Source organism: Condylostylus longicornis, unplaced genomic scaffold (assembly GCF_029603195.1).
Source record: "Condylostylus longicornis isolate FDR11 unplaced genomic scaffold, ASM2960319v2 ptg000020l, whole genome shotgun sequence".
Taxonomy (NCBI): Eukaryota; Metazoa; Arthropoda; class Insecta; order Diptera; family Dolichopodidae; genus Condylostylus; species Condylostylus longicornis.
The window spans coordinates 2,545,299-2,673,825 of NW_026577989.1; the positions used below are offsets into that span (position 1 = coordinate 2,545,299).

The following is a 128,527-nucleotide window of genomic DNA, read 5'->3' on the forward strand; positions in this document are numbered from 1 at the left end:
ACAAAATTTTTCTTTGTGTTTATTTAGTAAAAACTAAAAAAAAAATATGCCTAGAGAATATTTTCTATATAAAAAAGACAACTTATTTCCGGCGATAATAGTCATAATTTTAGTAAAAGAGAAGTGAAATGTCAGAATAAGAGTTTATAAATGGTACATAAAGAAAAATGAGATAGGGATTAATTGCTTATGGTTGAATGTATTCTTATTCTCTTTTTTTTGCACATAATATTATTAACAGTTATAATTTGCCATTGGCGTGGGTTAACAAAGTATAATTTTTCATATACATTTTTTCTTTTTCTTTTGCATTCTCATTTTACTATTCTTCTTTTTTTTTATTTTTTTTTTTTTACTATATTTATGTATGAAACTATAAACTATATTTTCTAGAGTCCTTGTAAACGCGAGATGATGTAAAATGAGGAATCTAGCTGAAGGCTTACAAAATAAATTTCTTGAAAAAAAAAAAGTATAAATTACGATATAATATGCAATTTCTGTATAGGCATTTGACACAAAATAATATTACAGTGCAGCACAAAATTTTTAGTACATGAAAAATATAAAGATAAATGAAACCGAAAATTCTGATTTAAGCAAAAATTTATGATGGATACAAAGTTGAAATAGGAACACATTTGCAATTTTCACACTAATAAGTTCACATATATTTTTTTAGAAATTGAGTGGAATCTCTAAAACGTACGTACATAAGATAAGTACCTATATATGTATGTAAGTGTATCAAAATAATTATTAAGGTATAACATAAATCAAGCAGCGTTAAAGTATGTCACCTTCAGCACATAGTTGACAATTAATGTGACAATAAGAAAGCATTTTAAGTGAGAGTTTTGAACAATTCTCGAGTATAAATTTTAATTTTTCAATTTTCAGCTTTTAAATTATAAATATTTGTACACATTTACAAAAAAACTGTTCACTATCATTAAATAAAATGTCGTCTGAGTTTTCTTTAGTATATTTTTCTTGAATTACTAAATAAATAGGAAAAAATTAATGTACTTTCTACATAAATTGATGTAATTTGCTTTGAAAAGAAAATTTTAAAAAACTCTACAATCAAAGAGAGCAAAAAGTAATTCATTTTTGTTTTTCATTATCTTTCCCTCCTTTTTAGCATATACGTTGTATATAGAGCAATATTCTAATGACAAAATATTATTTTATCGCGCACACTTCCTTCTTAACATTTAATAACCATCATTTTTAGTAGTTTTTAATCGCGAATCATGTTTACTTTTCAATTTAATTCTTCGTTTTTTCTTCTCTTTTAATGTAGTTTTTGTTTTTTTTTTGTCTTTATATCGAATTGCGAAAATCTTCAATTACTTTGCATAAACATTTTCGTTCTTTTATGATTTCAAATGATATTTTTACTACTTTTTAAGTAAATGCAAAAATGAAAAAAAAAAGCCGAACAGAACAGAATTTATTCGGCATATCACATAATAAAATCATTATTACCACTACCATTTTTCAGACACTCACTATTTTTTTTTTTTAATTTTTTGCAATTTTTCTGGTTTTTTTTGTCTCTTAACTTTCAACAACGGGCATAGTAAGCGAGCCTTTTCGATTCACAAAAAAAAAAAAACAGCCGCACATTAAAAATGATTTTTATATGAATAGCCTTTAGTGTAGAATTAAAACATGATATGAAAATGTACAGATAGTGTTATTCATTTTTTCTTTGGTAGTAGTAGTAGTAGTAGTAGTAGTAGTTAGTATTTTGTATTATATGTATATAGAGCGTCTGGCTGGAGCACTTCAGGAATAACGTACAAATATAAAGTACAGACAACAAAAATTATAATAAGAAAATCAAAAAAATATAAAAATTAGAAAATGGCAAAAATAATGTATGTTTTCGCTAGCGGCGAACATTTTTATGACTTGATTTGGCGCGAAAAATAATTTGTTTGGTCGCGAAATTATAAAAAATGAAATAACGAAACATAAAATTTTTTTTTAAGGGGAAAATCTGTTCAGTATTTTTCATCCATTTAAAGTATTTCATTTTTTTGTTTTTAATTATTCTTTTTAAAGTAAAAAAAAATAATTGCGACAAAAGATGCAAAAAAAATTGTATTTTGTGTTTTACTTGAAAAACTTCTTGATGACGAGGAGGCGAAGTAAGCAAGAGAGTAGTAAAATAATATTATGATTGTAAAAAAAAAATACATAAATTAGAACTTAGAAAATACTGGTGAAGATTGAAGAGTTTTGTTCCGTTTAAAAAAATATTTGTTATATATGGATGTGTGTGTGTAGACATAATGAGTACGTAGTTAAGTATATTTTTTATTTAAATTAAATTGATTCAAATTGAGTTGAATAACAACTCAAGGTTGAAAAATAAATAATATATTAATTAGAATTTTAATTTAGAATTCAAATAAAATGTCAATTAAGTTCTCAGTTTTCAGTGTTTTTGAACTGAAAATGTGTTGTTCAATTAAAATGGGATAATTTTACATCACAAATGCATCGCAATGACATTTAAAATCCCTCGTGTGTTTCAAAATAAAATACCTTCCAGAACATTTATATCCAATACTGACCAATTCAGGAATCAGCAAAATTATCTAAAACTACCTAATATTATAGCAATTTTGATAAGTTTTCCAGTTTTTTTGTAATAGAACAGATAAGCTACAATTTTCTTCTCCAAATTCATGAGTTTCCCATTATGAGAACGATATAGTGTTTTATATTCTCACAAATGAATTTTTACCTAAATTTTCCTAATAAGTGATCGTTTATACGTCAAATGCCACGACAACCCAGTTTGAACTCCAGAACATTTTCGTAGGAAATGCAAAACATGTAAAAAATATGAAAAAAAACTGTTATACTCTTACATTCATTATTTAGAAAAGTATACGAGCATTTAACGCGGTTGTCATTGAATATTTTTTCTAATAAATGAAGGGCAGTCATGTACAAAAAACCGAAAATGTCATAGATAATAGTAGTAGTAGTAAGAGAGGGGCCCCAGCCGGACACACACGTGAAGGACAACGAAAAAAATTTTTGGTTTGCAGACATACAAGTAGCTATAAAGTATTGTTGCCGCCAGAATAGATGATTGTACATTTCTTTTAAATGAGAGTGATGATTTTGAATTATTAAGAAAATTTATTGAAAATCTTTAAAATTTTAATGAAAATTTTGAAATTCGATTTCACTAAAGAAATAATTTCTTCAATTTTTCAAAATTATATTTTTTAATATATATAATTATCATTATGGCTTGCAATCTGTGTATATAGAAAATCATAAAAATCACCATAGCCCCGGTAATGTCTAATACATATTTCTTAAATAATATCGTATTGCAATCATTAATATTAATAAAATTACATATTAAAAAAAAACAAAAATGACTTTTCTACATGATTTCAGTGATAAAACATAAGATAAACGTATAGTCCTGCACAAATAAACATATAAATATCAATCAATCTAAAAAAACAACATTTTTGCTATCTCTTTCCAGCTAACACACATATATTCTATGTATTCTTAGAGGAATTTTATATTCAAGAATATTAGTGGTACAAATGTACGTATGCGTTCCCATGTTGTAAAATATTTACGGGCCTGAACATATAGTATTTTCTTTCCTGATTTAATAATATTTGATTGCTTACGTTTTTCCTTTATATAAAGTTCCGAAAATGAAAACAACATGTTAGCAGAACAACATCTCTTTTGTTCTTCCTTCCTTATACATACGAGTATTACAAGAATTCTCTTATATACATATATACGATAAGGATATTATTAAGATATATGTCAAGTAATTTACTTTAAGATCCTTTGCTACAATAAACATAAAATATTGTTATCTTTTAAAAAGAAAACCAAAAAGTGTAAAGAAAAAAAAAAAAAGATATCCTTTAATCATAGAATAAAGTCAACGTTTCCTGTCTTCAATTTCTATCATAGACACTATTTTTTTCTTACAATTTATTTTTTTTTTTTCATTTTTAAAATATTTGTTGTTATACTTCGAAGAAATAGTCTACATATAGGATCCTCTAAGGAAGAAATTCAAAGGAAGAATAAGCAAAATTCAAATAAAGATAAAAAAAAATTGTAAAATTTAAAAAAAAAAAAAAATATTAAAAATCTTCATCTTTATCGTTCAACAAACTGGAGTACATCGTGCTTTTTTTTTTTATTTCCATGACATTTTTGTCTCTCATATTTTTCCTCCCTTCCACTCACACACATAATATTATTTTATTCTCTTTTTGTATAATTTTAATGTTTTATTTTTCAATGAGATTATTCTTATCTCATATTCGGAACGAATACAACCAACACACACACACTCACTATGATTTTCCACTTATCCTTTTTTGTTTTTTTTGTTATATAAAAACATGTACTTACTCCCAACCTAATTAATTTTTTTATGATTAAATAATTTTCCAGAGCAGTCATCGACTTACCTGTAAAAATAAAAGAAAAAAAAATGAAATTAATAAAATTTTAGGTTATGAGTGTTTCAAGCTAGAATAAAAGTTGAAATAAAATTAATTTTATAAAAATTTTATAAAATGATAGCTTATTCTTATTCATATTTGGTTTTGAGAATATTTCGATTGGGCTCATATACATGTACAATAATATTAAATATATGCGTTCATTTAAAGGGCATATTATAAAATTCTTTTAACTACCTTCAATTATATAATGGCCAATGGGAAAAGTATTCATTCGCATTTACTCCCATAGGTCATTTTAACATTTATGTAAATTGAATAAATTTGGTGTAATTATCTACTCGTTATGAACATGCTTGGTCCGGCTAAACTAAATCAACATGGCTCACTTAAAGGCAGACTTGAACAAGGTAAGTACTACACATTATCTTTATTTCGAATCAGTTCGAATTTTTCAAAAATCGACTGACACCCTTAATATATATATATACGTTAAACTTGTTATGTATATCAAAAGAAGCGAGACTCCGCTAGACCAAGATATTAGAATAAGTGATATGGGTCACTAACTTCTTCAATACGACAGATTCTATAAAACAACGGTTGATATTTAGCAGCTGACATTTCTGATATGTTCGCCAAGTAGGCAACGTTCTATTTAAAATCTTATATATCAATATTTTTATTTTAGAGATGTCTCTATATAATCTCTATCTTATATCAAAAAAAAATTTTGCTATAATTAAGCTAGCAATAAATTTAAAAGAAATCCGAGTTGCCATCTAGAACAGCAATTACTTTAAAAAATAACGAAAAATTAGCTTAAGATAACGGTTAATTTAATGGATTAGGTAACAAACATAATATTTGCTTACGATTTTTAATGATCGGAGAAATTTTTCTGTTGGTGTAGCTTACAAATTGTTTTTGATTTGGAAACTGTAACATTTCAAATAGCTATATGAATTGAATGTAAAAGTTCATCAAGTACCAAGACAAATTAATCACTAAAATCCAATTTCAGTTCCCACTTCAGAATCTAATATATTCAGTATTTTCAAGTTTTATTTTGGGACGGTAGTAGAAAAGAGACTTATTACTTCAATGCTCTTTTTTTGAATGAAATTTTCTTTATTTTCCAATAAGTGCCAATACACTGAGAAGTATTTTAAATCACGAATCACAATATCCAAATTAATTTTTTTTTTGTTGATAATTCTGTTTTGGTTCATTCTTTAAATCCTTAAGCACGAACATCCTAAAACATCAGCGTTGATATCATTTTATTTTAATTCTTTTTCGGTATTTTTATTTTTAAATTAATTAAAATCCAAAAATACATAAAACAAAAGAATAAAATTAAAATGGTGACAAAATGTAAGAAAAGAAAAAAAAAAAAGGACGAAGACAAAAAACTTTTTATAATGCTCATAATAAATCAAATTAGCTGTCATCAACAAAATATACAACGTAAAGTTTTCATATACATACACACAAAAAAAAACAACAACGTAACGATGTTAATAACTAAGAATATATAGAAAAGGTGTACGAATTAAATGGTGTCTCTATAAATATAGTTAGATTTAAATGTACCAAGTGTAGTGATGGTGCCGGTAGTGGTGGAATGAAAAATTTGGTAAATGTGTTTTTTTTTAAATTTGAATTTATTGGTGTATGTACGTAATATATGTATGTATGTATGTAAATATCAGCAAGTGTATGAATATAAAAGTGTAACTGTGCTTTATTTTTTTCTGATTGAACTTTTTTAACATTCTTTATTTGTTCTGTCATCGCAAGGAAAATGGTGAAAATGATGGTTTGCAAAATAACACAAAAAAAAAAAAATATAAAAAAAAACTTCCTGTTTTTGTCATTTTCAAATAAAGTTGACTTTAATTAGGTTGTGATTTAAAAAAAAAAATAAAAAAAGAAGAAAAAAAAATTGACATTTGTGTGACATTTAAATTAATTTCCGTATACAATAATAAAATAAAATGGGGTAGAAAAAATGTTTGTGTGTTTTTTTAATTTGCTTCATTAAATAATTAAGAGAAATGTAAATAATGTTTTTTTTTTTTTACTTTATTTAAAACTTAATGAATATTTTGTAATTTTGAAAGTTAAATTTAAATAAAGAATTGTAATATTTCTAATTCTTATATTGAAAATGAGTAAAATTTTTGAAAATTAAATTGAATTCAAGAAGGTTTATTTTCGGAAGGTTTATGCAAATTTTTTGTTTTCATATTTAGCATAGAAATTAGTTGTTGAAGTCTTAATATTGTACGTGAAATTTAAAAATCTTAAAATTAGACAAGTTTACATGGAAAATTTAACATTTTACAAGATATTTCAAAGTAATTCCGTTAATAACCCTCATATACATAAAGTTTTATTATTAAGAGTATGCGCCTAGAAATATGCAATTTTCTTAAAAAGATTACACGCCTACAAATATGAAATTTCCTTAAAATGAATGTCAGAATGTGTCTTGTTTTAATCTTAACAATTAAATTATTTGTAATTAAAATTTTTTCAAAATTTGCTATTAATTGTAGCTCAAAGGTATTAACAATATCACAAATGAATGACAATATTAAATTTAATTGAATAACGTTTAGTTTAAACATTACAGTTGTTTACCTAATTTTAAATATACATCAATGTTTTTGAGTTTCAGACAAAATAATAATGAATTATTAAGTATACATATAGAAGAAATTCAGACATTATTAAAAAATTATTAAGAGAATAATTATCGAAATAATAGCAATTAATATTGAACACTCATTATTATTTGAATGAAGTTCATTGACATAGGTTAAGAAGACGACAATCGTGTTTCTCATTAAATACAATGCTTTAAAGTTTGCTCAATTCGCGGAAATGATGGAATAATATGAGTGTATAAAATGAATTTAATAATTGATATTAAAACACAAAGAAATGTATTGATTGAACAATTACAAATTGTTTTCAAAACAATTTAAATTGTTATTAAAGGTATTTGATCTTAACATTAAAAATTGTTTATTTTCTATATTTTAATTCATAAATAATAAAATAAAACAGAAATTTTTTTAATTGTACATCATTTATGATTAATAATTATAAAATTTAATTGTCTAAAAGATTCCAATTATAAATATGATTAAAATATTTTGTTAGCTTGCGCTCTACGCAAGCATCAATTTATATATAAAAATTTTCAAAAAATTATAATTTCTTTCATATTTTTTAATTGTTAATTTTTCTAATATTTTCAAGTACATCAAGTTTTTTGTTTTATCTTTAAATTCTTTTCCACAACTCTAATAGACAATTGAATTTATCATCCTATTAAAAAGCAAATACTTTATCTTTCTTCTTCATATCTCAATCGATTATTATGAATAAGTGTGTAGTAGAGAGATTCATCATTTTATTAAATTAAACTCTTCTTTGTATATATGAAAGTATTTTTACAATTTACAAGCTATAAAGATTTAAAAGACATAAATTGAAACTATTATAAAATAGCTATAACTCTTCAATTTAATAAATATTTTTTAAATTATATATTGGAAAAATTATGAGTAATTTCTCGATATGTTTGTAGTATAGTGTTATGTACAACTAGACGTTATGATGTCTCTAAGTTAGAGGTTATAACTGTTATATAGTATTATTCTATTATATTGTTAATTCAGTTATTACCTTAGATAAACTTCAATTTTCAAAGAATTGTCTGTCATTAGTGTTGTCATTTGAAATTGTCACACTACTCGAATATAATTCTACAAAATTAGCAATTGCCATTTATAATATTAACAAATGCAATTTTAACAAACCGGGAAAATTTTATTTCTCATTTTAATTCACAATTGTTCACTTTTGTATTGTCAGAAACAATTTTGTATACAAATTTTATATGTTCGACTTGAACATGAATTTATTGTAAAAGAATAAGATGTATGTACGTTTGGTTGAAAAATATTGTTGAATAATTATTGGAATTTCAAGTAAGAAAATATTTTGATTTTTATTACAAGAATTTTTGAAAAACAATAATAAATTGTTTTGATTATAATTATTAAAGTATTATATTTGTCATAAAACTGTAATATTTCTATAAAAGTTTTTTTTTCATATATATTAAATTGTAATTATATGTTATGTATGTATGTGTTTATACACTCATGTAATTGAAGAGCACATAATGGGTTTGTTTACACGTGTATTCGTTGAGTGAATGCACAGCATTTACTTTGGTCTTCTCACATCTTTTTTTCTACAAATATATTTTATTTTTAAAGAAGAGAGAGGTTGCGACTTGCTAGAAACATAAGAGAAGAGCTGAGCAGTTTGTAAACACTTAATGCATACATACTCTTTTAAATTTCTAATTATTTTTACGAAGTCAAAAACAAGAGAGTTAAACATTTTAGCGAAAAATCAAAAGAGAATATGAAATAAAGAGCGGAAAGTTAAATATGAAGTATCATATAAAGAGTTGTACAAATTTATACAGCCAAATTTTTCCATTCCAATTTATAGGTAGACGATACTAACGGTGCTATGGAGATTGGTCCTCGTCCAGCTATTCAAATTTAACAAAAATTATAATACATATGTAATTGTACGACACTCAGTCTTAACACTTTACTCCAATTTAGTTTGTCAACGAATATTTATTTTGTTATTGCAGTTTTTGTGCTGACATAGCAGTTTTCGCTACATTTGCATCCTAAAAATGACAACATTCAAAAGACAATAAACGTGAAGCTTATAACACCTCAACTATCTTTGAACTTTTTTATATAACCAATTGTTATGCATTGTTATGCATTGATAGAGTAGAAAATGGAATTGCTTCGTTAATTTGTGAATCATTGTAATTTGCCAAGAGATCATTAGAATACATGGCTGTTCATTGTAAAACTAGACAGAACAAAAAAAAATATTCATATGTATAGGAAAAATTTAATTGAATCAAAGGTTTTCTCTTAATACTCATAGTAGATCATTTTAATTAAATTGGTCACGACCATCAGAAATTTAAATTTGAAAATATCAATGTTTTACAAAATATATTTGTATAAGGTTCATATCGGTTATTTTTTCCCAAATAATTGAAATAACAAAACAAAAACGAAATATTTGATGGGCAAGACAAAAGAATAAATAAATAAATCAAAGTTATCAATCAAAAACTTAATTGATTCAAATTTAAAAAAAACGTTTGATATTGAAAATAATTTGATTGAATTGTAAAATTATTGTATAAAAATAGAAAAATTTAAATTGAATGGAAAAAAAATTGTGATTCCAAAAACATTGTGTTACGTAGTTATGCAATAGACAAAAAAATTTTGATTTCTTTTTAGGGGTATAATTAAATGTTTCTATCTTACTTAATTTTCTCAGAACACCGAACGAAAATAACTTTAAACAGGTTGAATTCAGTTTGACTTTAAGTAATAGTTAAATAAAAGATCTGGTTCAAGGATTGAGTGGGAACCGTATTCAGTGTAGAGTACATTATTTTGGAATTACGTGCATAGCAGTATTAAATTTTATTCAATGAATCGAAGCTAATTCTGAACTGAACTCATATGGTGCTGTATGAGATGAAAACAGAAAATGCCAATTGAAAAGTTATAGTCCATTCAATTAAAATAATATCGCATAGACCTGCCAATATCAGGTAGCTAGAACATCTGTATTCGCAGGTTAAATAGAGCAACATTTAAGTTCTTCGTACAAAACGAGCTAGTTATAGAGCGATATCTGCTGTAGGTAGTTTGTAAAGTAAAACGGAATATCAAGAAGCTCGGATCAACATACTAATTTGCCCCATTCCCCAATAATTACTTAGTGAAAACAGGGTTACATTAACTACACTAACCATACTCTTCTCTCTTATCTTCGAACACGTAATCAAGAATCTATATATAAAACAGCCTGCCATCTAAAGTGATATAATATAGTCAAATATTTTTGCTTCTCCCAAAACTTGTATAGTCGATCTACAAAGAAGACTGATTCTCTCACGTTATTGTACTTCCACTTACAGTTACAAACCGTTTTATTTTTTACTCTATATAAGTTGCCGTTTATATCTCCGATCGGATTTTCAAAAACACCGATCAAAAAGTGTAAAAGAACATCGGCAAGATTAAAATAAAATTTTAACCGTCGCATTGCTTCCAAGTGCATTTCTTAATTTCGCCGAAATCAAGAATTAGAACTTGAAAGCCTTGCGTCGAAGAACCTATATCTTCCTTTAATATTACGTCATATTTTAATTCATAATTGAATATTATTCATATTTTAACATAGTGGTTCAAAAAAAAAAAGACAATGAAAGATTAATAATGGGTTTAAAACGGGAATCTTTGTAAGTATATTAAAGATTATAAAGATTTTCGTTTAATTTTTATAGAAAACCCTCAGTTAAATTTTAACAATAGAAATGAAAAAGTGAAAATTATACCTTTTCGATTTACTTGAAGGTGCAACTGAAAGATGATAATTTATAAACTTTTTTCCTTCTATTCTCTTTTCACTCTTCACTGTAACAGCAGCTCAATGGACCGGCATTAAAAATTATAAATTTAATACAAAAAAAACTCGAAAAGAAAAATATTCTCATTACAAATCTTTTGTTCAAAATTCTCTTTATTGATTCTATTGTGCATCTAATGTTACAGAATTTAAGAAGCCCTTCAAGAAGTGGTTCATTTTGATTCTATAAACTAACTCTATGATTAAATTTATATGTATAGATGTGAGAAGCATTTAATGAATCATAACTTGTTAACTTTAAAAGTAATTTTATCTTTCAGAGAAGAAAATCAACAAAAGAAAAAATTGGATTTGCTAATTTGAAGAATCACGATTTTCGTTGCAATTCGGTTCTAAAAATTCAAATGCTTTTCAGAATATTTGAAATGAATATTTTTTTCTTTTTACCATTTTACATCCTTGAAGATCTATTCTTCTGTTAAATTAAAAGACAACAAGTAAAAAATTAACAAGCAGTTTTTATCTCGCGGTCAAAGAACAAATAATGGTAATTTAATTTTGTGTTACAATTTATAAGCCAACAGAAAGCTTCTACACTATTTGTAGAAGGTATGAGGGGACGAAATAGAGCAAAACAGTGAATTGAAAATTAAAAATCAACCCACGATTTATTACAATTCTGCAGTTTCTCTGAATGGTAATAAAAGAAGTTTAAAAAATTCTTGGAAAATATTATAAGATTCTTGCAATAAATTTAAAAATTTTATTATATTTTTGATATTTTAACACTTTTAAATGTTCTCTAATTACAATTTGTAAGATTTTTAAAAAAATTTAATCTACAAAATTGTGACCCTTTTTTTCTTGAATTGCAATTTCAAATGGCAAATTAAAAAGAATTTTTTCTTGTAAAATACAATAAAAATGAAATTTTTTTATTTCACTTAAAAATATGTCATTCATTTTTAGCCACTCCTTTTAAAAGAACTCATATATTTGAGTGGCTCCTCTGCTCTTTAGCAATTGTATAGAAAATAGTGTTATTTTATTACTATAAAAAATGCAAAAAACTATAAAATTTTCTTTCGTTATGATTTATTTTCAAAGCGAAATAAAAATATTATTTTAAATGATTTTCAACAAGAAAAAAAAATTACACTTACTTTTAATGGGGTAAGATCACATTTTTTCAAGAGATTTTTGATAAAATGGATAAAGTTTTTGATAGTGACACAAATTTTGATTATAATGAGTGTTTAAAGAGTCTTTTGAAATCGAAGAACAATATTGAAATATTAATTTTGTTTTCATTTTTAAATTTTATGACTTGGAAATTGTGTTACTTGCAATTATGTGCAATTTTATAATAAGTACCCAAAAAGAAGCATTTTTGTTTGTGAATTTGTTGCAAGACATTTCTATTAACATTTTAAAATGCAAACATTTCAAAAATAACACATGTTTCTAAGAAATTTTCAAGTTGGAATCCAATTCGCAAATGAGGATCGTGCAAAATTTTCCATTACCAATTACGGAATCTACAGAACCAAAGATGTTGGCTGAGATATTAGAGTTTTTCCTTATAAGAAACAACGTATGTCAGATGTTAAATAAAAATTTTACTGCTTAATATTTTTGATGCAAAAACATCTTCCATACAGCAATATTGATTTGATGAATTGTTTAAAGAAAGAATTTTTCTTAGTATAATCGCATAACGGATGTATAGCATGGTTAAAGGAACGAGTCTTAAATCAGTAAATTTTTAACATTAAACGATTAAAGAAAGTTTCTTCCTGAACTGGAGCCAAAATACCTTCTATTTCACCTCTCTGGTTGGACGCCCAGACTACTAAACCCATAGAATATATAAAGAAATTAGAAGTAATTTGTACAAAGTGTTATTTTAATGCAATAATCATGGTGGTTTTCTAAGATTTCTTCTTTTTTTCATATTTTCTTAGTAAAAACCCGGAATCTCAGGTGTTTCAATTTGAATTCATATTAATGTTTATATTATAATATTGTATATGTATGTAGGTGCCATTAAAAAAATATGACAGAATTTTAATTAAACAAAAAATTTCAAGGCAAATAAATTAATCTGTTAAAATATGTATACGTAAATCTATTTCAAGGATATTTTTAATAAGCGAGAATGTTAATCTCACCCATTAATGTTAATTTAATTTTTTATGTTAAATAATATTAAACCAAGAGCACAAAAAAAAATATATGAAAATTCTAATTTATTTTTAACACTTCATAAATTGTCCGCGACCAAAAATATTTATATACAAGGATACCTACTATACATACATAGTTTCCTTCTTATTTGAAGAGCGTCAAAAAGGAAAATTAAAAACGCCTCCAAATTATAATTTATTGGAGAGACCCGCATTTGATATTCAAATAAATGCTGTTGAAATTTTTAATCATTGATCGGATTATAAAATTTATTGTTCACGAACACACTATATAATATAATCCTTCCATTTTTATTCCAAGGATTGATTCACTAACAAAAAAACAATATCCAATTTTTATCATTAATTAAAAATCTTTAATCAAAACATCAGTTTTATCCGATCATAAAATTATACTTAAAATTTAACACAAAAAAATAATTTTTTTTGGTGGTCAGGATAATATTATTGTTTCCGGATATTTTAATATTAAATACAAACACATGTTTCATGATAAAAACCGCAAGCAAATAGTTTGAAGTTAAGATGTGTATTGCATACTAAGAGATAATTTTGTTTAAACTGAATAAACCCTCATGCATATACAAAAATAAAAGGAAAACATGGTATTTCTGTTTGTATTTCCCTATATTTGACACAAAAAAATATTTCCTTTATTTAATGACAAAACCATAAATTGTATTTTTTCATTTGATTATTTTGTATTTATAATACAACATAATTTAGTAGGATAATATAATATCCTTTCATATTTTAATGTCAGAGTTCGATAAGTTCATCAAAATTTCGAATAATTTAGTTATTCTAGAATATTTGATATTATGGATCAAAACTATATCGTAGCAATATTTCTGAGAGTAGAAACTATACCTATGTATATTAAGACATTTAAAGTTCTACTAAAAATGTTCAACAAAAATGATCCTTAAGACTTCGGCGATCTCAGTTCAAAGGGCTCTTCAAGATTTTTCGATCAGTACCTTGTAATTTAGCGCTATCTTCTCGTTAGTTATTAACTCTATTAATTAATTTCAAAAAAAAATTTTGAGATATACTTTATCAAATAATGTAGGCAATTTTTTAAAAAATCTTAGATAAAATATCGTATTTCGTGCTGTTTCGCGTAGTTTCGGATTAATTTTCGAGCTAACACGTTTTTCGGATATTCATTTTCACAAACCATCTCTTTAGTAATTTAAAGTATAATTTTTAATACATATGCTTAGTAGACTCATTGTTTGTACGAATTAAAAATGTTTATACGAAACTGTACATCTTATATGGAAAAGGTTGCCAATCACCTCATAGATACAATTCTATAGCCAATATTAGAAATACACATTGTATTATTTTAAATGTTGTTGACCATCGAAATACCATATTTGATATTTTGTTGATTTTTTTTTTTTTTTAAATTGGGATTATAATTATTCTGATCTTGAGCTGATATCATTTAATATAATTTTAAATGAGATGATTTACACATATAGGGTGCATGACCCTATACTTGTAAATCATGACCCTTACTAAACAAACGCACTTGATATATATGCAACCGCCAACTAAGTTTAACAGCAAAAAAAATCTATAAAAGAAATTAAACCATCTGGGAATTTTTAATATGTTTTTGAATATTTTATGACTCTTTTTTCGAATTTCTGTTGTGAATATCCTTTTCATAAAATTGATCGTGGTGAACAAAAAAATATTTTTTCATTTTATTTTCTCCTCTTCCATTTTTCGTTACTTGTTTCATTCAATATTATGGCTTTTAAAATTTAAAACAAATATATTTTCTAAAATTGAAGGATTTTATTTGATCTTCAGCACCCCTTCAGTAATTCATTGAACTATTAAAAACATTTAAAAATTGTATGGATGAAGTCATAAAAATGCGGTTAAATGGTTTAATATTCTTTTCCATCTAATGTTTAATTTTCATTTGAAATTTAATTACTTTTGTTTGCTTTTGAAAAATGAAAACAAAAAATTGAATGTAACAAAATGTTTGCAAAACAAATTCTACGGTTTAAATTCCTGCTGGCAGTAAACAATAATTTGTTTAAAAAAAAAAAACAATTGTTTTGTATTTAAAGAAGTGGTGGAATAACGTCCCACAAATGGTCAAATGAGAAATTTCAATTTTATATACAAAAAGTTTTAATCAGTTCCGAATTGAGGCTGAACTAAACGTAATGTGAGTGAGTAGTACTGAAAATAAATTGAATATTTTTCTGTGACAAAGCCAAATTCGAAATTTCGCCAATGAAATATAAAACTTGATTTTGAATATAAGCCTCAAAAAGTGGAAGGGTTTATTCGGCCCTCCAAAAAAGAGTATTGTGTGTACATTCCCCAACTATCATTATAGCAATACTGATATCAATTATTATAATGTTTCGGCCTATGCAAGCAAAATATTTTTATTTATTGTCAAACTTTTAGTCGAATGTTTTGTGATCAAATTACACCTCAAAAAAGCAGAACAAATTTAGTTAACGAATTGCTTTCGTAATTGGTGCAATCACAATATTTCACTTGTACAAAAGCAATTTAGCACAGTTTGAATTTCGGCTCGAGTTTTGCTTGGAAATTTTTATTCTTGGAATTTTTAGTTCTGGTTTTGCTGTGAAGATTGAACGAAATACCGAAAATTAAATTTGTTAATGTTACAGATGCCCCGAAGCAAGAGCCCCGAAGGGCAGAATCCTTGGAGTTCAGGTCCGTTCTTAGTTTTTAACTATGATAAAGGTGGTTCTTATTTGTTCGTTTGGAATATAATGATAAGGATTGTCTTAATATAGGAGAGTACTTATAAAAACCTTAACTTTTTATTATTTAAGAAATTTCTGAATTACCACAGCATAGACGTGACATACTTTAACATTAAATTCTAATATCTAAGTGCTAGTTTGTGCTGTCCCTATATATTTAGTGGACAATTTTTTATTTTGTTTTGTTAAAAGGACATCTGCCTTAATCGTTTAATATTAAATTGTGTAAAAAGTAGAAAAAGAAATTTATAAACACATGAAATTTTTTTTTATGGTAACATACAGATGCACTTATTTCTCTTGTAAATAATACAAATTAGATCCTGTGAACTGTATAAATTTCTTATACATTTTTTTTTTCATATATAGTCCTGTAAACCGATTACATAATGCTTGTAAAGGAATTTCAAATAAGAAAAGAAAGAATGACACGGTGTGTGAATTCTTGTAAATATTTTTTTTTAAATTTTAGAAACTATATGGTAAATTTAGTAAGAAAATAGAAAAAAAAACGTAAGAAAAAAAAAGAAACAATTTCTTTATCTTTTCTATAAATAATTTAGATTGTAAAAACACAGACTTAAAAAGGACATTAAACCTAAATGAAAATGCGCAATCATGATCATTTCATCACTTTATTCTGTTTAAGAATGAAATTTTTGTGCTTTGTTTCCTTTTCAAATAACAAAGGAAAGGTAAAAAAAAAAATTTTTTTTTCTATATTATTTTTATTTTTATGGTTACCTTACCGCATTAGACAATGTTTAAAAATACAATTAAATATGGTTAGTCTTAGAGGTTACAGTTTTGAAAATATTTTGTTTTAAAAAAAAAACTGTTTGTTTTAAGATACCGTCGCTCAAAAAGGATAACGACAGTTTTTTTTATATAGAAGTGGTTCAAGTAAGACTATTTCAGTGTAATTGAAACCTATTCTGATCACCGTATTCCAATCATAATAAAGGTCTACTCGAATTTCTTTTATTTTAATTTAGAATTAATACACGGTATAATCATGTATCGCAGAATTATTTATGTCCAAATTGGAAAAAAGAATGAAAAAACGAAAAATTGAGCAGGAGAATATGAGCACATTGTTTAAACAGAACAGGATATTAGAAGAACAAAGAATAACATGGGCATCTTTAAGTTATGATCATCACTGTACAAACTTGATAAATAAACAACTAAGGAAACATAATATTCGGACATCGGCTAAGGATACATTGAAGATATATGAAAGATGCGGTGTGTACAAAATCAATTGTAACAATTGCGATAAATTTTACATAGGACAAACCAAGAGACCCATTAAAACAAGACTTAAGGAACATTTAAGTGAAATAAAACGTGCAAGGAGAGTAGGATTTAACCGGATTTTCGATTCTATGGTTGCAAAACACATTTATGAAACGGACCACACAATCACGAAAGATAACTTAAAGGTATTAAGAAAGGTGAAAGAAAACACAGCAGAGAAGTTCATGAAAGTATGCAGATATACAAATCAAACAAGGACTGCCTACTGAACACGGACGAAGGTAACGCGGCTACTTGGCTCTTTAAATTAATTATTTGACCAGTTTTAAGGTTTAAAACAGGTATAAATATAGTTTGTAAATAATAACAAAAAAAAAAATAAATAAATAATCAAATTCTAGATTAAGTCAGGTAGATAATTATATTAAGTCAGGTATAATATTTCTAATTTTAATAGATTGCAATTTTTATTGTTTGTTGTCTTAATTAGAAGAAAATCAGCTTTGATAAAGTGCGTATGTAGCGCACGAAATATATTAGCAAAAAATAAAAAAGATATCACTGATAATCATGCTCCAGTTTCATTGCTTCGTAGAATTTTAACTAGGTAGGTGAATAGTCTGCCGTAGTTTACTGTTTGAATTTAATGTCTTGAAAACACTTTTTGTATACAATGAGTTTAACAAATTTGTTCCATAAATTTTCGAATGAAAAAAATTAAAACACACAATGACTAATCTCATTGATTGGGATTAATTGGATTTTATTGGTAAGTTTTTTTTTCAGATATAAATAAGAAATACTTTTCGTAAACATCTTTTAATAATACCTTAAAGATACTCTTTCGTAATACCTTAAAGAGTTTGTATGTTCTTAAGAGATTTGAATTTGCTTATGATGTCAGATGAAATAATCATTAATAAAGATTCTTGTCATAATACAAAATATTCAGACGGCTAATATAAATATTCACAATATTCGACTTGTTATCGTTAAACTTATAAACTACATAATTGAAACTTTATTTCAAAGTTATTTACTAAATCACTTAAAAGAATTTATAACAGCAATATTTTGTCTATAATTCCAAAATAAAATGGTTCGAAAAACTTTTAAAATAAAATTCCAATTTAATAATAAAATTTCCAATTACAATTAAAATAAATTGAAAATTATTAAAATTGTTTAACCACCAACTGTGTTGTCCTTTATATAATTTCAATTTCAATATAAGGGACAATATGTATTGTACATATTTTGAATATTAAAAATCTTATATACTAGAGAAAAATCATAATAATGAACGGGAAATGGTAAATTTAGTTATAATTACATAATTTAATATTTTATTTTTTTGATATTTTTCTAAAGTTATTTTTAAATTTACTATAGAACAACAAAAAAAAAAATGGCTACACATTAAGGATAATTTTGAAAGGAAAACAACAACAAAAAAAATTAATTCAATGCACCATAAGGTAAGAAATGTCTTTATGTAATTGAGTACAAATTTAATAATACAAATCTATATATTTGTATACCACAGTTACATAATATGATTATATTCCGAAAATGGCTTATTATAACAGATAAGAAAGAGTGCGAAAGAGACAGTTGCCCTTTTTACCACAATTATTAAATTTCATTAGGTAAATTGGTACTCAATATATAAACGAAAAATAAGCAAGAGCAAAAAAAAAGTTCGAATCTAGTAAAATTGTTATCCAAAAAAAGGAAAACAAAAAAATTTGGAAGATAAATAAAGGCAAAAAAGGACAACAAAAAATCGAGATCATTTTTCTTTTTTTTTTTTCATATCCCCGAATAAAAGCTTGGCAAGAAAAAAAAAATTATCATTTTATTTTTAGGATTTTTTTTTTTTGTGTTTTTGTTTTGCATTGTTTTTATTTTAATGTTCTACTTATCTAGTGGATTTGTTTTGGATATTGTATTTCCCATGTCTACCCAATTCATCTGAAATTGGTTTAACTTAAATGGCTTGTGATTCTGTTTTTTGTTTTTAATATTTTCCGTTGGTATTATGGGCAAAAGCCCAAATTCGAATTTTATACTTTTTTTTTTTTTGTTTTTTGGGTTCATTTATGTTTGAATACACATACAAGTGCATGGGTTTTAATACAGGATATTTTTCCGTATATTAAGTGGGTATTAAACAAATTTCAATTTTAGCTTATTCTCAAAGATCTTTTAATATTTTTAAATGCAATTCGCCAACCATTCATTCCTGTTTTTGCTGATGTTCATGCATGTTCAGAAAAGTTCCATATAAAAGAATTAAATTTTACAAATAAACTAGATTTTGCATAAAATTTTTGCATATATTTCATTCCACTCAAGTTAAAGATCCCCAATATGCTATAGGAAAAGAAGATTTTTGGCAGACTTTTGTAGAATTTCTTGAAAATTTTAATATTTTCAATTGAAAAAAAATTATACGAGTTCCTTTGATACAAGTTAGCAATTTTTTTGAACTCATTATGTGAACATTTTAAATATTCTTTTTAAATGGCAATATGAAAATTTTTAAAGTTTTAACATTCAATAATTTTTCGAAGTTATTCCTTTAATATTTCTCCTACATGTATGAAATAAGATTCGCTTAATAAATAAATAATTTATTTTGTGGTTTTAATCAAAATAAATTTTAAAATTTATTCGATAACTTTTCATCTTAAGTCTTTTGATTTTCTGTTCTAAAAACTCTGTGTTTGTTTAAAAAAATTTAAGAATTCTATTATAAAAAATAATAAACACCCTGTTTCTATTATTATATAACTAAAAATAATTCTATATAACTTCTATAGCTATAGGTTTCAAATCGTCTTTCTCTTTTTTTCATTTTTTATTAAAATTCCTTTAAAAATATTTCGAAATACCATTCGGAAATATAAAAATGAGCAAATGAAAAATACTTATATGAAATAAAATTGTTCTGAAAAACAATTCAATATTTTCGATTCCAATAGTTTCAAAATAAAAAATTTCAATTGAAAACTTAACAAAATACTCAAAAGAACAAGAAGAAAAGGAAAAATAGTAGGAGAAAAAGAAAATAAAATGGAAAATGTGAAAATATCAAAAATTTTTCTTTTTGTTTTATTCAAATATTTTCAGAAGACAAAAAACAAAGAAGAATTGTGGAGTTTACACAGGAACAGAAGAAGAAAAAAGGATATAAAAAAGACGAATATTTTTTGAAGAATTTAATACACGTGAATTATTGTATTACGTGTGTGTGTATGTGTATGTGTGTGCACAAGTAAAATGTGTTCATAAAAGTTATGGTAACCGATTATTCAAAATTATAATAATGACAAATTGTTGTCCTTTTTATAAAGAAGTTCATTTCATTTTTTTTTTTTGTTTTGGGCAAGTAAACTTTGTTTAGACAAGGTAAATGATCCGTATTAAAATAGGTTAAGTTTTTCCTGTTAATTTAAGAGGTTTAATATTAAATATAATCTTGAATTGAATTTGTTAGACGAAAACGGTTCCATTTCCAATTATGGATATTCCCTTAAAATTGTTTCAAATAGATATTCCCTTAAAATTTTTGATATTTAATAATGTTTCGCCTTGCAAGATTTGCCGCCTTGTCTGTTACATTATTTTGTTCCCTGATATAACTTTTGATCTTGTGTCTTTGAATGTACCTGTAGTTTTTAATTGCGGAAAAGCATCTTGAATTGAAAATTCAAAAAACTTGATTTTGCTGCAACTTATGCTAATATTCGTAAAATTTTTACTATTGAACGCCTTAATCATTCTTCGCAGTTAACAAACATGAGAGTTCAAGTCAAACAGGAGTGTTCTCAATTTATTATGGGGAAATTTGATCAATTGCCCCTAACTTGATTTTATGTTATGAGTTTTTACAAATTCTAATTTTTTGGTTACCCGAAAACTGTGCAAGTAAGCACTTCAAATTGCAATTCTACATAAAATATCATAAAGCTTTTAAGTTTTTTAAAATTTGAATTTCAAAATTTTCTTGTCAAATTTTTTCAATATTTCCCTTTATAACATTAATGCTTGGCTACCCAATTTTTGTTTTCCTCTTTATTAAACAAACATTTTTTTGTTCGTACCAAAATATAATGTTATATATAATATATAAAAATGTTATATTGCATAATCCTGTTATTTTATATAATGTACATAATCTATGTATGTATACGTATTATGTGTATTTATATAATAATATCCATATATAGAGAAGAACAAAAGAAAAAAAAAACTGAAAATGGCTGAAAAATTTCATTTCCAAATCTTCAACTATAAACATTTAATAACTTTATATATACGTATATGCGTATGTGTGTTTGTATATAAAAATCTATATAAAAATCAAATAAGAACAGTCGTGAGTACATACGTATGTATTTGTCTATATTTAAACATTTTATGTATATTGTACTTGAGTACAAAAAAAAAATATTCTTCTCATAATTTTTCAACTTATTAGAAGGAAATGAATTTTTGGATTCATTTTAAAAAGTTATTATAACAGTTATATGTATAATAGCCGTATATATACCGGTGGAGGACCCAATAAAAACATTTATAATAATAAACCCCCATTATAATGGGAACAATGATCATAGATATTAATTTCTTTTTATATCCTGCTTAAAAATATTAAAAAAACAAAAATGTAATATTATTTTGCCCACACGTCTACGGTATGCTTATATTTTAATAATTGTTCACCTTTTGTAAAATTTTTAAGGTACATATTGTTAAATTTTATGTACATAAATGCTTTGTACTCGTATACGTATAAAATAATAAAAATTTTAACATTTAGGTTAAGGACCTTTTTAACCATTTAAAAACAAAAATTTAAGTTTAAAATTTGAAATCATAGAAATAATTTTTGTTGAACAATTTAAATCGAAAAATAAAATTTAATATGGTAGTTAAAATTATAAAAAATTTTGAAATTAAATTTAGATGTTTTAAAGACTTCATTTTGTTTTTAATTAAAATAATTATTGTACTTTTAAAATTTAAATTGCAATCTCAGTATTATTTCAAGAATTATTACATTTTTCTGTTCCAAATTGTACAAAGAATGTCTACTGTTTTGAATTTCGAAAAAATAGTAATTAATAGTATATACAATAGAAAATAAAATAGTAATATTTTATTAATTAAAATTTATTTTGGGAAAATCGAAAAATTTTGAAAAATTATTTAATCTATTTCTATATGTGTAAGCAATTTGGACACGTTTACACTTAATTAAATAATAAGATTATTCTCTTAGACAAGATTTTTCTCAATGTACATATATATGTGTTCACTCTATTCAGTCCTCTCTAAATACATCTTTCTCACATTATATAATTTCTCTGCTGTTGAGTCCATATAGTGTGAATTTACGTTTGTGTTTTACAACATCAGCACATTCTTAGTCTCCCCACTAATTGTTTAATGAAATAATTACATTTTCTGCAAATTATAGAAAATAAAGAGAATTATCAAAAAATTAATCTGATTTGAGACGTCAATTTGACATAACAATTTTTCATTTGACAATATTCTGTTACATGTTTTAATTTGTTATCTTCGTTTTTAATAGTTTTTCAAGTGTCAAGTAAGATTTAGTAGTTTTTCAAGTGTCAAAATTTTATTTTCCAAAATTATCTATAATTATGTTCATGTTTATGGAGATATCTCCGGAAAAGTGATACTGGAAACCAGAATAATAGCTTTTAATTACAATTTTAAAAGAATTTGTTCTTACTTTTAAAATTCATTTTATTTAAATAGTACGGGCGTGTTTTTAATAACATGTAAAAAAATTTACAGTAAAAATTTTAACAATATGAAACGAAAAAATTTAAGTGACATTATCAAATTTTCATAAAATATGCACATATTGTTCGTATATGTACACATTTATGTAAATAAAATGTGCGGACGCGAATATATACGTGAATATGCGCTTTGTTGCAAAGCCATAATTTGAATAACAAAAATATTTAAGGCAAATCAATTTTTTTTTCATGGAAAATAAAGAAAATTTCAACAGTTTTTAAATAAACTTAAGGTTAATAACATTTTCGAATAAAAACAAATAAAATAAAAATTGTTATAATTTATGTTATCAATTTTATGTTTTTGCAATAAAATAAATAATAAAGAATATTATGTAAATAAATAAATATACACAAATAAATTCTTTCATAATATGAAAAGCAATTTCAGGGGAGGAAAACTTTTTCTTTTTATGTAAATATAAGTGATAACATTTATTGTATATTTGCAAATATGTACATATATGCATACATGTGTGTATAAAGAAGGAATTAAATGATCATAATATAAATTCGATTTTTATGTTTATCGTTATTTACATACTTTTTTATACATAGTTTTTTTTTTGGATTACGAAAATCTTAAAAGCACACATTGCATTTTAGTTATATTCATGCACCTATATACATATGTACATATATATATGTTTAAGAATTCGATCAACAGTTTGAATTTTGTTGTCTAGACAATAATTTTCAATTCTTAAATGTTATTTTTTGTTGTTTTTTTCTTCTTTTTGCAATTTTTATATCTTAAAATTTTGCAATCTAAAGTACAACATACATATATGTATGTATGTATGTATGTACAGATTTTTATGCTTATAGTATTTACAGTAATACATATAGTATTAATCCAAATGCTATAAATAAATAAAATTTTAAGTTTTCAACGACAATGTAATCTCTTAGCACATTTTGAGCAAATACGAAAAGTGAAATATAACCTATTAATATTTCAATCTGCTATTCGTCTATTTATAAAACTCTTCCTTCCTATAGAATAAAATGTTTTTTCTCGTATCCTAAAATAACTATTACTTTCCACAAACTGATAATTTTACAAACGTACAAAGATAGAAAGGGTATGGCTTCTTATACTAGTTATAGTGAATTGACAAAATACTCGTAGGCAAAGGTAAATTACGTCAAAAAATTTCGCCGTTCAATTTAACTGGTGTTCACTACACCACCCGCTTTTCATAAAATTTCTGACATTTGCTTTCAACATTGAGTTCTAAAATTTTGGCAACTTCTAGATGTCAAAGTTTTGTTCATTTCACTATAAAACAAAAAAAAAATTTTTTTTCGATCTTTTTTCTCTTCTGATTTGGAAACTGATATCTTTGACACTGTAAGCTTTATGAAATTTCACTAAAAATTTGAAAATTAATTAAAAAATTTCACAAAGTCATAAAATATAATGACATAATTTAAACAACCTAATTATCATGCAATGTTTTAGTAGGTCGATTACTTATTCGATTAAAAGTGTGACCGTAAACAAAATGTTGCTGACCTAACAAATAATAGCAAAAAAAACAAACAGATATTCGCTTTTAATAATTAAATATTTTTTCAAATTTTTTATATTTTTAGTGCGATAAAACGAAAACCCGTCCGTTCTTATATTATTCAAAAATTTTATGAAAAAATTAGTCGTATGTTGGTTGATAAGTTGTAGCTTCCTTAAATTTTTGCTCTTCCTCTAAAAATATGCATTTATCTGAGGAAATAACTAAAAAAAATATTTACTTTAGAGAAATGTGCTACTTTATACAAACCATTTGCTTTAATCTTAAATTTATTTTTTTTTCAGTAACTTGTAAAAAAGAACAAAAAATAATGTACTTATCTTCAGTCTCTAAAGTATGAGTATGACAAAATAAGCCAAAAAAATTTTTTGTAACTCAATGTGTCAACAACCATAACTTTAAAAGAATTGTCATTATATTATGACAAACACAAAATTTTTATTTTAAAATAATGTTATAAAATAAAAGAATTTTTTTTTTTGGGAAATTGTTAAAATTTTTGTAACTATTTTTTTATGTTTACAAGTACTTGTTGTTCACCGAGTTACACAATAAAAAAATCTAACTAAAACTAGGAACCTCATGCAAAAAAAATTATTACTGTCATGCAAAAAAAGAGTAAGATAATAACTTTTTACTAAAACTATGGATATCCGTGCTAGGGTAGGGGTTCTGATGGACCGTTGCCTGATTGGCGAACGTGCAATGAGAATGAGCCGCCCCGTAAACGATCTGTGTAGGAGTTGTTGTAACGAAAAGGAGGAAGAATCGGTGGCCCACCTTTCATGCTTTTGTCCGGCACTAGTGAACTTCAGGCAGAGATTTCTTGGGTCTTATTTCTTCGGGAACGCTACGAACTTAACGAATGTAAACGTTAAGAATTTGAGCCGGTTTTTGAGGAATTCGGACTTGTTCGAATGAGCGAGTATCCCCAACTTCAAAATTGAAGTACTTATAACATACTGTATAAATTCACAATATTCAGCTTTTTACAAAATGTTATTTTGTCATTATATATGAAGTTACACTCTCATGTTACTTTCATATAGCACGTCCTAGCAAAGAAGATAATCCTAGTAACAGTTTCACAAATTTGTAAAAAAGAATTAAATAAAGAAAGATTGTTGTTTGATAGCTTTAATCCAGATTGCGCTGTTACTGTCATGTCACATATTGCAGCTTATAAGGGTCATTTACTGAATTGTATGACAACTGAATTGCACATTATAGTGTGACTGCATTTTGGATATCACTGTATACATAGTCTTATCAACCAAAAATTCTCTTCAAATCATATTGTACTCAATAAAAAATCTTTTTATGTATGAAATTAAAGAAAGAAAAAAAAAACAAGAAAAACTTTTGTGAATGGATTTTCTTTTTTCTTTTTTTTTTTTGTGTTTTATCCAAAATTCCAATATCAAAACCATTACCAATCCCATAAAAACTTGTTCTTTTTTTTTTTGACTCTTTCTTAGTATTGTTTTTATTTTTTATTTTTTGGTTTTAATTGTTATGTTTTGCAAGAAAATATCGATTTGACTCATTTTCAATTCCTTTATAATTTTATTTGATTTTTATTTTATTTATTTTGTTTTTTTATTTTTTAATGTTTTTTGCATCATATTCGACCAACCCATTTTCTTCATACCATACTGGTGATTCATTCATTCAGAGAATTGCATAAAATAAAAAAATTTATTATCCTTATTATATAATTGATATACGAGTTGAATATTATACAAGAATGAAGGTTTCATATAGAGTGCTACATGAGCAATGTGCTATATGAGAATTAAATGTAAATACAAGGAAAATATACACAATAACACGTACACGTATGTATTTTGTATACATCGAATTAAATATTAAAGTGCGTGTATATAAAATGAAAAACTGATGTTATCTATGTTATGTGAACATGTGCCGGTACGGAATGAAAAACAAGGAAAACTTTTCCATATAAAAAAAAAAGGAAAATTGTTAACTTTTACAAACAAAAATAATAAAATAAAATTAAATAAAAAAAAAGGGTATAAAATGATATTTATCCTTAAAATTTACAGTTTAAGTACGATGAAACTAAGTTAAAAAGGATAAGATAAAAGACTAGAGTAAGATTGATAATGAATCCTTTGAAAAAAAAAAAAGAAAAGTTTGTTATTATGCTTTGTTGTTCTTTTAGTTTTTCTTTTGAATATTATAAAAATTAGCAAAACTATACACATACTTTATTTCATGTAGTGGGGGAATGTGAGGATTGAGTAAACCAATTTCAAAGTTAAATAATCCTGTTTAAATGAAAGAGAAAATTTTATATAAAAGTAAAATAATTGGTTTCAAATGGATTACTAATCAACATGTAAATAGATTTGTAATTGCTGATTATAAGGCATAAGTTTGTATTTGTATAAAATTATTCAAAGGCATATTGATAGTTTTGCAAGTTTAAACTGCAAATTTTATATAAGTATATACATACATATATTCCATTGCGATATACAATTCGTCGACATAGTTGGAAATTTGGAAATCAATACGTTACAAAGTAGACTTCGAATTTTACATTTTAAGCACTTTATAATCAGTACTTTTTATAATGTTACAGTTCTTTTCACAAATTCTAGCTATCTCGTAAATAATTAGTTGAATGTATAAAGTTCTCTTGATTCTTTCCAAATCTCTTGCTTATACTTGCCTCCCCATGCTTATCAAATTAAAATTTTGTTGTATGCTACAGCAAATCCAGTAATATTATAAAAACTTTTTTTTAATTTCTTTTCTTTACTAAACTAAATTTATTTTGACGAGTTTCCAAACTAATCACTTGTCAACTATGTTATATACTTTATTGTTAATTCAAGCATATTATATTGTGCTATCATTTTTTAAAATTCCATCTTTCAGTTCAAAACAATCTAATTTGAAAATTTACAAAATTTTCACTTGTATTTTTTTAAAAAATTCCGCATGTATGTATGTATTTTATAATTTTTAAGAAATATGCCTGAAAAGCATTTTAACTTGATTATTCGAGTTTAAATACCTTTAAAAAGAACGTTTCAAAAAGGAAGTATGCCAGAACAATCACATTTTATATAAAAATAAACATAATGCATATGTGTGTAAATATGTTTGCATATTCATTTGTTAGTTGGTTTAAATTCTTCTTCTTCTAAAACAAAAATTAAAACTAAAAACTATATTAGACTTAATTTTAGAGAAAAATGCAAAAAAAAAAACATAATTTTTCAAAAAATGGACCTGGAAAAAGCGAAAAATTAAAGAAAATTTCATTATGTTCCAGACGAATAAAAAAAAAAAATATGCACTGAATCTGGCCAGTGTTTCACAATTTTATTTTACTTGTGAACCGTAGTCAATTGAAATTAATTGTAATAAATGTCAAAATGTATAACATATTGTAATACAAGATGATTTTCGTATAAATATATTTGACTTTTAGCTCATATACAACTTTTTAGATAGCACTTAAGAAAAGATTAATATTCGAACTGTCATATTCCACTCATTTTTTTTTGACATTTATAAATTTCATATACGTTAGATATTATGTAAAAAAAATTATCATGAATGGTGTATAATTATGTTGATTTGCTTTAAAAATAAACTTAATCCAAGCTAAAAATTTTGTATTAAAAAACTATGTGTTTAATGATGTAGCATATCTTTGCTAATTACGGGATATATCAACAGAGTTTTAATTCATAAGAGTCTATTACAGTGGTCGGCAAACTTTTTTGGTCGTGGGTAAAATTGGTCAAAAATCAGATTTTTTTAAACTCATAGAGGGTCAGCGGCAATTTTATAAAAAAGCAATTAAAAAGAATAGTTAAACGAAAAGTTAATTCATTTATTATATATTAAAATAAATAGAAACATAACAGAAATAAATTCAATACACATATAATAAAAATAAATCAAAAAATAACAAAACCAATATTTAATATTATAAGTTAAAAATCAGTGACTTCCATGATGCTGTGCTGTTGCAGTTAATTTGGACAAGTTTGGTTCATATGTTGATACCTTAAGTCGGACACATTCATCAGAATGCTCCGTAGTCAAACTACTCCTGTTATTATTTAATATATACTTCATTTGTGAAAATGTTTGTTCACAATTATAACTTGATCCATTATAACATTTGAATAAATGGTTTGGAAAATAAAAAATTCTTTAATTTCGTTCAATTTTTTGTTATTTTTCTTACATAGATTTGGAAAGTTACTTTAAAAACTCGAAGCGGGTAACATAAAATCATGCTTCGGGTCACTCCGTGACCCGCGGGTCATAATTTGCCGGGTGCTGGTCTATTACATTCGGAATAATACGCAATTAATTTGTGATGTAATGAAATAATTCATACGATTTTCATTTTTTGCATTTACGATAAGTGGATACAATTTGGGATAAGTATAACAACTTTCAATTACAATTGTAATTAATAATAAAATAATATTATAACGAATTAAGTTTGCCGCTTTCACCGGCCCTTTAACCGAAGGATCTGGGGTTCAAACCCCGGTCAGGTCACTATAAAAATTATATTCAATATTATATAACTTAATATGCAATACTAATAAATATTATACAAGTAATTTTCAAATATTAATAAAATGAAACATCTAATATAAATAAAAACTACGGTAGGCTAGTCACCTACCTAGCTAACTCTCTATTACTATAGAAACTAGGGCATGATAGATATCATGCACTAGCCCTATACTCCTCCTAGGAGTGAAGAAGGAAAAAAAAAAGTGCGCCGCTGCTTTTTTCCTGAAAAGTACGGGAGAGCCCTATACACAACCAATTAAGTGTAAACAACTCTATACACACTGCTGTATAATATTATATAAATAACTATATTATTTAAAAAAGTATATTATACTAAGAACAACGGAACAAATTTTATTAATATTCGTTATATAATGAACTCTTTTATTTTTTTTTGAATTGTCTGTAAAATATACTAAGTATATATATATACAGTCTCCCGCTCAATATGCGAGTATATAAAAATTTAAACAAATCCTTTTTTGTGTACTTTAATTTATTATGTATACGACAATATTTGTTTCACTTTTTCTAATGTCTGCACATAACATTAGTATATACATTGCTTTATTATATATATAGACATATGCAATTTTTTCGGCAAAAAAAACAGACAAACACCAAAAAAGCAAGCAAAAAAAAAATTTTTTTTTGGAAATTTTTCACTAAGCATCTATATATTTTTCCGGTATTATGAGAAAAGTGAATAGAATAATAAAATTTTATATTTTATAGTAACTATAACTGTTATATATAGGAATATAAATAAAGGATATAAAAAAAAAATTTTTCCTGATGCTCATTTTTATAAAATATCATCTGGTGGTATACTTTGCTAGTTATATACGAGTATATTGTAATAGGTATATTAAATTTACTAGTAAATTATGCAAGCAGACTATATATACGATATGTGCATGTGCATGTGTGTACATTAGGTATGCAAAGTCTGGAATGAGTACAAAATCTTTTCTGAATTTAAATTAAATAAAGAAAAACAGAAAAAGGATTAAATTTTATTTTGAGATGATTTTCAAAAAATATTTTTATTTAAATTTATTTATTCTTATATAATATTAAAAAACTTGTCACAATTTTTAAATTAAAGAATAATTTGCTTTAAAACTTTTCTTATGAACAAAAATATAAAAAACAAAAAAAAAATAGAAGATTATGTAGATTAAAAGGAAATTATAGTTAAAATTGGAATAATCTACATATACATATAATATGAAAATATTTTAATATCGAAACTAAAATGGGAACTATTAAGTATAAGAGCATTTTATCGAAAACAATTTGTTCTACACTACTTATTTTCATTTCATAGAAATTTATTGCTTTGATCAATTGATATGGCATTTGATTTCATGATTTAGACCTGCCAATTTACCGCTTAGATAATATTATTTAGAACCTCAATCAATCCTCGAGCACGCAAAGTCACTTGTTTATTCAATTTTAACCTAAAAATCCCAAGTCTCATTCTATACTAAATTTTATAGTACCTTTTTTCATTTAAAAAGTTGTTATATTTTCTATTTTTAATTTATTTCTCAAAATTAATAGCAAGTATTGCATAATTTACGCAAAAATATAATGAATTGTTATAAAAATTACCATATACACAGAGAAAAAAAATAATTATTTTTTTTTGACTTTATAAGAATGAACGTTTTTAATTGGACTTTGAATTGTTATAGTTCTTATAAATATAACAGTTGGATGATAAAAATACAAACTGTATATATATACATATAACATTTTTATATACTCCCGGTATATATCTTGTGTATAGAACAAAATGATATTTAAATTAAAACTATACACTTTAAAAAAAATAATTACAAATGAATGGAAAAAAAAATTTGTATGTAATTTTTTATACAAAAATTTTATTTTCCTTAAAATTTACGATAAAAACCATTTTTTTTCTTTTGTTTTTTGTCTTTTTCTAGAAAACATGTTTAATGCCATGAAATTGACACCATCAAGATTTAAATTAAAAGAATAAGATTATAAATTTAAATAATATTTGAACGTTAATATACACAATATTCTTTTAGAAATGAAGAAAAATACTTAATCGTCAAAAGCATTTTTCATTTTAATGAAGGCAAAAATTTTAAATTTTTCTTTCATTAAATTTCTACCTGAATAGCAAAAATATATATTATGTAGAGCTGTTATAATATAAAAATATATAGGATGTATTAACAGTATTTATATAATTGACATTTCACCTTTTAAATTTACAATTTCCCGACAGGATATTGACGAAAATCACTTTTGAAGAGAAATGAAGAGAAAGTGAATTGTATAAATATTTTTAAAAACTCTTATTGCTAAGTAACTATGTAGAGCTTCTATTTACTTTTAAATCAGTTACATTTAATTGTTGTCGTAGTCAACTCATTGATTTTCCAATAACGGAAATCATAATATTGTTCTTCAACAATATTATAAAATTTTGTAGGTAAAAATTTCGAGATAACAACTCCGACATTTTTGTATATAATAATTTCGGGTATTTCGTTGATTTCTAACAAAACCTTGAGTCGGCCGGGAAATTTACGCAATATCGTAAGTTTTTTGTTTTATTCTGGAAAATTAATGAAGAAATTTTGTTGTATTTTTCTTTTTTGTTTTACATGATACCTTAATTACGGAAAATAAAATAGTAAAAATTTTTCAATTTTACGGCACAAAAAACTTAAAAACAACCGAAAAAAAAAAAAGTGAAGGTAAAATTTGATTTGATCCTAAGATAAAAGCCATACTTTCAAGAGAAATTTTTTATTTTATGCATATACCCATAGATTTAAGTTAATTTTAAAGAAGGTCAAAATTTTATTTAAAATACATGGGTTTTAACAACTAAGTGTAACTAAAATACAAGTGCAGAACGACCTTTTTCCTCAAATTAAATGATAAATCTCTTTGATGACCTTTTTCTTTTCTCATTTGTTTTTAATTCCATTTCAAAAAAAAAATTAACTTTTTAAAAAAATTTTTTTTCTATTTTTTATTTTAGAAGAAGCAAATTTCCTCATCACTTAATTAATTCTCATAGCACAGCTACCTGCTCTTTGAAGAATCTAATATTTTTAGTGCAACTAGTAAGTGAGAATCAATAATCCTTTTCCCTTTTTAAAAAACAAATTTTTCATACACGTTTAAATCTACAAAGTTCATAATCTTAACGAATGATGAGCATGCAAAACATTTATACTGGAGATAAAACCCCGGGATACTATAGAAATGAAGAGACATGGCGTTCTTCAAAAGGATATTATGTGGTAATAGAGATGGTAAGTAAAAAAATTTATTAAAGTAGAGAAACAATAGAAAATATCATAATATTACTCATCACTTTAACGAAATGTTAAGGATAAGTAAATAAAAATTAAGCAACGATCAGTTACAGTTCAGTTACAATTCAGTTACAATTAACCGCTGCTGGACAGGCTCGCCTCTACATTTATTTGCATTGCAAATATGCAAACTATAACAACTTGTTTATTACCTTAAACCTCACGAATTCAGTCGTCTTACACTTCCCAAAACCAAAAATAAATTTATTTTAAGCTACCTAGGCATTTCGCCGGAGGGTAATGTTGCAAGACTGTTTAACCGCTCTAGAAATGAATGACTCAAACTAGATAATCCGCATTCCTTTTAAAAATGCTACTCTTCTCAGCAAACATAATATTAGAGTCCGGCCATCGCAAGACTTGACATATTGCGATTTTAAATCTGGGAAACATTGTAGCACGTTTTAGTATACGTACGGAGTATCAAACATTCAATCGCTCTGAGTTAAAAGAAATGTTATGCAAAAATGGAAACAGTACTTTTAAAGAAATCTCTTGATTCATTCCGATCATTGGTAAATAAAACTTGAATATGTGAATTCAAATCTCAATGAATTTTTTAAGGAGAAAAATTTACGAGTACTTTTTGTTATGATAACCTATAAAGTTAGTCAAATAAATTCACTGACTCGTTTATTTATCACGAAAAAAAAAAATTATAAAATAAAAGAAAATGTCCCAGTTGCATACATTTATATAAAAGTGTATACGAATAGCATGCGGTGCAAAAAAAAAAACAAAAAAATCTACGTACAGAGAATTCAAGAAAAAAGTAAGGAAACTATTTATCAGGATATAAAATAAGAAGAGGAGCAACAATAATAACAAAAAAAAAAAAAAACAGAATATAAGAGAAAAAGAAGTTTAAATTGATTTTTTCTTTTAACTTTTATTCTCTTTGGCGCCATCATTTAAGATGTTTTGTCTAGAAGTTTGCATAAGAAATATATGAATTACCCAGATATATGTACATATATGTATATACGTACATATGCCACTATCTATGTATATACACATTTATATACATTCATTTAGCATCTATAAATATTTTGTTCACTTATTCATGGTTTGTTGATTAAATTCGTTGACTGGAGAATTCCTTAATAATATCATTTATTTTAAGGATATTCAACATGATAATATGCATATAAGCACACATATATATGTATATGCGTATGTAGACATATAATATGTATATGTAAGCTCATGAAAAGTATTATTTTATCTTACAATTCAGCTTCATCGACTTAATACTATTATTGATTGCCTATATATATTATTTGTGTACTCTTAAATATTCTCTTCTACAACAAAAATATTCTCATATATACTAAATATATTTTCCGATATAAATGATTTATTACTTAAGAGTATATGAAAAACTTATCTATATTTCAAATCAATAAAGTGGAATGCATTCAACTACCGATATTATTACACGTATATAGTCGAGAGCAATCAATTATGCATAATCAAAAAAAAATTTTTTTTCTAGTTATAGAATAAAATGATTTATAAAATATGGCCGCATTCAAAAATTTAATGGAAGTTGTTTTTTGAAAAATAATAATCTTAATTCTAATAGTAATACAATTATTATCAAAATCAGATTAATTAAATATGTACAATATATTATATGGGTGGTCTTAATGAAAAATATTTGAAATCAATTTAAGATTATGTATAACACTCTGCAGAGTATTACCCTTAAATGTAGTTCAAGAATTGTATAGTATAGTGTGCGTATGTAACGAGAAATAGTTAAAGACTAATTTTGGAATTCATATAAATTCAGGGACTGGACGTTTTTTAAATAAATTTCATTTTAGAGACCAGAAGCTCGTCTTTTTCTATTTGTAACTATGTGACTGTAATCAAAACTGTGTGAATAACGTACTAGAAATTCCAATGGGCATGCAAATAACAAAAAATCGCTTCATTCAACATTCTCATATAATTGTACATTACTTTTGCAATATTTTCCAAAATAGTTCCAAAAACTATAAGTTTCAAATTTCATATCAAATCGATTCACAATTTTCATATGAATTTTCCATATTTTTTTAATTAAAAAAAAAATATTTTAATACTCATAACATTTAATTTAGAAATTATTTTTGAAAATTTATAGTTGCTTCACAAATTGATTCAATTACAATTTTCTATAATATTATTAATAATTAATCATAATACATATTTGTTTACTTTATTTTATAATCTAATTACGTCAAAGATTTTGATCTTTCTTGAAATATTATGAAAATTTTTAAGATTTTTAATAAAAAAAATTCTAAATATTTATGGCAAAAAAATTTATAGGAAAAACAAGAAAAATTAAAAGTTTTGTAAACAATTTCTATTTTACCTCTGAAACATTTTTGCACAAGCAAAACTAAAAATAAACATTTTCCAATAAACATTTGTGCATATTTTTATTTTAATTGCTCACACAGGCTATATGGAAGAAAAAATAGTTTTTGTTCTAATTTTTTTTTTTATTTTTAAATTTGTGATAAGAAATTTCATAAAAAAATTAATTATTATTTTTTATGGTTTCGTTAATTGACCCAGATATGTTATTTGAATTTAAAAAAAAAATGAAATAAATTTGAAGTTTTGCAAATATGAGAGAAAAAATTCATAACACTCATGAGCAAAACTTAAAATTTTGAATTGAAATTTGTGTAAATGTTTCCCAATTAAATATCAAAATTATCGTTTGTAACTACTCAATTTTATTTTCGTTTTTATGACCTATTTTATAACGTCATCCACCGCAACAAACGCATTATTAAAATCCAAATTTATCTTCAAGTTACCTAATTTGTTTAAATCTAAAAGTGTTGATGAAAATTTCAAAATCAACAATTCATCCAAAATATGTTTATGTGGCGATCACTAGCGACAGCTTATTTCCTCGTACAAAACTCATGTTAGAAGAAGAATAGCACATCTTTTGCAAACACAATATAATTATTATAAAAAAAGAAAAATTAATCGAATGTATCCGAAGGTGGATTCGAATAACGTTAACCTTCCCTTTGCTATTTTAAATATCATTAATATTTTACATTAATCTGTTAGAAAATTCTTGTAATATTTAAAATTCATAACTAAGAAACACAAAAATTTAAAGTTTTCCATTGGTTTCAATCTATGTATATGAACAGTTTTGAACAAACTTGCACATGGATGTGTATGCTTATACACATATGGAGTACTATACGTAAAAGCGACGCATTTTATAAAGAAACTGTCACGTTTATTGTTTTTGAAATTTTGACCCTTTATTTTTATTTATCAGATAACCTCATTCCTCAATTCTTTTATACGAAACTTTAATTAAATTTGCTTAATTCTTTTAAATTTGTAGCACTTCACAAGACAACATACATTACATGAACACATACATTATACATACAAAACATATACATATGTGTATACTTGTATCTACGAGTATATGCAAATTTGTATAGAAAAATTTTGTAAATCAATAAAATACAAAAAATAATTTACTTTCAAATACCATATTAATGCATATACACACATATTACGTACATAACTTAATTTATAAAGGTTGTTAAAAATGCAAAGAATGCATTATGTATACATTATGTCTGTGTATATTATTTAACAACATAATATACGTAATATAAAAGTTCACTAACATCTATTTAGGTTACCGTTTAATAATAAAATTAAGTTATAAAGAGTTGGAAATAATTTAATTATTAATCAAAAAAAATAAAGTAATAAAATTATGAAAAATTAAATTTTATATTTGTCCTCCAAATATACTATTAAGAAATATTGTTATACTCGTATAATAATAATTGTTTTGTTTTCCGTACAACTCCATTTATTGTACAATTAAATGTTCTATAATATGCTCACAATAATTATAGATTCACAAGAATTTAAAGTTATAAATGTGTGAATACGAAATTATATGTACATACATATATAGAACACTTATATAATTTAATTTATATACATAATATACTTGCACATACCAATATTCTAAAATATATAAATAATATTAAGATGCAATTCCATTCAACTTTGATAGTCATTGTACTTGAATCTATTTTTCTCTCTTTTCTTTTTGTTTTATATATTTAATAATTTATTATATTTAATATTCAATATGAAGAGCCAATATAACAATATAAAAACATTTACAAAGACTACAATTATTATTAACAATTACAGCAAATGTTAACATAATAATAAAAACAAAAAACTTAAAAACTGCAAATAAAATAACAACAAATATGTTAAATATAATGAATATGCTGTTGTACTACTACCGCTACAAATAGTTTTTTTTACGATAGTAGTTGTTGTATAACAATAATTGTTATTAGAGTTCAATATAGAGTTAAAACGTTGAGTACTTAAAGCAATCAGTATTTTTTTTTATTCAACTTCATTAGTAAACAAATATGAACTCCAAAATAATAAAAAAATAAAAAGAAATAATAGTCAAATTGAGCTAATACCATATTTTAATAAATACAGAAATAAGAGTTACCGTGTTTATTTTGTAGTTATATTTTCCTGCTCATTTTGCTTTCTTATTATTGAAATTTTTTTTAGACTTGTACAGGAACAAATGTTAGGACGACTTTTTACTGAATACCACTTTCCGCAATAATAGAGAATATGCGGAACCGTCTCATCTTTCTGGTGAAATCTACACCATCTATCTCTGCGAATACTCAAAATTATATAAAATGTTTGCGTAAATATTTTACCTCAAATAAATTGAAATTTTTTCTTTGTTCAAAGTAGTTATAGGCTGTATAAGAGTTTGCACTATCAATAGGTATAAATTTCCTCCTTATTCTTCCAAAATATGTATATTTGAAATTATAGATGGTAACTCTTATAATATACAATTATGAATGTATGTATTACAATTCGTTTTAAATTTAAAATGCATATGAAAACATATTGAATTAATAAAGTTAGTTTATATGTACATCTATAGATGAAAAATTTCAAAATTCTAAAATATTTTATTTTCATCCCCACCACTTGCATATATATGCATTTATTATTATATAAATGAATGTATACATGTTATTTTAAAACCCAGAAATAACTTTTTAGCTTATTAGATATGCATATAATAAGTGTGTTCTCTAGAATTTGAAGCTCTATAGTTCTAAATACAATAATATTATTGTTCTTCAATGTTATAAAGAGCACAAAACGTAATAGTTCATTAAAGAGAACTGAACAAAGCGTATATATAATAGATGATTATCGGAGCAGTTAAAGGAGTAAATGAGAAGAGAGTATAGGAAAGTTTGGTTAGGGGATATAGGGGAACGGGATAACGTATATAACTGAATTAAAAATTTTAAAGGAACGCAGGGATTTTATTTGGAATCTTATCGCACATATTTTGTGAATTTGGTTGTGGTACTTAACCACTAAAATTCACAATAATTATACTAAGAATATATCAAGGATTTCATATTCAAAATTAAATAATATTTAACACAAGCAATCACTTTGGAATATTTTGATTTTAATTTGTGAAAACGATTATTGTTAGTTTACAAGAACGAGTTTAAATAAAGAAGTTTAAATAAAGCACCAGTTTTCCCTCTATGAATTCTTTTGATGCATCTACAATTGAAAAGTTTCCTTATAATTATGGTTTCATTTTAAAGTTATTTTTTTAGATTTCAAATCCAGTTTAAAATATTTGCACTAATGCTGACTACTTCCAGTAAAGTTGCCTTACGAATGTTCAATATTTGTGAAAAATATGACTGCTTCTTCAAATATTCTCATAAAATATGCAGTTATGAAAAAATTCATTTTTTCTATACCATGTTTTTCACATACAATTTTCAACATCGTATATATTATTGGAACATCGTATAAATATTATTCTTGATATAGTAACATGAATAGAAACATGTAAATGCTATACGTAATCTATATATGCGTGATTGTGTGAAACCATAATATATTTATGTGAATGTTAATATTATACTTGACCAAAAAATATGCAAAAAACTGTTTGTTCACAGAATGTTTAAAATGTGGAAAATTAAAGAAAAACAAAATTTAACTAAAAATTCAAAAAGAAAATCGAACCCAATCTTAACCTCAAAAAATTTTTGCTAGCATAAGCGTACATATAAATTTTGTGCATATGCATACAAATTTTATACAATGCATTTCGTGTAACGATATTCTCTTACATTAGCATTTAACGCGGTTGTAAACAAAAAACGGAAAATGTTAAAGATAATAGTAGTAGTAGCAAGAGAGGGACCCGGGCACACACGTGAAGGCCATGCACTAGGCCTATAAAAAAGCCCATCGACATCCCCCTAAAACAACATCCAACCAACCTCCCGGGCGAATCTCAAAAGCCGCCCAGGCCATCATAAAAGAAAGCCTTCAAAGCACGCTTTCTCTTCCACAACAAAGACGGACAGACACAAAGAACATGTTTTATATCCTTCACCTCCGCCACATCCTGACATCCATGACATATATCCGTCGTGACCATTTTCCCCAACACCCATAACATATAAGCCTCCTTACCATTTTCCCCAAGACGCAGTGTCCTGTCAGCACATCCACCAGCTCAGATTAGCTCTACCATAACTCAACAGCATCCTCGTCCTCCTTTTATATCTCCAGGTATCATGAATAATCCGTTAAGACCAGCTCGACCCTCGCCATCCTGGGCAAGGCAAACCAGAGCACTCTTGTCTTTTCGCTGGGTTCACGGAAAAGCCACAGCCCCGCGCCCAGCCATCGTGTCTCACGAGACCCTCCTGCATGTTGTAGATAATTTAGATAAGATTAATTTCAAAATTGTCTGTATAATTTCTATTGTCTGTATCTTATGACGTGGCATAAGCTGTCGTGACATAACGCGACGTAAAGTGACCTGACTAGATGTGACCTGAAATATGTATATTTACAATAGAAAATCAAGCTAGATCTTGATTTTGATTACATCGAGGAGTTCTGAAAAACGGAAGTATTGCTGGTAAGTTCAATATAGAAGAGTATTTCAATTTGAGTACATATATATTCTTACATTCCACAACAAAGTTTTACATACATATACGTTGCTTACAATTAGTTTTCACTGTTATAATTTTATTTGAATCCTTACAAATTATTTTTAGTTTTCTCTTTTTTATTTTTTAATTTGTTTTTTCTTTATTGTTTTTTCTAATTTAGTGCTTTAGTTTTGCTAAGTGAAACTGTAAGCTCATTTCTATATGTCACATGAAATTACACTAGTACCCCATAAGGTGCATAGGTTTATCATCTCTGGGTTAAATAAAAACATGTGTGAAAATTTCACATAAAAAGCAGAAAAAATAGAAAATTTAGAGACTAAAGTAAAAATTTCTTTTAATTAAAACTAAAGAAAACCATAGAGAGAATTCATATAAAAAATGAAATATATGTACATTTGTATATAAGCATCTACAATAAAATATTTTTGGATTATATAAGAGGCAGACTTACAAACTTACAAATTTATAAAGAGTAGAAAGCAAGATGAAGAAAAATAACATTTTTTTGTTCCACTGTTTTTATGAGAATAAAGTGGATATTTTCCAAATGCATTTCTACATTAAAATTTTCTGTAGCGAGATCATTAATAAAATAGACTTTGTACTCCTAAAGTATACGACTAATATATGTAAGTATGTATACATGTACATACATAATAATTTAATTTATAAAGTTAAAATTGAAAGCAACATAAAATAAGCAAGTGTGCAAAATAAATTTTTAAGACCTCTATTAGCGCAAACTAATCCTATTGACAGAAAAAACAGGTCTATCGGAGGTACTCGTACAATTTCACGATAAATATAAAAGGTTAATTTTCACATGTTTTATGACAATAACTCAATGTTCTGATAAGGTCATAACCATAACCATAAATTACTTTGTCGAGGCGCTTTCAGCTTAAAAGAAGAGCAAACACAATAAATCGTTTCCTTGAATCTATTTCACTTTTAGTCACGCTGCTTCAAAATTTTGCACGAGGGGCAAAAAAAACCTTTTCTTGGGTAACAATGAATTTGAATTTCAATTTGAAACTAATTTAATCTGCCACAAAATTAATGAGAGACATATAGAAGTTTCGATTTCAAAAATCAAAATATCCAAATCATAAATCCATTTTAAACACGTACATCTTTACTTATACATATACACATAAGTCAAAACCACTCATTCATAAGCAAAAGGAATAAAAAAGCAAATGCAACTCCAAGTTGCTTTGAGAATTTAAAAAAAAAGTAACAAATGATATAAAGTCAACTATGAAAACATTCTTTCACAATTTCTGTGTATCTAGTAAATTATTACTATTTGTATTGTTCAATGACCGAACCCAAATTGCTTGAATAAACCGACAAATGGTTAAATGTTGGTTAATTTTTCTTTCTCGTTTTTTTCCTTTTTTTTTGCGTTTTGTTCTCACTATTTCTCTTATGTTCTGTTATTTTGGCAGCAACATAATTTATTGTCTTACAATTTCTCACTATATTTTGTGTCCCCACATTTTTGCTTATTCCATTCATGCTAGTGTTACATATATGTCGGAACATAATGTACTTTCTATTAAAATTATGTTTATATGAACAAATTTGCTGTCAGTGTGACAGCTTGTTAAATTGTGAATGCAGTAAAACTTTACTCTGATTTTTATATTCAATGTGACTGTTACATTTATTACATTAAATTTGAAAAATGGAAGGTTTTTCAGTGTTGTCAAGGCATTTTTAATTCAAATGAACCTTTTTTATACCTTTAATTTTAATTTTCACTTAATTTAATTAAATAATAGTTAATTTTGCTTCACTATAATTTCAATATTATATTTTCTGCAAAATATAGTTACAGTAAACTAATTGCAATTACAGTTTATCAAAAATATAGTTGATTTACTACAAATATATTGATACTGCAACTCATTATCATTAGCGAATAATACATATAATGTGAAAAATCGTAGATCAAAGAGGAAAAATAGAACTAGAAGAAGTGAAAAGAATTTCTAAATTATGTTTACAAGTTGAAAAAGAAGGATACAAATAGAATGGTGGATCTCTTTGCTTTTTAATTTTTTCCATATGTGGTTTTCCACTAGCAGAAAATGCCCCGTTTATGCGTCATGCAGACGGAAATCATGAATGCGTGAGTAAAATTCTCTAATTATTTTTCTCTTTTAAATTTATTGTTTCTTTGCTTTTGTTGCATTTTCCGCAAAAGTTTAAATTTGCATTCAAATTTAATTTTATTTTATGCCTTTTTTGTAGATTTTCTAGGATCCAGTAAGAAGTTGGGAAATTAAAACAAATGATCCACACATACATACATTCATTAATAAATATATGAACTGCAAGAGTGATGAAAAACTTAGATGAAGGGAATTAACATGTAGGAAGAATATGGCTAAATACTAAAATAATTTACGTTTGTCATAAACTTTTGAATTAAATTTACTCAAATTGAAATTTTTTATTTTGTGCTAAAAACCATTTGATTTTAAGAACAAACCAAAAGCATTCTCAATTTGGCGTTCATATCAACCATATGAAACAATGAAAAATTCATAACACTCCTACGAATATTATTCAATGCCTGGAATTAAAAATTTTATTCCAGGCATCGACTGTTTTCAAACGTTGTCCTACGAATCATTTCAAAATTTTTTTTTTACTTTAGTCAAACTTCAATTTTAAACAAATATTTTTTATTCAATTTTCTATATTTTTAATAAAATGTCAAATTAGTTTTGCTTTTGTATTTAAATATTTCGCTAAATAAAATTATCAAAATTTTTAAATGTACAAAAAATGGCATTTAATAAACCAAAAGAATCATTTGTATGCGTTTGCAGAAACTGCAATCAATACTTAAAAAATCCTCGTTTTATTAGATCATCGGCAAAGGAAACGACATCAATGATCAAAAGTCAATGCAACTTACATTTGGAACCATGTCCGTGCCCAAAATATTGTGAAGTTCTTATAAATTATAACAAACGCATGAAACTTATGGAGGATATTTGTAAGAATCTTAATGAATTGAAGAAGAGTTTTCAAATCGAGTACAAACAATTGAAACAATCTTTGGAATGTCATAATGACACAGAAACTTCTAATTGTACAGAAAGGAGAAATGAATTTTGTCTTACACATAATTGTGACAACGTTATAAAAGAAATTCATGGAAAACAGAAAATTAAAGAAAGATGTGAAGAAAACTTAAAGAAATTGGAATTAATAAAAAATCGAAAACAACCACAAAAAAGAATAACGCAACAAAAACATGAACAGTGCTTTAATAATTGGGAGAATTTTCCCAGAAATTGTGATAATGAAACTAGTGATCAAGGAAGTGTATCACATATTACAAGTTTTCCGTTTAATAAAGGTTCAAACAAAAGTGAATCATTAGAATCCTTAAGACATTTTTTAAAAGCGGTAATAGGGAATTCCGAGTCTGAGTATAGTGAAAATTGTTGTAATTCTTACAATCTAACGAATGAAAATGCAGTTCTAACAAAAATGAAGCGCCATACAATCTAATCAAATCAAAGTGGATGCCTTGAAAATTAAAATCATAGCTAAATTGTAAATTTTATAATTTTGAGAGTTATATTTGGAGAAGTTTTGTCATTTCATTTGAATAAATAAAGTAATAAAGATTTTTTTGTAGGTGGTTATTTTTGAAGGTTTCTTTTTATTACCCCTGAAACTGTTGACACAAATTTACAAAAATTTTGGAAAGTAAAATAAAAAACTTGAATTACATGCATTTTCACTATCGATCTTGAAACCATTTTTGAAACTATTATTCTTTGCAAAACCTGAAGTCTTAAATTTTTGAAATTTCTTAAGCTGATTGTGGTTCATCTTTTAATTCTTCTCGTTGCTTCTTTTTTTCTTTTTTAAATCTGAGACACCTGAGGTATCTCCTATCAGGTCGAATGCTTTCACTATTAATTTGCAAGGAATCTGAATCGCTACTATGATTTTCGATTTCATTTAATTTTTTAAGCTTACTTTCTTCTATAATTTCTAGAGAACCATTTAATTTATTTTCTGAGGCTGTTTTACATATTTCGTTGTCATCTTTATGTTCAACAAAATCTTGTGAAATGGAAGATTTTCGAATTTCCCACATAAATTTTTCAATATCCGAATCAACACCACCTTTAGCTCGATTATAGTTAGTTGGGTCAATTTGTGAAGGATTATCACTATTTCCCGATTTGATAGTATCTTGCGAAATATTTTTATCGGTTTTAGCAAGTTCTGCTGCTGCCTTGCAACAACGGGTTACAAAACATAATGCTTTAACTTTATCATTAACATGATCAACAAATACATTTCCACGATTCCTTAACCAAATACATTGATTACGCTTTAGATTAGAATTAAGGCAAAGTAACTTTGGATCGCACGGATCTGTACAAATTTTACAATATTCTGTGCAAGAGTCACAAAGAGAAATTGATGTGCATGTACTTGAAGAATCCATTTTTGTAAGTGAATTTTCAATATGAATAATTTAGTTATGTTTAAAGAAAATAATTCAGAAATATTAAAAAAAAAAATGTTTTGTTATTTTGAATTTTTCTTGAAATTGATTTTTTTTTGTTTGGTTGCTAGAATATTTACAATTTGATTTGTCAAAATTTTAGTTAGAGCAACTTTATTTAATAATCCGACCTGGCCGAATATGAATAGTTTACAAAGTGAACGTCAACAATGTTACCAAATTTTCAATCCAATAATCCACTTAAAATGGTCACAATGCAAATGACAATTTACTTATACAATTAGAAAAAATACACGATAGTCTCTACTTAAAGTAAATAGTTTACAAAACATACTCTCACATTCTAATTAAAAAATAACCATGCTAGCCTAGAATTATTTTCCTCAAACACATTCTATTAGTTTAAAAATTTTCTTAAAAAAAATATACATTAGAATTCTATTATCATTTAAAATGAATATTTTTTATGAACTATGAACCAAGGAACACAAACTTGCATTTATAAATTATTTCTCTTAAGAAAATTTTAATATTTTTTTTTTATTCTATATTTTTCTCAATCTAAATTCTTGAAAATATTAAAAAGATTGAAAATAGAAACAAGACAAGATACCATTTTTACATTTTCTGCCGTCCTTTAATCATTCATTTTAATTTTCTGCAAATTAATTCCACTAATTAAATATCGTCATCTTTACTATTAAACAATCAACTTACAAAAACATCATCGCCATCCATGCAAAGTTATTAACATAATTAATTTAAATGCAAAATAATAAACAGTATTTATAAACATATTTTGTATATGTGTGTGCGTGTAATTATTAATGAAACTATGTTATACAATGTTATTTTTACATTATATCTGTATATAAGCACAGCTCGTTTTATATTATATTCGCATTTCGACATTGCAACCGAAGGAAACAAAATTTACAAGTTCAAATCTCCCAAGTAGGAAAATTTTTATTTTATTCCTTTTCAAATTCTTCAGTGCCTTCCCATATAATTTTTAATGTTCTACATACTAGAACTAGATGTATACATATACCTACATATACATATAACACTAAACATGTTATTTTCTAATTTTCAGATTGTCTTAAAATAGATGCAAAACATTTATTTAACAAATAGTAAATAACTAACAGCATGCAATTAAATTAATATCTCATGCGATAAAAATATAAAATAGTAAAATGTTTTAAAAAAGACGAACAAATAAGCAAGAATACAATATTTTTCTTCATGTTTTCAAAAAATAATGTTTTATGTGACATGATGCATAATTATTCATATTTATATACACATACATAGAATTAAAAATGGAAGCTTTCTAACGCGTAAAAATAAGAAAATGTAACGAAACCAAGGGAAAACAAATGGAAAATTTAAAGAAAATATTTATTTTTAATTCCATACAATCTTAAGTGAATTTTCATTAGAAATTCTTCGTTCTATTATTCGTGAATTCGTAAAGTCCCCGATTGAAAATTTATCGGAAGTTCTTCATTATTTTCTTCGTCCTAATCCAAATTCGATTATAATTCTTTACATTTTTATCTCTTGCCTTTTAGTAATTAACTTGGACTGCGATTAAATTCAATAAGCAGGTAATGCATCTTTCTATAGTAAAAATGCAAATTGCAAAAAATCATCGATCGTATTATGTCGCATCCCCTCTACCAGCAACGTACTTCTAAAAAAAATTATAGCATAATCCCTATAATTAATTGTAAGATTTTGTAAATAATCACAAATTCAATTATGATCGAAATTCCTATTTCATATTTCTATACCAAACTACAAAACTACGTTAACATTAACGAAACGATGAGCAATTATTATTGTTGTTGTTGATTAATCGCATAGCCTCTACTCTATGATGAAACACATTTTATGTATTTTGTATTGGTGGAACTGAGATCGTTGTGACGACAAATTTTATTTGATTTTGTTTCTGTTTCTTGTTTTTTTTTTCTTCCTCCTCATCTTTCCTACAATCAAAATCCCAAATTAAATACTTAATATTTTAAGATGTATTTTGTTGCATCTCATATCAAATTTTGTAATTAACAAAAGAGAGCAGCGAATTTTTTTTTTTATTTTATAATTTTAACTGAAATGCACTTAAATTTATAAGGCCACACTGCATTTCTATATCATTTTTTTGTAAAAATATAGACATAAACATAATGTTAAAATGCATTATAATTTCTGCATACATACATACATTCGTAAATTTTGTATGCATTGCAGTTTGATCCCATAAAGGAATATGTATGTATGTATATAGTGAAATAACAAAATTAGTGCAATAAATAACTAAAAAACTATTATTGCGAATCATCATCATTAATATATATATATATATATATATATAGGATGATAATAATCATTATATGATGATCATGTTGACTAAGTTTTGAAGTGCACATTGCATAGTATTATGTTAAGTGCTATCAAAAGTAAAGAAGAAAAAAAAAATAATATCAATTTTGAATTGGGTAGCATCTTTATAGCACTATATTTGTAATTTATTCTAAGAAATTATGTCATTAAATTTTTAGAACATGCTTTTTCAAAAGAAAAATAACATAAAATGCATTAATAACCACGCCTATGACTGCGCTTTCAATTTTCTTTTAGTGTAGTTTTAATGGTAATCCACAGTTATTCCACTTTGTTTGAAATAAAGCATAATGCAGTTATGAATTTTACATTTTTTTAAATAAATTCTTCCAAATAAGTATAATAACTCTTCTTTTCTGTCATAAGAAAACGTTACAAGATTAATGAAAATAACAATAATTAATGGCATTATGTAAATTATTCTCAAATTTCCAAAAAAAATTTCTAAAATTTCTTAATTCTTCTTGAATCATTTTTTGAGCTAAGATCAAATTGTAAACAAAAGTTGAAATATAAATTAAATATTTAACAAAATACGTCACGTACGGATCCATGTCATCTGTATTTTTGAATAATTAACCGTGATGTAATAAATAACCATTCAATTCAAAATCACCTCAGTCTCATTTGTAAAAAAATAAGATCCGACATCATATAAAAGCGTGTAGGCTGAACATAAACTTGTCGAATTAAATGGATTTAATTTAAAGACCGCAATCAGTATCTATATGCTCTACTATTCTTGAGCAATATTAACATTTCTCATGTTATTCGTAAATCACCTTGTATAATTCAATTTGAAATTTATGAAACTTGAAACTGAAACTTATAATGAGTTTTTTACTCTCAATTAATTAACAACTTGCAATTTTATTTAGCAATTTTTAAATATTTTATAACATAATTTTTTGGAATGAAATTTTCTATAACTAAATTTCCACTTTACTCATTTGACTTAAGAGGATTAATTAAAATGTTTAACAAATTTCAACAAAATATTCAAATATAATTTCGCAATGCACAATTTTTTGCATTTTCTAATTTAAATGCCGTAGCATATGAATTTAATTTTGAGATGTAAAGAGGCGCACGATCTATTTATTGGGAATACAAGTAGAGAATTTTTGTATATTTGGTTGGATTTATTTTGTTTAATGATGAACGATTTCCGGTATTTTTTTTATGTTTTTATTTTGTTAAAAATAGGGAGTCTTTTTTTTTTTAATAACATTATTTCTTATTTTTATAAAATATGTAGAACAGCATAAATTTTCCTATTAATTTTTTATTTTTCTATTAGTGTGCGATTAGATATGTCAGAATACACAAAAAAAAAACAAACAAAATAAAAATGAAATAAAAAAAAATTCTACATTATTTTTAAGAGCATAGCAGCATAGTTGCTTTGAACCTCAATATGTCATTTTATTAATATTATGTGTACTGAAACTGTGTAATACAATTGCTTACAACTATAGGATGTTTTTACGAATAATAAAGATGACGGACGGCTATGAATTTGAAAGATATGTACTGTTAGAGGGTTGTGAAGTTAGTGAATTCATTAGTTGTATTTTCCTTTAGGACGGAATGATGTATTTTAAGACGATGTGCGCGCAGATAGTCATTGACACTCCTGGATATTCTATCTGGAAGAGGAAGAAGTGATCCACCATGTTTTTTGAAAGAGTCAGCCTTTTGTTTGAAGCACATTTGGGATCTTTAAATCTCATGTTATCAAGAAATTCGGATTCACTAACTTAGACTACCGGAGCTGTTGATTCCAATTCCAATGTGAGAGAAAACTAAGCATAAAATGGTACCGAAGCCCACATGATTGACTGGGAATTGAAATATTGTATTTTGAAAAATATTCATTGTTATCATGATTTTCACGAGTTCCTACTTCGTGAGCACCTACTTATTCATAATTATTTTTACAAGAACATATTTCAATTTTGAAAGTATAAATATCAAAAAATATTTCAATATAATTTTTGTGACCCACACATACTTGAATACATACATATGTAATCACATTGAAAAATAATCAGTATTATAAACTAATTAACAAATTTAGCACCCTATTCGAATGCAATTAACATTTAAAATATTATTAAATGTCTTCAATAATTAGAACAAGTGATAGCTTTTAATATAATGTAAAAGGTTTGACGTCCTAGAATTGCAACCAATTTTATTTCTTTTCAAAGCGTAGAATTTTTTTTTGCATCAAATTTTCATTATTTTATATTCCAATTAAATTCCGACATACTATTATGGCACAAATGACGAATGACTGGAAATTAATTCGATTGATTTTCATTCTTTTGATTTATAGATTACATACTGCGATGATGGCATAGTTGCGTATATGATTATGAACTGAGATGAGACTATTATTAACGTATAATTGTATATGAACATATTGGTGTTATATGCAGTGAATAGTGATGCCGTTTTAATGTCTTTGTCAGAATTTTCAAAATTTCGACAACAAAAGTGGGTGAATAATTCTAACGAATATTTGTCGTAAAGGAGAAAAAACGGTATAATTTTGATTTTTGACAAATTAAAAATACAGTAGCAAATTTTTTACAGCGTTAATTTTATTTCATTATTTTTACTAGGTTCATTTCTGTTCTCTTATATGGGTTGATTTATGAGGAGGCTCCTACAAATCTTATATTAGGCGTATAAGGAATTCACTAAATTATTAATTAGGGAATTAGACAAGTTCTCTTGAGCTGCAGAATATTTATATTTTTATATTTATAAGAAAATCAGATGCTTGTTCATCACAATTTCAGTCACCAGATTTCTTGGCGAATTCACTATAAATCGGATAATCTTTTATATTTTTGAAGTATTCTAACCCATTTTCTATTCTAAAATTTATACTCGTAGGCATATTATGGAAAATTTTCAAATAGCGATTATATTCTGTAACGGCAGCACTGATTGTGTACGGTATATAAATTTATAATTATATAATATTTTATAATGTTGGTTTTTTCTTGCTTTGTTATTTTAGTTTTTTTTTGTTTTTCGTATTTGTTATCGTGGTTTTTGACACTGACAGTTCTTTTGAGAATGTTTTACATTGTCATCTTTTTGATTGTTTTGATTCTCTTTGATGCAATAATGTACACACGTATTTATGCACATTAAATTCATAATGTGATGCATTTAATAATTTATATATTGCATTCAATTGTAGTGTTGTACTACTATAGTAAAGATGAAGATGCTGTTTTGAGTAGAGAGTGATACGGAATCAGTTATAACATGATAAACGATTAATTGGAAGAAATCATTTGAAGGGCGAAGTAAAAAAAAGAATTTTTTGCCGAAACAACAAAAATCAATAAAAACTTATTATGTATAGATTAGAGCTAAAGATCTCTACAAAAAAATTATAAATATTATATATGTATAGTAAGTAAGTGAATTGGACTATTTCATTAATTCGAATTTATTGATAGATTATTATTTAATGGGAAGCTGTATGGTATTTGGGGCGTTGAAGAAAAATTAAAAAAAAAAATTATAAGCAAACAAAGTCTATGAATTTATTACTTCTTCTTTAAGATGGAAAATATGATGATATTTTAAGAATTAATTTTTAAAATTATTGATGAAATATTACGATATTTTATACAGACTCATTAACTATCCGTAGAAAATTTATGGTATAAAAAAATCCAATAGAAAATTTAAGCCGACAATATTATGTAGTGAAGTAGAGTTATTTTTATAATAACAATCAATATTGAATGATGTTATTTAGGTACTAATTTAGGAATAAAAGAAAAAAGCTAAGAGTATCACTATGCCGTTTCATCAAAAAATACTACTATTTATCTTGAGGCACGCAATCAAGCCTTGGATTCGACCATTATGCTAACGCAAAATTTTTTTATTGCCATGTTAAATGTATGGCAATCATTTGAGTACCGTCGACAATACAAAGTATTTTAAGCTACGTAAGCAATAATTTTCAAATAAATATTTTCTTTAATTTTATTTTTTAATTTAAACTTTAAAATAAATTCTGTTACAAGCAATAAATATGAATTATATTGCAAGATTATTGCATTAAAATTCAAAATATATCATCAAGATAGATGGCAAGGTGACATCCAATATCATTTCTGATTCTACACAAAAATATATGACATTAAATTAAAAGAGATACCAGAACAATAATGAATTTCAATTTATAATTAAAATCGCAGATTATTTGAAATAATGTACGCACAATAAATGAAAGAAAGGTGGCACAGTTCGTCGTTTTTACATTTTATTTTAAAAAATCTCCATAAATTTGGCTGTCTTTTCCTATTCTTAGTTCATTTTTGAAACGCAATAACATTTCATATAAAATTATAATCAGTAAAAAAGAATGCATAATTTGTTTTTTAAATTTTTTTGCCTACATACGAGTATATTAAGGTATGCACAATTTATTTTGTTTTGCATATTATATATAGGATTTCACCTTGACGATGTCAATGAAATTCATTGAATGTAAGCGAGTATGTACCTATTTTGGACAAAAAAAACATTCTATCAAATGCAATAAAATTGCATTTTCATACTATCAAAGTGAAAATGTAATAGGAATTGATATACCAAATAAAAATGAACGATTCATTAATGACAGGAAATTTCACTCAAAATCAAAATTAGAAAATTTAAATCTCATATCAAATGCTTCTGCTCTGCTTACGTTAATGATAATTTGCTATATCAAGTCAGCTACTTATAAAAGCGAAAAATGTATAATATATGCCTAATGAAACTGTCATTTTGCGCAAAACAAAAGCTCGGTTATATATTTGCTTATTTATAAACATATAGACATCCGAACATTTATATAGCATTCCCATATGATTTCGTTTGAAATATTAGTAGAAACATTGAAATTAAAGAAAGTAAAATTTAAATTGTTACATAAAGTTGTTATGATAATAAAGGTTATTAGCGAAAGAGAAATTCTATCACATATGTGTATTCACCGCTATGTAGAGAAAATAGAAATTCCAACTAGAAAATCTCATTGACTTATTCGAATTGTTTGAAATTAATGAATCGCACACGTTAATGATTAAGTGATACGCTTTTTAAAATTTTCTCTACTATTTTGTCAATAATTAAAGAAAAATTTAATTTTTTAGTAGCAGTCTTAAAAAATTTAATCTATATCTCAATATTTGTAATTTAAAAATGTATACACAAAAGTTGACAATGAGTTTGCAAACCTATGCATTCACGGAAGCGCTGTAAACTTGAATTGTCAAGTAGTACACCCAACTGAATATCCACTCGTAACGGTCAAATTTAGTTAGTGATTATTAATATTTAGTAATTAATTAATTTGTTTATTGACTATAAAATATTAAATGAAAATCTATTGCCATTCAAGCTAAACATGCAAACTCAAAGCTTAGTGTGTATAATTTTCACAAAATTTACCCGTGATTTACATACATATACGAAGTCTCCCTTGAAATTTAGTTTGTGAAAACCAGTGTTCATTGATAGCGCATTTGTAAAAAGAAATTGTGCACAATTTAAACTTACGAGAACGGAGTTTTATAACCAACTAAACAAAATTATCCATAACATATAAGATTCTGTAACACTACGTAATAGAAAATGGAATATATCCACTAGTCGCTTAGTTTGTCTACGCTGGTGTTGTCAATTAATTATAAAGGGACAAATTTAGGAACACTGAAAGATCAAGAAGCAAAAGCCAGCGTCCTACAACCACACAAGACTTCATATGAAGCGAGAAGAAAAAGGAAGAACTAGAAGATGGAGTTTTTGTCAACAGGGTGTTGGTGAAAGTTTTCAAGCTCTTGTAAGACTTTGACCTCATTTAATATAAGAATGTATAGGTACGTATTAATGTATGTAATATTGTACAAACGCTATATTTAGGTAAGTAAATTATTATATTTAGGTAAGTAAATTATTTAAAATCAGTTTCAAACTGCAAAAATAATCTTTGAAATAAATCCCATTCTAATTCCAAACTATAGTCACAGCTTGTATAATTTATTGCTATGGAAATTTATTCTTACTTAGATTAATGAGAAGAAAAAAATTTGTATTTACAACAACAGCTGCTTGACCAATAAAATTTCCAAATTTCAATATTATGTACCCTATATTCACCTATATATATTTTAGTCCCACGGCATTTATAAAATGATATCTTATGGAAATTTAGATAACACTATAAAAAACAGAAATTATTTTGATTCATTATTAAAAAAAAAAAAAAAAACAAAATTTATGCATACATTCTGTGACATCTTGAACCCTTTAATTCCAATAGAATAGCATTTATTCATATATACATACATACGTACATATATAAAAAATTTTCTTCTAATATTTTTTCTAAGAATAAAATCATTTATTTTCAGAATTTTTTTTGGTGATGGTTATTCATTAAATTTTGTTATGTAAGAAGAGATTTTTATTTAAGAAAAAAAAAAAAAAATATGAAAAAATTTGACATGACTTTTCATACTTTCCACAAATTAACATTTAAAAATATGAGAGCAGTTTGTGATTGCATGCACAAAAAAAAAAATTAAAATAATATTCATTTTTAGAATCATTAAGAATAGAAAAATTAAAAACAAAAAAAAAAAATTGTCTAAAATTAGCATTGAAAAATATAAAAAGGCTCTTTCTTTAAAAAAAAAAAAAAAAAAAGCCGAAATAAAACATTTAATTTACAATTCAATTTACGGGCGACATGAGCGACAACATACAGTTGCGAAATTTATACAAAAATCTAAAATTAAAATCTTTAAAAAATTTTTTTTTTTTTTGTAAATTCATTCATACACGGAGGAAATATTTACAACATAGCCGTAATGCGTGGGCTAATTTTTGTTTTTTCTTTGTTTTTTTTTTTTTTTTAAGTTTATCCACCTTTTACAAGAAATGCATCTTGTAAACATATCGTCTTAGATTTTCATTTAATATAAAATACCTATATTACTTAATTTTTTATGTCCAGGGGATAGTGGTTCTATTTAATAGGAAATTTTAATTGTGAAAAACTATGAAATGTGGCGGATCGTCAAGGTCTTAATTTCTTCTTTATTTTAGAATTTTATTAAGTATAACGCGCAGTGATTTATTCAGTATCAGTAACTATAAATTTGTGCAATGTATAGGAACAATAACTAATCAGTTATAATCTTGAAAAATCATTGCACTCTAAAAATCTCGTCTTTGAATTGGGAATGAATCCTATTTTTGATAAAGAATTTTGACTTCTTGCATAATTTGTATTTTAAAATTTAAAATTTTACTCTTTGCTTTCGATATGATTCTACCAATTTATCAAAAAATTTGTGGGAACGTACCGATTTCTATTATGAGAATTTCTAATGAACGTTTACTAGAAATTCTCAAATTAGTCATTAAAATAATTTTTCATTTTTGATTCATTTAAATATAATATTAAAATTTATTTATAATTTTCGTCCAAGATTTATGTATTTTAAAATACACAGAAAAAAATTTTCATTTTCCAAAATTTCTACATAATCACACTTCAACAAAATATCCAGGGCAATAATGTTTGTTTTCTTTTCTTAATTTCGCAATGTAATCCCTATGAACAACCAAAAACATTAAAATATTATGCTTGATGTATTATGAATATGCGACAGAATTGATGTTGAAAATATTTTCTTTATTTTAATGCACTCTAATTAAAAGACTATCAAATTTTTATTTTAAACTCTTACATTAATTTAAAAAAATTCCAATAATATTTGAGAAGAGAACAAGTTCACCTTATATACCAATACTAAAAAGTTTTTCAGTTAATAAAATTATTTAAAAAAAAAAATTTGGAAAAAAATATATTTATCTTGGAAATTTGAAAAGCTTTTAAAATTTTAAAGAAAAAAAAAAATTCTTCAAAAAAGAAACTCTGAAATAGTACGGTACTAAAAAATTTTACATAAACTTTTAATTAAATTGACATAAAGATGAATGATTAAAAAATTATAAATAAAATAACAACAAAATATTTTTTGACTAAAAATATTTGGTTTGAGATTATTAGACCATTTGATTTATTAAAGTGCTTTCTTTCCTTAATTTTCCTTTTTTTTTTAATTTGAAAAAAGTTTTTCTTAAGAAATTTTATGTAATTTTTATTATAATTAATTCATTGACGAATACATTCGATTTTTGCGGTGAAGTTGATTTTTGTCCGACTAATTAAATTAATCGGTTAATTTATTTAATCCTACAATTTATAGTTCTTAAATTGTAAGAACGCAAATACTAACCACTTTGATAAGCTACAGTATGTCCAAACCAAAGACAATATTCTATATTTCAGTCAGATTAAAAAGATTACACGAATTGTTTTAGGCTTAGGAAATATACCAAAACGGGTATTCGTTAATTTTCGGAGACTCTTTCCTCTAAACGAGTCTCAAATTTTAACAGTTTTAACATTTTGGATTTATGGTATTGTAGGTACGAAATCTTTTCGTACCACCTCTCTCCACTTCCCTGATGATAACAGATCTTTAGCTTTCTAATTCCATTTCTCCTAATTCAAAAAAAAATTTCTCCTAATTCAAAAAAAAATATTCTCTACCACAGCAGTGAATTTAACAATTTTTCTCTCAATATACTCGTATAGAGAAAATAAATATTCCTGAAGATATTGGAGACATTTTATTATTTTTCTATTAATAAAGATTTTACTTTATTTTTTTACTTTACAAATTCAAACTCCATTTGAAGTTTCTTTTCCATATTCAATTGAAAAAATATTAAAATTTATTGATTTTATTGAGAAAAATAAAAAGTATAAATTAAAAATAAATAATGCGGGTCGAATTACAACTTACATGTTTTTACATACATATACTGTGTATGCGTATGTTCAATACAACACAAAAATTTATTCATACCAGACAATATTATAAAAACAAGCAGAATTTAAGAACTGTAAGTATGCGTTCTAACAAACATCAAAAATGCATATTATATGTACAGTTTATTTTAAGACATAAAGTTTCATAACAATCAAATATACGCTGACATCGTCGTCGGTCGGCCGTCATTTAAATGAATCGTAATATATATAATAAGCAATAATAGAATGATGATGTGCGTGTATATGGAACGCGATTAATGGTGGGAAAATAAGACACTGTCTGTATAAACTACATATATATAAAAAGAAAAGGGATCCCTAAATTTTAACCCGCACAATTTAATGACAAATAAAATCTAAATCTATATATACAAAAAGTTTAAATACAGTGATGATTCGAGATTATTTATAAGTGTGAAAATATTTTTATGATTTAAAATTTTAATTTTTTTTCATTTTATTTTCGATCAGTCACTATGACTGAATTTTATATTTTTTAAAAATTTTGGAACATTTTGCTTTTTCTATTTTATATAGAATCGAAAAATTGTTGACTAAAATATTTAGATATGGGCAGTCATGACAACTGTAATACATGTATGATTGAAAAATAAAAAATTATAAAGGTGTAAAAATCTTAAAAAAATATAAAAATAAGTGTTTTTTTTTCATTTCCTGGAATGCAATTCAAGAAGAACTATTCTATGTTTGACTGACTTTTCATTTAACTAGACTTCATTTCTTTGTATATTGATTTATGTATGTCATACTTGTGTGCATGAGTGAATGAAAGAGATAATAATACCATTGTGGTTTACTTTGATGCATTTAAACCAAAAAAAAAAAAACAAACTACAATTTTTTTTTTAAATATAAATTTTTTTATGGCATTCTTTAGGGTAAGAAATTAGGGCAAAATAAATATTTTTTTTCTCCTCCAAAATAACTCATAAAAGATATAAATTTAGATTTGCTATAGAAATTTTGTCTTTTGCGTTAAAAGGAAAATATTTTTTTTTTTTTTCTACCATTTAAAAGAACATAGTCGCGCGTAAATTTTTAACAAAAAGAAAACTTTATTTTTAAAGAGCATTTCTTTATGTGTCCCGTTTTTATAATTTTTCTGAAAAAAAAAAATATTCAAATAAATAATGTGGCAGTAGTGCACATATTTAAAATTTATATACATTTGAATTAAAATACAAAGAGATTTATTTAAATAATACTTTGATGTAAAGTGTATCACCTCAAAAATTTAGACTTAAAATGGGAACAAAGGTTTAAAATTTAATATATGTACATATTGCGTATATAGCATTAAATTTATGTGATCTTAATAGATTCTCAAATATAGAGTGCAGTGAGTATAATTCCTAAAGCCTGAAATGTATAATAATCGCGGTCTTATAACTCCTATCATTTTGGTATATTTTCTTAATAACAATCTTTTGAATATTTTAATTGATGGACGCCATATTTGACTTTAAAATAAGTCCCCCTATTAATTTATATTGTAAATTATTTTGATGACTATGTTGAAATATTAAATTATTTAATAAAGAAGAGAAACAAGTTTTCTTTTAAAACAAACCAAAAAAATAATTTTAAGGGTTAACAGACAAAGAAGTTAAGTGATATTTTTATCAAAATGCAGATTCAGGTCTTAACATTATGGTCTTACTTAACCCTAGTAAATACATAACATACCTCTCACAAATCCGTTTTTTACACATTTAACTTTTTATAAGTGACAAAATCTTGATTATCACACCTCAAGTTTAGAAGATCAATATATGAAAGCCTGTTTTTCTCGAAAAATTAAATATTTACTAGCTCTTTAATTTTTCCTCATTCACCTTAAATTATTTTTGAAAATTGAAAAAGAAGCAATTAATTTGTGTTTGCCATTTTCTTAGAACTGCTGAATTTATACGAAAAATGTTCAACTATAAAATAATGTAGAAATTCGAAATTTTCTTAATGAATAATAGTTTTAAAAACAAATTTCATAACAATATCAAGGAAGTTGCAATATATTAAACTAAAAATTTAAGTGCATATTATTGTTAAAAACACAAAATTTCTCCGGAAATCTAAATTTATACTGAAAATTTTTTGCCAAAACATCATTAAAAAGTCAATTTTCTTAACTAATCGCGACATCACATTTCAAAATACTTAGTGTATAAAAATATATGTATGTATTTTTTTATGTTGAAACGGAAATTTCATAGAAAAACAAAATTTATAAAAACTTAAGTGCATTTTCAATAATATTTTTGTTTCATAGTCGAAATAACAAGAAATTTTAGTGCATAAGGAATTTCTGAAAATAAATTCTTAATAGTTATGGCATTTTCATATTATGCGTGTATTTTTCAAAAAAATTCTATACACAATATTACGAGTATGCATATATATTAAATATATTATGCATTAATTATTTAATTTAAATTTTAAAATATTTTTGTTTCAGTTCATAAAATTTTAAATTTTTTCACTTTTTTTTTTAATTATTTCTTTTAATATTTTAAAAATTTATGTACAAATGAAAAGAATACGCTTTCATTTCACATATTTTTAATGATTCATATTTTATGTACATACATACTCATATGTATGTACATATATGCTATATTTGGGTATATATGTAAAATACTCAGGCATGTGCTATCGATTATGCTAATAATTTTATCGTATATATGTACATAGACGGTATTTTGTAACCAAAGAATGATGGTTTTTAATTTCATTTAATTTAAAATCTTTACTAAAATTCAGAATATTTGTTTTTTTTTTATGCCTAGAGCACAAGGCCATAATATGTTTGTATAAAATTTAAAAATATTATTTTATGGCACATGCATGCATATTTAAATTTTTTTAAAGCAATAAAATTAAATACTTTATAATTTACAATTAGCTGAAAACTATATTTTGTTTTTTAAAATTACATAATTTCAGAAAAAATAATGGTATAAAGTCTAACTAATAGTATGCCTACATATTATATTAAAACATTAAAGAAGAATCTTATTTTCGCATTTATTGTGAACTGGGTCAAAATCAAATAAAATTCCTATTATAACTGTTAAGTGACTGGTCCGAAAATTTCTAAGAATGAGGAATGAGAAATATTTTGGCGATGTAAATTCCAATTTTAGAAATTAATTTTAGGAACAGATAGGCTTAATAACGAGCTGGGCATTAAAAGAAGATTACTCAAATCACCAAGTTCACAACACTCTCTACGGGTAAAAATAGCAATTAGTTCACTTGATTTTTATGCAGTTATTGCATAAAATACAAATTGATATAAAAAGCTCTAAAAATCTTTCGAATTTTTTTTAAAACAAAAATAATTTATTTATTTATTTAATTATAAATTTTATGAGAAGAAATTTATTTAAATGATAAAGAAATAATTGTTACCATACATTGTTTCCGTTCTGTACTTGATTAAATATTTTTCGGGAAAATTCAATAGAAATTACCTGCAAATAAAAAAAATTAATATTAATATTATGTTGAAGGGAATTAAATTTATTGTTTTACAAATTTTTATTATTTATAATAATTTTTAATTAATTTAAAAAAAATGTTCAAATTTCTGCATAATTATTGTTATTGAGATATTAACAGAAAAGGAAAAATTTTAAATAGCTCAAATCTGAAACAAATTAATTAATGCCAACACGTATAGGGAAAATGCAAAAGTGTTACCGTTATGCTGTTCATATGTTAGATCGTATAATATGTCAAACTGCTATTTTCATTTACTGGCTTGTTTTAGTTACTCTGCGATTGATTTTGAAAATTGAAGGAGATTTTGAAAAAAATAATGTCAAAGTGTATGTTAAAGACGACTTGACGTAAAAAAATACAAATATGAACGAAATACATTCTATATTTTTTTTGAATAAAATAGGCTTTTGTATTATTTTAAGTATACATACTTAGATTATCTTAAAGACCAATAGTTTTTTTTTATAATTTTCTTCGTAAAATCAAATAAAAGGTCACAATGAATGTACCACAATTTAAAGGTATTCAATGTTGATGGAATTTAACATTACATTTTTTTGGGCCTGGTAAAAAATTACGGAAATTAGAAGATTTTTGTTTAAAATATACTTGCAGAAAGCGAACAAATTTACACAAAAAAAAAGATATTTATGTAAAACTGACAAAAATCAATTTATTTTTATTATTTTATTATTTAATGACATAAAGAAATATTTTTTTTTTGTTTTAGTGCACTTACAAATTAAATTCATTAGAAAAATTTTCCCCAAAAAGACAAAAACAAAACAAGAAACCAATAAAACTAAATATTTTTATGAACTGTGCGTGCGCCATCATTTTTAGGGTTCTTAAAGTACATACATTAAACCATATATACTGCAATATACAAACACTAACTGCAATGTACTAAACAAACGTTTAGGTACTTGTATTTTAATATTATAAATTCTTTGTACACCTTGAAACCAATACATTTACAATAATGCTTTTAACAATTAAATATGGATGATGCGTAGGTGTTGTCTAGCATAAAATAAAAGCAATTTTTTATTTTTTCTATATATTTTTTTTTGCAGGTACAAACAACATGAGGAAATTACGAATAATACAAACACCATATATATATTGTAGGTACATAATGTAAGTGCATCGTGTACATTTAATTTGAAAAATTTTAATATTACTATTATTGTATTTCCGGCACTTTTTATTTCTGTCATATGCATAGGTACATAAGTATAGTCTTTGGTATATACTAATGAATTTAATGCTTATACATGTACATATATACTAGTGTAAATTGAATTTTAAAATATTGTTTTGTGGCAAAAGGGCATTACAGATATAATAAAACGGTATATATAGAGAAAGAACTTTGTAATTAAACATGATATTTGATTGTAAAATTATTCGTTGAGTTAAGATACCCATATTGTGATTTTAATCGTACAAGTGATTGAATTTATTGAATCAAACGATAAAATCGGAATACGAACTTAATTAACGGATTAGATTTCAGTTTAAAAAAGACATTCGAACGGAATATGAACATAGTTTAATATAAAATTAATGTTTCACATGATCTTACTTACGAAAACTATTCGAAATTTCGAAAAAATAAATCGAATTATTTTTAACATATTAGCAGCTTTGGAACCATTTAGTAACATTAGATTTCACTCAGTTTAATTTTAGTTTTAAAAATTAAATGTGAAAAGGCGAGTTTTTCAATTCAATACGTATGCATTCCTATAAATAATTCTTTAAAATAGCGGAACATTTGTTTAACCTGAACAAATGTTCCTTATCAACCCATTCTTAGAATTTCATTTTCTCATTTAGTGAATTTGTATACCGACATATATGCAGATAGAATCACAGATACATTTTATACTAAAACTAACACTAGATTACCTGTATAGCCGGAACAAACTTCTTGGTCTATTTGTATTCCCCTTATGTAAATTCAACTTAAATTACATGATCGTAAAAACGAATTTTTTTTAGAATTTGATAACAAAAAACTTACAATCGGAAATTTCACCCCCTTTATAAATTTTTGTTTTATTCCTAGTCAAATATAGGTAACAAAATAATGTACAAACACAAATAGTAGGAATGTTAATGTCCAATTCTAATGAAAAATATTTAGAACAATAAAATATTCAATTGTTTCTATTTATATTATTTTAACTAGAATTTCATAACAATTATATTTAAATTTTTGGATTTAATCAAGGATTTTTCTTCACACAATTTTATAAACACTATATTTATTATTTTATTATTTTATTCGCTATCATAATACACGTATACGTATATAATATTCGTTGTACGTATCAAATATCCATATATGTATATGTATTATCATATCGGTACAGGAGGCTTCGGAAATCCGAAATATTGTAACGAATTAATAATACGTATACTCAAAATTGTTGTAAGTTTTTATTGAATATTTTCAAATGAAGTCTTCTGATTTTCTAAGTTAAAGTTTCGGTTTTAGTCTACTTTCCACAAAATAGTTTCGCAACTAGTACGGAATCTTCCTGGGTACCTGAAATCGCCCTAGGTTAATTTTTTCATTCATCATCTGATAATTTTTCCCCGGAAATATTTTTTTATTCAAGAGCACTCTATCTCTATATAAACATATCATTAAAAATAAAATTTTTTTTAAAACAAGTACATACTTACATATATGTGTATACACATGTATATAATAAAAATGTGGTACAAAAAATATCAGGCCACTGTATAAAATTTAACAAGTAAAAACGTTTCAGTCGGTATGAACCGATTGAATTATACCCTGCACCTTTCATTGTTGTATAACAATTACTCAAACCTGTGAAACCATTCTATAGAAACTTTACGGATATGTCTGACCTATAATTGAACACATAACTACTAAGTTTCATGAATCTGACTTTATTATTTTTCCAAATATTTAAAATTAGCTTTTGGAGTTGTATGGCAGGTACCCGAACCTGAAAAGCAATTCCACTAAAACTTCGCTAATATATCTGATCTATAATTGGACACACAACTGCCAAGTTTCATTAATCTAACTTTATTACTTTTCCAAATATTTAAAATAAGCTTTTGGACTTGTATGGGAGCCACTCGAACCTGTCAAGCAATTCCACCAAAACTTCAAAAATATCTTTGACCTATAATTGGACACACAACTGCCAAGATTCATGAATCTGTATTTATTATTTTTCCAAATATTTAAAATTAGCTTTTGGAGTTGTATGGCAGGTACCCGAACCTGCCAAGCAATTCCACTAAAACTTCGCAAATATATCTGATCTATAATTGAACACACAACTGCCAAGTTTCATGAATTTGACTTTATTATTTTTCCAAATATTTAAAATTAACTTTTGGAGTTGTATGGCAGGTACCTGAACTTGTCAAGCAATTCCACTAAAACTTCGCAGGTATATCTGATCTATAATTGGACACACAACTGCCAAGTTTCATGAATCTAACTTTTTTATTTTTTCAAATATTTAAAGTAAGCTTTTGGGCTTGTATGGGAGCTACTCGAACCTGTCAAGCAATTCCACCAAAACTTCAGAAATATCTTTGACCTATAATTGGACACACAACAGCCAAGTTTCACGAATCTGACTTTATTATTTTCCCAAATATTTAAAATAAGCTTTTGGACTTGTATGGGAGCTACTCGAACCTGTCAAGCAATTCCACCAAAACTTCAGAAATATCTTTGACCTATAATTGGACACATGACTGCCAAGTTTCATGAATCTGACTTTATTATTTTGCCGAATATAAAAAATTTGCTTTTGGAGTTGTATGGCAGCCACCCGAACAGGTGCAGCTACCCCATTATAATTTTTAGAGCATATGTAGAATATAATTGGACACATGTATACAAAATTTTATATTTGTACCCTTATTAATTTTTGAAATAATTAAAATAAACTCTTTGAATTGTATGGCAGCTACCCGAACCCGTTGTCCGAATTGGTCCAATAACAATAGGGTTCGTCCTTGGCACAAAAGAAGCAACTTGTGAAAGTTTGGTGTCGATTGCATTATTCGTTTTTGAGTTATCGTGCGATCGGACGGACGGACGGACGGACGGACGGACATGTCTAAATCAACGCAGAATTTTACGCTGAGCAAGAATATATATATATGTCCATACCGCAGATGGCTCCTTTAAGTAGTTACAAACTCCATACCAAAGTTAATATACCCTTCACGAAGTGCAGGGTATAAAAACTATATATAATATAGGGTAAATGTTTATTTTCTGTACTGATTTAATAAACATCGCAAAAAAAAATTCAAAAATAAAAGTATACACACAAAACCATAAACAAAATATTTGGATCAATAATTTCAAATTTCAATACTACAAATGTAAACATTATAATTTTTGCATATCAACATGATTTGCGCACATACATATGTACATTCATAAGTATGTTGTGATTTTAAAAGTACAGTTTATTTATCGAGAATTTTTTTTTTCCATTGAAAATAGTTACATACATAAATATTTGCAAATTATAAATATCGCGATGATGTTATGCATAAATTTTTACATAAATTCCTAAATCAACTTTTGACATCAATTCAATCAAAAAAAAAAAAACATTTAAAATTTTGACATTTTACTCTAATCACAAAATAATGTCATTTAACTTTCATAGAAAATATTTAAGTTCTACAATGTTTTCTGCATGTATACATGCACATTTACATATTGGAATATTATGGAAGGAATAATAATAATAATAGCGATATTCGGTAACAAGTTTATCACATACTAGCAGTACCAGAATATGTATTTATTAATTTATTTGATATTTTAAAATTACATAATATTATGTACGATATTAAAAATTATATTCAAGGTTTTAAGGGTTTTAATTTTTCAATTTATGCGGAAATTACAGAAAAATAAAAAGTAAAAAAACAAAAATTTTCAATGAAATATTTTAAATTAAATTTATTATATCACCAGACATTACATGAAAACTTTGTGGCTATTGGCTATCCCCAGTTTATTAGTTTTACATCACCGTAAATGCATATATAAATATTTACAAATGTAGATAGGTACATATACATATGTATGTACATGAAGAAATATTTTTGAATTTTAATTTATAAATTTTATTTTAGGAATTTAGGATATTAAAAAAATAAATAATAATAATCTGAGTGTATTCATGTTTGAATGTACCTACACTTTATTATAGGGTAACTAACTACAAAATAAAATAACAACATTGGCAACGTTACCTGCAAATTTGTAATTTACTTACTAAAATTAAATAAAAAAAAATATTAAATTGAATTTTACTTGAGAACGAATAAAGGGTTCTAATTCTAATGGTTTCAAAATGATATTAAATAAGAATTGTAAAATTTGTAATACTTATGTCAATTATGGCTGAACTATACGTACATATTTTGATTTAACGCACATAATATGTAAATTAAATTAAGAAATTTAATTTTACGTAAGATATTTTTTCCTGGTAAAACCACCTAGCTAACTCATCTCCGGAGATCTCCGAGAACACATTTGACTGGCAATTCGAAAAACATTTGACAAGATGGGGAACAATCTTACCGTCAACTTTCAAGAGAGAACGCCAATACGAGTAATGGAATATTTTCTTCTAAATGTCAATAAACTTCGAAACTAATCTGTTTTTAATGAAATCAGTTGATCGTTTCACCCGTTTGATTGCCATTTATTTTGGATGGGCGTGAATACTGGCACTGCCCCTTTAACCAACTTTAACAATATCTGACGCCTCATTAAATGGAGGCTCGTCAACTTTCTGATTTCGTCTAACATTACGGCGACTCCATATTGGTATGTAGAAAAGAGATAAATGTTACAAATTTGATTGTGTTTTTTTAAGGTTTTTGTTTATAAATGATGTGTTTTTATAAGCGGATCAACTATTGATTTAAAAAATGAAAAAATAAATAAAACTAATTTTTATTTTGCTAATAGAGGAGTTTCGATTTTATTCGTGTTGCATTCAAGTTGTCTGACTGTCGATGTATTGTTGTTTTTCCCATCACAACTAAAAACAATGTAGAATTTTCATTAAAAATTAATTCTGATCTATGCATTTATTAAAATTAAAAATTTTTTTTAAAAAAATGTTAATTTAATATAAACTTAAACCCCAAAAAATATTTCAAAAATGTTTTCCATTCGCTTAATTTTCGTTCTTTAAAATTTGAATTTATTGAAGATAGCGATTGTTTGTCGTTATTTCCATTCCGAATTTGCATAATCATGGCATGTACTTTTTTTTTTTTTGAAGCAGCATGAGGCCACATAGAAATGTTATCAATTCTTTTAATTGTGATAATTTTAACAAAAGCAAGTTTAACTTTTTATATTGTACTATAATCAAATATGTAAATGCATGTATATAAGTACATGAACTTAAATTTTTTGTTCAACTCGGTGCACAATATATTTCATTAATACATATGCTATAAAGGTGTCTGCATAACAAATTAAATTTTCTTATTTTATGATTTTATTACACTCGATACAGAAATGGATTCATTTAGAGAATCAGTGTAATTTTCGTATTAAAATGGTAATTGATTTATGGTGTGATTATGTGAATAAAATTTATTCAAAAAGCAATCACATGTACTCCAAAAATTGACATGACATTTCAATAAGTCTCATAAAGAGACCATCTCTAGTTCTTACTCAGTTGTTTTAATTAAAATTAATTATAAACTTATCCAAAACGGAGAAAACTAAACAGACGAAAACAAAGGAGAAAAGGTAATTTTATATTTAAAATGAAAATATAAAAATATAAAAAATTAGTGCAAACAACTATTATTAGTTAAAATATTTGAGGGGCCTAAAATATTGTTTATGAAAAAACCATATACTTAAAAAATTCTCATACTCGCTAAGTAAACATTTCCAGAAATTTTTTCTAACTTTATTACTCAGAAAAAATTCTATTCTATGAGAACATTGAGAAAACTATAAAAAAATGTTATGATTTATGATGACATTTTGTTTTGATTGAAACTCAAAACATCTCCAATTTTAGCTGAAAGCATTAATAGAAAAATGTTGTACCCATAAAATTGTTAATTTTAATATGAGTACAAAAGTACCTACATAATATACTATTATATTATAGAAATATAAAAGTATTGCAATAAATTAAGGGCAATTAATTTATCAAGGTCTTTTTCATTGTAATTACATATATTTGTATATATATATATATTATATATATATATATGTGTATATATATTTGTTTTTATTACTTCACTTTTTATAATTAATTAATTAAGTTCTTCTTTTTTATTGACTGACTCTAATACAGAATAATATGTTGACTAAGAGTATACCATTTGTGCCCTATTTGTCCTATATAATAAATAATAATTATTGTCTTAAAAAAATAAAAATATCAAATAGAAATTAATATTTTTCTCTTTTACTTTTTAGGTCAAAATGTCCTATAAAATTATAAGAAATTTTCAGAAAAACTAACTAAGAAATAAAGCTATACATATATACATTCATATTTGGGAACAAGATAATGGATTTATTGTACAAACTTCACTATGTGACTGACAAATACATGTTAACAAATCAAATTGTATATATTAAAATACGTACATATATTATGTTTAAAACACTACATGCCCAACAAATTATTAATTATTAATTAGTAATCATAGAATGTTAGAGAAGGGAAGGAATATAGAAAAAAAAGGTTAAGGTCTACACTGTACAGTCTACACTACACGATAATACACATAATTCCAATATGTATTCAAATATTATATTTCGAGTTCAATGATCACAATTTTTACATGATATTATAAACAAAAAATTTTTATGAATCATCATAGTTTCCATCAAAAATATTACAATCATCACAACATCGACAATATTTCTTGCCTATGAGTTACGGGTATATCTATATAATAGGCATACAAAAATATCGTGTAAGGAATCATCTAATCAAAAATAAAGTTTAAATGTTACAACATATTGGATCTGTCAATTGTTTTTGTTTGACTGACTTCATCAAACAAAACCATGCCATCGAAGTTTCTTCAATACCATTAAAATAACAAATTCAATTAATAATTGAATGCGGTAGCAATATAATGCCGAAACTCCGCAATTTCTAGGACTATTTCTCAGAATTTCATGCGCAAAGACACTATAACAAATAAAATTTTGTAACCAAATTCAAATTTACACACTTTGCTAGAAAAAATATTGAAATATTTCTGGTACTATGTACATATTCTGTATATTATGTAAACATTTTTATTAATAAATAGTATAAGAAAATAAAACTAGTTGAAATTCGATTAAATTCTATTTGATCCGATCAAAAATTAAAACTTCTCAGTCTATAAGCCTTTTATAAGAATACACATACTAATTTAGAATTAAAGAAAAAATTGAAAACAAAAAAAAGAAATGATGAATCTATTAATTGTATTCAAGCCGGTCTTTTGAATTTTACTGCATCAAATAATAAAAAAACAACAATCAAAAGAAATATGAAAAAAAAAACAAATTTATTTATTAATAAATAATCAAAAAAAAAAAAATTAAAAATTCAGATTGTAAATTCAATTCTCAAACTCAATGCTCTATTTTATATCGAAGAACCGAACAACAAGAACCATATAAGATATTGGTAAAAAAAAAGAGAGAAAATAATAAATTTAAAAAAAATATTCAATACTTTTCCAATTTTACACTACTCCGTTCTTTCCAGAAATCAGTTTTCATTTTCAATTTTTTAATTTAGAAATTTTATATTGTTTGTGTATTTACCATCGAATCATATTTATTATGTGTATGGATGTGTTTGTTTTGGTGGTTTAAATTTAAAGCAAAAAAAAATGTTTATTTTCCCTCATCAGACTCCACAGTAGTCGTATAGACCGACATATAATATCAAAAATTAATTGATTAAAATGATGGTTTCTAATTTTAATATTATTAATTTATAAAAATGTGTATAAAAGTTTTCAGAATTTTTTAGAAATTTTGTTATTCAATTTATTGTGATTGTAATAATTGCGTATCCCAAGCCAAAAACTAGTATGATTTATAGATTTACTATAAATTTACTATAAATTATAATTGTGTATTTGCAAATGTATTATCAATATGTAATCTCATAATATATGAGTTTTAGCTAGTTTATATAGTATAAGTAAGTAAATTTACCTTAAATTTACATTATCATAACATTAATTTTCAAAAACTATTTAAGGTAACAGTACTGAACGAACAAATGAGTATAGAATAATAGGACACATAATTTAAGTAAAAATTTGGTTAAAATTAAATTTAATGAAAATCATTCACAAAACGTTATTCTCACGTCTCCTATCATTCACAATTTACAAAAATTTAAATTGATTTCTAAGGCACGGACCTGTACTCCAAAACTGAGAAAACTTTGGCAGTATTACGTATACTAACATACAATGGATTATGAACTAAAATTCATTCTGCATGTAATTATAAATCTAATCATATTACAAATTTCATAAAGAAAAAATTTAAAAACAATTTTAAATAATTCTGTTGCATTTATTACGTAAAATAAATAAAAATAATACAAAATCATGAAACAAGCGCAAATATACAACATCGAGTACACGAGCACTAGCAAAAATGTATAATAAATATAATGTTATGTACACTTTATGAAGAAGTCTATGTACTCAACAAAAATTTTTAAATTACATATTCCTTACATAATATTTTCCTGTTCTTTTAAATACACATATACAGATATTCAAGTACATATGTATGTACTAATGTTTTTAAGAATATTATAGGCATGTAAAATTCGATTGGATTATGTAAAGTCTGGAATTCGATCAGAAAAACATAGGAAACTTATTTCGTTTGTTTTTTTTTTGTTCAGATTACATAAAGGAGCAACAAACAGAATATTGCATAGTATAAAAAATATATGAGTGCATAATTGTAGTTGATTATGGATATAAATCTGATAAAAAATGAAAAAAAAGAAAAGAAAAAATAATATAAAATTTATTTTTTATATTACAGTACTGAATTGTATTTGAAAATCATTTCAGGATGAATGAAAAGAAAAATACTTTGAATAAAATTTAGATAAAAGTATTAAATATGAAAAAAAAACAATATCTGATAAACAAGAAATTATGTAATAAATCGAATTTGACATCATTATTATTGTTATATTGAATTATTGGTTAAATATAAATATTTTTGTATAGGAAAACGAGAAAATAAAAATTGTTTATACATATGTACATAAATTTAATGACAAAATTTAACATGTAAAAAGCAAGTGATTGCTGCCAAATTTGTTTTATTATTTAAAAATAAAATGTTCTTAATATAATGTTATGTTGTAAAATTTCTATTAAATCAAAGATACAGAAATGTATTGAAGGCACCAGTTTTACATAACATATTTATTATACTAATATTTTATCAAGAATAATTAGAAAACTTGTATAACATCAAATATGTACCAAATATTAGAAAAAATATAAATTGTGTTTGCCCTACTAAAATTTGACAAAAACAAAAAAGTGAACGAGCATTTTAATTAAATCGAACAATATGTTTTGAATTTAAAACACTGCCTATCAGAAATCTTAGAAAAATTTAAGTATTTTGAAAACTTATATCAGTTTATGGAACCTCTTCATTTTCATCTTATTCACTTCAAAATAATTAGTTTTTTGGTAAAATATATGATATAAATAGAAAAATCAAAAACAAATATCATTTAAAAGTTATTACAAAGTCATTTTAAAGTTTTTAAGAATCTTTGTCTTCAAGAAAATAAAAAATGATTGCAACAATTTATTCTATACCTTTACCATTAATTATTATTGTAGTCAGTATTTTTATTTTGTCGTTGTCGTATCAATTTTCACGATATCATAACAAATTTAATAATATTTTTTGTCGTACATATACAAAATGTTGAATACGTGTTTAATCTATATACTATAGATTTGCAAATGAAATTTATTCTAATTTTTGTTTATTATTACAATTATCATTATGGTGCTATTACATAATTAAGTTCAAAAATCTATAATGAGCACAAAATAAATACATGAAAACTATGTCAGTTGTATAACTAAAAAATCAAAATGTTATAATAATATTCAATTAAATTAATTATATTAAATGAAATTTCAAGGAAAATGAAAATATTTAGAAAACCTTACAATATAGATTTTTATATTATTACTAACATATTTACGAATGGAATGTACAATTACTTATTCATAATTAATTGAAAAATGAAAAAAGCTCATAATTAAAATAATTTTATGAATATTACAAAAAAATTGAGTCTCTTATGTTAAAAAAATATACAAATTTTCCTTATAATATTCAACCTGCGTTGAATATATACACACAGTTGATTGATAATTGCAGCTTGGACATTTTTATGCTTATACTTATACTTGTCTAAAAACTATTTCTGATATTGGAATTGAAATCCAATCGTTTTGTTAAATTTCTTATTAAAATTTTTAAAATTTTCGAATTTATACCCCTGAAATATCATGAAAAGATTTTTAAATAATATTTTTATATATTTAAGTAACATATAACAATTACTATAACCCAATTTTTTTACTATAAATATTCGAGGCATAACATTTTAACGAAACGAATTTTAAAAAATTTGCTCTAATACATTTGAAATGCATATACATACTTATTTCTAAGCGTATCACAAGCGCATATGCACATGAATGCATTCTGTTTTTCAAATACATACAATATTGAATAATTCTTTAACACTAATACCTTTAAGGTATTCTTTCGTTAATTTCACAAAGGATATTGTTAAGAGGAGTTTACTTTTTTTTTTTGTTGCTACACTTAATCAGGATTTTGAAATTTAGAGCGAACAAAACAACGGATCAAATTTGCATTAGTATATTTTGCTTTGATATAGTATTTCATATGGAATAAAAATGGCGAAAAAAAAAACAAACGAAATTTTTAAGGTATCCATTATTTATTGCACCAAAAAAAAATTTTTTCAAAAAAATTTTTATTTTTAATGCGATTCGATTTTTATTTTTTCAAAAAAATTTTTATTTTTAACGCGATTCTGGCGGTGCTGTTAAAGAAAATTGATTGGAAATTGAATTGTTTAGAACTCTGGCAACATTAAGAGACTTTACGTACTAATTTACATACGAATCTGAATAATTTCTATAACCCACTGTTCATGAACCTATAAAATAATAATTGAATATTTTACTCTCCCAAAAGTATGCAATCGCTTTGAACTTTTTGACATTAAATAAATAATTCAATTTAAATATTGGTTTAATTTCAACTAATTATATCTATATGACTAAAATCTAAGACGAAATTGGGATGTGAGAAGGAGCTTCCGAGATAAAATCAATTCCGTGATTGCATACATAGATGTGGGGTCATGTAAATTTAATAATGATCAATAACACACTTTTGTTAACAATCAGTATAAAGCTACATTATATCGGAAATTATTATGTGTCATTCGACCCAGTACAATATAAAAAACATTAAAATGGTTTATGATATCTTATACTTGATTAAATAACACATAAAGTTGAATCAGAAAAAAAAAAGTATAAAAAATAAAAGAGGAACATAAAAGAAGATGGTACCTAACATAGAAATATTCGATGAGTCAGAAAAAATTCTTTTGATTTCTACATATATACGTAAATATTCCAGATAAGACCTGAAACGAATTAAAATCGAATAGATATTTAAATCTAACTCACTGATATACACAAAATGATATATCCATAAATATACTCTTGTGTTTCATATATATACTCTTTATGTCAGTTTTCATACAGTATATTGCCTCTCTATATATACAAACTATAAAGAAGAGCAACGAATGATGAAATAAAAATTCCATGAAAGAAAGAGAGAAAAAAGAAGAATAAGTGCAAAAGTTAAATAAGAAATCGTACATTATAATGATAAAAAATTTAGAATGACATTTTAGACTTCTCTGTATACTCCTACTTTATATGATGCTATAGGCTACAGGATAAAATTATCCAAAAGGAAAATATTAAAAATAATAAGAAATAAGAAGAAGAGGTAAAAGCTAAAAGTGAAATAGTTTATAATAACTCATGATTTTTTCCATTTCTGACTCAACCAAATTCACAATGCGAAGAGTAAATTACGAATTCTATGAGTATATTTTATAAAGAAGAAAGGATAATAACAAAAAGGGAAGAATTCTAATATTAAATTGGATTTTTTTTCATTTTGCTTTTGTTTTCCGATCATATTCAACATTATATCAGAATCAGTTTATATGAGTATAAAAAATTTTGTCTGAACGTATACGTATTCATATATATATTGATATACTTGTTGGTTAATATTAAAAAATTTAATAATGCCTTGAGTTGACGAAGACGTGAACATTGAAACATTGAGTTCCTTATACGATTTATAGGCTTTGAACGTCTTTAAATTTATTTTTTTAGGAGCTTGAACGCCTTTAAATTTAATTTTTCTGGCAGCACTTTACAAGTTAAAATATTTATAGATATTTGATACCAACTGTTTCGACTTCATTCAATTAAGTATTGAACTAAAAAATATACTAAAATATTGCAATATGTTAAAAGAGAACGATATTAAATTCTCTTTTATTCAAAATTTTCTCGTAAAATATTTTATAAAATATGTGGTTTTTCAGATTTTAGAGAATCATAAAAGAAGCAGAATTAAATTATAAAATACAATGAAAAAAAAATTAAATTTAGGTCCCATAAATAAATTAAAATGAAATTAGTAATTAAAATCTAATTCAAAAAAAAGTAGAATTTTAGAATAAATACATAAAAAAAAAACTATTATTTAGTTTTTTTTTAACAACAACAATTTAGATCTAGAAAATAGAACATATAAAAGATTTTTAAAATATTTTTCAAATTCCCATTTTGTTATATTTGCAAAAACTTTTTAATTAATACAATTAATGCTTATACAAAACAGAATTTTCTCTTAATTTACAAAAAATAAAAAAAAAATAAATTAAAAATTTAATTTAATTTTTTTTTTTTCGTGATTATTTCACATTTGCTAAAAAAAAATTTATTGCAAAAAAAAAATATAGGAACATATAAAATAAAAGAACAAGCTAAAAGTATATAAAAAATCAGAATGAGAAAAGAAGAGCACAAAATACACACCCTCATCAACGAAAAAAAAAATTAACCTTTTCCTTTTCTTTTTTTTTTTTTTTTGTTATTTCTAAAGTACTACTCGTATAACAATTTAGGTCATCATAATCAAAATCATCCGACTGAATCGTTTCGCTATAAAAAAAAAACAAAAATTAAATTGCAATTCACGATTTAATGTGAAAAATAAAACTGTTATATAAAAAAATATATAGCTAAACATTAACCGTATATGTATAGGAGCATACGTGAACACTTAATACATAAGCGAACATACGTATGCATACTTGTGTATGTAAACTGTATATTTGCTGCATCGTTTTAACCTCTTCCGGTAATTCACTCCTTTTAAAAATTAAATTTTTTTTTCATTTTGTTGTTTTTGTTTTCCAGAAGTACAAGAGTCAATCATTTTTATAATAAACATTTTCCTTTAATTTTTTTTTTCTCAATTTTCCAATTTTCTTTAAGTAGAAATTTTGTGTTATTTTTCTTTTTTCCTTGTTTCTAATTTTGTTGCAATTTTCTTATTAAAAAAAATAATTTTTTTTTTTCGTTTTTTTAATTCACTTTAAATATTTTATATTTTGTTCTACTTATTTGCAAATTTAATTTTAAATTTTTTTTTAAAAAATAAATAAAGAAAATGCGAACTAAATGCGCTTGAAAATTTTGTTTTATCTTGCAAAATATTTATTTCGGAGTATTTTACTCCTTCGATTCTGTCTAGCAGAAATCTTGTATTAAAAAATTGGATTAATTAAGTCCAGAGAGTTAAAAACAATCTGGACCCCTCAATTAAATCAAAAATCCCTTAATTATACAAAATAATTAAAAAATATTATTTTGAAAATTGTTTTTGAAAAAAATCTTTTTCTTAATAATTTAGTTCTAAGTGAAACAGAAAAAATATAAACGGCAACTCTGTATAAAAAAAAAATTGCATTTAATTCAATACTCTTGTAATATTTACTTTAAAAACAATGCAAATAAAAATAAAAAAAAAATATTTTTTTTTATAGTACGCACATTGTTCAAGAAAACTCACCCAAAGACCTACATATTATGTATATTATGTATACTTGAGAGCATATTTAAAAATGACCGCACAAGTGGTTATTAATTTATAATACAATATTAGTAATACAAGCAGATATTTAAAGTGCTTCAGGGCAATATGGAACCCATATGTATATTAAAAATATTTAAACAAAAAAGAAAAAATATTGAAATTATTAGAAATGTTAAAATCGAATGAAAATATACACGTATGTATGTATAAAGAGGGAGGTGAAAATTGGTGAAAGAGAAATGAAAGGATAAAATGACAAGAAAACAAGAGATCAAATAAATTAAGCCGCAAAATTTTCTCAATTTAATTTTAATTTTTTTTTCTCTTTATTTCTTTTTTTTTTTTCAATTTTCTTTTCCTCCTGTCTTACTATATTATCGTTAATATATTAACCACAAGAGGGCGTCTGCAGTAGTAAACAATCAATTCTTTTATATACTTTTATAATGCATATTTATTTCTTTTTTGGTTTATTACTTAAAATATTTTTCTTTCTCTTTATGGTAACGAAACCAAATTATTCTCTTTCCCTCAAATTCCCTCTCTAATTTTGTTTTCTCTTATCATCGCCAGAGAATCGTTATTATTATTTTTTGCATGAATCCATGCAATTTGATCTCCTCCCTATATTTTCTCTGTATAAAAAATTTTTTTTTTTAATTTAATTACCGGAAAAATACTTCAATTTCTATATATTTTCTATGATTTTTTTTTTGATTATTATTTATAAGTGGAAATCAGAGCAAAATACTTATATATTGTAGTTTTTAAAGTAATTGAATGAGATCAATAATAATTAGTTCATTCATATGTTTATTTTTTCTATAATTGCGTTTTTATATTGTTTATTATGAATTGATCATGAAATTTAATATGATCGAGATTCTTGACTATAAAATTTCATATTAATTATAAAGCCCTAGAACAAATTTCAATGATTAAAGTTAAACAAATAAAATAAATCAGAAAAAAGAGAAATGTAAATGATGCGGATTAATATAAACTCATTCATTTAATTTGGCAGAAAACTCAGCCTTGTGTTGACCGAAAACGTGATATTCTCGGATAAAAATATAACTCAATGCAATTTTGTGGATAGTTGCAGTAAACTAAAAGTTGTTGAACAATTCATGGTTCTAATATTATGTGTAGTTTTTTTTCGCAACTAAAAGAGTCGGTTTGCTCTTGTCGTGAAATTTTCAAATATTATCAAATTCCAGATTTTTAAAGTTTTACACAATCAATAATTTTAACCCTTTTGAAAAAGTCAATTTTATAAGCTTTACTCTAAAATAAATTAAATCGATCAACTTATTTCTCATAAAGGTGGCAATAAAATTTTAAAGTTTGAATACAAGAAACTTTATAAGATTTAAAAACACAAAAGAAATTCTGCATATAAATCCACCAATAACACGATTTGATTGAAATAATTTTCATTATTTTTTGTTTTTTAATTTTTTTATTATTTTAGTTTAAATATATTTCCCATTATTTTTTTGTTTATTTTATTGTTTCCAATTAAAAAATTATTAAAAGTCATTTTATTTAAGAATCACGGAAAAAACGAACACAAAAATCCGAAAAGAATATAAGCATCGACAAACTCAACTGATTACGATCTCATTTTGTTACCCATTATTATTAAAAATAAAAGGGCTTTAATTACTTTTAATTTGTTGTTTCTAATCTGTTTTCATTTTCATTTTTCTTTTCCTATCATCAAATGTTCCGTTCGATCTCGTAATAATGAGCTCACCTTCAAAATTGATAAAATACTATAGATAAATTAAACAAAACTATTGGATTTTAAAGAAAACTATTTAGAACATTCCTGATGAAAAAATAGGCTAACTACGCAAAATATGACCAACAAAACAACGTCCATTACGAAAAAAATATAAAAACATTTCAAGAAATTATTGTATTTCAGTAATTGCTTTGTGATATTTATTTTTGAATAATAGTGTTACGAAAATTAAATGTTTTATAATCGGAAATCATTCGATTAAATGTGACATCTGTCAATAGTTACATCTTCCGGTAAAATATGGTAACATGTAATACATTAAGAGAGCATGAAAGTGTCAACAATACTGTGGCAAAATTCATTTAAGAATCAAGAATCGTTGAATAGAAAATAACAAAGCTCTCAAGGAACCAAAATTCAAGTTTGTCTATTCTGATTAATGAAATAAAATTTTACAAGGAAATATGCTGTAGTTTGCTCTGATTTTTAAAAGTCAATCAGTTTTTTATTATTCTTATTTTATTTACTGATATTTTACGATTATTAAAAGCGATTTTTATTGTGTTCTTTTTTTATCTTTTGTTTTCCTTTCACTCTAATTATAAAATTTTTTATTTCGGTAACCGACGATAAACTGCAAAGAAAAATAATTGGAGAAGTTGTCTTATCTTTCTTTGTGTACAGTTTTACCGGTTATTTATTCTAGTTTTCCATATACTTTGTACTAAAAATCTTCTTTTGAATGCATATAGCTTCATTTCACTTTTTACTTTTTATTTTTGCGCTCTTGGTTTCATATTTCTTTTAAATTCTCTTATATGCACTTTTATATTATAAGTACCTATACGTATGAATACGCGTGCACTCCACTACAATGTAAGAAAAAATACAAGAAGAAGTTTAAGTTTTTAAGGAGTGCCGATTATATTTAGGTTCAATTTTTCTTCGTTTTCCCATTTTTTTTTTATTTTACAGTATTATTTTTAAAATTCATCATCATTGGTTTTAATTGCAACATTTATTCACTCCATATTTACTTATTCACTCTTTTTACTCATAGTCAAAGAAAATAATAATATTTTACTATTTTTACCGGCGATATTGCATAAAATAAGGGTGGTTTTGATATCACATCAAATTTCACAGGTATCGAGCAAGTTTCAAAAGAAATATGTACGTTCGCGAATGTTGAACGAACCGTAAATAAACCATTTTAACTGTGTTGTCGGTGTATTTCGTAGTCTTGATTAACTTTAAACCGGTTTTAATGAATTATTGAAATTAAATGTGGGAATATGAATTGAATAAATTTCAATGTGTGTGAGATGTAAGCAATTGGACCTCTACTGTAGGCTTATTTTTAGGATTCCAAGAAAAAAGTTTTCTCAAAATTTGAAAGGATTGCATCAAAGACACCTGCAAACCGTTTCATTAAACTAAATTTATTTCAATTTCTTAAAATTACTTAGAAAATAACCAAGAAGGCGCGGCGCGGCGCAACTATGTGCTGATCACATCAAATTTTGTTTTTCTATGTTTCAAATTGTACTCGTATTAAAAAATTAAGATTTGTATCGGATAATGTAGTGGAAAAAAGAAACACTAGAAATATTTTTTTTTTTTGTTCCGTAATTAAAACTCCTGTCGTCTGATAAATTGGGCGGATATTTTCTATTTTATGGTTTATAAGATTATATACATATTTTATTAAATCAAATTCATTATGAATTATAATACATAGGGAATATTTTTAATTTGCTGTAAATAGAAGTGTATTTATGCAACAAAATCACTAAAAACGCATTTTTTTATGAAAAATATTTTTGAAAATCTTCTCAATTCATTAATCATTTCAGGTAACTTTAAAACTTAAGTCAAATAGTCAAAATTTTTCAAATAAAATAAAAAAAGGGTTCAATTTATAATAAACCCCCCATCAATAATTTACTTAAAAAATATTTGAGGGTATTTCAAAATAAAAAAAAATTTTATTTTTTGATTAATTATCCGTACTTGTGCATTTAATGCAGTATACTTTATTATAATGCATCTATAATTATAATATGCTATTGTATGTGAGCATTCTTTTATATCATAAATAATGTTTATTTGCAGATCATGTTCCAGTTTTATAATCGTATCAACAAATAATATACACTTAATAATTACAACAACAAAGTATGAAAACATATGGAATTTATGAGATTTTAAAAAGTATGATTAGATTTTAATCAGAAATTTCATTTTGAAAAAAAAGAGAGCATTCTTAATATACGCACATTAACAACACTATATTTTTTATATATGTATATAAATATACGAGTGAATAGTTGGGTGGTTTTTTCTATTATTTTCATTCACAGTTGGAGATGATTGTTCTTATGTGTTTATGTTTTTACTTTGGTATAAATGTATAAATATATTCATAAGCCTGTCATAAAGATTACATCTGCTTAAATCACGCAAATGTCAAATCAAAATCAAAATTACTTATATTTTATACTTATGTATGCGGTGAAGTTCTAATACATTTGGTGTTGCTTTGTCGGAAAATTGCAATTAATTAAAAAATATTTGAATTCGTATAAAAAATTTGAAAAAATTTTAATTTAAAGTTGTAAAACACAAACAGCAGTTCAACAATATTTAAAACAATTCTACTTTCAATTCAAATATTAAAAATTATCCTGTACAATTCCTTAATTATTCTCACAAATCAATTGAATTAAATAAGATAATTAAATTGGAATAAAAGTAATTTACTCAAAATTGCAATTTACATTTCTGCTAATTTTACAATATTTAAAATTTAAAATTCTAAAATAAAATGAAAGTATATAATTTGATTAGGGAATTTTTAATCTCAAAAGATGGTTATAATTTGTTGAAATACTTTTAAGAAATTAAATTAAAAAATCAAAGTAGCTCGTGTTTTTGCAATTTGTATGGTAGAATAAAATTGTAATTATTTGAAATTTTCGAAAAGGATTTTGTCAATTTAGAAAAGATTAAATTTTTCTACTCTTTAGTCTTGGTATATACGCATAGGTATATATGTATGTAGATATAATATATACTTATGCATATATATGTAGATAATCTTGGTATATATGTAGATAATCAAAAATAAAAGAAATTTTTTTTTTTGCTAAAATAAGAAATAAAATTCTGTGGGTACAAATAATAACAGTTTAAATCGTTTTTTTAATTTTTTGTATAAATGTAAATTTTCTGTAGTTCAGAGAATCTAATTTGACTATATCTTAAAAACTATATATTGAGGTAATATTATTGAAATTTCGCATAGACGAATATATAGAAATAGGACCTATACATTTTTGTAAAAGATTTAAGATTGTGTGGGCCCATAATATAATATTGTTATATAAATTCAAAAACTATTTTTATTATTCGTATATCAAAGACAATTCCAGGTGGAATTTAGTAATTTTGTTTTATATAACAATCGAGTATATAAAAATATATCCGCGCCATTTTCAAAAACTTTATAGAAATAATTTAATATATTATATATACATATACATATGTATATATGTATATATATGTATGTATGTACAAATTTATGTATATATATTAATATGTATATCAGTATTAATATACTAGTTTATATGCATATTAAAACTACTAGTGGCTATTACTGAAGCGCATTTTATTTCTTTAAATTTTTATTCGGAGTTTAATTTTTACTTTAAAATTTTGAATTAAAATTTTTAATTTCATTTTTTTCCCAAAAATTACCTTTAATTTGAATTTAAATATACTAAATCCTATAAGCATTAGCAAGTTTTAATAAAGTAATATTTTATTATTAAAAAAATTCATTCATAATTTTAAACAAAATTCTAAAGAAGATTCTATAAAATTCAAAAGTACAAATAATCCAAATGTACTGTGAATAACAAAAAAAAAAAATAAAAAATAATTTTAAAATAAAATTTACAGAATCTCTTGGATTTCAATTCTCTTTCACAAAAATTTGAAGTACTCGTATAATGTTTGCAAGGCCTTTCTGTGTTTTTGTTTTTTTTTTAAATAAAAATACAACCATTGTATACCATTCAATAACCACCAGAATATGTGCACAATATAGACAGGTTATACGTATACATACTAACAAAATATAGGTGTTTGTAATCAAAATATAATTTTACTTCAGTCTGGACAGCATCTTTTAAAAATCTGAAAATCTTCCGCTTTCCCAAGTTTCTTGCTTTACTCGTAATACTAAGACTTGTCTGATATTTTATGGTATAGTGAAATTTTACAAAAATTTTAGAATTGTTTTTTGAAAATTATAATTTTCATTGTCTTAAATATTATCCTCTTCATTATTTGTTTTAATATTTTGAAAATTTACAATACTAAGGGCGCGCTTCTTTTTTTTTAGTTTCCAATTTTCTTATTAAATTTTTATTTTACTTTTTCATATTTTGTGTTGAATTTTTTATATTCAAAAATTATTTTATTAAAAATTCTTTGGAGAAAATTACTTTTACAACGGTAAATATTTATAAGTGTAAAAGAATTTTCTCACTGTTATTTTTTTTTTTTCTTATTCTATTCCAATTTCCATTTTATTATTTTTTCTCATTGTTTTTTCATTCTGAAACAGCAAAATTTGAAAATTTTTCAATTAACTGGGATTGCATAATAATATTTTTTTTTTTTATTTTGTAATTTTCTTGAGAATTTTTATTTTATGGTTTACGGTTTTGTTATTTTTATTAACAGTGCAAAAGCATGTACACAATTATTGTTTTGCTCTTCTTGTTGTTTTCTCTGTTTAGGGTTCCCATTAGCTTTGACATGAATTATATTATTATTTATATGTATATAAATTTTTTTTAAAAAGGATACCAACTTTACGTATATAAGTTTGATAAAAATTTCACCTAACTTGTATACATTTGTGTGTGTGTGTATGAGTCATAAATGTTTGTATATGCCCCATACTCAAAATCATCAAATATTTTCATTTTAAATTATAACTAAAATAAACCTGACATTTATTTATTTCCCTTAAAATAAAACAGGGATAACAACAGTAACAAAATTAAGAAAAAAAAAGAAAATTATTAAAAAGAAAAACAATAATAAAAGAGACAGGAACACAATAAATGAAAATTGTAAAAAAAAAACAAAAAAAAAATAATATATTTTTGCTGAATATACGATCTTTTGATGCAAATTACGGGTGAGTACATCAGGAGATTCAACAAAAAACAAAAATATAAGTACCTACATACATAAGAAAAAATATAAAATAATGAAAAAGGACGAAAGATTAAAAAGGGTGAGCTTTTTTTTAATTTTCTTGTTTCTTTCATTTTATTTTTTATTTATTCTGTTTGTTGCTCATTTTGAGGTAAAAATAACAGATATTTTTCCAGGTATTTAACTTTTTAATTTCCTTTTTCTTTGTACACGAGTATATATATATTATATATGTATATATATACATTATATAATATGAAAATTGCAAACAAGTAAAAATTTTATTTTAATTTTCTTATTATTTTGTGTTTTTTTGCGAATCCTTGTACATTTTCTTCTAAAGTATATGTACAATTTTTGTTGTTTTTCCTCTATATAATATTATAGATTGAATAACGTTCAATGTACGTACAAGTTGGGGATTTTTTTATGTATGTATGGTATGCAATATATCATAAAATAAAACGTTCTCTAGGGACTATAAATATTCTGTATGAATGAATGAATGAATGAATGATCTATAAAATAAAAGTTAATAATCTAAAATTTTTTATAAAAAAAGAAAAAACACAAAAAAAAATATTTGTGTTAAGTGTTGTGTAAGGAAAAACAAAATATAAAAAAAAAAACTGAAACATATTTGAAAATTTTTCTAAATAAAAGTAGTTGTTACAGTTTTCCATAGGATATATGAAATTTACATGTTATAAAGTCTTATAAAAATTTTGTGAATATAAGACCAACTTGCCTTATAATTTGAATTTGTATGTTCAAACGAATGAAAATCGACATGCTTTTTAGAAAACCCAGGTGAAGGACGGCGAGAGCTTTCGAAAAAAAAAATTAAATATAATTTTCTTTAAATTTTTCAGATAAATTTAATATTTTTTTCAATTTGAATTTGAACTTGTGTAGCATTTCCAGAGAGTAAGCAACAAATCATAAATCTCAGATTATAAATTTGGAAAAAAATTGCTTGGAATACATTGGCGTTTTAAACTTTCTATTGGGTATAACGTATTGCAACAATAAATTAATTTTTTTTACAGCCTATATACAATGCAATTTTATACTAATTAATGGCATATATCACAATTTTAATTACAAATCCTCAAATGTTAATGATTTCAATAATTATAAATATTTTTTTTTTAAAAAATTGATTAAATTCTTCAATATTTTTCAATCCACTTATAATAACAAAATCTATAATATAGACCTTTTATGTTTAAAAAAGTGAGGCACAATAAATTCGATAGCTTGTTGTCTAATCGTCACTTGCTTATCTTAAATAATAATTTTTATTTTATAAAAATTACTATTCCTTACTTAAGTATACAAAAATGTTAGATGTTTTTTGCAATTTAAATTAAACAAGATTTTAACAAGATACGTACACACATGGTTTGTCTTCTTTTGTCTATGAACATCGACACAATTATATATATGTATTTATATATATATAATATAAAAACTATCACGATAAATAAATTATTATCATAATTTTACCAACTCAAATTAAATGAATAGACAAGACTATATATATTATGATGCTATGTACAAGCGAGTATGTTAATTCAGCAAAATACTTGTATATCAATTTTTTTTCTACTTGTTTATGATAACTTTCAATTAAAGTAGAAAATTGTGTCATGTGACATAAAAATAACAAGAAACTACTCTCAACAGTGTCAATATATACAAGAAGAGAGTTTAATCATGTAGAATTATTATAAAAAAAGAAAATTTTTTTTTTGATATCATATAACGTGTCATTCCTGTACCATGTACATTTATGCCTTTGTATGTGCATACATAGGATTCGTGTTTTTGCAAGAAAACACAAATGAAATTAAAATTCTTGCATAATAATTATCAATTTTTATTATTAGAAAGATCGTGTCAAAACTTTATCAAGCTGTTAACATTTTTTTTTTTTATTATTAAATATACTCGTACATATTTAATACGTACTGTAAACTTGCATCACGACATATATTATCATAACAGCTACAAGTATTTTTTATTTAATTATTTTACAATTTAATTATTTAAAATTAAGAAATTTTTATTTTATACAAAAACAAAAAAAAAAATAAAATATTGAAAGCTAACATCAAATAATTTCTTATTTATTGCAATTGCAGAACATGTCTCTTTTCAGATGAATTTAATTGCAATCAAATTGCTTGTGATAATAAAAATATAATAAAATTCTTGCATAACAACGCAACATCTATATTTAAACATGAAAATAATTACAAGGCACGATATCGCAAGGTAGTCCATTGTTGCAGCGAAAACGTTTATATGTGTATATAGAGAATGTGATTAGTTAAAATTTCTTTTTATAATTATTTTTTGTTTAATTTAGCTTCTTTGAGCCGCCGTACTAATCGTTTTCATAATTAATAAATATTAACGCAAATGTAATATGTAATAGCGCTACTCTCAGGCAAATTGCCTTTTCGCTATACGCAACATTTGTGCATGTACAATAGTATGAATGCATGTTTACAAATTTCATGCAAGTAACTATTAGTTATCATATTAATTTTTTTTAAACTTCCAATCTTCCCCTAAATAATCAATTATGTACAGCACTCAATAAGACAAATCGTTAGAGATTTCAATACGTACTTATAATAATTACCTACATAATTTCATTTTTTCAAAAACTAAGCGAAAGAGTAAGCAAAACGGTTAATTGTTTCTTATAGAAAAATGCTTTTTAGCTTTCATTCATGTGTTCCATTCCTGCATCTTCCTCTATATAAAATTGTAAAATTATCAAAAATATTTGGCATGATTCTTGAATCGATTCCAAATCCTAACTTACTCGCTTATTACTATGGCTAACAATTATTTTAAATGTTTACAATTTTGGACAAAATTTCTTAATTTTCTTTTTACTATTTTATTGTCAATACTTCAATTACTTCAATGTAGTGTTGTAAATTAATTGATTATCATTTCATTTTGAAATAAAAACGAATCAAAAGTGTTAAATGACTATACGGTGCCAAGAATTTTATATTGTTTGTTTTTTTTTACATTTAAATTAAATAATTTTCAAAATTTTTGGCAAGTAATGTAATTTTTTCTATATAATATCGAAATATTAAAGTATTGGTTTGTTGTACTACTAAAACCGTACATGAGGATTTGAATTTTCACAAATAATTTTAAAGTACATACGAGTTCCGTAACCATTAAGTATATTCTGGTTCAAAAATAAAGATGAAAAGTAAATTTTTTATAGCAATTGCAACATTGAGTGGTTTCAGTGTTTCATTCCCTTAATTAAGTAGCCTTGTATTCATCAACTTATGAACTCTTTATTAATCTCTATGTTCTATCATACAATTAATTCACATCCAGTATATCTCATAATTAGGCAAATCAACGTACAAAAACGTTTCATATCCATAGATTTATAATTTGTGCATTTTAATAAAAAAAAAATTTTCATTAAAAAACATTTTTGATTTTTCGAATTTCCACTCCCATTAGTTTACTATTCTTAATACTACCTTTTAGTATTGTGAAACCATTGCATCTAGATATCAAACTTGCTCTTTATAATTCTCATGTTTTCTTTTTTCTATCAAAAATATTTCATTCCTATACAATAAAATGTCTGCTTTTTTTTTGCAAAAAAAAAAAAAATAAATCCACAGAATTTATGTGAATATTAAAAAAAAAAAAAACAATTGCATATCAATATTCCACTTTAAAAGTAAATGACTTTTCCATCATCTTCTATGCAATATTTAAAATATTTTTTGTAGAATGACGTACAGTGCAATATTTTATATCAGAAAACGTAACTATACACTATACTAAAATAAAAATATGAGATATTGAATGAAGTATACTCCAAAATATTAAACCACTTTAATAAAAAAATTTCATATAGACTTGTGAATGTTCATTTTCCTCAATTTTTCGTTTCAGTTTTCAATTAAAATTTTGATTTCAATCTCTTGGACTCTTTAATATCGTCTCGTTTTAGAGTAGTGAGAATAAATGACTATACCATTCCCATTCATTTGGTAAAAAAAATACCTAATAAATTTTCTTTTGGTCTACAATATGTTTTATAACTATATAAAATTGAACGAACTATACAAAAGTAATGATTATATAATAGTGTATATAGCAAGGAAAATGTCAAACAACAAAATATATTGAAACTTAATTTAATGGATAAAAGACTAACTAACCACATTTTTTTCTCCTTATAGCTGTATAGTGTCCTTATGAAAACTAAAAGTTTCAAATTTATATTTGGATATATAGTGAGATATTTATGATGACATACAAGGTGATTCATACACTGGAAAATTATTTATGATGCTTTAAATATGAAATTTAATAAGGATTATTGTATATCAACATCTTATCTTCTCAATTGACCAACATAATAGGTTTGGAAATGAAATTGAATGATATGTTGCAGTGGGCATTTTCGAATTTCAAAATTTTTTAAGGTTTTTTAGATAAAAAGTGTGTTCGCTTAAATTGTACCCAAATTTTAAATGAAAAAGATATAGAGTTTTTTAAGTTTATCCAAAATTTCGGAAGAAATTTGTTTGGTCCGCTCTGGAATGTTCTAAAACCTCTTGGTTTACTTTAGATTTATAAAGAATAACTCTTTCAATTTGATTCTAATAATTTACCACAATTTTCATAGTTGAAAAGAGTTTATTGTTTGATTGTAGACTGGTTAGGAGTCTAATTCTGATTTCATTTAATGCAAACAATCACATCTTTACCTGTAAATTTATAAAACACCTTGTATATTTAAAAGAAAAATAAAGTTTAATTGAAATATTTAATAAATAGTAAACAACTATTAAAAAAAAATTATAAAAATATGAATAGTTTCGTTGCGATTTATTGAAATTCGAGGGAAAAAAAAAACAAATAATTTATTAAAAATAAAAATTTGTCATGTCATTTACATTGTACAATTACATTTTGTAATTTATTACATTTTTATCGAAAAATTGCAACTGTAATGTACAATCACTTTAGCTATACTTGAATCGTAGATTCAATCTATTTAATTTATTTCATGAATTAATAAATGAATCTATCTATAATTGTAAAAATTAAAAGTGAAGGACCTATACGTGTACTCGTCGTAAACAAAAGTAGTTAAAAAATTATGAATCATTTATTTAAGTTAAAATCTGTAGTTATTTTACGCTTATAATTTTTTCTTCCAATTATAGTACCGAACATGTTTTGCTGCATATTACAAAATGTCAATTGAACTGCACCTTAATTGCCACATAATTTTCATAATTGATTTAATTTGTCAGTTTTTTTTTTGCCTATTAATGATAAATTATTAGAAATTTAAATTTTGACTTATGCATTTTCATAAACCAATAATTTTAAACAATAAAAATATTTTAGAAATTATTTATACAAAATTCTTTAATTTTAGTTAATTTTTCATGATTTTAATATTTAAAGAGAAAAATATTTTTTTTTACTTAATCACCTAATTTATAGTTTTTGCATTTTTTACACCCACCTCAAAATATCAAATAATGCTGAGTTTTAGTCACACATTTATGTCTCGTTTTATCTTAATACTTTGATCCTCATGTATTTGTTTTTAAAATTTATACAAAAGGTTCTTGTCTTGGTCATTATTATAAATGAAAAATATATTTGAAAATTGCAAAAGATGTGGACTTTAACGAGGAATAATCCAATTATAATTACATGATTTATTTATTTAACCAAATAATATAAAGCCTATATGGACGTATGTCTTGTAGCGTTAAGGTTGTACCAAGCAAACATATATCAGACAGATACAAACTTTCCAGAACAAGATCCTTCGTAATAGACTCAAAAACATAACAGTACAAAACTAATGAGCATTTAAGTTGGATTTGAAATCCCCCACTATTGATAGGGCTGATTACAATTTAGGTCCGCCTATATTTATCTTTCGATGATTTTTAACACATGTATTAAAAAAAAAATTTGTTTGTACTCGCAAAATACAGTCTGCAGATTTACGTATGAATCTAAATCGGACTGCATCTGTTCCACTCAAGAATTAATATTCGTCGAATTTCGATTTATTCAAATATTGTGTTGTGAGCAAAACTTTATGTTAGACGTTCATAATTGGTATTCATGTATGTCAATAGAATTTCAAAACTCTGAATTATTGGTACAAAAACTTCAAGCGTCCATTGTTGCTTTTTAACTTAAATCTTAAGAATAAGAAATTTTGCATAATTACTAAAATTTTTTTTCTCCGTTGAGAATACAATAAATTTTTGTACAAAATTATTTTTTATTTGACTAAAATTTTAAGGATCGGTTTTACAGTTTTTCTATTTCTGGTATTTTTATTTTTTCTTCTGAAAACAGCAAAACTCCCATTAGTCATCACCTTGTAGTCATCTAACTTTTTTAGGAAGGAAGATTAATTGAGGGGAAGGTGATATGGGATTATGGTGTTTGTAGTATGTTGTGATACTATGGCAACAAATCAAAATGAGAGGAAAGGATCGGCTTATTACGAATCGAATTGAAAAAAGAAAATCCCAAACAAAAAAAAAAACAAAGTCAGAAAAGGAAATAAAAAAAGTTTTTCCGTTTTTTTTTTGGTGTATAGTTGGAAAACTTTTCTTTTTACTTCTTTTTTTTCTACTTACTTGCGTATAGACTTTTACTTTGATTGTTACGGCAGAAAATTTTTTTCGTTAATGTGAACTTTTTCTTTAGGTTTATTGATTGTGTTAACTGTTAAGTCTTTGGTTATTTGGAAAAATAGTAAACTATAGTTTGTATGCGTGGTTTATTAAAAATAAAAATGAGAAAAAAATGGGTGTGCAAAAAATATTTTTTTTTTTTGTTTGTTTGATACTAGAAATTCGAAATCGTTTCTAAAACTCTCGGTTTTTTCCTCTCACTTTGGCAATATTAGGATTTTTTGTTTATTTTTGTTTTTATTTTAATTTATTATCATTTTTTGTTATTATTTATTTTCTCTATATAGAATCGGCATGTGGGTTATATTTATGACACTTTTAATCCCTCTACTACTCTCCTCTCTCTTTATTTTCTCGCTCCAATAATATGATTTTTGTACTGAATACATTGACATTATGGCAACAATTATAAATTTTGTACTGAAAATTTTCATCTGATTAAGGAGTAGAATGACAGTAGAAATGATGTAATTTTCAATTTTTTTTTATTGTGGTAATAGAACTGTGTTATATGTAGTGGAATACTTTCATATATAACATGTTTAATATAGCTTATTATTACATGATGTTATTAACTTAATTACATGCAATAAAAATATTATCATTAAAAAAAATTATAATTTATGATTTTAATTAGTTTGTTTAAAACAGTTTGACTAACTAGTTATTATGGTCTTGGGTATATTGAGTGAGTAATTAACTTATTTATTTAATTTTTGAATACTAATAGTCTCGCATATATAGTAATAAAAATAATATGTAAAATAAAATTAAATAAAATAATTTATATAAAGAGAAATATGAATAATAAATTAATTTTAGTATAGACTTAATAAATTAAAATAAAATTTAATTCGAAGAGCACATATGCTTTAATTATATATGTACGTATGTACATAAAGAAGGTACCGATTTTATTTGTTATTGCAATAATCTATGATGTGACACACTAAATTACATTGAAATAAAAAATCTACAGTTGTTAATTATTATAAAGTATTGTCACATTTACAAATCTCATTCATTTATATTTCAAAATATTGGCTTCATAGTTTAATATGAATGCTACTTTTATAACGTACATATATTTAAATAAAATAATACTTTGTAATTCACAATATTATTTAGCGTAAATGTAAAAGCCTTGCCATTTTAAAGAAGCATTATTTATTATCTTAGCTGACTTTAAAAACGATTAAATAATCTAAATATATGAAATCCTATATGAAATTTTTCTAAAGAAACTAAATGAGCGAAAATTATTTGTTTAAAAAATAAAGTTCTTAATCTTAAATAGGTGTAATCATTGTCAATTATTAACACTCATATAAAGGCTATTGTTTGCGTTCCTATTCCTTTCACTCAATAAGAGTAAACACATAAAATTCTATTTTAATTAAAACGAATAAAGCATAAATAAATTGCAATGGCAAGCAAAATATAAGAAATCATTAGATTTCTAGAAAATTTTTCTACCTTATTCTACCCCTTAAAAATTCGATTTCCAAATAATTTCCTTTTATTTTTTTTTATTCAGCATCCTTTAATTTTGTAGTAATTTCTTGAAATTCACAAAATACATATTGTTTTTTTTCTTTGTATTGTGTATTCAAAACGCATACATATACATAAACAATCAAATTACAGACAAATACATACATATATATAAAATTACCCTTTTTATTCAATCTTTAGTTTACGGGTAGCTTTTATGAAGCCAAACAAAACAAATAAAAATTTCTATTTCAATAGTCATTTTAATTCAAAAAGGATATAACCTTGAATTTTTAGAACAACAATAGAAGAATAATTTCCATCCCCTTCCTCTTTCACCTCTCATTAATTCACTAAAAATCAAACAAAACAAAGCCAAAGTGCAAAATAAAATGTAAGAGAGAATAAACAAAAAAAAAAAAAGTAAGAAAATGTTGAAATCTTGAAATTTTATTGTTTTCGCAGGATACAAAAAAAAAACAAAATAGAAAAGAAGGAATAAGTTCTTTGGTTGAAGAAAATATAAAAGAAAAAAGTAGTTTATTCAAACCTCAGTTTTGGTATTAAATATGAGTTTCTCAATTTACCAAGTTTTTTTTTTAACGATCTTTCAAACCCCTTATAATGACCTTAAGAGTATATACATATACACATTCATACTCTCCTGTATGATTTAACCTTGAATTATATTAGGGGTCAGATCTTTAAACGCCGCTACTCATATTGCATTATTATGACATAAACAGACGTGAGGTGAGATGGCGTGATATTATATGACTGAAATGGTGAAGACGGTCTCAACGGTGACGGTTATGCTGATTACAGGAATTGAACGGGAACAGGAGATATACTTAATTTTCGGCCATAATTGATTTTGGTGATGTGGCCATTAATTTACAAATATAAATATTTTTTTGTTTTAAATTATGCAATTATCAGTTCTTTTTTCTCTTTCACTTGCAGTTCGTTACACAGCGTACAACCGCTATAAATAATCTTATCTTGCATCTTGTTCTATATTACGAAAACATGCTTTGAAGTTAGACTCAATACTTTAACTTGTTTTCACCTTTGGCTATAGTTATTTAATATTAAATTTTGAATGTAAGTACAAAATATTGCATGAATACTTTATTTACATTTAAAATTTTATTTACCGTTGTGTATAAATTTAAAATTGTCCGAAAAAGAATTGCACTTAACCCAAATAGTTGAATGCCATTCTATACAATGAACAGTATAAACAAAAGAAGAAGCATCAGTGATTGATTCTATCGTTTTCTTACTTTTCAATACAAAATTACCATATCGTATAACAAAACGTAGATAAGTGTGTCGTATGAATAAAAACTATACAGGGAGACGCTTACTGATATAATAAAAGAAACTCTTTTGAATACATTGATAAGTGAGATCTTTCAAAATAAAAATACCCTTTACTTTAGCTTACAATTTTATACGAAAAATTGAAATTTACCTTTTGTTTCTTTCTTTTTATTTCTCTTTCTTTCCTGTTTGCCTGTGCCTTCATTTACACCAATAAATTTAAATTTATGTCCATATAACCTTGAACTTAAATTCAATAACATACATATATTGTATATAAAAGAAATATTAAATGAGCACCCAAATAACTTGACAAAACTTACAATTCATTATAGTATATTTAAGATATGAAACGTCTGACAAGAGAAAAGTGGCCCAAAATAGCAGACATAAAATTTTTATTGAATTTTATTTTAAGTTATTTATTTTAATTTAAAAATATGTATGTATTTATGTAATAAAGTTAAGGTCTTTTAAAAGTGCCAGTTTTCAGTTAACTCTATAGAATTTAGAAGAAAAAATTGCAATGTTTTTTTTATTTTGTGATGACGCAGACAGACTCTTTCAGCTTAAAGTCTTTTTATTTATCTGATTTTGTATTTAATTTATTTTTTTGTTCTTCTTATGCTTTATGAAAGCGAGTGAAATCGCGTTCGTTTTCAATAATATAAATTAATGTTTTAAAAAAAAGGTTCGGAATGATGATGAAGTGATTTGAGAGAAAAAAAAATAAATAAAATTACTTAAGTCAATTTTTAATTTATCGTTTATTTTGTCATGCGCTATTTTCACATTTATTAAAATTCATTTTATTGGTTCTTAAAAAATTCGGTAAAAAATTTTGTATTATAAATTTTAATTACAGTCTATTCAAAAAATCTTTATAAAGAGGGGATTTTAAGCAAAAGGAAATTTTTACCAATATGACGAAAATACCCTTAATATAGGGAATTAAAAATATATTTATACAATAAATATTGGAAATTTTTACTTTAAAACTTAGAAATAAAGAATAAGAAAAAGACAGTGATCAAATTAGAATTAGGGAGGATATTCGTTTTGCTTGTATTATACCAGAACGGTAGCACTAATTAAGACAATGATTAACCAATAAGTACTGAATGTTTAAAAGTCAATTTCTTCTGTGTCAAATTCAGTTTATCATTGTCGGAAATTTTAATATTTTATTTCGATTCTCTTTTTTATTTGTCATTCAATTTTCCTATTATTTATTCAATTTATATAATTAACATATTATTTGGTAATTAACATAACGACATCTGTCTTTCATTTAATAATTTTACTTAATGAATATTCCCAAAGTAAACTATTTCATGGTCATTTCATTTCTGGTTTTCGCATACACAAATATTTTGTTTATTTTTTTTTTTGTTTTTTTTTTTATTTTTTTAATTAAATATTCCTTGGGAATATGTCACTTGAATATTTTAATCCTTAAAGAATAAAAATAGAAATAAAACGAAAGAACACATAAAATTTTCATAAATGCGACGACCACGCACGTTTCCTATTTCAATATTAAAAAAGAAAAAAACGAAAACATTTTTATTAAAACAAGTTTGAATAAATAAGAAGAAAACCTGTTTGTAATTTGTAGAATTAATATTAAACGAAATCGAAACTAACACTAACATTATTAATATGTGATTTTAATAAGTTCACACTACAGACATGCAATTATTTATCAATAGTATTTCAATGGTTTATGGAAATTGGTACAAGCTTCCTGATTGTGTAAGTTTTAAAAGAGTTTTTATAGAAGAGTATCTTCTTTTAATATATGTAGTTCAAGAGCAATTCTATAGCATAAATCGTATTACACTGTGGACCATTCCAAAATAATGCGACATGTAAATTCCGTTTCAGGACACTTAATATCAACTGAACTTCTGGCATCAATATCAACGAGCTTTCTATTCCAGGATCATGTTCATATAAGGCACATTATATTTGCTGAAGGCATTTAAAGTGCATATACCTTATTAACAGTAATTCTACTACACTATTTGAAAATTTTTGGTTATAACTCCATTTGAAATTCGTTCCGTTGAAATAAACTAAACATTTTACTTTTTAAATCAGATTTGAAGAAAATCCCAATTTATGAAATCCAGATTTACATAGAAAACCCGTTCTAACAACAAAAAATTTATAGAGGTACAAAATAACAATCGCTCAGGTAAAAACTTAACTTATACTTGTGATCCTCAAATATATTTACAGAAAATTTGTATTTAAAGGAACGTACTATAGGACCACCATTTTATTTTAATACAAATCTTGATTGAGAGCTTTTTTTAGAAATTAATAAGAATGTTTGTATTTAAAAAATGCAAGTCTAACATATTTGAACTTGGGCTAACACAAATTTCTCAATAAAATATCCTAATATTTTATTAAAAATATTAATAAAATAAAACCCGTGACAGAAATACCTATTCAAATTTTTCATGCGACATGGACAAATTTCTATTGTCGATTTTGTTATAATTGAGTCAAAGTAAAATTTTTGGATTTATTTCAATTTAACTTCAATAATACAATTTCCGTTTTAATTTAGTCACGGTGACAGGCAATTGAATTATATTTTATTAAGAATGACCAAAATGTATTAATAATCAATTCAACATTATAAAATTTATAATATAACCTAAAATTTATTGTACGTTTTGAAATAAAACACTCCATTATTTGGGTATTGACAAAGCATAGAAAATTATTTACCATGCAAAAAGGATCTTATTAGCAAAAATAACTATATACGATGGAACAATAATTACAACAACAATATTATTAATCATTACAATACCGTGAACAAAAGATACAACAAACAATGAAAAAAAAAATTATTTTTAGGTTCATCCTTTTATTATCATTTTTCCCCTTTAAACTCTAATTCAACTGAGATTTATAGCGATCACAAGATCCCAAACAAAAGAATGGAACATCAGAAAGAAAAAAAAAAGATAACAATAATTATAATTCTAGGATTTCATTCCAGACAACAAAAAAAAATTTTTTTTTACATGCATGCACACTATGATATCATGGATTATTTTATTATGTTCAGGTTAGGTTACCGGTAAAGTATATCAAATACCTATATAATTATAGGTTCATATTATACATTCACTTAGTCATATACAAATGCACAAAGATACAGTGAGAGTCAAAGAAATATAAACAATTACGTTTTTAATGCTAAGCGATTTAATAATTTTTTCAAAAATCATGTTTGTATTGTAGAGCAATTGTTAAGCAAAGAGAGCTCAACTGTGATTTTTCAATGCAAGATGCAGATCATTACATCACACACAATGGGAAATATTAACTGTATAAACATGGTCCGTTTCTAAATAATCTCCTGCTTTTAATATTTCAAATAATGAAAATTTCTCTTATTATACTCATAATTCGTCAACATCTGACGTTTCTTTTTACTGGCTATCCGAAAGGTATTTCCGACATTTCCTAATGTCGAGGACAAACAACAACTGCAAAATATTTTTTAATCTATATTTTGGAGTAGATCCGGAACGGAAACTAAAAGAACATATTTTTTCAGAAATTTTATGAATGACAGTCTACACATATGTTAGCACATAAAATTTCGTCTTCAAGATTGTAAAAATAATTTAGATGGCATAAATAAAGAAAATTTGGTGAAACAACTGCAGAACATATGAATAACTGAGCCAAAGGAACAAGTTAATAATTTACATATTTGTAAAAATTGAGATAAAAGCAGCATGAATGTGATAACAACTAATATATTATTATTATGTGAACTTAATTTTCATCCCTACTGTATATGTGACGAATGCATAAAATTACAATGAATCTATACTGAATAACTATATAAAATTATTCAGTAAAATAACAAGCAAAGAAAAGAACGTAAAAAAAACATTAAGAAATTTTGTTAAATGAGATCATCATGACAATAGGGTAACACCATGATCGCATGATCAGCTGCAAATATCCTTGATTTTTTTTTATTTTGTTTTTTTTTTTTTTCACCTTTTTGAAACGTAAAATGTGTTGGGAATTTGATATTTGCATGCTCTTTTACATTTCCATAAAATCTTTTGTTTAAAACAATAAAAAAAATATTAAAAATGCTGGTATATTAGGAGTTATGGCAAGCAAAAAAAAAAAAAAAAATTATCGTGTTTGTGATCATGTTGTCCGATAGTTACAGTCATTTATTGCAAAATATATGACAAAATAATAGAATAACATTAAGCAAAGATATAAGCTCTTTATCAAACAAAGATTAAATTTAATGTTCACAATCAATGTGCATATGAATTTAATCTTTGCTCGATACATTAATAACTGTTTGTATCTTAATAAAAATTGTTGAAAATGAGAACATCATGATAATACAGTTATCAATGAAGTTTATTATAACAGAATTTGAGATTTCATTAAAAATCTGTTATTAAAGCAATTTCCGATTCGTTTTTTAAGAGTAGTTTTTGGTTATCAATTTCATTGATGTTGTACTGAACAGCATCACTCCGGATATTAAGAATTTTAATATTATACAGTATCCTCTAAGTATTAATGAAATTATGACGCATACAAATTTGAAATGTCATCAAATCAAAAAAAACTATTGTGAATGAAAATTATGAGCATACGTTACGTGCCATCAAAAAGCTTATATGTTTCAAAAGATTCTAGGTATATAAATAACCTAATTGGATGTTAATTATTAATTTAATTATAATTATAGATATTATAATTATTTATATTTTTAAATTTTTAAAACTTGACACACCTATCCAACATATTAATAAAGTTCAACAGCTCATTATATAATGAGCATCTATAATTATATTTCTAAATTTATAATTTAAAATTAAATTGCTCATTATAAAAATTAATTGCTATAATTTAAAAAAAAAAAGAAAATAAATAATTAATAACAAAATAATTAGAATGTAATAAAAGTTTAGACTATAAAAATTCAGCTAAAGCAGCAATAATACTCAAATTATTTTTAAATCAAAACTAAGTATAGACAAAAAACCCTTTAAATTGACATTGAATTTGATAATAATTGAGAAATTCTTTAAGAAATTTCATATTGAATTTAAGAAAAAATATATAATATTTATCCCAAATATTCATAACACTTTAAATTATCACCAAAGAGCAAATTATATTTACACATTAAAATTTATTTAATCAACTCTTATTTATAAATAATGTAGCACATTAAAAAATTGTGTCATGCAAGATGATTTTCTTTTGCAGCATTAATATAAGTTTATAATAGTATTTCGCCTCCGCTAAGTAGGGTTAGAGGAAATATGAAAAAAAAAATTAACTAAATTTATGTGTTACAAGTAAAACAATATTTTAAATCCTCATAATTCTTAAAATTAAAAGGCCCACTCGTATTTAACATATTTATACTTAGATGATTCTTATAAAATATTTGATTTATAATGTTCTTGAATTGAATAATCTCATATTTGCTTGCAAATGGTAATAAATAGTAATTTAATATTAAAATTTTAAATTAGGAAATTGTATCATATCATATATTTCGAAAAATTTTTTGCGTATGTATGTATTATTTTTAAAAAACAAAACGAGTTATTCTTTGTAATTTCTTTGTAAAATAAAGAATGAAGTTCGGAAAGAATTTAAAAAAATTATTAAGTTTAGATGGCAGGAATTACGAAAGTTTGCTAAGGCAACAATATCCGTAAGGATTTTTTAGAGATTATATGCTCAAGGCGGTATAAGAAAATGGTAAGATTGGCCGATAATCATGACATGACAATGCTTATGTCTACTTTCGGGAAGAAGGCGGGACCATAGAACATTATCTTTCGGGGGATTGTGGAGTACTGATCAGTAAAAGATGAGAAATTTTGTTTCAATATATGCATGGGACGACAGTATTCTTTGACTTTCCCAAGCTTATTAAGAGAACTGGGGCATGATAGTGCCTTACATTTAAAAAAGGGACACTATTAATCCCAGGGGTTACAGCCGATCGTTTAGTTGTATCTAGAATCCACAATACTGTACAAGATTTTTATGCACTTACGTAATTAAAATTAATAGCCCTCTTGAAAAATCTAAAATAAGATTGCATTGGCGATATAGGAAGTGACTAAACAAACCTTATAATATAACTGTACTTATATCAATTTTATTAACCGTACAAAAAGTTCTACTTTTTCTATATATTCAGAAATATGTATGTAACAAGTTTAATTTCAAACAAAAAATTTCATCTTAACACATCATAAAGTTATAGCGGAACAAAGATAATCAACGACTTAAAAATGTACATAATAAAGTTATAATTTTCTGTGTGATGATTTATTTTAAATGAATCTCATTAAAATAAGGTCAATGAAATTAAAGTTCAAATATATATAGCTGATACATCATCTCCATATTAAATAAAGTATAAATTAACACACGCATTATATACTCAGTAAATTATCTGACATCTGATATATCTATGTAGTGAATTTTAACAAAAAATGAGGTAACAAATTAAAAGTATACCTTTTAATAAATTATTAATATGTAATTTACCTTTTTTAAATAAAAGTACATAAACTATATTATACACACATTATATTATTATTATAAGTTACACCTTTATTATTTTCGTGACTCACCTTAAAAATTTTCACATCCAAACAACAAACAAAAAAAAAAAAAGAAGGTTAATTTGCACAACACATTTTTTTAATTTTTTTTTACATGATTATTGGACATTCAAAGGTGTTAAATTTTTCACTTTTTCTTAAACGATATTTTATAAAAGAAAATGAGAAAAGATTTTAACAATTGGAAATTTAAGAGTAAATTGTAGTAAACAGTAGCAAATAATAAAATTGAATGTGTATGTTAAATTATTTGTTAAATAATTTTGAGGTTAATAGGTAGGTAAAAGTAAAGAAAAATTAAAGGGTAAACTGAGAATTGGAAATAAAAAACAAACAAATTATTTATTTTTGTTGTTGGGAAAATAAATAGAAAATTTTTCTATAAAAAAAATACAAAGATTTACGGAAGTGTTCATTTTTTCAATTTGAAAAAAATTTGTGTACTTCCTATATGCTCATAAATTCGTTAATATAAAGAGTAAAGGTTTATATTTTAAGCATCTCTGATTTAATTTTGTGGCAATGAAACATTTTTCTAATATAAATAATAATTTAACATAATTCAAAAGTTAAATATTATAATACAGTAAAGGAAATGAAACCGAGTAAATATGGAAAAAAAATTTACGTTCCTTTATTGTAGCCCAAAAATTCTGTCTTTTTTATTAAATTTACAGTTAATATTTCAATTATTAAATTTGTAATTTCCTATTTCTTAAAATTTTGAACACAATTCATTTTAAGGTACAAATCAAACTGATATATTGGAAAATTTTGGCCACATTATGTTACGTAGTGATAAACTTTATAACATTTTGCAAAAAAAATTTTGGTTTACAAAAATTTCTATTTTGCAAACGCAATTTTTGTCAATTAGCATTATCGTAAATCATACCTTAAATTGACTATACTATTATAATATTATAATACCCAAGAATACTAAATTATTATACCACCTCCCCCCCCCCCCCCCCCCCCCCCCCCTGGGCCACTTTACACTTTATCTTTAATGTGCGAAGTTCAAAAAAATTACTCAAAAATATTTTTCCATAATTTAAAATTAATAAAATTATTATGTGTATACGTACACATTTATATGTATGTACTTCAACACATTTAAAACAATATAATTTTCCAGTTATTATTAAAAATTTTAAAAGTTCACGAAAAAATAATAAATATCAAGAAGATCTTTAACAAAAAGCCGCCAATTAAATATTAAAGCTTGCCCATAAAAAGTTTTTTTGACTGCTTTCGTTATGCTAATTAAAACTAAGTTGTTGAAAAATAATTGCAAAGAAAAGTTTTTTTTTGTATTCTAATATAAATTTTCTATGCATAATAAAAAAATTTTAAAATATGATAAAAGCTAGATTATAAATGCCTCTTAAATTTGCAAAATCAAGGATATTTTTCCATAATACACATATAATTATTATGTAAACACTTAAGACATTTCATTCAAAAATTCTTGCCACTTTTCCCAGCCTTGAAATAAAAAGTTTTTTTTTTTTTTTATAAATCGTAGAACATAAAAATTCAATTTAAAATTTATGAAAAATCTAAAAATTTATTTAATTAATTTAATTTTTACCTTGATTAATTAATCCAACAAGAATTAATCCAAATAATAAATAGATTTTATAGTTGTATTCCATTTTTCTTGAAATTTTGTTCCTCTTTTCTTTTATTTTTCCAAAAATTTTTTAATTGATTTTAGAAATTTTTAAAATATTTTGATTTTTACAAAAATTTATAATATGTTAATTATAATTTTTCTGTATTAAACTCACACACAATATTTGAAAATTTTTCAAATTTAATTAAAAATAATGAGCCTTGAATTCTCAAATTTCCGAATTAAGTGAATTTTTATTATAATAATTTTTTTCTCCTACCGATTTGAATTACAGAATTAAATTCCAATAAAAAAAAAAAAAACAATTTTTTGTTATTTTAATTATTTTATTTTTAATTAAACAACAAAAAAAATTTATTTAAGAAATTTTTACGAGCTCAGCAAATTTAATAAAAAATTCTAACACTTTTTTTTATTTTGATTTTTTTTTTGTTATTTTTAAAAAATTTTTTTGATTATAAAAATTATTCGCTTTTAATTTTTTTTTCTTATTTTTCTGGTTTGTTGTCTATAATTTCAATTATAAAACACAATCTTTTTATAAAATCAAATTTATTTGACCGCTTAATCAATTTTGATGAAATTTTCCAAGAAAAATTACGATCTTAGAAATCTATAATCAAAATTTTTAATGATTAATTCGGTTTTTATTAATTTTTCTCTTTAAAACTTTATTAATTACCGTTTATTAATATAAATAATTTTATTTTAAAATAACCGTGAATTAAATATTTTCTTCTTAATATTTTAAAATTATTTAGAACCTTTCTCTCAGAGCTACAGAACTCAAATGATGAAGAGAAGTTTTTCTACCGTTTTACCAAGCAGGCAAAGTACCATTAAAAGAATTTTTTATTCTTTTGTTTTTCTTTTTGTTTCTTGTTTTAATTTTTTTTTTTTTTGTAATTTCCTTCTGCATTCCCTGCATACACATAATAATATAAAATTCATAATAATATCATAATAAAATAGAAGCCGGCTATTTTTATTGTTGAAAAATGTCTGGGTGTGGTGAATTTCTTTAGTTTATTGGTGAAACTGTAAAATAAAATGGAATTGAAATAAGAATATTTAAAGTTTTCTTTTTATAGTTTTTCAATATATGTAGTAAATTAACTACTTAGTTACAATGTAGTACTATTTTATACATTGGTTATTTAAAGGAATAATAATTATAAAATGTCACACAAGAAAACTATTATTATTAATGGTAAAACCATATATGTACATAAATATCGTCGGTTAAAAGGCAGAAAGCACTAAGTGCATTTTTTGAGAATTCGAAGTATCCAGATGAATTAAATCTGAAAAATATATTCTTTGTTGTGGCAAAAAATCATGCAAATCTAGAATATAATTTAGAAATTAAAGAGACCGATAACATTGCACTAATTGATTAGTTTTACAATTTTACGATTTTTTCAAATTGAATTTACTCAAAAGACTGTTTCCTGACTTAATGCTTTCTGCTTCTTAACCGACAATATTCGGTAATCTACCTAGAAGTATGTATTTAAATATGTATTTTAAATCGTAATTTTTGTAATACTAACTCTTACAGATTTCTCAAAATTTCATAGAAGTCATTTTAAATTTCAACCCTGAAGGAAACATTATTTGACGCTTACTAAAATTTCAAATTTTGTCACTTATAGTATGTAATATTCAATTTTTGTACGAAAATAACGTAAATGAGAAATTTCAGCGGAAATCCGATTAGTTTAAAGTTTCATTTAAAAAAAACTATTGAAAAAGAAAGTAGAATGAATTTCATATTTTGAGTAATATTATTGAATTTAATACAAATCATTGAATATCTTGAAATTGTACGCATAAAATTCTCAAAAAAGAAAATTGTTTGCTACTCTCTTATTTTTAAAAAAGCGGCAATTCCTAATTCAAAATTTACAACATTAAGAAACACCAATACCACAATTTTTTTTTAAATGTTTTTTATTAAAAGGGGAACAAGGAAATAAATTGTGAGTTGATGATAATTTTATGAGTAGTAATATTTTGTCACTCAATATATATATCTCATTCTCTGTTTTTTATTCAAATTTTAACTCAAAAAGTTTTACTGTATAACGGAAATACAACATGGTGACAGTATCAACATATTTTAACTCATTACAAGCAATACAATATTCAACATAGTTTATGTTTTCTTATACATATAGAAAAAAAAAGCTCGTGGAGAATTTTATTGAGTTAAAATTGTTTTAGATATGAGTAAAAATTTCCAAACTAAAAATCGTGTATAATAAATGAGAAAAATTTCTCATATTTTTAATATATACAATGTACATAAATAATTTTTGTATCTATGTATAGTAAAGCTAGACGATTTTATTGGTGAGAATGATTTTTTTCTTAGCCACTATGTATGTAGATATGTATACATACTTACAATGGAAATAAAAATTGCCGGTATTCAACATAACCGCTTATATCAATTCCCTGTTGATCCTTTTTTGATTTTTGTAAAATGTATGTATGTATGTATGTATTAATCCTTAAATATATGCTTAATTTATAATTAACAAATTATCAGAAGACCTACAATTACATAATGAACTCGAATTAATATTAAACCAGAATGGAAAAGAAAGGGAATATTAATCAGAATATTGGAAGGTTCCGGAAAATTATATTGATGAAATGAGTGTAAATACAAATAAATGTATGTATATATATGCGTGTTTAAATTGTATTTAGCAGTATTTTCATATACATAATTAAATATGATTATATAAAAAAATATAAAATTTTAGAAGAATTGAGTTTTAACATAATTTTAATATTAAATTAATAAGATTTTCTAAATTTAAAATTAATTTATTTACATAACATGTATTGCGGTCTAAATTGTTCCATACGCCAAAATTATATGTGAAATTTTTCATTATCGTTTAGAAATTAATAAAGTTTTTTGATTTCTGGCTCTACATACATGTACGATAGAAGGGGTTCTTTGACAAACAAATTTTTTTCTTTATGCACGTATAAGTTAGCATGAATCAAATGAAATAGCATAATTCACGGAAATTGCAAATTGTGCCATTACATAACAATATGGGACAAAATTAAATGAAAAATAATGAATTTAATAGGATAAATTTAGTAAGTAAATAATTTAATTTCTTTAAATTTATTCGTAAAAATTCTCAAATAACAAATACAGATTTCATAATATATTTAAAATAAACAAAAAAACTTTACATATGACACAGCAATAATTATTATTTTTATTATTTTGAAAATTAATTCTTATAGAAATTGACCTAAAAAAAAAAATTATAAAATATTTTGCATTCGATATAAAAATATTTTCTAACTCAATAATCACTTAATTAAATTCAATGAATCTTATGACACAAACAAAAAACCTAATAACCTGCATCACAGATCATATGTACGTTATATACGTATATATACGTAACGTATGTACGTACGTATACTCTAAACATAAGATGTTCTAATTTTTAAATTAATATACATATATATTTATATATATACACAATAATATATCTAATATTACTGCAAATAATACACAGTTGTATCTGTACATTTGTCGTATGTGCATTGTAATAAATGATTTGAAGGTATGTTAAATAATATATAGAAGTCACAGTAAATATACTACCAATATATTCAAGATTTTTTTTTCTTCTTCGAATATTTTACATATTACAATAAATGTACATATGTATATACGTACGTATGCAAGCACAAGTATTGTTTTCCCCCCATTTATTGAATATTATAATATAACATAATAATATACACGCGTGCAGTATGTATGTGAATTGGAATCCTATTGAGTCCTATTACCCTAAATCTTATTCTATATTTTTATTTACAACAAATAAATTTTCAATTCATTCTAAACTCGTTTTTAAAATTATCCTTCTTTTTTTTTACATTTTATCATCCATATGAATTTGTTTTTATTTCTTTTTATTATTATTATTTAATAATAAGTATAAGAAGTCCTTGTACTGGAATTTATACGCTATATACCTTATGTGATTTGGGGACTTATGCATAACTAACGTATAATGAAAACAAAAACAAAAAACCATGTAAGAATATTCAATGCATTTTTACTATAAATAACAAAAAAAAAAATAAAAACAATATAAAAATAAAATAGTTATAAAATGTTAATATAAATTATATAAGCTTGTATATATACTCGTAAATATTATATAATATATATGAAAATTTTTAAGTGCACGTATAATTACGATAACCTATACAAAATATATTTATTTGGTTATCGTACTGTGACTTTATATCCTTACAGAGTTTATTTGAAAATCATGTTATACTTGTAAAAAATGTACAAATATAAAGTATGAATTGAACCCAAAATATATATTGTATGCACTATATACCTACGAGTATGAATATATTAAAGGGCAGATAACCTCATTATGTCATCGGTCATGCATTTGAATACAAAGGCTATATAACTGCACTATGTGTGACGAAAGAACAATAAATGAATTTATTTTTATATATAATGCATATTATATGCAAGGATATACATCGAACACAATTAATATATAGCTGAGTATTATAATATATAACTGATATAGTTATACAAATATGAGTACATGTGTGCAATGTTCCAGTTAATAAAAGAGAGAGAAAAAAAAAAAAAAAGAAAAATAAAATTTTCATATATAAAATTAAAATAATGGTCAACCTTTTAATGAATTTTCGGAAATGAAAAACCTCTGTTTTGATTCATTGGGGAGTTTAAATAAAAAAAAAATAAAATAAAACTTAAAGAGTCAAAACTCTTTGTTAAAAAAATACAAAAAAAAATATTAAAAATAAATTTTAATTTTATTGATTGTGAAAATTTTCGTCTGTTTTTTAACTCTTCTTTTCTCTTTCTATAGAAAAAAAAACGAAATTTATAATTTATTTTAAAAAATAAGGATAATCAACAGGATTTTTTTTTATATACCGAAAAAGTCAGAAAAAGAAAATTTTTAATAATTTTTTCGGAAAATTGCAAAGCTAAAAAGAACACTTGAAAAAAAAAAATCAATGATTTAAAAGTACAATGCACTAAACATGGCATGCAATATTTTTGAAAAAAAAAAAATAAAATCTATTAAAATGGAAATGAGAGAAATGGAAATTAATAATTTCTTATTTCCTTCTTTTTTTTTAATAATAATAATTTTTCAACTTTAAGGACATTAAAATGAAATTAATTTTATTTAAAGTACATAATGTGTTTGTGTATATGGACATTGTTTGCTTTACTAAATCAAATTTAACTAAAAAGGTGGACAGAGATAAAAAAAAAAAGGCAATGAGTTTTGAAATTATTTTTCAAAATTTAAAATCATTCATATAGAAACAGGTTGGTGTACATTTAGTGGCATTCAATGATTAAAAGTATAGAAAATTTAAGATGACACTGTTAAATAAAATGTTAATTGAAATTTACAGTCCTAGTAGACATTCATAATGCAGAAAATTGACATTTCATCGTTCAAACATTTATTTGATCATCAATAGCTTTATGAACCACAGATCAGTCACAGCTATCGATATTCATCATCAACTTTGTGACTTTTGGGATGAATCATCTATCTATATACGAAGTAAAGTCTTCGTTTATATGAAAATTGCGTTGCTTTTTTAAAACTTTTATACGAAATTATTTGTTTAAAATCTTTAGATTTCGAAGAATGCAAAATATTTGAAAATTTCAGAAACTCTTGAGAATTGTTAGAAAATTCATATATCAACTAATTTAAAGTAAACTAAAATTTAACACTAAAATTTTAGCTTGACATGTTTCTCATATACATACATATATGTACATATGAATATATATCTATAACTATACAATATTTATGAGTACCATTAAAAAATATATTTAAAATTATTATTACTTTTAAAACCTATTTGGCAATAATAATAATTTTCAAATGGTTTAGCCTTATACGAGTATTTTCATCATAAATTTAATCGCGTAAACACGAAACATTTAAAAATTATGTACGTATACATATTTATAAATCTAACCTAAAATTAATTTATTTTTCTACTAATATTTGTACATTTTTATTGCAAATGTATGGGGATTATATGTCTAATATCGATATAATTATATTATAAATTATTAGTAAGTATATGGAGTTCAAATATAATTTTTAAATAGCTCCCTCCTGAAATGCTATAAGTATTATATGATATTATTCTGTAATAATTCCAAATAAGTTTTACTACATTATATTATTATATAATTTCGAAAATAGTAAATGATTCAAGGATATTAACTCTCATTTCGTTTCCTATTTTAATAACATTTTTATATTTTTCTAATTTTACAATACACAGGCACACCTTATAGCCTCTATATAAAAATGTATATATGGACATAAATTTTGTTATACTTACATGCATTTTGAAGTTTTATGATTATTCTTTACTTTTTACAATTTCAATTGCAGTAAAAGTTAAATGTCACGCGTTGCATTTTATAGTTTTTCTCTGGAAAGAAAAAAAAAAATTAAAACAATTTTTAAAATTTCATAAAACAAGCAGTTAAAAAAATTTCATTAAAAAATATTTCATAAAATATTTATGTAGCATAACAAGAATAGTAACTTTAACTTTCAAAAATATTTTCCATTTTTCAATTTGAATTAGTATAAAGTTTCATCTATACTTCTATAGTTTTATTATTATTGTGTAGTAAAGGAAATACTAAAGAAAATTTTCTATATCGTTGAAAATATTTTATATAACTTTCCCATAAAAAAAATTTATTTGGGTCAGTAAATTAATTTAGAAAAAGGAAAAATTTTGATTTGATTGAATAATTTTTCAAAATAAAATTCAAAATTCAATTTAAAAAATCCAAAATATAATTAAATGTTAAAAAATTGCTAATTTAACATAAAAAATATTGATTAATATTTCTAACTATAATGACATTGACATAAGATCAATTCTAGTTAAATCAAAGTTCTGAAATGTCAAATTCATTGTGACTGCACAATTTTCTAATTTAGCTTAGTTTTAAATAATCTAATTCGTTTATTTAATTTTCAAAATTATTTTAATTTCGAAATTAACTCGAAACTCTTAATACACATTTCTTTAATATTCGTATAAACTTCATAATTATCTGTTTCTCTTTCTCTTTATAATTTATAGGTAAATGTCATTAAATTTTTTAACCTCAATTTTTCAAACATTTAAATATAAAAAAATTTTAAATCGTAAATTTTTAAAATAGGTTTATCTAAATTCTTCACTATCTAAACAGAATATTTGCAAAATTAAATTGACTTCAACATAACCTCATTAAGACTTTAAAATATTTGCTAAAAAAATATTGAAGCATAAAATCAATATAGTAAGGCAAGTGTTCGTGAAAATAAATTCTAAAAAGAAAATGGAAATTTTCAAAATTTATTTCAATAAAAAAAAAATACAAAAAATTTGAGAATATTTCAATTAATATTCTTGATCTAATGTTTAATATATTCATGTACAAATGTGTGTGTTTGATTTTCTTTTTTTGTTTCATGTACTCCATACTAGGTATACGAAATCTATTACGGTAACAATATTAAAGTCATTGGCCTTTTCAACATGTTTACTTCATTATTTGAACAATAACTCATAATATCTTTTAGAATTATTATAATATTATTAGTATAAATATCAGTGATTCTTAATCTTCAATCAAAATTTGAAAAATAGTCAAGAACCAAGTAAAATTAAAATAAGAATAATTTCCGAAATTACTCTAAAATTAAAATGGTTCAAAACATTTTGCAACGTATACATACATATATGCTACGTATTAGAACTTATCTGAAATACAAGTTACTTGAAGGAACAGAAATGATGTGAACCATGTCTCTATTGGGGTTATTATGATAATTCAGATCAGCCGCAGTACTTTAAATAAATTATAATAAATTGGACTGGTACACAGACGTTTGAGAAATAAATCTTCAAATTGTCTATAAATTATTTACCGTTATGAAAGCAACTCGTGTAAATTGTATTCGTATTTTAATGGCGCAGTAGCGCAATCACTTACAAAACTTTGTCATGTTTTTAAAGTAAGAAACACTGTAATTTATTATTTTCAATGCCAACCATAGAAGTGTATTCATAAATGTAATAATTAAATGGAATCGTTTGTATTACTATACGTACACAATTTTTTTTTTATTAAATTTCAGAAACAATACGAAACAGAGCGCGTTATACTAAAAATGTACACAATTTTCGAATAGCTTAAGAGGAAAAGCATTGAAATTAGTATAAAAAAAAAGTAAGGAAAAAAATCTTATGTTTACACATTAAAACAATAAAAAAATTAAATAAAAATAAATATTACTTAAAAAACTAAAGCATTTTTCTTCTTTAAATTTTCAAGATCGCATTTAAATTTTTATGCTTTGAAATTGAAATTTTTCGAATATTTATGGGTTAAAAAGAAAATTCTCTTATATAATTTTGTATATATGAACAAAACATAAGAATAGAAAATATATATAATTGGATAATATGATGAATTAGTGTGACAAGACCACAATTTTAATCGGTTCATTTCATTAAATGAAAAATCTAGTGTCAGCAAAAAATTTATTTTTATAGTATTGTATTTTTTAATAGTTTTATGCTTCATATAAATAAACGTACATATAACAGTTTTATTTACATAACAATAAAAAAAAAATCTAATTTTAGCATTTTAATCTTAACATAAGGCATTTTTAATATAAGTATTTATGTGCATACATACTTATATTAATAATTCTTTGAGTCATTCACTTCTTTTAAATCATCACTCTATTTTTTTTACTCCTTCTAAACCCCACTACGAAACTATTTATTTTTACTTTGAATTGTGTGTACATAAGATATTACATAGGTACATAATATCTGTAAACACTGTACCCAAAACAAGACTCTAATAACGTATAGAGAAGAATAAAAATATTTAATATTTGTGATCCCCTAAAGCAAGATCATATGAACTAATTATATAAGTAGAAATGTCATAGTACAAATGTACATAAGAGACACGATGATGGTGAGTAATGAGAAGAACACAACAATCATTGTAATATTGTAAAATTTTAGTGTAATAAACAATCTCTTTTAGTGTAATACACAACTCTCTAGAATCTAAATATTGTAAGATCATTAACATTGAAATAGAAAACCAGCAAAAATACATAAAAAGAATAACAAATGAAATGTTTGAACTACAAAATTGTAGTTCTCATTAGTCAAAGAGTTTTATTTTATTTGCTTTTCATTTATATATAATATGTATATGAAGAATAGTATTGTTATGGAAGAAAAAATATTTAATCAGGGATTTTGGCGGGTAAAGTGAAATTTAAGTTCATTGCCACTTTCATTCAACTATTAAATAATAATTATCCTAGGGTCGGATATTCTTTTGATTTTATTTAACGTATTTGATTGTCATTTAAAAAAAGATTACCAACTTGTTTACATTTAAAAATTGTATTGAAAGTTGTGACAATAACTTAAAAGTTACCCAAAAAATACACACCACTTATAGCAAAAATTACATTAATCGATTAAAGAGAAAATCTCATAATTACTTACATATACTCGAAAAAAAGAATTTTCTATTACATTAATATAAAATAGTAAAATCATAAGATTTTTGAGTTTATAATATTAATTTATTTAATTTAAACAAATCATTTAGAAGTGTACTTACTAAACAATATGATATTTCGTGTTGCTCCAAATATATCACCATAGTATATCGTATAGCATATTCTAAATTTGGTTGAAACTAATCTCCTTTTTCGCAAATTATAATTTTATTAAACACCAGATAGTCGCATATTCGGATTAAATAATGCCCTATCTGTAACGCTTGCAAAATCATTGCCAAATTCTTGATCTCACCAATCATCTGAAAATAATAATGATAAGGATTATTATTGTTTTTAATTTTTCTTTTAACGTTAAAATTAAATTTGAATACCTTTTAGATTTATGTGTAATACCAAATTTTCAATTCTTAGTATTCAAACCGCATCATTATATAACAACAAAATATAAAAGTTCATCTTCTAATATTTTTGCAACTTTATATACATATTTAAACCAAAAATATAATAAATTTTGTAGAACCCACAAAAATTTACAATTTAAAACCTAAACTTTCCAAGAAATTTTATTTATAATTCAAAAATTTTTTATAGTTTCTAATTTCATCAATTATATCATCATCTCCTGGAAATAATTCAAAACTTTCAAAGATCACTAACACCACAGGAATTTTATTCAAAACTCGCTTATCTTAACCCCAATCAAATAAAAATGGTGTTCTTTGGTATGACGAATAAGACGAATGTATATAGGCACCTATACAAAACGTGTTTACAAACTAATTTCGTGCAAAAATGTCAAGCTTTTCACTTTTGTATCTTAACAATATTAGATATTTCAATAATATGTTAAGTTCTATTGTATACATACATACATATATAGAACTCGTATACAAATTGTGGCTTTTAGACCCCATGTACAGTTTGAAAATAAAAAGTAAAATTGCCGATAAGATAAAGAATGAATATCTGATGTCGCATATGTCCTCTAAAATAAGAAATGCTGAAAAGATATAAGTAAAAATTTATCATTCATAAAAATAAAATTTATTTTAATTTACTTATCATCATTAAAGGAAAACAACAAAAAATTCATTCATATTCGAATCGCAGACATGAGCTATATGTATGTACATATGCAAATAACAAGCTTGTCGTATATGAATCAAAAACTATGACTAATTAGGTATGAGCTTTTTTAATATTCTACTTAGGAACTGTCCAACGTTATTCAAAATACAAAACCAAAAAAATATTGTTTTTATTCTTCTAGTCATTTAAAATCAAATTATATTTAAATATTATAATAATTTACAAATTAAAATATTTTTATAAAAGTTATTCTACGGCAAAATGTTTTAACAGAACGTGACTCGTTCCTTATTGAATGAAACTCATTGCCAAATTTTAATGTTAATATTAATAATAAAGATGAAAACGTACCTATGTATGTACGTATGTACATATATAGAAAAAAAAATACCGCAATCCGAATTAAGAAAATGCGGTTTAACCATAAAGTAACAACAGTATTATTCATTTTCTAATAAATTACGAATTTTTATTCAAGAAAAATTCTATGCCATATGTTACACAAAATAATTAACATTTAATAATTTAAATTGTTTTTAGAATTATAATATAAAATTTTCGAACATTAGGTACATGTATGTATATATGCTTATAAGAAATATAAGAATGGCAGATCCTTTAGTATTTACATAAATTTTCGGATGTTTAGCAATAAAATATATGTATTTTAAAAATTTTTAAGTACATATTTTCAAAACATACATACCTACACTTGCCCATGGTAATTCTTCTTCATTTTAAGCGTTTGTCACAGATATTTTAATAAATTTTTCAGAAATTGGCTCAGAAAGCCACCAACTTTTATTTGATCCGGACTTATTAAATTTTTTTATATCCCAAGTATTTTTGCAAAAATTTTTATTTCGCGCCTTAATATAAAAAAAAATGAAGTCGATCACACTCATGGTTTATAAAAGAGCACATTTCCTTTTTAACAAATTAAGTCTAGACTCAGAGCTTATATTTACAAATATATACATAGCTTTAAATTAAAAAAATCTTCTTAATTATATTTACTAAAATAATTCTGCAATATGATATTTTGATTTAATTTTTTGATGGGAGAAAAGCTTAAATTATGTATATGGCTAATTAACGTATATTTAGCTGAAAATGACGTTGTTTGACAATGGGGACTAGGCATATAAGGAATAATTTCGGGGTAACTTTTAAATTTGCTTTTGTAGAAGTTCAGTATTATAAATTTGAAGTAATAAGTGACCAAAACTTGATATTATTTAGAAGGAAAATATATTATAAAATAAAATATCGATATTTATATGCAACGTTTACAAATCAATCAAAGTTTGACAATTATGAAAACAATAGATTATCATCAATCTTTCAAATTTAAGTCTATGTGTAAATAAGTTTGTACACTTTTGGAACTTTAATAATTTAAAAAATTACCGATAGGAGTACATTATTAACCAAAATTTTATGTTTAATAACCTGTTCACATTACTGGCCCACTGTGTCAGCGAGAATCGTGCGATATGTCGCTGAAATGTCATTGTCGCATTTCAGTTTACGTTGTCAGTGACAACAACCGTACTTTTACCAAAAACAATTTTCTTTTGTTTTTGCATTGTTTTTTTTTTCTAACCTTTTTTTTAATTTTTCTTTGGAAACTTATCTTGCAATTTTTATTCCAAGTTAAAAACAACGTTTGCCATTGAGTTGTCATATCATGTTGCGCGGACGAATATTCAATTTTTTTAAAATTCTGTGTCTGTCAGTGTCGCACCAATACATTTATTTAAATCAATATATCAATTTTATTTAAATTAACAGATTGAATATTTAAACACTTCGCGCAACTGTCGCTGTCGCAGTATCGCAATGATGGGAAAGTCCATAATCCATTGTTTATTTTTTTGCTGTCAAAAAATTATTTATGAAAACAGCACCGAATTTTAATAATTTTAATAGCCTTAATTCTTTTTTATCGTTGTCAATTTCTGAATGACATTTAAAAATTAACTTCAAAATTTCAAATTTCTATATTTGGTTATATATAAAAGCAGTAAGCAGACAAACAAATAAATAAAATAATAAATATTTTAAAACTAATAAGCAAATATTATCGAAAAAATTTTTTGTGATTTAGTTTGAACTAAAAACCAATCTTGGTAAAAAAACTTTTGACATACGTCACCCAAATTTATTACTGTGTACATATTGCTGCATGATTTTAACTGTTAGATAATGTTACCAGATCACGTAATTTGTTTATTGTTTTTACTGTGCTGTTAATGAATTTCTGATCATACAATACTCATTGCAGTTATTACTTTATATTGACATTCATTGAATATTAGTGATATGCGAATTGTAAATGTTAGCTTTCAATTTGCAATAAAGAAACAGTTATGCAAAATTTTAATAAGAATGAAAATATTAAAAAATTCAATTAATTCATTTTGAGATATATGTATACTGCGATAAATACTGCGTATTATTTTTCTTTTGTGTTGAAAATAATTTGAATTGTTAATTTAATTTAAATGCATAATTGATATTTTGTATTATGATTTGCCAAAAAAATGTTTATAATGATTTTTTTTATAATTTTTGGATTAACCTATTTTTGTATTTACTTATAATTTGAATGCATACCTGAGTGTGTTTTTTATTGTTTAACCCATAATAAGACTGTGAACAGAATGAACAGAAGGATACAAAAATAAATTAATAGTGCCTAAAAAAGGTTTTACACACAAATTTTTTACATGAATCATATCAATTTTAAATAAATATAAGATGAACTTATTCATAATGCTTTTACAAGATTTAAATATTTTAAATTTTCGGAGTATAGTTGGCGGCATCATCAAATAAATAAGAAACAGTCTAACATCATAACCTAACATTAGCCAGTAGCATAGCAAATAACCGCAACCTGCTTCAACAAATATTATGCATTCAATCAAAAATCATTTTCAAAGCATAATTTAAAGTCACTGTATTTTTTTACAATTTACATAATATTATAGGAACTTGATCTTTTAAATGAATTTAATTTAATATCCAAATCTTTCTAATAACTGCGTAGAAATTCAACAAAAAAATTAACTTTATGTTAACTTTAAATTAACATGGGTAAGGTTATTAATTAAAAGCGTATTATGCCTTATTTTTTTAAGCTCAAACTATCAAAATCCCCTTTGAATTAGTAATAAAAATTTATAAGCCTATGTAATTTTACTAACTACTTTTTTTATGAAATTTTTATGAAAATGACCACGACTTTATATAACCAATAAAAAAAAGTCGTCTGCTTAAATAAAGTATGGTATTAGACATTTAAAAAAAAAAACTCAATAAATCTCCTTTTCATAGTTGTATGAAGTCATAATATTTTCATTTTAAAAACTTTTAATGACTTAATTTTCAAAAATTCCATAGTAAAAAGAAGGGAAATATAAATTCATTTTCTATGAAAATCCCGAATATTTTTATTTTCATTTGGGATTTATGATAATTTAGTTAATATGTATTTTTTTTTGTGAATGCAGTTAATAATAGAGTATTAAAATCACTTAATGAAAATTAAAAGTTACCTTGACATTTTCATAATCCGATCAAGAATAAGTCGCATTCTTATTGTAGTTTTAATTGTAATTATTTAATTAAATATCAGACTAAACGTTGCGGTTATGATTTGAGTTTTATAAAACAAAATGTTCTTAAAAAAATTTTACAATTAGAGTGAATGAACTTCTTCAGTCCAAGTTCAATAGTAAAATTATGGTTAACTATTATAGAATTTAAGTACATTTAGTAATTTTAAGTACATGAAGTATGTGTATATGTTTAAGAATTTTCTATATCTGTACATTAATTAAGAATCAAATTTTAGAATTTCACATACTTTTTTTTCACTTCTTTGACTGTCACATTCTTACTCGCCAATTTTAGCTATAATTATATATTCTAAATTGGCTTTTTTAGCCCAACAAAATTTAAAATATGTGCATATGTATATGTAGTATTTTTGAAACAAATGTGTCAAATATTTTGACACATTTGTTTCAAAAATACTACATATACATATGTACGGGTTTTAAATTTTTCTCATTAAAAGTGAATTAAAATTTGCCTTAAAGGTGTAGTAGGTAGCTAATTTTTCATTTTTTCTTAGTCGCTTAGTTGAAAAAAGAACGAGTACGATTTTCCGCTACGAAATGTCAAAATTCATATTAAAACACATTTGTCGGCCAAAATCAAGCGGAATTACTGACGGTTATTAATTTATATGCCGGTGATGAAATAATCCGAATTCCTGTTTCACTATATTGCTGGTGGTTGTTTTTTGAAATAATATTTTTCTATGTAGCGGCATTATATGCAAAATGCTGAACAATTGATTTTGGCCTTCCGCTGTTGATTAGTGCTAAAAACAGAGTTCGTCTGCCGTTCTGTTTAGTTCCGTTTTTGCAATAAGCGGGCTTTACAGCACAAAATGGAAAAAAACATTGACAAAAATGCCTGGTCAAGTACAAAGGGAAAAGCAAAGTTATATTTTTTGAAAATATTAAAATTTAAATTTAATTTCTTTTAAAATAATGTAACTGCTTTTAAGGATAAGTAATTTAGCTACACTTTTGAAAATTGGTCATTAAATCCCTTTTCAGATGCTTCTTTATAAAAGTAATCCTAATCCTTACACATAATTTGGTTGCATTTATAAACGTATTTTTAAAACTGAATCATAATGTCGACAAGATTACATCATACTTTTATCATTATATTAATCATAATTATCATTAATTCCAATGCATATCGGTAGCAACAAATTAAGCTGTACTATTATGAATAACTTTAGTGACTTTTTATTGATTCACTCCCGGGATTTGTTTGTCATTTTATAAACAAATTTAATTTTATACAAATGTAAATAAAATACTGGTATGTACGTAAGTGATTAATACCTATTTAAATTATACGCATGTGGAATAAACTGTCTTGCATAGAAATCGTATGGTTATGGATGACAAAGAAATTTATTTATAATGTCATGATATTTATATTTGTATGAACCGTTAAGTTCCCTGTCCCTTTCCCAAAAAAAAAAAGTGGATAACAATGATTCATATTTATTTTTTTTTTCTTTTTTTACAAGTTTTCATGTTAAAGATTACTGTTAGCTTCTTTTAACCATTCTATGTACAAAGAAATTAAATACCGAGACGATTTAACCAATTATAATACGAAAAAATGTTAATTAAGTAAGTTAGTTTTCTTTTAATAAATTAATTTTCACTTACTAGTAACAGAATAGTATACACTTTTATTAACGTTTTAATTTAAGCCCGACAGTTAAATATTTTAAATAAGTTTGTACAAAATCACTGTCAAAATAACTGAATTAAGTCAAATAGAAAATGTTAAGATGACAAAGGGGAATTGTCAAAAAAAATTGCGAAAAAGTAAAAAATCAGCGCTATGTCAATATAAATGCATATACGTCTTGTACTACTTATCGTCAAAAGTTTACAAAAGCATCCAAAATTTTTTGAAAGCACGATTTGCTTTTCTTTGAGTTTCGAAAACGCATTTTATTTAACTCGAAATGTGAAAAATTGTAAATTTTCTTTACGATACAATACGGAACGTTACATATCGTCTAAGTTTGCTTTTTTTACGGTACTGAATACTTCCTCTATTTTGAGAACAATGTATCATGATGCCGAATACGTTTTACGCATTGCCATAACAAAAATTTTTTGTAATGTGGCACACATGAATTGTAATTAAAAATTTTATTAAATTATTTCATTGTCTGTCTGGTAAATAAAATTCAATAATTCAAAAACAATAAAAATTCAAATTTAATAAATACTTTAATTTAAATAGATTTTAACAAATACAAGACTAACACACAAAAAGTCGAAAATTTCTTATTCATCAACGATTTTTATTTAAGCAAAACATTTTATTCAATAGCTTCTATTAACACCTGTTTATATTTATGAAAATAATATTTATTTAAAAACAATTAAGAAATTTCTCTATTTAATATTAAATATTATTGGAAACGACTGAAATTTGATAAAAACAATGAAAATTACTCAAATAATTAAAGACGCGGTGTTTTTTTTTATTAATAAAGATGTTATAATTAAGAACGACGTTTGTGTGAATGTATTTACTGAACATGTTATTTGAAAACATTGTTTTGTACACCTGATCCATCAGAATTATTCCATAGAAACAAATATTTTCGATTAATGATAAGAAAGAAAATTGGAATTTAGAAAAAAGAATTTAAAAACAACGTAGATCATATGGAAGGTATGGGTGGAAATATTAAAATTATAGGATTCATATGGAATAGTGGCATTATTTGGAGTTATACATAACTAACTCAAATATATATGTATTTAGTTTGGTATCACGTAAATATTAATTCTATAAACACTTTCCAATCATATAAGTAGTAATCACTCAGTGACCAGGTACGTATCTCCTTTTAAATACATTTAATTACAACACCTTCAAGCCTGTACACAAAACAAAAACCTTTATATATTTACATACATTTATAGTTTTTCCATGTTCAGCAAATGAAATAAACATTAAGTATAAAATATCTTAAGTGCTTGCTCAGTGTATTCCATAAAAATATTTAATTCGCAAAACTATAAGTCGCAGTTGTTTCAATGGCACAATTCATACAGCATTTAAGCACAGTCTATGCGTGTATGTAACATAAATTATACTCGTATATGTACATAATGCCGAAAAACACACCATATTTATATTAAAATATATATTACAACATTATTGAAATAGACTCAATTCACCCTAAAATAAGGAAAGAAAATATTAAGAAATTGTGTCACCAAATAAAACATTATTTATTGGAATTTATTAGTCTATGGAGAATTTGTTTATTTCGGCAGTCGAGCTGTTTGCTTATGGAATATAGTAAAATATTTAAGTAAGTATACTTTCAAACTTAGATTCATGTGCAGTTTCTTAATCTTATGAGATTGTATGATTTTCTTTTCTTTTACATTCGCAGGATGTGGATTTCCAACAAGGAATTTTGGAATCGATTAAAACTTTTTAAATAAGTCATACCCGACTTAATCAGCAAAAACACTTTTATTATACCAAAATGTAAGACTCTGCTATCACCAATAACAAGTTTGAAATTATTCCTTATAATGTATGTTACTTCAATAACATGAAGTTTAAAAACGTTGGACTTGCTGAATATACTAATAATTTGATTGAACACAATAATTTGATTTAATTTACCATATTAGGAATCAAGGAATGCTATTATGAGAAAGGTATTTCTGTTATTTTCGGAAATTAATTGTTAAAAATTAATTTAAACTTCCAAAAGTATAATGTTCATATAATAGAAGCCAAATGGATGTGTATGCATGTTTACATACTGTCCCTATATTTACTACCTAAGAACATCTTATATGAAGAAAAATCGGCCTCAATTATTATTTTCGTTATGTGTACATTTTAAATATTCCCTATTTACAATATACATACATATGTACATTACATAAATGAAATAATTTCAAAAAGTATTATTGTACATTCATTGTCATACAGTATTTAAGTATACTATTAAAAAAATATCAACAAATAATATAACAATGGAACTTTAAATATAGTAGAATTTTGTATTGCATTTATTAACCACCGCGGCTTTATTTACTTTTGGTTATTAAAGCTGTTGTTTATGTATGTTGTTAATTTATTCTTTGATATTTTATGATTTATGTAATAACATTAACACAATACAGCATAATGCATTTAAACTACAATACTGTTTTAAAGGGAAAGTAAAAAAAATATTTAAAAAACTACATACGTAATAACATCGTTTTAAAGAGAGTTTATTCTTACATATATTCATTTCAATAACAATTACTATGTTAGTCTAAGGAGAAGCGTCGTGTGAGTCTTTTTTTTGTCATCGGAATCAAAATTATATAAGAATGATGCGAAATATTTTCGGTTAGAATAATTTTATTCCAAATATATCAAACAATTTTTGTAATGATTTTATTTTAAATTTAGTTAATCTGATGAAAACCCAACGACAATTAATTGTTCTGTGACCAAAGATTGTATGTGGGTACCCACCTGTTCTGATTTATTTAATAATCCTAATAATTACAGTCATTTAAATTTATAATAATTACAATATAAAAAATTTTTTAACAAGTGTTATAATCATCTTTTCATTTTAAATACAAATAATTAAACACTAATTTGAAAATACATATTTGACATATTGACCAGAATTCTAAAGTACTAAAAAAAAGTGTTACGGAACTCTTATGGAGAACTTAACAAAGTACATATTTATAATACAGTCATTATTGTTGTACATAGCAATGTATATAAAAGCTTTTATTAGTAACAAAATATAATTTTAATCTTTAATATATCACACATACTTCTAAATAAAAATAGGTCATTGATATATCCTGTAATTTCTCAGTTCTTATAAGAAAAGAAGTGGTAAAAAATTAAAAACCTTAAAAATTGTATGTATATGACTTGTGTGCTTATGTGTTTTTTAAAATTTCTTTTAATAAACAATAGAAAAATAACATAAAAAATTAATACTGAATTTTATATTAAATAGAACAAGGATAAGAAAAGTAATTTTTTTTTTACACTATACCAAATAAGGTTATACCAGTGCACGTTCTGCTTGTATATTATGAATAATAGAAAAATTACAACTTATTATGGAGTACAAAAATTGTTACTCCATTTGCAATAAGTGTAATAATACTAGGTGTAGATGTATTTAGAAGCAAATTTTTGTACATAATCCCAAAAGATTTCATATTAAAATTGAATTTAGGATTCCAATTCTAGACTCTCTCACTCTTTAACTTCAAAAACGAGTAGACTATACTAATATACTGATATAATTTGTTTAATAATTTTTTATTAACAATAAACTATATAATCTTTATTTTTATAGGATTACCCTGTAATGGTGCGATCAACAATAATTTTCTTTTTATTTCGTTAAATTTCTCTTTCTTAATTTTAAATAATGTAGAACAAATTTTATGTCGTAGACATGATTTTATTTATTCTGTTTTAGATTCATCATAAAGAAATGCATATAACTTTGATATTAAACTGACAAAAACAAATCCTGGTCACAAAAGAAATACTAAATATTTTAATATTGCTGAAAACAAAAGTTTTTAAACAATGAAAAAAAAGTACATATTTTTTGTTAGGAAAATTTTCTATACTTATGCAATAATTGGCGAATGAAGTTTTGTAATAATGTGTACGGATTTTTTACAAAGATGAGGCGATATTGCAAATTTCAATGCGGATTCCTTTCAATATTTTAGTTTCCCTTTCTCCAGTGGCCCCAATATTTTTTTTTTTGATATTCGATAATCCTTTTTTTAAAACTTTCATCTTGTGCATATATTATGTATTTCCTTAATTATTTTTCCGGAAATATAAACCACGCTTAAAAATACATAAAGTATTTATAAAATGTTAAAGAATAAATAAATTTGCATAACTTTAAACTTCCTTAAAAAATGAACTCTGAACTCTAAATTAATATTGTACGGGACAGCAATTACATCTGCATATTATTTAGTATAGTCTAGGAATATAATGTAAAAATTTACAACTACATTTGTTAAGAAAACATGTAACCTGTACGTGTACTTTGTTAATTTCAACAACAACAATTAATCACTTACTCAATACCACCCGTAATATCCATATGGTTTTCTTTGGGAGGAAAAAAGGAATATGTTTTAAATTTATTTTAATTTATGATATCGAAATGTTTGGCGTATGTGTAAATATGTAAATAAAATTATCAAACAAAATTTTTTGATTCTTATTAAAATTCGTCTCGCATACAATTCTCGTTTTTTTTTCCTATATTATTGTATTAAGTTTATGTTTGGGTCAAATTTTTCAAACGAAATCAATTCTAGTTCACTGTGAACTTTTTCCAACTTTTCACGCATCATAAATTATTCCAACTAAATTCATTTTTATTGTAAAACATTGTAGTGAAATTAGAATAAAATATTTAAAATTAAATTCAATATTACAAAAATTTGGATAGTTTATATAGAAGTGAATACATTACAAGAAAATGTAGAAGATATAGGAAAATGCACATGATCATGATTCGTGTATACAAGAGACACTATAAAATCTACTGCAAAGTGAGTACATTTAGTCCTCGTTCAACATAGACTTCAATTTAAAAAGAACTTTTTATAAATTCATAACAGTAGTTAAAAATGTGTCTTATAAGTAATTTTTATTTTAATCACTTATAATAAAATTTTTATTTTATGAACAAATAACACTTACTGCTATCAATGTATAATTTAGAATATATGGTAAGAGTAAGAGATTAATGACCGCAGAGGATTAAAAAAAAGAAGAAATGAACGTCATCTGAAAAAATTATGTTACTTTTTGTTCATGAAAAGGAAAGAAAAACAAAAGTAAAGGAGACAAAAAGTAAAATAGAAAACAAGTATAATGTTTTTAAACGTGATTTAAATTAAGTTTACGTGCTGACAATACTTGGTATATACTGTGAAGCTAACGACCGGTGTTGTTGACTGATCATTACACGGACAATCCGGGAATCTAGTTTTTATTTTATTTATTTTAGTTATTATATAGCTAGGAAAGTAGCTATTTTGAATATAAGAAAAAAATTTATTAACCTTACGTATAAAAGAATTAAGAAAGTGAAATTTTTTTTTTTTACTATTTCAATGGAATTGTATGTATGTATATGTGTACATTAATTGCTTTTATTTTCTAGAACAGCAGGAGATTTTTTCTTTTATATAGGTAAATCTTTTATGAATTTATATAATGTAATTGTATTCACAGTAATGATGTGTAATAAAAAAAATATTAAGTGCATTTCTTTAACAAAAATTAAAATAAAATAGAATAAATTTCTATTTGTTTCATATAAAATAAAAAAATAACTACTTAACGTTAACTAATAATGAACGTTATTAAGTGTTACACAACTATCGTAAAATAATTCGGGTAATAGTAACTAAAGCGACTAACATGCAAATTCAAAAATTATTTGTTTACAAGTTTAATTTTGATGAGAGTAAATTTAGTAATATTAAAAATTGAGTAAAATAAGAACATAAATTATTGAACGTATGAGTGCTGAGGTAAAAGAATTATTTGGAAAATTTGTAATAGTACCTTTACAACCAAACGCTTTATTAAAGAAGTAAGCGATTTTGCCATTCATAAAATTTATTGTATAACTGCAAGAGTAGCTGTAAATGGCATGTTAGTATATTTGTTTTTTATTTTTTTAATAGTACACTTCTTCTCCAGGTTTATCTCAGTCTACCCACATACCTTCTTTCTTGGGGACCCCGCTCAAGAGCTTGACCCGCAACGGAAGTTATTAGACGCTTTAGAATGTGGCCAATTCATTTCCATTTATTTTATTTACGTATCTCTTGTTTTGTCATTACTCACAATTCTTGGCTCGTGATTCTTCTTGGCCAGAATATTTTACATATTATTTTGAGGTATTTTTTTTTACAAATAACTGTTTCTTCTGCCTATTGGCTTTGGACATCCACCATATGTAACTTCCATAAAGCAGCACCGGTTTAACACACGGGTTGAATATTCTTATCTTGGTTCCGCGTGCTATGTGAGTTGACTTCCAAGTATATAGTACAAATATAAGTATGCAAAAGTACAATTTAATGTTATTTATGAATTAAAACAGTCATAATATGTTTTAAATATTTTTTAAAAATATTCAACTAAACAATGTATTAGCCATTACAATATTGCCATTACTATGCATATTAATTTATTTTTAAAATTACAAATTTTGTTTCCTTTTCTATTTCAATTTCATTGATTTATTTAAAATTTACACTATTAATGTCAATTAAATTTTTTTTACAAAAGTTTTTTTTCCTTCAATTTCGTCAATTTTATATTTGTGATATATAATGAATAATATATGCATGTATACACATACAAACATATGTTCGGAAATGTAAAAATAACGACAGATCTTGTTAGAGTAAATCAATTTTATACATACACAAAGTGTCTCGTTTTTAAGTGCACTGCTGTATATACCGTTGCATAGAGATCCTCGTGAGTAGATGAAATTTTTGTAGCAGACAATGTTTAAAGCTCTTCAAGCTCCGAAGTACGGGGACTTAAAGTAAATTTCAACTGATTTCTTTTAGGAATTTTTTCTGTAATTCCGTTCCTGAGCTATAATATGACATTTAAAGTGCATGTTTAAATTTGGAACAATCAGAACAAGAACTCATGAATATCTGCATTAAAGTTATAATTTTTTTCAAATTTCGGAATCATATAATTTTGAATGTCAACAAGTTTAAATTGTTACATTTTCATTTTAAAAAGGCGTTAATTTTTTGAGTGACATAAAATAGCAACTTATCATGTTTTGACATTTAAATTAAACTTTATACCAATCTTTACCTCTTCTCTTTATCTTCCTATATCTGTTATATAATTTAGAAGTTATTGAGAAAAATAAATTATATTTTTCTTCAATGACTTAAAATAATTTACAATAACCCTTACATAAAATATACTGGTATACGTATCATTATATTAGCAGTACTCGTACACTTAGAAACGAAACACCCTCACTATAATAAATTAAAAGCAAAAAAAAAAGAAAACTTTCAAAAAGTATAAGACTTCTAGAATAATAATGATTGTAAACTTAAATAAGTCTGTGAATTATTAACTAACATTGTAGTTATATTACCAAAAAAAAAATTTTATAAAGTATTATTCTACTTATATATAGAAAAAGTTTTCTCAACAAATTTTATTCTGATGCTATAATTTTTTTTTTTAACTGTGGGTGCTTAACCCATTCTATATATTTTGTGGAAAAAATTTTTCGAAATCACCAACTTTTCTGGACATTTTAGATTAATGATGAGAATGTGAATAAAATTTTATACTTTAAAATTTTAAAAAATAAAGTTTACAAAGAAAATACTTGGAAGCAAAATAAACAAAGAGAAAAGGAAAACCACAAACAATATTAAAATTTAAAAACTTTTATTTTGAGTAATAAATGACCAAAACTTGTTATAATAGAAATTCATTGAAATATTATTCAAATAGAAAAAAAAATGTGGAATTGCGTTACCAAAAAAAGTTAATTAGGTAATTTTTTTTTTGTTTTTCAAAATTATTTTAATTTCAATATGCCAATGGCTTGTACTTAATTGCTATAGGATACGCTTAAAATATTGAAAAATATAATGTGTACAATATTAACATTTTTTATGAAAATTTTAAAATTAATTACAGACTTAACACATTATACAAATTTTGTAAAATAAACATAAAATTCAAAGTTTTGTAATAATTGCCTTTACATTTTAGTTTATTTAACATGAAATATTTGGAGCATTTTAAATTTCTAACATTTTTTTCCCCCTAAATCTTTAACATGCACAATTAAATTTAAACATTCTGACTTCATACATGAATGTATTGATTTATTGGCATTAATCTTATTAACTATAATTAAATAAGTTGTGCTATTAATATATTTATGATTATGAAATTATTAAAACAAAATTTATTACAATGTTTAGCAAATTGTGTACATATGTACATATATTTGTTTTATATCCAAGTTTATAAACTTGTTGATTATTTAAACACGTTCATGCTTAAAAGTTTACTACAAAAAGTTTTAATTAATTGATGAGTGATTTAGAATAAAAATGAACGATGGAAAATAATTTTGTGATTACAATATTGTATTAGAATTATAAAATTTTAGATTTATATTGTACTAAAATTGGCGAGAACGACATTGTGACAATTATAGTATTTGCTGAAATTGGTTTAACTCTGAGCTACAAAATAAAAAAACGGTTACATTAAAAAATTCGTAAAATTTTTGAGTTAAAAGTCATGCATTTTCTAATTTTTTTCGCCCGAATAGCTAGCTAATATGATGTATTATTAGGGTGTAACTCTAAATTAGTGAAATAAATCAAATCTAATTGCAGACTATATTAACAAAATTAAACTTAAACACGTATTATATTTCAATCATCATTTTAATAAAAAACAACTCAATTTAGAAAATAAAGTTCAATATTGTGTTCATATTTTAAGTCAAGTACTTATTTTTTGAAGAAGTGTCCATCTGTCTGGCAGCCTATCGGTCTGTGTACTTGTTTATCTCAATTTCGATTGAAGTGATTTTTATTAAAATAATTCATAGCTGAGTTTAGTTTGGCAATGTAATGGATTATATTTTTTATCATATTTAAAGTACTGCTAGTATGAAAATGAATATTTTGAAATTTAATTTTTTGATTTCGGTGGGTTAACGTAACTAGCTGATGAATTTTTCAGGAAAATTCAAACAAATTCTCTGGGTATATTAATTGGAAATTTACTACCTTATACTTATATAATTAAAATAAATGTTTTTTAAAAGCTTGTTCTGCACTTTCTAGTTAACTATAGAAAATATACTCTGAAGTCGATTATGTGCTGTGCTGACTACAGTAGACTTTGAGATAATGTGAAAGAAAATAATCGAAATTTTTTGATAAAAGATTTTCAAATTCCAATATCGTAATCATAATCATTGAACTTTTCAAAAAAAAAAAAAATTCTTTTAACCCAAGATGATTCAATGATATTGTATATAATTTACATTTGCTTTCTTTTCCTCGTTATATTTTATATAATATTATAAACTAATCATAGAAGATCATCATAATTTATGACCATCTTTTAACTACGATTTCTTTTCTTATTTTCATGAGCAAAAACCAAATATAAATCCTTTCATATTTATCTAATAATTTATTATAATATATTATTTCTTTTCTCCATTTCTTTATATATGATGTGTGTACAATGTGTTTGCTTAATATCCTTTTATATTCTATATAAGAAAATATTAAATAGGATACCGTCATTCACATCAGTATCATTGTATGTGTATATATGTATGTACCTTGAATATTCTCCTAAATTTAATAATAATAATAATAATTTAAATAGTATCGTGTGAATATTATAAATTCCAATAAAAGGTTATTTATAGATAAAACGAAAAATCAATAAAAGGATAATAAAGAAAACAACAACTGCAGGAAAGTAAAAATGTTAAAAAAATATTTTTCACCATTCTAGACATCCTATCAAAACATTTATTTTGTTTTTTTTCATTTAATTTCCCCTTTTCTATTACTTTCACTTTCCTTTAAACTTTTCAATATTATAGACATGCAAAGTGTTAATTTTTTTTTTACAGGATATTTATTTAATAGTATGCTACTCATAGTGTTTTTTTTAATTTGAAGGCGAACAAAAATGTGAATTTGAAGTTTAAAAATTAAATTGTAAAGAAAAATTGGTAATCAAGAAAACAGATACTTAAAATGTTCTAGAAAATAACAGTAGCGTAGTATTTAAACACAATTCAGCTTAAGAGTTCTAATTGCTGAATTGTGTGGCTATTGCTTTTTACTCTTATTTAGAAATCATACAAATAGATTAATAAAATTAATTGTAAACAAGTTCTCAATTTTATAGAAATATAATTATTATAACATACATATTTCATTAAAACAATAATCATCAACCTAAATGCAAAGTTAAAATATAAGTTTGAATTATTCAGCTATGTATTTTCAGAATTAATTTAATTCCAATTTAAAATCGTAAATGGTTCTACGGCGCTTAGTAAAATATAGTCCTAAGTCTTATTTTCTTATTTCAGCAATGCTATTTTAATTGCTGAAAAAATTGAGTCAGCTTTAGATCTATATTTAGGTGTTTCTCCAATTTTAAGGTCGTAAATGGAATGTGGTTCCAGTCAAAATGTAAATTAAATGTTGATTTGACTTATTCAGCAATGTAATTTTAATTGTTAAATAATTCAAGTTACAGCTCCATTTTAGTTTCTTTTATAAAAAAAAAACATTATTTTTTAATATATAAAATTAAAAAATTTTCTAAAACACCTCGTTTAGCTTAAAAATGTAAGGTTAGATGTATGTGCATACATATCTTCATCATGTATTTATGTAGCTATACTTGCATAGTTGCATTATGTATTTATTTATTTTTACAACATGTCATCCTTGAACTTGAAATCTGTCAAATAGGAATTTTCAAATCAAGTATAATTTTAACATAAATAACGCAGGGAAATTTATGAATAACGAGCATGAAGTAAACCCCTTCTCAAAAGAATATTTTAATACTTATTATATTTGAACGTTAGAAAAATGAGTATAATAATGAGTACATTTCAAAAGATTATAAGAATTTTTTTCATGTGTATATGTATGCCAAACCGTTTATATGTACATACATATGTGCATAACTAAAGCTAAACTATAGTTAACTATCCCAATAGAGGGTCGAAAATTCATTTCCCTTTTTTATACCCCTTTTTTTTGGAACGTGATTTAAAAAAAATTCAACAAAATGTATGTATATTTAACGTTAAAAACATTATGAGCGTGTGGTACACGAAATTTCTATTGAAATTTTAAAGCGTTTTTAGCACATGTGTTTTAATTCTTATACTTATGTGTATGTACATAAAATTATTTTAAAAAAATTTCCGGATTGTCATCATGCTGGTTCAATTCAGCAATACAATTTTAATTAAGTAAGTATAATGTTGCGATATTCATTTTAGTATACTAAGTCTTAATTTTAATTCCAAATTGTCACAATTTTTGTTAAATTAAATTTAGTTTAATATTTTTCTACTTTAAGGTGGTTGGGAATTTCTTTTTAAATGTTTTTCATCTAATTCAATACTTTAGCTGAGCGGGAAATCTAAAACTGGTTAATATTTTCTTCTACTTATAAAAATTTATAGTATATATAAGTACACAAATTTATATATATAATTTCATAGTATAGGGTAACAAATTATAATTGTGTCACATTTGTTATTAAAAGTAAAAAAAATAATGATTTGTGCTTTCCCAATTAAAAAAAACGCTAACGAAAAAGGGTGCTTACAAAGTCTTCAGGAAATTTTTTAATTTTTTTTTAAAATAAGGGGTTGAAAATCACTGACCTTGAATTCAAATGTTACCAAAAAATAATTGCGAAGAATCGTTTAAGGATATTTAAAATGAGAATTTCAATTATACATATTTATATACATAAATACAAAAATAATTATGAGTTTACCGTTTAAAAAAAATTAGCAGTGGAAGTTCCAGCGAAAAGAGTAAATATTAAATAAACCCTCACAACACACTTTCAGTAGAGATTTATTTAAATATTTTCAAATAGGTGTTTAAGAAAATTATAAAAAGTACAATGTTGCTGACGATGACGTTGGTATGATTCTATAGAATCCTGAAACGGATAACACGGTACCTTTTACGAAAAGTTACGTTTAACGCATAGCTTTTCAAAATAAGTTGCAAAACGCCGATAACATTTGTATCGCCTGGAAATATGATATTGTAAAAATATTAAAAGTTGACCCATAAGATTAACAATAGAAGGACGTAAATATAATTTTTTTTTTATTTTAATTCAATTGAGTTACCGTTAAAAATATTTTTAATATGAGTTAAACTTTACGCCTTTTCTTAATTTTAACTTCAAATAAATTTCAATTTCCTTAAAATAACTTTTTTTTTTTGCAAAGAAGATATTAATATAGATTATTATGATATATTTTCTATAAATAATGTATGTATGTATGTGTAGGCTTTTCATTCACAATGAAAATCATGATTAATTTTTGTCAGAAAAATTATTTAACTAAAATATTTGACCCTATTCTGTCTATTTATATTGGATCTCTCTTTATAGTTTGATGTATGGACATACTATATATGTACATGAATATGTATACAACACTTTGCATAATGTACATATATACATACATACATAATATGTATTCACATATTATAGAGTTGTATATTCCACCAGAGGTACATAGCGTATAAAAAACTCAAAAGGAAGAAAGTTAATAATATGTTCTAATGTTGATTAATAGGATAAAGCCTATCGTCATAATAGACATTTCGCAGAGGTCAATTTAAACAAAGGAAAAGAAAAAGGAAATTAGTGATTTTGAAAGTTATATACATATGTTAGTATGCATGTAGCCATGCACTGACGCAGATTACATTTATTTTGTATAAATCGTATATAAACAAGTAAAAAAAGAAATATGTGTAAGATACAAAGTGAAGAAAAGGCTTAGGAAGATACTGAAATAAAATTTAGCAGTTGGCGTATAATTAAATCGAAATAATCAGTGCAACCATTCTGTTATATAAAATGGTTTTCTAAGGAATTTCATGACAAAAGGGATGGATTCAAGATCAAAACAGCATCTTAAGCATTATAACCCTTGAATCTTCTAAAATTTCAAATATTTTACTTTTGAATAATTTTAAGTGTTGCTACAAGTATACAAGTTAATTTTTTGGTTTTTTTGCATTTAAGTTTGCCTTTTTCTTAAATTGC

At 24.4% G+C, this 128,527-nt stretch overlaps 1 long non-coding RNA gene across 1 annotated transcript; it reads right to left on the minus strand.

Annotated features, from left to right (window-relative positions):
• Positions 1-1,726: 1,726 nt before the first annotated feature.
• On the minus strand, positions 1,727-105,749 carry LOC129606625 (uncharacterized). The gene is made up of 3 exons (XR_008696770.1): positions 105,657-105,749; positions 99,180-100,262; positions 1,727-4,487 (listed from the first exon to the last, which is right to left on the minus strand). It is a non-coding gene; the product is annotated as an uncharacterized LOC129606625 (long non-coding RNA).
• Between the last annotated feature and the right edge of the window lie 22,778 nt (positions 105,750-128,527).